Genomic DNA, 108,777 nt, shown 5'->3' with positions numbered 1-108,777 from the left:
AGTAGTGCCACTGGGATACTTACCCACAGTTTGACTCCTGCTTAAAACAGTTTTCCCGGCTGGGCGCGGTGGCTCATACCTGTAATCTCGACATTTTGGGAGGCTGAGCCAGGCGGATCACCTGAGGTCTGGAGTTCGAGACCAGCCTGGCCGACATGGTGAAACCCTATCTCTACTAAAATTACCAAAAAAATTAGCCAGGCGTGCTGGTGGGCAGCTGTAATCCCAGCTACTCAGGTGGCTGAGGCAGGAGAATCGCTTGAACCTGGGAGGCAGAGGTTGCAGTGAGCCGAGATTGCACCAGCGCACGGCAACCTGGGCAACAGAGCAAGATTCCGTCTCAAAAAAAAAAAAAAACAGTTTTCCCATATTTCCCCAAATAGAAATATTTTCAATAAATCATTGATTCCACTCCCAATCTACTTACTTCCCATGTAAAAGACTCGAGGTAACATCTACTACAAGCAAGATAAAATCATTTCAGATACTACTTTCTCATTACAGAGTATAGAAATTATCTCTGGAGAACTATATTTTGTTACACATGCTAAACAATAGGAGGTCAATAGGGCTTATCTGATATAAGACGGTGGAACTCAATCTATTCCCAAATGACTAATGCAATGCTCATATTTTTTGGACAATTGCTATTAAGCAATGCAATTGTCCTTATGAATTAAAGAAACTATGTTACTTCCTGCCTAAAAGGATTAATGGTTTACTACTAGTTACCAGTTGATGTGGTGCTTAAGGTTCCTCAGGGCTAATGACCTGGTAGGGCTTACAGTACTATTCCAGGCCAATCATTGCACAGTCATCTCCTTCAAGAAAGTTTCTAACCAATAAGCAGAAGCCTAACATTCTGGGCTGAAAGCTAAGTGCCCCATATATTCCTGGGTGACTCTGAAGCAGGTTACGTTTCCTCGGAAGAAGGCTCCTTGGTGGTAAGTTGAACATTTCTGGGCAGGGTAAAAATAATACTTAATAGTGTGTTATAAAGTAGATTCTGAGGAGTAGGTGAGGGTGTCAAGGACTATGAAGAGAAGTGTTTTCTAAAAACTAAAAAGGTAATAGCTTCATTTACAATTTCCCCAGGAAAGGATACTTGAGAAATGAAGTTGAGGGTTTTTTAAAATTCAAATACACAGCTTTAATAATTGCATGAAAGAGACAAGTTTTTATTTATATTTATCTCATGTTTCTAGAACTTCCCTTGAAAAGCTGAATTTTAAGATATAAATAAGGAAATATAATTCTAAAGAAAGTGTTTTAAGACAGGCCAGCACTATGAAATTGTGAAAATTATTGTGAAGTCTATTCATCTCACAGTCAAATATAAACCTCTCAATTATTGAGGACATTTCATTAAAGTGAGTCAGTAGAGCATGATTATTTTACCTAAATATAACAGAGGACTTTTTTAAGGTATATGACTTATTTCTTATAGATATATGACTTATTTCTATATTCATATTTTTAAGGTTTCATGTTAGTATTTGCAAAACAAACAAATATATGAGCAAATGAAACATTTGGATCCTGTAAAAGATCCAAGAATTCACAGAGACATCATCTTGAGGGGATGTATTTTTTAAATGCATATTCTAAAACACAATTTTTTACTTGTATAGGTAGCAAAATTTGGAACAAATTTATTAGTTGAACATGTACAGATTTTTATAAACTAGCAAGAATGTTTTTTAGAAGTTTTGTCTTTCATTTTACATGTCATATAGTGTATATTCCTATCAATCAAAATACTTAGCAGTTTCAGTATTTAGTACTGTCAGTGAACTGTGTCTTAGGCTGAGAACATTCTCATCAGGTCTTACTGTATTCAACAGGTAAAATTACATCTGTGCTAAAGTCATAGTGAACTCCAGTGCACTGAATCCAAGCAAATACTACAAACACAGGTAACATTTTAATGACTGCATTGGAAATTCTGTTTGCTGGAACAGTTTTCCAGTTATTTATTATTGGATTTAATTACTCACATGACTAAGGTTCCTGGACAGATAAATTTTAGTGAAATGAGTTTAAAATTGTATGTCTTGTAAAATAAAACTGTTCCCTTATATCCCACCCTTACTTAAATATATTTATATTACTTGGAACAAGTTTAATTTTCTTTTTCAATGACAGCTTTGAAGAACATCCTGAAGATTACATAGGAGACAATATAGCAAGAATCTATTTACTGAATGGTCTAGAACAAAAGCCAGGAACTCCCTAATGGAAGCACATTAGTGTTTATTTTGATGAAGAAATACATAGATTTTTTAACACAACCATAAAGTAGATAGCTCAGTAAAAAATCAATTTTGGAAGATGTCACTGAACAACTCTTCCAACATATTTCTGGATTCAGTGCCCAGTAATACCACTCGCTTTCAAGTTAATGTCATAAATGAGAACCATGAGAGCAGTGCAGTGGCAAATGACAACACTGACCCACCACATTATGAAGAAACCTCTTTTGGGGATGAGGCTCAGAAAAGACTCAGAATCAGCTTTAGGCCTGGGAATCAGGAGTGCTATGACAATTTCCTCCAAAGTGGAGAAACTGCTAAAACAGATGCCAGTTTTCATGCTTATGATTCTCACACAAACACATACTACCTACAAACTTTTGGCCACAACACCATGGATGCCGTTCCCAAGATAGAGTACTATCGCAACACCGGCAGCATCAGTGGACCCAAGGTCAACCGACCCAGCCTGCTTGAGATTCACGAGCAACTTGCAAAGGTAAGCTTGAAGGACACAGGCAAGTGTCCTCCCTTATTCATAACTTCAGGTCATTTCCTTCTCTTTCATTACACTATGAATGAATGTGAAACAGTCAAATGGAGAGGTCTATTCCAAACACTATCCATCTTACTTACAAAACTGTCCCTAGTTCCCAGTAAACAGAAAATACACAAAAAAGTGTTTCACAGATGCTTTTTTCTTTGGATTTTGTTTTTTTTTTCTTGAGACAAAGTCTCGCTCTGTCACCCAGGCTGAAGTGTGGTGGACACTGCGGCTTTGAACTCCTGGGCTCAAGCGATCCTCCCACCTCAACCTCCTGAGTAGCTGAGACTACAGGCATGCACCACCACACCTGACTGACTTTTTTATTTTTTGTAGAGACAGGGTCTTGCAGTGTTGCTGAAGCTGGTCTCAAACTCCTAACTTCAAGGGATCCTCCCACCTCAGCCTCCCAAAGAGCTGGGATTACAGGCATGAGCCACTGTGCCCAGCTCAACAAATGTTTTCTGACTTAGGATAGAGAACTAAAGAATTAACTCTAAATGTTAGGCAATATGTTGTACCTTGTTTATGATTATAGTCTACTCAATTTACACTTGGTTAAACATGTCAAACTGAATATCAAGCTGGTTTCACGTCAGTATTAATGTCTCTATGTCAATCGTATGACAAGCAAAACATTTCTGCTTGCTGTAGTTAATACTGTGGGTGCCAGCCTTTAGTGCATAGGGGTAATTTTATATTCTTTAAAGAGAGGGCAGAGATTTATAAGATTCAGCATTTTATCCCTTCCTCTTTAAAACTTTGCCTGAGGCTCCTGAATGTGCTTAAGCATATAAAAATAACTAAATTAAATTTAAGTACAGAAGCAGCAGAAGTGGCTAAACTTTTCATTATTTAAGAAACACAGCCAGGATTCCCAAGTGTGTTAGAAGTATGAGGCAGCACTTTTTCTAATCTTTTTTTTTTTTTTTTGAGATAAAGTTTCTCTTTTGTTGCCCAGTCTGGAGTGCAATGGTGCAATCTCGGCTCACTGCAACCTCTGCCTCCCAGGTTCAAGCGATTCTCCTGCCTCTGCCTCCTGAGTAGCTGGGATTACAGGCATGCACCACCACACCCAGCTAATTTTTTTGTATTTTTAGTAGAGACAGGGTTTCTCCATGTTGGTCAGGCTGGTCTCGAACTCCCGACCTCAAGTGATCAGCCCTCTTCGGCCTCCCAAAGTGCTGGGATTACAGGTGTGAGCCACCACGCCCAGCCTCCAACCTTATAACTTAGTAGATTTCTTCTTCCATAACTTTCTCCAAAATATACTGATCAACTTTATCTTCCTGCTCTTCCAGACCAGTTTGGAATAAATATCATTCTTTATGAAACATAATTACCTGCTAAAAAGAATGATTAGATGTCACATATTCAAAACAAAGAAAAAAGAAAAACAAAAAACAAAAAACAAAAAAAAAGATGTCACATATTCAAATGAGTTTACTCTTGCCCAAGTTTTGAGGAGAGAGAAGAAAATGATTGAAACAGTTCCTTTTGTATGCATTCATCCATTCATTCCTTCAGTATTTTTTTAAATGATCATCCACTCCAGAAAGTCTAGGAATACTACTCTTAGGAAAGATGCTAATAAAGGGGAAATTTTTTCTTTAGTTTCTGCTCACCTTTCCTTCCTCAAGAAAATCCATCTCTAAAATGTATTTGCTTTGGCTGCTAGGGTCCCTGACTCTGGGTCCTACCACCAGAGACTGAGTGACTTCCTAAGGAGGAGTCCATGTTTTTAATTTTGTTTCCTTATCCCCTTTCCCCACCAAACCTTGCTAGTCCTGTGTACTAAATTAGCAACAGTCTGCCAAATGGCTGGTTTCCTTATAGGCCTAAGATTTAGATTTTATCTGGCATATTTGATGCTTTAATCAAAAGAAGTTAGCAATGCAACAATTTCAGACAACATGGTAGCTCCATGAAGATTTTTGAGAAGGGAGGCAATCTGAACTCTTGAAATCCAGCTGAGGTGTCACTGTCCTTTTCTGTGTCAGGAAAGGAAAGGAAAATGGCAGAGAGAAAGAGGAGAAGAAAAATGAAAAGAAATGTTGACAGAAGCAGCCACCAGTAGTTTCCAAGACATGGAAAAGGCAGAAAGAAATTTAGGGCATCGTAAAAAGATATTTCAATTGTTTCTGAAGAATTAAAATGAATCAAAGTTCTTTTTTAAAAAGACCTTAAATTCTATCCCACAATACTCTACCACATCACGCATGATAATTTTTAAAGTTGCCTCCTTTTTTAAAGTTAGTATCACAATTTAAATATTCTCATTCATCTACTTCCCCAATTTACAACAAAAGAAAATAGAATTCTAACTTCATTAAAAAAGAAATGAAATAAATTCACATTGTTCTTAGGACTGACATTCCAGACAGAGAAAAGTAGCTTATTTATAATTGCAAAAGCCATGGCTTATGTAAATCTTTCAATAAAGAGAGAAAAGCTCTAAAGGATCAGGAGTTTAGAAAGCCATCTAAAGGCCGGGTGTGGTGGCTCATTCCTGTAATCCCAGCACTTTCAGAGGCTGAGGCTGGTGGACTACCTGAGGTCAAAAATTCAAGACCAGCCATAACCAACTGATGAAATCTCTTCTCTACTAAAAAAAACAAAAACAAACAAACAAAAAAAAACAGCCAGGCATGGTGGCACATGCTTGTAATCCTGGCTACCTGGGAGGCTGAGGCAGGAGAATTGCTTGAACCTGGAAGGCAGAGGTTGTGGTGAGCTGAGATCATGCCACTGTACTCCAGCCTGGGCAACGAGAGTGAAACTCTGACTCAAAAAAAAAAAAAAGAAAGAAAGAAAAAGAAAGCCATCTAAATGACCACACAGTAGGAATGTTATAGCTGCATTAGATAAATGTAATAGCTGTTTGGAATATTGCATCACTTTTGAACAGATAAAATGAAACTGAAGACTGAACTTTGACTTAAAGCATTTTTTTTCTTAGACACAAAGGAATGGCAAATTAAAATATTAAAAATTAGGCCTAAGCTCTGAATAATCATTTTGAACGCGTATAGTAATAAGCTACTCTTTGTAAAGACTTGATGCTCAGTTATCTAGGAAACTTCATCTTGATTAAATCATGAAGAGGTATCCACATAGCCAAATTGGGAGAAGAATTCAGATTCAACCACACAATCTACAATGTGCACATTTCTGCAGCCAGACCCATTCTAGTGTTGCTGAAATTGTACAGCCTAGCCTGCCTCTCCATGTGTAGCAGCCTGGGCCTTCTTCAGTTTATCGCTTTATTGTTTGCTAGTGAATTTGACTCAGCTACTCCCTCACTTTTCCCCCCTCAAATATAAGAAGTGAAAACCTGCAATGTGCTGTAGCTATGCTGCCACCTCCTTGTGGCCCTTGACATTTTTATGGTAGTTCCTCAAATCACAACTAGAAATCATCAACAGAACAAACAATATATGACTATACTCAGACCCTTCACAGATTTTGTATGCAAAAAATATAAATAATAGCGTTTACTTAAATCATTTAAAAGTAGAAGGTAATTGACATAGTATAAGCTAGACAATACTTTTTGTAACTGTGATTTATAATGCTTTTAAAAGTTATAATAGCAATAGCACATTCATACTGAATGGCAGAACATGGTTAGTCAGAAAACCAATTGGATTTTGTGTAAATTTTGGTTATAATTTCCAAGTGAGAAAAAAGTTACATGACAAAATTATTCTAATAGGTAAAATAAAAAACAGGTTTGAAAGACATTATTTTAAGGCTCTACCTTAAATGAAACTATAGGTGTGATAGATATTGACAGAATTTGTAATCCCAATGACTTGAGATCATAACTGAATAAATTATTTTTATTATCTATGTTAGTAAAGAGCTAAATACCTATACTTGTGACCATGAACTATAAATTTCTGAAAACTCTGCTTAAGAGCAGAAGAAACAACTATCCTTTACTTGCTCTGTACAAGCTCTTGTACGAGCTACATAACTTCTACTTGTCTTGCAAGATGCTTGTGAACATTGGTTTCTATGAGTATAAAGTCTACCCTTACAATGGGTAAGAATTCAATTAAATGATCATTGATGATAGTGGTAATTTTTATACTAGCTTTTTATTTTAAAAGTAAAATGAATACTAACAAAATATTTAACAAGTACTAAAAAATATGTAATAAAATGTTTCTCATCTAACATCAATATTCAGTTATTCTCTCCAGGACAATCATTACTGACAGTTTCTTGTAAATCCTTCCAGGAATGTTCTAGGCCTATATAAACATACACATATATCTATAGATATCTGGATTCCTATCAATCTAACTTTCTGTTTACATTTATTTTCAAACATGTACTAGAACGTATTTTCCACATTGTTCTGCACTCTGCAGTTTTTACCAAACATACCCTGGAGATCTTTCCATATTAAAGCATATGTAATAATTATTTGGCATCTGGCAAAGATTAATCTAGTGCCTTTACTTTGTAAAGAGAATTTTGCTTTCGGTATCCAGCCTAATTCCTGTGGCCAACTTTTCATACAATTCTTTACTACAGGACTAACCAAAATGGAACTCCTTTGCAGACTTACTAACCACCATTGTTGTTAGCATTTCAGAAAAATATAATTTAGAAGGATTCAAGGAAATATAGAGACTTTCTATCAAAGCCATGTGTCATTGAAATAAGCTATCTATGAAAAGTATAAAATACTATAAAATTAAGACAAATGTTTTTCTTAAAGAAGCTAACTCTATAGAAACTAATCCAAAACAAAAATCAATGGAATGATGGTATATTTGGATCATTATGCTGTTAACAACTACAAACAATTTGTAAATAAAAGCATTAGCTTTAAATGCAGTGTAGTAATAACCAACTTTTTATGGAGAACTTGTTATGTTTCAGACACTGTGCTCGCACTTAAAAAATTCTCACTCAATCCTTAACAACGATGCCTCAAGGGGGGTACTATTAGTATTGCTTTTTTATGGATGGTGAAAGTTTTATAAAATGCTACAGATCTTTTAGAAGAGAAAACAAAGACTTGCAAAAGTCAATGAACTTCCAAGGTCAAGACACCAAGGTCACATGGCTCGTAAGTTGAACTCACGTCTGCAGGACTCCAGAGTCCTTGCTCTGAAGTTCTACTTTCCATCCTCAGTCTGCTTTCCCACGGCACTTTTCATTAACTCGTTCAACAGCTGTGGAGAATGGCGGGCCTCAGGCACGAAGAAGAAAATCACACTGTCATGATGGGCTGAGCAGGAGGTTCTTCCTTGTTTCGGTCCTTTTTTCTGAGACTGTGACAAAAAATCGTATTGCTTGTCCTACAGAATTATGTCTCAATCATTTTCATTGTCATCATCAGAAGCATTTATTAACCATGTATTTACAAGAGTTTCTGTGTAAAGTGAGTTAAAGTGACTTGACTTCTTTCCTCTAGAACTTTTTTCTTTTTTCTTTTTTTTTTGAGACGGGGTCTCACCCTGTCGCCCAGGCTGGAGCGCAGCAGCACGGTCTCGGCTCACTGCAAGCTCAGCCTTCCAGATTCACGCCATTCTCCTGCCTCAGCCGCCCAAGTAGCTGGGACTATAGGCACCGCCACCACACCCGGCTATTTTTTTTTTTTTTTTTTTTTTGTATTTTTAGTAGAGACGAGTTTCACCTTGTTAGCCAAGATGGTCTCGATCTCCTGACCTCGTGATCCACCCTCCTCGACCTCCCAAAGTGCTGGGACTACAGGCGTGAGCCACTGCGCCCAGCCTCCTCTAGAATTTTATAAGTCAAATGACATTGTTATGGATACGAACAAGGGAAATGTAGTCAAGTTAACAAACACTAAACCACGTAAATCAATGTATTAAATACTTATCTTCTATAAAAGGACAAAAATGTACAAATGTTTTCTCTAGAAAATAACCTGTTCTACAGTGTTTCAAAGTTCAAATTTGCAACTTTGGCATTCAAATTGGGGATATCTGAAATTAGAAATAATTGCTAAGCTAACAAACAGCCAAATAAAATAGACATTAAAATTGAAGCAATAAACGCCTTCATGACCAGTGACCAGAAGCCACCCCTAAAATATTTGTTGGAGTGAAACTCTGCAACTAAGAGTTCATTCTGATACTTTAGTTAGAGTTTCTTAGTACTCAAGGCCAGTTCCCTGGGGAGCTCACGCTGTCAAAACAATCTATGGGAAAAAACAAAAACCAAAAAGAATTTTTTATTATAAATAGTTTAGTAATAGATGACAAGAAGAGTAGTAGTTCCCTTAAACTTATACTTGGAAAATATTAAGAACCTTTCCATTTTCTTTTTCATAGCCAGTTCATTGCACATAGCTAACTTTTGTCCTAAATTATCAAAAACACAAGTCAATTTGTGTGTGAGATATGTGGTTTCAGCTATATTAAATGCATTATGATTACAAATTGTGACCATTGGTAGTGATTTATAGGCATAATGTGTAATAACTTTCAAAACAAGAAAAAAAAGACTTTCATTTTCATAATTTAAAATATTGCCTTTTATCCCAAAGGGATAGAAACGTATAAACATAATATTGATCAGTAAAGTATGGAAATATGATTAGAAGCATATGTTTTTCGTTCTGAAATGAAGCTTAGGAATCATCTGGTTCTTACTGGGATTGGCATTTAGATAATTGAGTGGCAGGAGTGGGAGGGGCTTAGATTAGGTGGAATAAGTTTCGCCATGTGTTGATCATTGTTGAAACTCAATAATGAGTATCTGACATTTATTTTGTTATTCTCATTACTTTTACATATGTTTGAATATGACAATAATAAAAGAAAGTTTAAAACAACATGAGGATCATCTAGGTGTAAATATGTATAGAACTGTCTCTCGGTGGTGGTCTAAGAATTCTATCAACCTGAGATTAAAGGCTCAAAATTCGAAAGAATGTATAAGTAGCAAATATTATCTAGTTGGAACTTAAAGAATAAATATATTTATTTTCCCTGCCCCATAAAGATTTAAGTAACAAATAGTATCTAGCTGGAACTTAAAGAACAAATATATTTATTTTCCTCTGCTTTGATAATAGCTATAAAGGTATCTGATATGTTTCTGGGGTCTGAAAATCACATTACATATTAAATAAAATAATTTAATCTTTCATTATCAAGAACTCATTGCCCTTTAAACTGCATGTGATTGAAGATTCATTAGCTTGTCAAAACTGGAGTAGAGATAATCTTTTATCAAGTGGTCTTTCTTTCTTTTCATTTTTTAAACATACTTTGTTTTACTTTTCCTGAATCTTTAACACACAGATAAAATTCTTAGTAAATAAATAATCATTCCCTAAAGCTACATAATTTAGAATACATTTATAAAAGGTTATGGGTCATCATTTATGGTAATGGGAGTGTGAACAAACAAATTAATTCAATGTATGAAGGGAAAAATTGGTTTCAGGCAGCAATCATAAAACTTTTAGTCTTTGAGACTTTGGCCTCAAGAACATGAACCAGCCAGGAGACTGCAGGCCACTTGCTACACAGCTCATAGCCATCAGGTCCCCACAAATCCTCCACCCAAAGTCATGTTCAGTACTTTGATGATAAGATGAGTTTACAACTGCTGTTCTGATTTACTAAGGAGGCATTTATTAAAGAGTAAAACCAAGGTTTGCTTTGCCATGTCAGAACAGTAAGATGGCAAACAGAGAAAAACAATTTTGCCTTAGAGTAAATTACTTCAAGATAAGATTTTTCACAAAAGCCACTGGATTTATTCTTATTGGCAGTATTCAAGCACTGTTAAACACCTTGAAGGAGGACGCACCCTGAATTAACTGCACAACCAAAACTAGATTCCAAGTATCCTAGTTTATGGTGCCAGATTTTTTTTGGCTCCTACATGAGAGTAAGCAATGGAAATGGCTTCTGTGCTTGTAAATTTACTATCAGATCTTAATAGTCAACAAAAGAAGTATACATTTGAGGTTTTTTTCCCTCTGTGGTATAAATATATTTAAAACTTTGGAACTCTAGCGGGTTGAACATATTATTCTTACCTAAAGGAGAGTTGAACACCCTGCATTGACTATACTTTTGAATAATTTAGAAAATGATTGCTTTACTAACTTGCACATATAGTGGTTTCTCTGCCATTCTCTCATAGAATATTCTTCTTGCATCATATTGTGAAGTCCTAGTGATAAATTGAAGAACCATTAAACTGTGACCAGAGAGGGCATCCATCAGGAAGGAATGTTCATTTTAGAGGAAATTTTAAATATCCTATTCATCCTTTAGCCTACTTTGTAAGATTTGTTTACAGTCTTGGATATTCTCATCAATTCATATCTAAGGGTCACAATCACCATTGGAGTTTATCAGGTAGCAGAGCAATTTCCCATACCAAATCTTCAAGCTTAATCAGAAAACATGGGTTTTATTCCCAAGACCAACTTTAAAAAAGGCAAGTGACTAAGGCTGTGTCTCTTGGGATCCCCAATTAATTTACACAATGAAAACTGCCCTCTCCCAAAGTGAGTAACTGCTGATGGTCTGGCTATGGGATCTTGATTAACTACAATATTGACAGTTTTTTTTTAAGTTTTTCTCAAATCAAGCCAAATAAATGGATCTCCTAACCAAATAATCCCTTCAACATTCATGGACATTTTAACACATTCCTCAATTCCCTGCTCTCACTGATTATACATTTCAGTAATGAAAAAATGAAAGTTACATTTGACCTATTCACCCGCCATATGTGTATAGAATTCTTTCAGAGAAAAACAGAATTTCTAATGGACTAGAAAAACAGCCTCAAATGTTTCATGCATCTGAAATTGACTGCATTGTATAGACCTGTGCTGTCCAATACGGTAGCCACTAACCATATGGGGCTATTGAGCACTTGGAACGTTGCTAATCCAAATTGAGATGTACTGCCAGTGGAAAATACACACTGAATATCAAAGACTTATTACAAACAGAATATAAAATATTTCCTAATATTTTTATACTGATTATATATTGAAATAATATTTTATAGATATTCCATTAAGTAAAATACATTACTAAAACACTCCTGTGATTCAGTTCCCAGAAAGTTGGGGTGCAACTATTGCTAACAAATACTTATATTGCAAATATTAGAAATATGGTATTCTCCAAAGATTAAATATAACATTAAAATGTAAGGGTCCATATCTAAACCCAATTTATTGCACTAATTTCTTTTTGCTTTTTAAAAAGTAGAAAATTTTGAATTACATACTTGGTTTGCATTTGTAGCTGGTATAGATGACCAGTTTCTGCCCCACTCGGTTAGCCTCAATTTTTTGGACTGTCTTTATTCTTACACTGGTGTGAATATATTATGTTAGCTTTCAATTATTTGTGCAAATAAGGACTGAGGATATCTAAGATTAACATATTCCTCAGGTAATTAAAAACTAAATTTTAATTATTAACTTCAATCTCTTCTGTTATTCCATTTTTTCCCAATACTGTCAGAAAATAATAAAATAATCTGTCTTAGGATTCATTCTCTTCTTCTTCCCTTTTAAATGTGACCTACCCAGAAGAAGCAATAAGAAATCAGCTATCCCATAGAGATGGAAGATAAAAGAAGTAGGAGGCAAGAATGGATAAGAAACTAGGATATCTGCTCTTAAGTGGTAGAGATCATGAACTTTCAAGTCCACCTCATGAATTCAACATTGTTGAAGGAAGGAAGGGGAAAGAGAGAGAGAGAGGGACAAAGAAAGAAAGAAAGAAAGAAAGAAAGAAAGAAGAAAAGAAAAGAAGAAAGGAAAGAAAGAAAACAGGTCTATGTGTCTTTCACTGAATTCTCTTAAAGATCCTCTGAGGTGTGTAGAGAAGTTTTATTATCGTGATTTAAAATGAATAAAATGGGATAGGCACAGTGGCTCACACCTCTAATCCTAGCACTTTGGGAGGCTGAAGCAGGTAGATTGCCTGAGTTCAGGAGTTCGAGACCAGCCATGGGCAACATGGCAAAACCCTGTCTCTACTAAAAATACAAAAGATTAGCTGGGTGTGGTGGTGCATGCCTGTAATCCCAGCTACTCAGGAGGCTGAGGCACAAAAATCACCTTAACCCGGGAGGCACAGGTTGCAGTCAGCCAAGATTGTGCCACTGCACTCCAGCCTGGGTGACAGAGCAAGACTCTGTCTCAAAAAAAAAAAAAAAGATAGGCCGGGTGCGGTGGCTCAAGCCTGTAATCCCAGCACTTTGGGAGGCCGAGACAGGCAGATCATGAGGTCAGGAGATCGAGACCATCCTGGCTAACAAGGTGAAACCCCGTCTCTACTAAAAAATACAAAAAACTAGCCAGGCGAGGTGGCGGGCGCCTGTAGTTCCAGCTACTCGGGAGACAGAGGCAGGAGAATGACCTAAACCCGGGAGGTGGACCTTGCAGTGAGCTGAGATCTGGCTACTGCACTCTAGCCCGGGTGACAGAGCAAGACTCTGTCTCAAAAAAAAAAAGATTAGATAGATAGATAGATAGATAGATAATAGATAGATGATTGATAGATAATAGATAGATGATAGATAGATAGATAATAGATAGGTAAAAGATAGATGATAGATAGATAATAGATAGATGATAATAGATAGATGATGGATGGATGGATGGATGGATGGATGGATGATGGATGGATGGATAGATAGATAGATGAATAAAATGAAGTACAGGGAGTTTTACTGACAGAAGCGCAGATCCTCTGCTTAGCTCAGGAAGGTTCTCTCTTTGGTCGTAACATGACTTCCAAAGACCCTCATTTACTCTGGCTCTCCCTTCCTTGTAGCCCTTCTTTCTTTTGTTCTTCTTATATACTAAACTTATCCAAATCTGACTTTTCACCAGAGGGAATATTCTCGCTAGTGGAAGAACAGCTCAGGTTTCCTTCACCACCCCTGTAGCCCTAAAAAACACTTTAAGATGACTCACAAAACGAAGCTTTCAGCTTCCAGGGCAAAAAATATAAGTTTCATTAAAATGCTCAGAATATATTTAGTTTGTTTGGGTTTATTTTTTATTTTTTTGTGGTATTTTAAGTTTTATTTCAATTGTTTTGATTTGCCTTGAAAAGTTTTATGGAACCCTTTGTTCGTTGACCAACTACTGTGTTTTTGCTGTCTGTAAAATGCAGAATGTGGCAATCACCCCAAGTTCAGCTGACAGAGTTGCTAACGGTGATGGGATACCTGGAGATGAACAAGCTGAAAATAAGGAAGACGATCAAGCTGGTGTCGTGAAGTTTGGATGGGTGAAAGGTGTGCTGGTGAGAAAGCTCCTCTGTTTACAAATTCAAACTATGCATTCAATGTTCTAGTGGATTAAGAGTGAACAAGGCCGGGGCACAGCATTATGAAGAGCTCCGGGTTTTGTCCCACTATCATTGTCCTGTCTCGTTTCAATACCGCTTCTATCCACAGGTAAGATGCATGCTGAACATCTGGGGAGTTATGCTCTTCATTCGCCTCTCCTGGATTGTTGGAGAAGCTGGAATTGGTAAGCATTTTTCCCCTCCTAAATAATTTCGATATAAATTACAAATTCAATGAGCAATCTTTTTTCACCATTAATACTGAATGTGAGATGAAGGTCACAGAAATAATTTACAGTTGAGCTCCTTTTACTTTGCTTCTTTGACAATGTTTGTCAGAAAGCAAAGGTGAAGAGTTAACTCCTGTGAGACTGGAATTTTCCAGCTTGTCAAACAGGCGAATGCTCAAGGAGATATCTCTATCTTTTGATAGAGTTTAGGTATACAGACATATAACAGCACGTTAATTTTAGATAATAACATTTGTATTTGGGGACATATTGACATTTGCCTCTCATTTGTTATAGAGTATCCTTCTTGGGATGATTGGTAAAACTTCACTGAACAAAAATATCTTGTGGGAAAACTGGTGAAAATGTGACCTGACTAATAAAAATGCTGAATTGCTGAACTTTTTCCAAAGAAAATAATTGTGTTACTTTCAGGTACCAGCAGTAAGAAAACAAAGTCTAATCGAGTATTGCCAGATATGAGCTTAAAGTGAAAGATGAAATTACTAAGATAATATGTATATTACTGTTATTTTTTCTAAATGAAAAATGGATAATGACATTATTTTGAGTGATTGTTTAATGTTTTAAATATTACACTCCATTTTAAATATTATTTCTTCTAGCAAATCTTTTTTTGTTGAAAGTATATTAGTAAAGTTTTTTTTTTTTTTTTTTTTTTTTTTTGAGACGGAGTCTCGCTCAGTGGCCCAGGCTGGAGTGCAGTGGCCGGATCTCAGCTCACTGCAAGCTCCGCCTCCTGGGTTTACGCCATTCTCCTGCCTCAGCCTCCCAGTAAAGTTTTTATGAAAAATATAATTGAATTTTATTAAAGTTCCCCATTTAATGAGATAAAAATTAATGATGTTCTATTCCATATATGGGAAATACATTATGAATTCACTTTCCGGAGAAGACTTAGTCTCAAGAATATGGAAGTTCTATTGTGCCTTCAGATAGCACTCCAGAAGGTATCTCAATTCACGTTTTAGAAGGTAGTTGGTCATTATTTATTGACTTTGCTCTTCAAAACACATTCAGCATCACCAGAAGACTAACTCAGAAAAGAAAGGGCTAAGCTGTAAATTGAAAAACTAGAGCCAGTTCCCATAGTTTTTCCATGTTTCATGTTTGGCAACCGCTGGGTTCCTGACAGAGGGCTGCTTGCCGGTTTTATGATGCATAGCAAATGAATGCTCACAGCCGCAGGGTCCAAAATAAGTATATGCCGTTCCATGGAAAATCTGCATCTTAATATTGCCAAGGTTTTGCTCCAGGGTTTCATGCAAAATTAGGTTTTTAAGGGTAGTTTAGTAACTTATTGAGATCATCAAGAAACATTACTTTGTTTGGAGGTGTAAGAATAGCCAAGGGCAAGAGTAATTCTTTTTAATGCAACTTATTTAACATCCATATGTTTGGGCAGTAATCTGAGCTTTAATCAGATCTTACATTACTCTTCACAGTCAATGCAGTTTTGAGTTTATTGCAAAACTGTAGAGAATGAAGAATCCTATCTTCTGCTAAGCAGTTTATACTATCAGACATTAATTTTATTTTAATATAGATCTTTATATTGAAGTAGTGAAATTATATATTAGAAGAGAATTTGGGTTTTCCTTATTGGGAAAGAAAAGAAACAAATACATCTATTTGTTCTTGCTTTGGGGGTAGATTGAGGAAGAAAACTAAATACGTTTTCAAGCCCAGATCCTGGGAATACAGCCAGAAGGAATCTGGAGCCAGGAGTAACAGTAGCTACAGCCCTTGGGTAACCATTCTGGGCTATGAGTTTTGGCTGTCTTGTTCCCAAAAGCAAAGGGTAGAATGAGCTGATAATGCTGTCTAGTTGTTCTTCTCTATCTTGGAGACCTTGCTGGGGCAAGATGGCTTCCAATAAATTTAACCATCAAGCAAGGATGTTGGGTGTGAAAAGCCAGTATGACCTGAAGCAAGTCACTTATATTCAGTGTTTCCCTTTCTTTTCTAAATATTAAGGAGCAGGTTAATTCCTACCCAATGAATTCTTTGAAGATAAAGCTAAAGTACCTTTCTGAACAGGCAGACACAAGTTAAATAGGCTGAGGGTAGCTTAGTTGTCTTACTGAGGGATGCATAAGAATTATCTGGGAAGTTAGGTTAGGAAACTGCAGAATCCTGGGATTTACTTTTAAAGATCCAAACTCAGTAGGTATGAGCATTTTTAATAAGCACCTCAGGCATTTCCTGAAGCAGGTGGTTCAAGAACCACAATTTCAGAAAACAATGAACTGAATGTGCTCCCAGCTGCCTTCTACCCTGGGATTTTATTTTTGATTATGAGAGAGAAGCAAATCCCTTGCTGTTCAAAAGTATTAAAACTTTGTTCCAAGATTTCAAATGGTTTCAGAAATATATACAATGCAAAAGGATGAATTAAGAATTGTTGAAAAAAATTAGAGTCAAAAGGAAAATAATGGTGAGGAAATAATAAGGTTGGAGTAGGTTTAATGTTACGAGATGCAAATTATATGGTCCTGTAGAGTTTCTGGGGTATGCTAAACATTTTCTATCAAGCCTCTTCAAAACAAAGTCAGGAGCAAAACAAGTGCAAAATAAATAACCTTTAGTGGCACAAGGACCTGAAGCCACATAGTGATATAGAGGCGCTGCTCACCACAGTATCCCTGCAACAGATATGAAGAATTTAGTCCAACTATTTTTTACAACCCCTAGCTTTTAAGAGTCTACAGGGTCCAAAGCAATGTGGTCCAAGTTTGCAGCCTCTGCTTAGTTAGCCTCTTCCCACTGCACTTTAACCTGCAAAAAAACCTAGAGGCTCCTGTTAGAGACAGGGTATGGCCAAGAGCTTCAAAAGAACCACCCTTTAATACCTTGACTCATTCCCACTGCTGTCCTTAACCTCCTTCCAGTTTCCCTTCTCTTCCGGCATGGCCAGAGAGATAACAGCCTCTCTTGGCTAACTACCCTTCTAACCATCCTTAGGACAAGAGAGACTGCCAACAACTATGGAGCATTCACTTTACATAGGGGAACTTACCAAAAAGCCCAGACCAGAGCATTCTGGATGGAGCCAGAGTGAGTTTAGTGGCTGTGACTCCACAGCCCTCTCCCTGAATTCTGGTCGGCCTCCATTAGAGAGGGTATTGTAGGGGAGGAAAAATGGTTATCTTCTACCCATCTTAGGTTAATTGGCTGGGGGCCTATAAATTAGACTGACAAAAGTCAGACCAATAAGATAAAAACAGAATTTGTTAACATGTACATGGTACACACACTTGGGACCACTCAGCGATGAGTGACTTAAAGGGGTGGTTAGAACATGGGCTTACGTATCATCTTAACAAAAGAACAGTTAAATTGTAGAAAAGTGACAAGACAAAGGAAAAGGAAAAGGACTTTTCTTTTTTTTTTTTTTTTTTTTTTTTGAGACGGAGTCTTGCTCTGTCACCCAGGCTGGAGTGCAGTGGCCGGCTCTTAGCTCACTGCAAGCTCCGCCTCCCAGGTTCACGCCATTCTCCTGTCTCAGCCTCCCGAGTAGCTGGGACTACAGGCGCCAGCCTCATCGTCCGGCTAGTTTTTTGTATTTTTTAGTAGAGATGGGGTTTCACCGTATTAGCCAGGATGGTCTCGATCTCCTGACCTCGTGATCCGCCCATCTCGGCCTCCCAAAGTGCTGGGATTACAGGCTTGAGCCACCGCGCCCGGCCCAGGAAAAGGACTTTTCATTCATAGGGTGGCAAATGCTGGCAAGATAAACATATAAGGAAAGGAATGGAAGATAAGAGCTAGTCAGCAAAGCTTGTTGTGTAGATGCCTGTGGTGCCTTCGTCAGGCTGATAAGCATCCAAAATTGTCTCTGGTGATCAGAGACACCACTTCCTGGTAGAGAGGGGAGAGAGGACAAATTTATGTCCTGTTTTTAGGTAAATAGGAAGGGGATCGAGAGCTTTTCTTGTATCTACTTTTTTCAGTTGTCCAAATAATCCTTATGCTAAAGTGGTATATTGTGATACCCTTCTGTAGCCTCCTGGCTATGTGTTTCTTGAAGCTGAAAGCAGTCACACCTTCGTTGAATTCTGGCCTCTACCACTTTCTCCCTCTCCTTATAATCGTCAACCCTCTGAACCATAAAATCCTTGGGGCACTTTTTTAAACTTCATTTTATTTGTGCCTTGTGTTTCTTGCATTACCTGCCACATAGCTGGATATAGAGTAGGTTTTTAAAAAGCAGTAAGTATTATGACTATTGTGGATATGATCAAAAAGCAGTATCATTGAGTGTGTACTGTGTTCCATGTGCTATGCTAGTCACTTTACACATGCATTCTTTCTAATTTCATTGTTATTTTGTAGCTCAGTGATTTATTTATTTAAAGTGACTTATAATAACAGGTAACTTTCCAGAATTCACACCGTCAATAAGTTAATGAAATTTAGTTTCATTCTTTCCACTTTACCCATCTGCCAGGTGAATAATTTGCTATACTGTCTGTAGTTCCCCACCCCTATGTGACCAAATGTATGTAAAAAGATAGCAGCCTGGAAGGGTGAACATTTAATCTCAGTTATCTTGACAGCTTGGAATTGTAGGCCAATTATCATGTTATAGGTGTCTAGAACTTCTCCAAAGATGGAATTCTGTCAGGTGTAATAGTGCAAGCCTGTAGTCCCAGCTACTTGGGAGGCTGAGGTAGGAGGATGACTTGAGGCCAGGAGTTTGAGACCAGCCAGGAAAAAATAGCAAGACTGTCTCTAAAAAAAAGAAGAAGAAGAAGAAGATGGGATGCACATTAAATTTTGACCAGCCCTAGTAGTTTTGTTTTGTACAACTTAGTTCTGCACATTTTAGCTCTTGAGTTTCTTGGAACCAGAGCTACTACAAGCAGAAAACTTCAAAGCTAAGCATTTACTCCATGGTGATTTTCTGGCCAACTTGTTAAACTCAAATGTGGTCCTTTGATGTTTACCCTAGACTTGTTGGTTTTTATGTAAATGATCCAATGAATTCTTCCACCATTTAATCCCTTTATTTTTCCTCTTTCAACTGAGGTCTTGGTGTGATTATCATCAGCTTAGCCGTGACAGTGACTGGTATCACTGGTTTATCCACCTCTGCTATTGCCACAAATGGATGTGTCAGAGGAGGTAATTAAACTTGTGATCCGCACCCTCATTTGTAAGGTAAAGGCAACACAGGCTCTAATAGTTCATCACTGACCTTTCTGGAGTGTTTTCAAAGGTAATGCAAGTTGGTTTCTTTCATCAGGCAAAGAGATGCAAGAAAAATGGGGAAGGATTTAACCTTTGTCAAACCCCCAACTTTCTCATTCCGGTTCCTTCAAGCAAGAAAGAAGGTCAAATGTCATGTTTTCTCTTTTCACAGCCAGGATAGTTTCTCCCCCAGGACACCAGCATAAGTCAACTTTTCCTTTCCAAGGCTGCACTTTAGATTGTGTTTACTTTTGGAAAGCATCCTTCATCATAATGAGCAGTTCTCTGACTTGGTCTTTATGCCAGGCAAACCAGTTTCTCCTTAGCACAAAGAAACCCCATTGGAGCCCGAGGCATGGACCTGAAAACTTAAATTAAAGGGAGTGTGGTTTGCAGCAAGAGAGAATCCAAGAAAGAAAAGTAAAATGCAATATCTTCTATCTTTCATTGCTAACAGGTCTTGGAGTTCTCATAATTCTTCTTTCCACCATGGTAACTTCTATTACTGGGTTGTCAACTTCTGCGATAGCAACTAACGGGTTTGTTCGTGGAGGTAAAATCTCTAAGATATCTAATGCCCTCATCACTTGCTACGGGTAGGCAAACAGTTTTTTATACTTCTTTTTGATGGGAACAAGGAAGTAGCCCAATGTTCTTGAAGCCTGGTTATCTGGAGGAGCTGGATGCCAAAGAAAACCTAAGGTACGATGAGAATAGTCCAGGTCTACTCTGGTCTCTTTTCTAATGGATCTCTCTGACACGTTGTAGGTTGTGCTTTACAGATGTGCACCTTCCTTAGGTAAACTTTTTCTTTTTCAGGCTAGTCTGCACTCCTGTAGCTGATGTTCCTTGGAAAATGATTCCCAGATTTGGCTTCCGTTTTAAAGTTTAGTTCATTTCAGGTGCTTCCTAGACCTTCATGAAATGGGATCTTTTAGAACATTTCAGGTTTTCACAGGGAGGTGGATCTTTCTGTGACAAGATTCAGAGTGCTGCCTCCTGAAGTACTGGTGACTTCTCTCAATACTGGAACCAAACACCTCTCTTGGGGGATTTTGCAGGTCTTGGAGTCATCATCATTGGCCTGAGTGTGGTAGTGACAACACTCACAGGTATTTCTATGTCTGCTATTTGCACGAATGGAGTAGTAAGAGGAGGTAAGCCAATTAATTTACTTATGACTAGAGGTTTGGTTACTAGTAATGTCTGGAGTTAGTTTACTATTGGAAGTGAAATTAACATATTGCTAATTAGTCCCCAATATCCTAAAACAAAACAAAATAACCGAAAATTTAAACAGCAAAGCAAAATTTTTCTCAACTAAAATGAGAATATCTTCATTGACACCACCCATTTTTTGTAACGAAACATGTTTATGAAGTGGAGAGTGACTATGTGTCTAGTAAGAAGGTATGGAATATTATAGCAAAATATATGGTTTCTTTGTACCTTGGACGAGACCCACTGGCTCTCTCGCAGGTCCCCTCAGCATGGGTCTTCTTCAGTGCCCCAGTTGGCATTGCTGATGGTTCTCACTTAGTAAACCACCCCTGCACCCAGGCCTCGGGGCTCACCCCAAACACTGTGCCCCCAGTGGCCAACAGGCAAGGGAAGACCATTAAAAGGGGATAAGTAAATAAATAAGCAAAGAGTTACTTTCAAATAATCTAGGAGTAGGCAGGCCTAGGCAGAAAGTGAAATGGATGAAATGTATCGTTGTTATTCTGTCTTCCTTTGTTCGCCCCCTCTTTCCCCTTTGGTTTCTATGGTTCTCGACTTGAGCACCTTATCCAGGTCTTCCTACTCAGGGCCTTCTAAAACACCATCCTGCCCATGACACACGTCCACTCTCATCCTCTGCCTGTCTCTCATGTTGACCCAGCCTACCTAGGTAACTGGCTAGCTCATTTGTTTCAGGTAATCTGTATAAAGGAAATAATGGGGATTTGCTCCACCCAGACAATATGCTACATTTTTAGAGAGGACTTTGACCCCTGAGCCCAAAAGAGTTACTATAGTGAAACAAATTTCTTCTCAGCAAAAAGTAATTTTGTTTTGTTTTTAGGTGTGTGTGTTTGTCATTCCTGTGCCAATTGTGCCCACCTCCAAGGCCACCTCTATATAAGAAGTCAATCTTACTATGGTCTGTGATAATCAGACCTCCTAACATTTAGTCCTTTTCACCTTCAATAAGCTGCCCTAGGTACCCCTCTAGGCAGTTGACCAATCTAGTTCAATCCTTCATGTGCACTGAAGTATGCAACTATATATATATAATAGAACTACTTTTTCAATGTCCAAGGAAGAAGTAATTGTTCCAGACCCTCCCCACTTTTCTTCCCACTTGCCACTCCCAAACATTGTGCTCTCAGTGGCCAACAGGCAAGGGACCTACTGGCCACATCCATACATATATGGGTATTTAGTAATAATCATGCCTTCTTGAGCTAAAAACATAGAAAACCAAGTTTGATTTATAGAATGAATAATATATCACACTTTATAGATATCTTGTTTTATGCAGCACATATATATCAGAAAATTTTACATATGTACCTATATATGTTTTGTATATATATGTTTATATATATCATGCCTTCTTTCACTAAAAACATAGAAAAGCAAGTTTGATTTATAGAATGGATAATACAGATATCTTGTTTTATGCAGTACATATATATCAGGAAATTGTATATATGTACAAATATCTATATATGTATGTATATATATAGTACATATATACACAACAGAAAGGAAGTTAGAATAACAAAGATAAACTTCACCTATTCCATTTTCTACCTAGACTTTCCTACTCCTGGAAATTTTTTATATATAATTTTACTTCAGTTGCATTATTAATCTGAATACTCCAATGATATTTTTATAAAGTCAACACATTTCTTGGTAAAGTTTGCTGTGTTCTTATTTGTAGATTTTTTGCATTTAGGTTTTAATAGATTGGGCTTCATTAAGTCAGGATACCCCTATTGTAGATTAAGTACAGAGTACCAAGAAGGGCTACGTTATTCACTGGGTAACACAGGTTTCCTAAAATTATTAGGAAGTTGTAAAATTAATATTGAAATAATTCACACTGTAAATGTTCTCAGATAGTCACAATCATTTGGTCATATAAACCAGCAGTTCCTCAATGTAAAGTATGTTCATTTCTTGTTTCAGGTGGGGCCTACTATCTTATTTCCAGAAGTTTAGGGCCCGAGTTCGGTGGGTCAATAGGCCTGATCTTTGCTTTTGCTAATGCAGTGGCTGTTGCTATGTATGTGGTGGGATTTGCTGAGACTGTAGTAGATCTTCTTAAGGTAATTAAAAGCTTTTCTTTTTTTCTGCCAAGCAGCACAATTTATTTTAGTTTGCCTTCTCAGGGCATTAGGGGATATCATTACAGCCAAATGAGAGGAAAAAAGATAAATATAGTGGAAGGAGCCTGGGCTTGGCCTCAGAAGATCTGGCTTTGAGTCTAGGTTCTCACATTTACCAGCCAAGAAGGTTTGGATTAGTTCCTCTATTCTTCCAGACTTTATTTTCCAAATCTATAACATGGTGTAATAATACTGTTGTATGTATTTCACAGAAGTGTGGCACAGATCAAATGAAATAATGTACATGAAATATTATGTAAAATAGGAAACATCAGATAAATAATGGATATTGCTGTCAACAGTAGTACTATGATTATGGTTATAGATTTCCAAAAGGAAAGAAAGTTGAAAAATTAAGATAACTCACTCCAGAAAACTAGCCATTTCCTAGTTTAGGTGCCCAGTCTAGGATGTTGTATGTGCAAGCACATTCATTAGCTAATATATCAACTAATTTCTAGTCCTTTTCTCATAGCAATGGTAGCATTCAGTGAATTCAGTTGGAAAAAGTACCTCTACTTAAAAATTAGATAAATAAATAAGCTTACAGTTCACAAGGTATAGTACCTTCAAGAGATGCATTATCAGGTTTGTGTCATCTGTTCTTAAATAGGACGCCACTTAATTTTCAGTATTTATACTGTAAACCATTCATTTTTATTCTGCTAGGATTCCCCTTAACACACAGAAATAACTAGTCATTCTTCTGAAATAAAACACAGTATGTATGTGTATACATATTTTTACTTAGTACTACAATGGCTTCAAAAGCTAGAATGAATTCTAAAATGTCTAACTCCTAACCTTGACTATCAAAGGTCTATTATCACAGAAAAAAAAAGTTAGGTTCTTTTATCTTCATATATTTATGAATACTCCATTTTTCTATTATCCTATATGGCCCCAGGTGTAATTGTATAGTAACTCTTTTTACAGTTAAACATTGCAATAAGACTCACATGCAAAAAGCTGTATCTCTAAGCACTTAAGAATTTGTTTCCCCAGGAGAGTGATTCGATGATGGTGGATCCAAGCAATGACATCCGGATTATAGGCTCCATCACAGTGGTGATTCTTCTAGGAATTTCAGTAGCTGGAATGGAATGGGAGGCAAAGGTAAATTTCTCAAAAATGATATTATCAACAGTGGCTGGTCAGGTCCTGAACAGATTGCAGGAGTAGAAGGAACTCCATATTCAAAAAGAATTGCTGTTATTACCTGCTATGGTGAAATGCGCAGGCAAGTGCTAGGTGGAACACCAAGCCTGCAAAGCATGAAGCCCAGGCAGTCATGACTCAGGGTTCACGAGTCACATGACTGCTGTATTTTGTCTCTCTGTGCTGTCACCAAAGCGGCTGCCTTATGCACAGACCCCTTATGATCATAGCAGTGGTGCACGCTGGAAGCCTGGGTCTTTCAATCACAAACCCTGGTTCCTCTTTCAAGCTGCCTGTGGGTGCAAAAGCCCAAGAGACATGGCAAGTGTGTTGGAAACTTGCCAAAGAAACTTGCAAAAGATAAAGACACTGAAGCACCAAGAGGTTACACAATTTACTGACGGCCATAGAGATATAACCTGGATTCAAATTCAGGCACTCTTAACTACAGAGCTAGAGCTTTAAATGCTACCCTCTACTGCTACTAAACTTCATTGCCTCGCTCAGGGAATAAAGTTATCTAAAGTAGGGTTCTCCTATGTTTTTTCTCCTATGTTTTTTTAATCACAATGTCCTGTTGATACTAATTTTTTTTATTTGCTTGCTTATTATTGATCTCTTCATAGACCATATATAGGGATTAGGCCTGTTTTGGTCACAGGTGAATATCAGTGCCTAGAAGAATGCTCAACACGTGGTAGGCACTTAAGTTTTGTTGAATGTGTGAATGCATAATCTAGAAATAAATGCCATGTAGGAGTGTTTTCTATTGACTTATACAGGTGGGAGGCACCTATATAAGAGGCAAAAACTATCATTCTCTTCTGAAACCCAGTACTTCACCAGCAAATTTGGGCACATCATGGGCTTCAGAACCAGAAAATCTCTGAGTTTAACCAGTGATAAAATGGATAGCAAATTTTTGAATGATGGGAAACATGTCTTTTGCCTCCTTTGTAATTCCCTCAAGTGACCGGTGCAATTGAAAGTATTCCTACATGCCTGTGGATGAAGTAACTAGATCTCAAGCGGTCATGAGACATGGAAAGACAGCCAAAGCCTCCCACCTGTATAAGTCAATAGAAAACATGCCTACATGGCATTTATTTCTAGATTATGCATTCACACATTCAACAAAACTTAAGTGCCTACCACGTGTTGAGCATTCTTCTAGGCACTGATATTCACCTGTAACCAAAACAGGCCTAATCCCTACGTATGATCTATGAAGAAATCAATAATAAGCAAGCAAATAAAGAAATAAATATAAAAAGGGAATTCGTGAAAATTAGTATCAACAGGAACTCCTGCAGTTAGCTCTGGGAACAGAAACAACCGATAAGTGCTCTGCCAAAAACAAACAAACAAAACCCCCTCAAGTCTATCAGTGTTAAAACTTTTGGCTTCATTTACATTCCTGGGACAATGGTGGAAGTTACCCACCTGCTACTTAGAGTGTTATAGAAATGTCACCTTGAAGTGCCCAAACACGTGCTCCATTGAAAATGTGGTGTATGCATCCAAGTAGAATAAGGCCTGTTTACATGCCATTCTAATAAGGATGCACTTATTACCTACTCGGGGTAGCAGAGATTTAACTGAAATAATCAGATGGAGTCTTTCTGCAGTGGACACTTCTAACTTTTATAATTATGTAAAAAGTTATTAAATAAATCTAATTTGGTTTCCTTTTACCTTGCCATTCCAGGCCCAAGTGATTCTTCTGGTCATTCTTCTCATTGCTATCGTAAACTTCTTCATTGGAACTGTCATTCCATCCAACAATGAGAAAAAGTCCAGAGGTTTCTTTAATTACCAAGGTACATGGAATAAATTGGTTGCTTTTCATTGAATACTTCTCCATTGCTCTCCTCGTCACCATCCCCATCACCCCAACCCCAGCCATCAGAATGCCTGGCTCCCCTTTCAAGTTACCTGTGGATGCGGAAGCCCAAAAGAAATGGGAAGTGCACTGGGGAAGCATAATAGAGGCAAAAACTATCATTCTCTTCTGAAACCCAGTACCTCACCAGCAAATTTGGGCACACTATAGGTTTTAGAACCAGAAAATATATGAGTTTCACTAGTGATAAAATGGATAGTAAATTTCTCCAGGAAAGAGCCTGGTGTTGGATTCAGGAGACCCAAGGTTGGGTCTCAACTCTGCCACTTAACAGCTGGACAGAACACCTAATGTGCCTGGGTCTCAGATTTTCCCGCCAAAACGTGGACGATAATAACTTCCTGAGAGAATTTTGAGAAACAAATAAGACAGTTTCTCACAATGTGCTTTGCAATGCGAAAGTGCTTTGTAAACTTTTTGTTGTTGCTGTCAAATAGCAGAAACAGAGACACAGCTCAATTTGCTCAGCCACTGCAGAGCACTAAAGTCAAATATAGGCATTTCTTTCTTCCTGCTAGACTTGTTTGCACCTTGCTTTCCCATGGCATTACCTAGTTAAGCATCACTGTCAGGCTTTCCGGCAGAAAAGACTGCAGGAGTTACTCAGTGTAGCATCCTGTGATAACATCACAGAGCATGAAATTTGACTTCTTTCTCTCCTTATTTTACTCCTTCTCTCTGTTCTTGCCTTTCTTTTCCCTCTAGCCTGCTCAAGAATCCACTGCTGAGTCTTTAAATGTTTCCTTTCATTATTTACTCAGTTGTCAGTATTTATTTCTTTTTGATATCACATATCTTTCTTCCTGATTCCTTTTCTTCATAAAGACTTTCTGGTTCACTTTGCATGTTAATATCCTTTTCCTTTCTATTATTTTCCCTCCTTCCCACTCCTACTATATTTTTTTCTTTAAGCCTTTTTTCCTATTTTTGCATCCCAGATTCTTTTGTTCACATTTTTCTTCCTCTTCTTTTCTCTTTTTTCCTCCTATTTTTCTTCTAGGTTGTTTCCTTTTTATTTGAGTAATTTGGTGACAACCTGTGGGATGGTATTATTTTATTAACAAAGCTCCGCATCATAATATTCTCCCATACTGAGGATTTGGTACAAGCAGCTAAGATCTAATACCTAGGAGTAAAGAGTAAAAAGATTCATACATTAGTAGTAAAATTGTAAAGTAGACTCACCCACAAGGTTCTTCAACTACAAAAAAGAGGTATAGAAAACCAGTGTGTTGATTGTTTATGGTATTTATGCATGTGAGAATGTAGTTGTGTGTGTGAATCTGTGTGGTGGTGCATTTGTGGGTATGCCAGGGTGGTCGTGAGAGAATTCTTCATCTCCTCCTCTTTCAACCTCTTCTAGATGCAAAAAAGTCAGGCAGCCTGGATCTCTGTCAGCACAAAAATTGATTTTTCAGAACTATGTCATAGAGATCTAAAAGTTTATGATATATATTTTGACTTTTGGCAAATATTAACATAAAGTTCCTCAGGAGTACACCACATCTTGAAGTTCATTCCATTTAGAATATAGGAATGTGGCCAGGTGCAGTGGCTCACGGCTGTAATCCCAGCCCTTTGGGAGACTGAGGCGGGTGGATCCCCTGAGGTCAGGAGTTCGAGACCAGCCTGGCCCACATGGTGAAACTCCGTCTCTACTAAAAATACAAAAAATTAGCCAGGTGTGTGGCAGGTGCCTGTAATCTCAGCTACTTGGGAGGCTGAGGCAGGAGAATCGCTTGGTTGCTTGAACCTGGGAAGCAGAGGTTACAGTGAGCTGAGATCATGCCATTGCACTCTAGCCTGGGCAACAGAGTAAGACTCTGTCTCAAAAAAAAAAAAAAAAAAAATCAGAACATAGGAATGTATTTGCATTAAGGGCTACGGAAGCCAATGGTAACTTAATCTCCTACACTGTGAAAAATGTCTACATGGTAACTTTCTTATAATTTATGTTGCAGCATCAATATTTGCAGAAAACTTTGGGCCACGTTTCACAAAGGGTGAAGGCTTCTTCTCTGTCTTTGCCATTTTTTTCCCAGCAGCTACTGGGATTCTTGCTGGTGCCAATATCTCAGGAGATTTGGAGGTAAGTTGTTTGCTCTGCTTTGCAGTCCTGGGATGTGGGGGTACAGTTGGTGGGTAGCACAAGGAGCTAGAGAGGTTAAATGTGACCATATCACCCTACATATTCAAACTGTATGTTTCTGTAAGATTTCCTGATGATTTAAAAGTTCTTTCCTTTAATGCCAAATTTGGATTTCTATTCCAGATAATTCTTCCAAAAGTCTTATTCGGTGATATCAGAAGAACAGAGTAGTGTGATAGTGTGTCATATTTCCCCAAAATAAATGTAGTTCAGTGAAAAAAATACCAGAACCGTCCTTTCTCTTTTAAACCCAAATGAATGAGAATATTTTCCTGTAAAAGTAAAAACAAAACAAAACAAAGGGAAATAATCACATTTTCACTTAGCTTCCCACTTATTATTCTGTGTGAAGTACTGCAAAGAGCATGGTATGAGTTAGGATATGAGAATGTTATAAAAGACCAGCAACAGTGGCCTAAGCAAGATGCAGGTTTTAATGCACAAAATCTAGCTTAGTTGGGCACAATGTCATGCACCTGTAGTCCCAGCAACTTGGGAAGCTGAGGTGGGAGGATTGCTTGAACCCAGGAGTTTGAGGCCAGCCTGGGCAACACAGCAAGACCCTGATCTCTTAAAAAAAATAAAAATAAATAAAACATATGTATATTTCTTGATTAGTCTTGATATACTCATGAATAAATAAATAAACATTTTATGTTAAATCAAGCCCATAGGCCATCCTGTGGTATAAGAAAGGTCTGCTCCAAAAGGTAGCCCAGGAACCCAGATAACCTCTTTGTTTCACTGTTACTTTGGGGCTTGCTCTCTATCTGCAAGGTCACATTCCAGTCCATGAGAAGGGGGATAAGCATGTAGAGGGCAAGCAATTCCTAGAACTTGCATGTATCACTCCTGCTGACATTCCATTGGCCAGAATTTAGTCTTGTGGCCTTACCTAGTTGCAAAGGAGGGTGGGAAATGTAGTCTCTATCTGGGCAGCCATGAGCCCAGATAAAATTTTAGGGGGTTCTAGTATTAAAAGGAGGAAAGTGAGGATGTATATCAGGGAACAATAAGCTGCTTCTAACACCCCCCCCCCCCCCCCACCACACACACACAGTAGAAGACACAGGTTTTACCTCAACAAATTTATGATCAACTTTGGAAGACAAGAAATATTTTCAAGACTTATGAAGAAATATACATACATGAAAACCATATGCATTGTCCAAGTGGGATGTGAAATAAAAATACTGAAGAAAATAATTGTTAAGTTAATCAGAGATGATTTTCTCAAAGAAATAACTTTTGAACCTGAACATAAAGCAAAGGCTGGATGCTGACTATTGATGAAGAAATATAGAGTATTCCAGGCAGAAAGGATAGTCAGGCATGAGGAAACTGGGAACAGTGAGAAGTCTCTTACAGTTCAGTTGGAGAAACCCTGATGGGGCTCAATCACCTTGAAGGCAAAGGGAAACAGCTGTTGGAGGGACTTGAGCCAGAGGCGCTTGCCCTGGAACATAACTCCATGAAAGTAGAGACTTTGCCTTTGATTTTGTTCATTGCTTTATCCTCAAAGCTAGCACAGCCTCAATAAATACTAATTGAGTAAATAAAATAAAGGCATTTAGATTTTTTATATTAAGGGCCACAGTGCTATGGTAAGTTCTCAAGCAGAAATAGGGCATAAAAATATTATGCTGAAGTGCAGAAAAGTTAAGAAACTTGTTCAAAATGATTCAAGTAGTATCACTGCTGAATGAAATTTAGCTATGGATGTTGAACTTCTGGTTTCTCAGCTCTGGGAGAGTATCAGAGGTCACTGACTTAAATTTCTGCAAACTATAAACACACCTTTAAAGTAAAGAATATTGTTCTTTCTTTAGACTCCTTAAAAACAAGTTTGTATCAGATGTTTAGTAGTCAGTTCCGCTTAGCTAGCACTCACTGAGTGCCTGTTCACACCAGGCACGGAGGAAGCAAGGAGCTTCACCTGTCCCTCAAGGAGCTCAGAGTCGAAGCGGGAGACAGACTTCCCTTACATGAATTAGAACAAGCAAGAGTAGAATCAAGTGCAAAGGAAAGAGGAAGTAGCAATTGCCTGTCCCTTCACAAGTAAAGGAAGACTTTCAGAAGAGGGGACACTCAATCCAGGTTTTGAGGGATGAACAGGAGTTTGCCAACAGGACAAAGAAGAGAGCAACATTTGAAACAGAAGGAATGGAGTATAAAAAAGCACCGAGAAAGATGCTGCTAATGAGAATTATTTTATGTGCAGAGTAGGGTATGTCATCCTTCATTAATATATTAAGAAACATATTTATAAAGAATTTTCTATGTGCCCTAAGTACTCTGGGAGTAAGCAAAGAAAGAGAAGATATTATTTCTGTCTGAAAAGACAAGACTTAAAATTCCTCCCCCTTCAAAATAAGTGTTAAGTTGATTTAGGGTTGTTATGTTAGTGAAGAAGTTTTTATTTATTTAGCAGCCTCTACTGAGAAATCTCTGATTCTGAGTTCACATGTAAAGAAACTACAAACAATGGCCTGTTAGGATTTGGGGGGCATACATGGTCATAATATTATTGTAGAATGTTGCATTCTTTTTATTTAAAAATACTTTTATGATTTTATAATTAAGCTTAACTTTTAACACATACACTACTATCTACTATATACTTTTACTATATACAGAACTCAGGGGTCCTCTTAACTACAGACAGTAGAGTTTGGATATTATCCCCAAACTAGCTGGAGACTTTAAGGAGGTTAGACAAGGGAGTAACATGATCAAATATGTGTTTTAGAGCGAGCCTGCTAACAGCTTGTGGAGAGTGGTTTGGAAGGTGGGGAAAGGGTGTAATAGGCAGGAAGACTGGAGGCAGAAAGATCAATTAGAGACTATCATAATAGTCTGGACAAAAGACAACATGGGCCTGATTTAAGGCCATGCAGAGGAAAAGAACCAAAGACATCAGCTTTTGTTAGAGTTAGGAGAAGAGATAGAAAAAAAAAAATGTTTTTTACTATGATGCACTGTAAGAAAACATTATACATCACAACCAAGTGCACACTTAGAAAATTTTCCCCAAATGGTTCTTTACTTTATTACAAGCAATGCCTTCTGATATTCTCACATCAGTTCTATTCTATTGTATTCTTTTAATGCTGGCTGTAACCTGTTGAATTGATTCCACAGTACAGTAGATGAGGAAAGGAAGCTCAGATTTGTCTATTGAGGTTGAAATGGCAGAAGGACATGGGGTGGCGATGTCTAGTGAGTGGGTAGCTAGATGTATGAGTCTGGAGCTCTGAAAGGAGCCAGGGCAGGACTAGCAGCCATGGCATGGATGAGTTCATGCAGGTATGTGCAAAAGGGAAGAGAGAAGAGGTTTGAGGCAGCGTTCACAGAGACACAGACATTCAAAGGATTAATAGTAAAAAGCAAGTCCATGAAGAAAAAAGAGACAGGGCTAAGAAGCAGAAGAAATCAAAAGACAGTGGGGTCATGAAAATCAAGAGAGGAGAATGCTTTGAGAAGTAATAACGTGGTCACAAGCCGGAGGAGCCAACCATGTTGAGTTCTGGGAGGTGACAAAATACGTTGGGAAATGGGGAGGAAACTTCAGTACTTGTAGATATTATTTCTCTTTGAAAGTGAACCTAGAAATAAGACATAATGGATTCAGTTCAATTTAGGAAACATTTACTGTTTACACACTATAGGGTAGGCAAGGACCTGATCTCTACTCACAGCCTCAGAATCCTCCTCCGGAAGGAAGCTCACAGGCACAAGGGCATGCGACAAATCCAGAACCTTACATTTGCTAATAACGCACTAATAGATGATCTTTAAATATGTACCTGGGAGAAGATTTAGGAAATACCCAAGTCTAATCAAGAAAGCTAAGAAGTGATTTCAGAGAAGCAAAATTAGGATGTGGTTGACATACTGAGAAAGCAGGGATCTAATAGATTGCTTGCTTTCTGTCCTAAGGAAAAATAAAATGTCTAATGAAAAAAGGTAAAGAAGGTTAGGTTTTGGGTTACTGCTTGTGGATGGAAACTACATTTCAAGTGAAAATCAATAATTTGTCAAAGTCCTCCTGAGCCCTATCTAAGGGGAAGCTAGCCAGACCAGACAATGTGAATATCTAATCATACACTAATATATTGGCATCCAGATTTACATGTTAATTCCAGATTTACATGTTAATGTCTCGGGATCATGGTTGGGCCTGGTGGCTCATGCTTACAATCACAGCATTTTGGGAGGCCAAGGTGGGCGATTGCCTGAGCCCAGGAGTTTGAGACCAGCCTGAGCAACATGGCAAAACCCTGTCTCTACAAAACACACACACAAAAATAGCCGGGCAGGGTCACACACACCTATCATCCCAGCTACTTGGGAGGCTGAGGTGAGAGGATCACTTGAGCACGGGAAGGTTGAGACTGCAGTGAACCACGATTGAGCCACTGCACTCCAGCCTGGGCAACAGAGCAAGAATCCGTGTCAAAATAAATAAATAATAATGTCTTAGAGTCATGATCGACTCTCATGTGACTCCTGTTAAGTCATTTTAGAGCTTGTAGCAGATAGTTGCAAATAAAAACTAAGTTTGTGGGGTGTTTGTTTGTTTGTTTATTTTGATACAGTGTCTCACTCTGTCGCCCAGGCTGGAGTGCAGTGGTGCAATCTCAGTTCACTGCAACCTTTGCCTCCCAGGTTCAAGTGATTCTCGTGCCTCAGTCTCCTAAGCACCTGGGATTACTGGCACACATCACTATGCACAGCTAATTTTTGTATTTTTAGTAGAGATGGGGTTTCGCCATGTTGGCCAGTCTGCTCTCAAACTCCTGACCTCAGGTGATCTGCCCGCCTTGGCCTCCCAAAGTGCTGGGATTACAGGCGTGAGCCACCATGCCTAGCCAAAAACTAAGTTTTCGTGTTTTAGGTACAAGACTGCCTTCCATCTTCACATCTGTTATCCACATATTATATATATATATATATATATGCATAAACGTTATATATATATTTTTTTCTGTTTTTCCCACTGTCAGTTCTTTACATTTTACTCAGATCTCAAGAAATTCTTCATCAATAACATAAATTTTGGAAGATAACATGAATTAGGGGATTCAGTAGGCCCCATCATAGTCATGACTGCCTTCTTTTTCCTTCTGTGCACTGCCCCATTGCATACACCTGCCACACTGACGACAATAGTTTGGAAGGAAGAGACTGGGTATGTAAGTGTCAGAACAAACCCTGTGTGCAGATACTCCTAGAAGAGTGTGGAGGAATTAATGATCACAGAGTGGTTCCACAGGGCCGGCTTACTGCCATGTGGGGCAGGTTTGCTTGATTCAGTTGTGACTTTCAGTTGTCAAGTTGAGTCTACATTCACTATGTATAACATTTTTGATGGACTCGTTCAGCATATTTTAGTTTTCTTTTTAAAGCACAAACTTTGTTTGACTGCAGTGATTGCTTATTTGTATTGATGAGTCTAATGTGCTCTGGTTGGGGGACTCATACCTGCTGATATTGTGCTTTCTTCAATTCAATATTTATTGACTCCTACTCTGTGCTAGGCCCTGTCCTGTAAAAGTGAAGACATTAAAATTTCTATTTAATAATCCCTATTAAGTTGAGTTGAATACAATTCAATATGCTACTTAAAAATTGATTTTATATGATTTATGCCCCCCAAATAGGATATAAAATGGTAAATTAAGTATGATGTGAAATCAACTTAGTGAATGTATATACACTTATAAGCAAGAGAAAAGCCCATTTTCTGATATAAGCTTGAATTTGCCTCTTTCTTTATGTCTGCCTATGGAAATTAAATATCTCCCATTGCAGATACTTCTGAACTCGATTTCAAATAGGGAATTTAAGGGATTAAAGAATTTAGTAAGTAGATCATCCTTTTCCCTCAGTCAAAAGTGATTTTTTTAAAGGCAAGCTTAAGCTCAGTATAAAACAAATACATACAGAGATATTATCAACATGCCAGATATGTTTGTATATTTTCCCCTACAAATTCAAGATGTGATACATCTAAATGAAATTCATAGGAGATAAAGAGAAGGATGAGGCCTGGGTGAGTGAACTACCTACTACATTTTTCTATAGAAACTTCCTTCTGGACAGTTAAAGATCTCTTCTGTTCAGCTGAAAGTTTTACAGATTTCTTTATTCACTCTGCACACTTTGTCTTTGTCCAAAATAAAGCTCAAGCTCATCAACTTACCATTTCCTTGATCTTTTCTTAGAACTTGCCTCAGGACGGGTAGCCTAAAAATCTGAAAATATGAAAATAACTCCAAGTGATCTATGGTTCTTATTCTGCTCTGTATTCTTCTACCTCCACATTATTTTTTTAAAGGATCCCCAAGATGCCATCCCCAGAGGAACCATGCTGGCCATTTTCATCACCACTATTGCCTACTTAGGGGTTGCAATTTGTGTAGGTAAGTGGTACATCTCTAGTGTCTGAATGTCAGAATTACGAAGGGTCCAGTTGTTCACATCTAGTGGGCTTTCAATGAAGCATAAATACAAAGTTTTTTAAAAGGCAACAATTTTAATTCCCTTCTTGGTACCTTAATGTTAATGATTTGGATACTTTAGGGATTTGAATGCAATTAAGCTATAATACAGGCATCTCTGGGTCAGGGCTAGAATAAAGCTAATCAGGTTGTCATTCTACCTAAACACAAAGAGGGTCCCATTTTACTACCCTTGATGATAATCCCACTGCTAAGGAGGCCACCACTTCCAGCACACACTTCCCTTGTTCTAGGAGGCAGGAGAGGAACAGAATAGAGAAAAGAAGTAAAAAAAAAAAAAAAAACATTCAAACCTAAAAACAGCCTTAGGAAAGTATGAAAGATGTGGAATTTGTGACTCTGTCTCATCCTTGCACTGCTATCCTTAATATGGAAATGTCACCGTCACCAATTGGCAGGATATCAGAACAAGACCCAGCTGCTGGCAGTGTGGGCGGCCAGCCCCTACATTGCTCAGTGAACAGAAAATATGTGTACTCACCTGCTGTTCCTGAGGCTGACTTTGGTTCCACCTGCTGCCTACAGTCACACCTCCTCCTGGTTGGGGGCTGCCTCATACTTTTGCCATAGTAGGAAAGGAAGAGGTTTCTCAACATTTAGAGAAGAAAACCGTCTTCTGTGTACAACAGGGAAAAATGCTCTAGGCTGGACCACCATGAAGCCAAAGGGTATATCATAGTCCTCTTCCGCTTACTATTAGAGAAATTGAAAAGGTGCATGTACCTATAGTTAGTTTCTGGAGATAAAAAAAAAATGAACTTAAATCCTTCCCCGTCTCATTGTCTCTAATTTGAGGAAATCTGATAACTTTGTTCAAAGTATTGCTGGGGCTGGGCACAGTAGCTCATGCCTGTAATCCCACTAATTTGGGAGACTGAGGCCAGAGGATTGCTTAAACCCAGGAGTTCAAGACCAGCCTGTGCAACATAGAGAGACCCCATTCCTACAAAAAATAAAAAATTAGCCGGGCGTGGTGGCACACACCTATGATCCCAGCTACTGGGAAGGGTGAGGTGGGAGGACTGCTTAAGCCTGGAAGGTCAAGGGTGCAGTGAGCTGTGATCACACCACTGCACTCCAGCCTGGGCAACGGAGTGAGACCATGTGTCAAAAATCAATAAATAGGGAGATAAATGTATTGTTGGGGCATGTCCAAGTTTAGTTACATGTAAAGAGATTTTTTGTTTCAGTGCTTTAGGAAATCAACACATTTTTGAATGACATTGAAACCACTAAAGTTAAATTTCCCGAGTGGTTTTCCTTTTTACTACAGTTAAAGTGAGAGAATGAGTAAAGTTATAGACCTGATTTCAGAGTTTCAAGTTTTGCCCCGAATGGGTGGGAAAATACACATTTCTACACTTGCCCAACATAGGAGAAGGACAGTCATGGAGTCAATGTCCTGTCATTAGTACAAATAATGACTCATGGCCTGTCTTCATGGGAATTTTGAGAGATCTGTTATGCAGAGGTTAAAATACATGATTCAAAGACTTCAGTTCAACATAAATGAACAATGCAAACAGGTAAAATATGAAAGAATAGTTTGACTTGGTAATTGACATCCATAATTTCAAGCGTTCAAGTAGAAGCTGGCAGGCTACCTCTCAGGACTACAATAAAAAGGATCCCTGCACTGATTATTTTAAATGGCTCTTTCAGATAAAAGAGTCTATGATTGGCTGGGTGCAGTGGCTCACGCCTGTAATCCCAGCACTTTGGGAGGCCGAGGAGGGTGGATCATGACGTCAGTTCAAGACCAGCCTGGCCAAGAGGGTGAAACCCCATCTCTACTAAAAATACAAAAATTAGCCGGGCATGGTGGCAGGCGCCTGTAATCCCAGATACTCGGGAGGCTGAGGCAGAGAATTGCTTGAACCCAGGAGGCGGAGGTTGCAGTGAGCCAAGATCGTGCCACTGCACTCCAGCCTGGGCAACACAGCAAGACTCTGTCTCAAAAACAAAAACAAACAAACAAAAAAGAGTCTATGATTTTTAAGTCTCCCAAATTCAAAGAATGTGGATTCCATGGCTAAGAATCACATTTATTGCTGTCTCTGGGACCTGTCTTAAAGGTATTATTAGCAAGGCATGAGAATACACCCTGGGTAGAGTTTGAAAACCAAAGCAGTTTTATTGGTTGGTATTTAGTTTGTAAAGTATTTATCCTTCATGTAGTTCAGAAAAGTTTATATATACTTCACACGTATATCCATATATTTCAAAAATCCTATCAAAAACATGGCAAAGATTAGTTAGAAAAAATCATAAGGGAATGCCAGTGATTAAAATATATATCAGCAGTCTTTTAAATGACCATAATTCTATTTTTAAGAATCTATCCTAGAAGAAAAAGATGTTATGCACAAAGATGTTCATCATAGAATGCTATAGTAGAAAATGACAGAGACACTCAAATGTATGAAAATAATAGATCAACTAAGATAGATACTAGATCAATATTATTTGACCATTGCCTACGAAATCTGAATATTTTATCCTAAAACATTTCCTTTATTGTTTAAACCATTAAAACTGCATATAATGTGGAACTATAACTCTGTTTTATAAATTATGCAAGGAATATCATTAGTTGAAAAGACGGGCTGTGTTATCTTAATCGCTATAATAGAATTCCATAATGCCACCCCTTGGCTCTCTTGCAGATGAGGAAATAAATTCTTCTACTTGAAAAACATCCAGTCGTTAGTACTAAGCCAGACATATGTATTGAGTATGTGTTATGTACCAAGGGCTGCCATGCAAGTTTTAAAAGATAAGAAATTAAGACTGAGTGTCAACTCCCAAGTCTCTTACCACTCAAATCTAAGTCACACAGGCAGTTGAAATGGCAGCCTGTTACAGAAAAGGGGAAACCCCAGGGCTCAGCAGATGGGAGCCTCCAGTTATCAAGAACTACCCACAGTGAACAGAGGCTAAGAAATGGACCTTTTCAGACTCAAAGTAAACTATATTTTCAGAAGAAAATCCTAAGGGACCAGAACCTTATAAAGAAATAACAAGCCACGGTTGTTTCCACAGGGGCCTGTGTGGTCCGAGATGCCACCGGGAACATGAATGACACCATCATTTCTGGGATGAACTGCAATGGTTCAGCAGCATGTGGGTTGGGCTATGACTTCTCAAGATGTCAACATGAACCATGTCAGTACGGACTGATGAACAATTTCCAGGTTTGAAGCAAAATTTAAAAACGTTCATTGCCATTATTTTCATTTTTTGAATGTCACATAGAGTAAGATTTCTGAATCTGCAACTGATTGATTACTGGCTGATAAGAATCCAGCATGGAATGATTCATGTGGGAGGGAAAGGAGTCATACAGGCATTACATGGTAGCAAATCCTATGGTTACATTTCCTGTGGTCAGAGACAATAGGCAGTCATATGAATTGCATTACCAGGGAGAGATCATCTCCTGACACTATGTATCTTCCAATCAGTTGTGCAAGATTTCATGGTGGAAAGGAACTTAGATTAGTTAGCACTTGTTATGTATTTCTTTCTTTTATAATTTTAGTTTTTATTTTAGATTCGGGGAGTATCCTATATGTGCAGGTTTGTTACATGAGTGTATTTGTGGGTATTACAACAAGTAGCCTCTGTTCACTGTGAGTAGTTCACCCAGGCACTAAGCATAGTACTCAATAGTTTTCAACCCTTGCCATCCTCTGTCCCCTCTCTAGTAGTCCCCAGTGTCCCTTGTTGCCACTTTACGTTCATGAGTACTCAATGTTTAGCTCCCACTTATAAGTGAGAATATGTTGTATTTGGTTTTCTGTTCCTGTGTTAATTTGCTTAGGATAATGGCCTCTAGCTGCATCCATGTTACTGTGAAGGACATGATTTTATTCTTTTCATGGCTGTGTAGTATTGCATGGTGTATGTGTACCACATTTTCTTTATCCAGTCCACCATCGATGGGCATCTAGGTTGATTCCATGTCTTTGCTATTATGAATAGTGCTGCACTAGACATACAAGTGCCTGTATCTTTTTGGTTGAATGATTTATTTTCTTTTGGATATATATCCAGTAAACAGATTACTGGGTCAAATGATAGTTCTGTTTTAAGTTTATTGAGAAATCTTGGAATGCATTTCATACATGGCCTTCAGCTTAGACAAAGCCTTTGAGGTGGCCCTGGAGAGCCTGGAAGACAAGGCTAAGAGAGAAATTGTGAGTGCCAGAGTGAAGGTAAATAAGGGGGAAGTAATAATGGAAGTTAGGAAAACTGTAGGACTTTGAACCTATTAATTTGTCTGCATGATTGGTGAGCAGAGGGAGAAGTAAATTTGTCGTGAAAGCTTCACTCTTCTGTTTTAACAACCCACAAAGAGAAATTAACTCAACTGAAGTCATTATTCCAAAATATGACTTAAATTGATAGAATCACATCATGTCTCAGATCTAAAATTATGTTTAATGAGCACAGAAATAGCAAAGGTCTGAAAAGCCTCTGTGTGCAGGAAGAAGAAAGGTTAACGGCTGTAAAAAGACTAGTAAACAGCTGAGTCCCTCCCCAAACCGTATTAAAATACTGCTTTCTGCTGGATAGAATTCCCCATCATCAAAGAAACATATGGCCACAAAGAACAGAGGGGAAAATGTCAAAATCCTTGAAACCATTTCCTTCTTTATTTTTTCCAGTATCTTCTGGATATATTGCGGCGAGCATTTATTATCTTATAAATAACCAAAAAGGCCATTTCTATTTTTAAAAAATAAAATTAAGAACGTGAGAATGGGCCAGGTACAGTGGCTCATGCCTACAATCCCAGCCCTTTGGGAGGCTGAGGCGGGCAGATCACTTGAGGTCAAGAGTTCAAGACTAGCCTGGCCAAATGGTGAAATCCCGTGTCTACTAGAAATACAAAATTTAGCTGGGCGTGATGGCAGGTGCCTGTAATCCCAGCTACTCAGAAGGCTGAGGTACAAGAATCACTTGAACCCAGGAGGCAGAGGTTGCAATGAGCCAAGATCGTGCCAATGCACTCCAGCCTAGGCGATAGAGCGAGACTCCGTTTCAAACAAACAAACAAACAAACAAGAATGTGAAAGCGAGAAAGAAGCAGGGGGAAAAAATCTAGTTGAAAGCAATTTGCTTATGAAACAGATTCCAAATCACAGGAAGTCTCCTTACTTGTACCTCTCTTCTCAAGGTCATGAGCATGGTATCAGGGTTTGGCCCCCTCATCACTGCAGGAATCTTTTCTGCAACACTGTCCTCTGCCCTGGCCTCCCTTGTCAGCGCACCCAAAGTGTTCCAGGTAATACAAGCACAACAGCTTGTGCTTCTCCCTATTGCTGTTTCCACAGAATGTGAAGCAAGCTGAAATATTCATTCTCACTGGCAATCATTTTCCATCATTTTCTGAAACAGTTAATGTTTACATCTGGCTCAAGTGCTATGTCTGCCATATAGTCAAGATCGATTCAAATAATATAAAGAATGATAAAGTGCAGTGTTAACTTGTGCCTCATCTTGTGTATCACTTAATCTTTCCCCAAATCTTCCTGTTTGAATCACCTAGAGAAAATGACTGTGCATAGCTATAAATGACAAATGTCTTCTCTTCTTTTCCATTAGGCTCTGTGCAAGGACAACATCTACAAAGCCCTGCAGTTTTTTGCAAAGGGATACGGGAAAAACAATGAACCCCTGAGAGGATATATTCTCACTTTTCTTATAGCCATGGCATTTATTCTTATTGGTTTGTAAAGTTTTCTTGTTTTGATTGAAAACCAAAGAATTCTTCTGATTATTCATAGCGCTTTCCTTTTAGTTTGAAAAATTACCCCTTTCATGTTTAGGATCCCATTTGGGAACACTGGCATCTAAGAAGGAAATGAGAAATCCTTGTGTGTAGAGGGGCTTTGAGGAACTCGAGGTAGACTTTGAATTTTAATCTATTCTTTGAATCTGAGTGTTCGAAATCCATCCAACCAAATGCAGCTGAATCCTTCTTCTCACCTGCCTGACACTGTCTAAATCTAGAGTCTCCCCCAGCTGCCATAACTACTGACCTGATGGCTAGCAGAATTGAATTGCCTGTTACTGTTTCTGGGAATGTGGTCCACTGAGCATCTATATCGCAATCACCTGGGGTGTTTGGGCGAGTGCGGAGACTTCAGGCCCAATTCCAGAGTAACTGAGTCAGACTCTCTGAGGGTAAGGAGTCTACATTTCACAAGTCTACATTTCAAGTAGACCACTGGTATTTGAGAACCACTTACCTAGACTATAATCTTGGCTTCCTCTCCCCAGGTGATATAGAAACGGCTACATAATCTTGGAGAGGAACATTCATCAACTTAAACTTACACATGTCTCACTCCTCCCTAAGGCCTCACCTTTGCTGATGAGCATATCAGAGGAAAAGCAGCAGAAGGCAGAGGACTTTGGGAGCCACACATAGGCAGGCAGAGACTTCTTCAGCACAGCAGTGCCAAGCAATGAGGGCTCCTCATCATTACATATTGAACTCAGGAAGGGACTATAATTCACGAATCCTCATAGCATTTGTATGAGGCTGAAAAAGGGAATTTGTAACTCTCTGTGTTCGATTTTTAAAAATTAACTTAAAAGTGATTTCATATAGAGATGTTTCAATTACATAATTTAGCCTTTAAGATCTCAAATCATTGCCTCATGCTGCATTTAAGTGAGTAAGCAACCAAAGTTTTAGAAGTCTTGTATACATTAGATAATATCATTTAAAATCATTCTTTCAGAACAAGTGGATTGGCTCCATGCATAAGCTTCATGGCAGCTGTTTTGCCTACTTTCTTGTTGGTATCCATGTTCCAGAATCACACCCAGCTGCCTGCATTTGCATCACTGCATCACTTGCATCATTGCCTCATTTGCATCATTGAGGGTGATAGGTGTCTGACCTTCAGATAAAGGATGACGTCTCTATATTTTTTCTTATATTGCCCAGTAAAAAATCCAGCTGGAATTAAATCATACCAGATATTTACTCCTGAGGCAAAAGTATTTTCGGACCAGGCACAGTGGCTCACGCCTCTTCATCCCGGCACTTTGGGAGGCTGAGGTGGGCGGGTCACTCGAGGTCAGGAGTTCAAGACCAGCCCAGCCTACATGGTGAAACCTTGTCTCTACTAAAAATACAAAAATTACCTGGGCATGGTGGCAGGCGCCTATAGTCCCAGCTACTAGGGAGGCTGAGGCAGGAGAGTTACTTGAACCCGGGAGGCAGAGGTTGCAGTGAGCCGAGATTGTGCCATTGTACTCCAGGCTGGGCGACAAGAGCTAGACTCTATCTCAAAATAATAATAATAATAATAATAATAATAGTAATATATTTGGCTAGCCTTGAGAGGCAAAACTCTCTAGAGATGTGGAAAAGGTATGAATGACAAAGAGTCCTGAAAATCAGAGAACACATATTGGGTCTATGCAGGGAGATTTCCACTGGGGAGTTTTCAGTGCACTGGTATTTAACTAATATCCTGCAGAGCCTATTTATTGCATCCATAACAGTTAAAGAACACAGGATTAGATGCCTCCAGAAAAGCTACAGGGGAGTTAATTGTATGCCCAGTCCCACACCTACCCATTCATTGCCACTGGAACATTTTGTAGGTAGGGGTCTCGATTGTCTATTTTCTGATTGGTAGACTTTTTTATTTCTTCCTTTATAGAAACCCTAGCTAAGAGTAAATATATATCCCCCAAAGAAAAATGACTAACTTCTTAAACTTTGACAGATGCTCGCTATGTTTTCAATTTCCAAATAAAGTCAAGCTTCCAGGCTGTAACAGCTGTTCAGCCCCTGGTCTCATCACTCATATGTACATGTTCAATTCTGTTACTTTTACAGCGGAACTGAACACCATTGCTCCCATCATCTCCAACTTTTTCCTGGCCTCATATGCACTTATTAATTTCTCCTGCTTCCATGCCTCTTATGCCAAATCTCCAGGTAAGCTGACTTCCAAAACTAAAATATGGCTAAGCAAACAGTTAGTTTGTCTCAATAAAATGAAATAAGTCAGTGAAAAGTGTTCAATCTGTGTTTATATGTTTCCTTATATCCTAGTGAGAAGCGTAATCTACTTTATTTTGGTGAGTTTGGGGATGAGTTTTGAAATAGAAAAAGAATCATTTGAGCAATGGCCTTTTTGACCAACCGTAAAGTCAATTTTCTCCCGTGGCAATAAATTATTCATTGCAAGAGAAACCACATTTATTTCAGCAGTAGAAAAACACCACTATTTATTTCCAGGGTGAAAGTGACCACAGAAGTGGAATTAATGTATATATTTGAAACTTCCTTACTATCAATTTGTTTCCTGCCCATGGTGCAGAAGAGAAGGATGAGTAGTTCCCATAATTACCTGCTGAGTGGGGGCAATGTAGACAGGCTGCATTGATGCTGGTGGCATCAGTGCACCCTTTGGGCTATGGTTTAAAGTTGTTCAAAATTTCACACCAAGGAGCCTTCTCCTTTCTAGTCACTCCTCACCTCTTCTTTGCTTTCATTGTCCACTCCAGTTTCTTCTGCCTTTCTACCAGAATAGAGACTTATCATTACCTACCTTCAGAAAGATCTCCACCTTGAGAACTTTTACCGGATATATAAACACATTTCCACTCATTCAGGGCCTGATAAGATATTAAGCCTCCTTTGGAAAACTTGCTGCCAATAAGACAAAATATAGATGGAAGACCAATCTTAATCCAACGAATACTAGGCTACAGAAAGTAGCAGAGGACTTTCTGTTTCTTTCTGTTTTGTTAACACAGAAATGTATGACTCCATGCCACGTTATGGCCACTTTTGACAAATAAGGTGAAATAGTAGACAGCCAGGGAAAAGAGTGCAAAGGAGAATGGGAAAGAGGGGGAGAGAGAGAGGAAAATATAGAAAAGCATATAGAGGGAGACACATGGATACGCAAACCCAGAAAATGTCTCTCTCTCTCTCTCACACACACACACACACACACATACACACACACACGGACGGGAAGCCAGACTCAGAGAAAAATAAGGCTATTTTCAATGATGTTCTTGAAGTGCTATGTCCATCTTGTGGCCATTTAGGAAATTGCTCCCAAACACGTAAAGTTCTGTTGTGTTTTGGCAACTCCTATATTAAAACGTACCCCATTCTTTAACAAAAGGTGCCCTTCACATCAGAGCTTTTCTTTCCTGTCCATACTGTCTTCCAGTTGCTTCTATTTCAGGAAGCTAAGAGAACACAGAAAACCCCCACGCATGTGCACACTGTGAGAAATATTTTCATTGCAAAATGCATGACATATTAACACATTGGGTTTAAGAAGCCTTTGCTAGCCGTTGAGCTTAAAAAGCCATTTCTCCTGCTTTTTTCATCAATTATTATTTCTGAAAAGGCAAGCACTGTCCTCTTAGGGTAATGGAAGAGCTACCAGGAAGTCAAGCAGATTGACTCTTGATGATTACTCCGCCTTCTCCATGGGAGCAAAAAACCCATTTTCTTCACTTTTTCTTTTTCAGACAACCAAGAAGTTTCTCTTCCCCACCTGGTAGATCCCACTCTTTCCATTCCTCCTGCCTCTTTTCAGTTCCTGATGGCATAAATACCAGATGCTTAAGGTTTGGAAGTTTGGGAAGACAGTCAGGAGCATGGAGTATGGAGGGTCCTGAATGGCACATTTTTCAGATGCTTAACATTTCCTAAACTTTACAGCATTCTATTTGGTGTAAGTACCATCTTCATAGACCAGGAACCCAAGATCACAGGAAAATAAGCACAGAGCCTAGAAATTGACCTAAAAGTTCTGATTCTTTATATCAGGAAAAAGGCATGTTACCTGCATTCTTACAATATTCAGTGGCATGATCGTAGTAGAGTGGAAGTTTTCCTTCTGCATGTTTTATTTTCAGGATGGAGACCTGCGTATGGAATTTACAATATGTGGGTGTCTCTTTTTGGAGCTGTTCTGTGCTGTGCAGTCATGTTTGTCATCAACTGGTGGGCAGCTGTCATCACCTATGTCATTGAATTCTTCCTCTATGTCTATGTGACTTATAAGAAGCCAGGTAAGATAACAAGGACTATATGGAATAGGGTTTCCAAATCTCTCTCTAACTACTCATTTATTAAGCAATTTTATGTGCTTAGGTGAGGCATATGCAAGGTGGATACTAATAACATTGTGGAATATAATAGTAACAATAGTTGGGGCTGGGCGCAGTGGCTCATGGCTGTACTCCCAGCACTTTAGGAGGCTGAGGAGGGTGGATCATGAGGTCAGGAGTTCAAGACCAGCCTGGCCAACATGGTGAAACCCCGTCTCTACTAAAAATACAAAAATTAGACGGGCATGGTGGCAGACCCCTGTAATCCCAGCTACTCAGGAGGCTGAGGCAGGAGAATCGCTTGAAACCGGAAGGCAGAGGTTGCAGTGAGTTGAGATCGAGCCGCTGCACTCCAGCCTGGGCAACAAGAGCGAAACTCCATCTCAAATAATAACAACAACAACAACAACAACGGCTAACCTCGTTGAGCACCTGTTATATACCATGCACTCATTTAATCCTCACAATTCTATTAGTGCCATTTTACTAATGAAGAAACTGGGGTTCAAAGAGTTGACTACTTATCAAAGTAATAATCAGGATGTGATGGATCGGACCATATAACCAGAACGTGTATGATATCAAACCAACCCGACAAGCTTTCCGTTACATCACTTTCTGTTTCTGATGTCCTGATAAATTAGATATAGTCCCTGTGCTCAAGGAGTTCACAGAGTCACACTTAAGGAATTAATTATGATACAAAATAGTGACCACTATGAGAGTAATATGAGCAAATTGCTGAGAAAAGGGGAGGGAAGGATTAACTTTAAAGTTATCCAGGAAAACTTTCTGGTTCCTAACTTATGTTCACAGAGTCAAACACTCAGTGGACATTTAACAAATATTTTTTAAATGAATAAATTAGTTTAAAAAAAAAAAAAAAGCAAGCAACTGGGGTTTGGTTAATCAGAGTCAGGGAATGGTATTCTGGGCAGAAGGTGAAGCATGAATGACATTAAGGACACATACAAGTGCGGGGCGGCGTATTTGGGAAGGCTCAAGGCCTTCAACACACAGAAGGTTCCTGAGTGATGGGGAGAAGGATCACAGAGGGAGCCTGGAAGAGTGGTGGGGACCAGATAATAAGAAACTTAAAGGTCATGCCAAAGAATCTGATGTTGTGAGCAACAGGAAGATGGCACAAGCTAATCAATTGAAGAAGCAATTGGATCTGAACTTTGGGTGTTGACTTTAGTACCAGGGATATTATTAAATCGAGGAGGGGTTGCAGACAGTGCGGTGCAGGAAAACCCAGAGCCACCCTCACATTCTCCTTTCCCTTACTCTGCCAGTAAAGCAGAGCTTGTAGTAACTACCTTGGAGGGGTCTGTTTAGCTTTTATTTATTACTTTACATATTGTTAACATCATGTATAACTTACACATGGAAAAATTTATCCCTTTTAAATGGGCTGTCTGTATGTTTTGACAAACTTGTACAGTGTTGTAACCATCATCAAGATACAGGATATATCCATCATCCTCACAAGTTCCCTTATACACCTGTGTAGTCAATCTCCACCCTCCAACTTAGCCTCAGGCAGCTGCTTTTCTGATGTCTGATCCTGTAGCTTTGCCTTTTCCAAAATACCATATAAATAGAAACATACAAGATATAGCCTTTGAGAAGACTTCCTTTCACTTAGCAGAATGCTTTTAGATTTATCCATGCTGTTGCATATGTAAGTGGTTTATTCTTTGGTGTCGCTGAGTAGTATTCTATTGTATGAATACATCACATATATTCTTAAATTCTATTCACCAGTTGATGGTCATCTGAGTTGTTTTCAGTTTAGGTCCACAGGACTTTATGTGGACTCATGCCTTCATTTTTCCCTTGGGTAAATATCTGGTAGTGGGATTTATGACTAAATAGTAAGTATATATAACTTTATAAGAAACTGCCAAACTGTTTTCTGTGGTAGCAGTATTATTTTCCATTCCTGCAAGCCATGAATGAGAGTCCTAGATGCTCCACATGTTTGTCAGCATGTATTATTGCCAGTTGATTTTTTAAAAGCCATTCTAATAGATGTGTAGTGCCACCTCATTGTGGTTTAATTTACCTTTTCCCAATGATTAACGATGTTGAACATCTTATTTGCCATCCATATATCTTTTTTAGTCAAGTATCTGTTTAAATCTTTTGCTCATGTTTTAGTTGTTTTCTTATTATTCAGTAATGAGAGTTCTTTATCTATTCTGGATGCAAATCCTTTAGTAGTATGTGTTTTGCAAATATTTTCTCTGGATCTGTGGTTTCTCTATTTTCCTTACGGTTTGTTTTGAAGAATAAAACTTCTGAGTTTTTGTGAAGTCTAATTTATCTTTTTTTTTTTAATGGCTTACCATGTTGCATCTGATCTAAGATATCTTTTCCTAATCCAAAGTCACAAACTTCTAGAAGTTTTAATGCTTTGGAAATTATATTTAGGTCTATTATCCATTTTGAGTTAATTTTTGTATATGATGTGAGGTATTGTTCGAGGTTCACTTTTTACACATAAACGTCCAATTGACTAGTAGAGTTTTTATCCCTATTTAAAATAAACGGCCTAAGGTATGCTTAATGCCTGATGCACCATCAACACTTAATCAATATTGATCTTCTTTATCTCCAGATAATTATCATTCAACCATTTCCCTGGATCTCCAGAAGAATAGGTTTTGTCTGTCATCTGGGGTGTATCTGTACATTCTTGCCAGGGACTTCCTCTCATAAACCTTGGAAGATCCATTTAATACTTAAATTTGTAAAAATAAATAAATAAATAAATAAAAGGCCGGGCACGGTGGCTCATGCACACTTTGGGAAGCCGAGAAAGGTGGATCACGAGGTCAGGAGATCGAGACTATCCTGGCTAACACGGTGAAACCCCGTCTCTACTAAAAACACACAAAAATAACATTAGCCGGGCGAGGTGGCAGGCGCCTGTAGTCCCAGCTACTTGGGAGGCTGAGGCAGGAGAATGGCGTGAACCCAGGAGGCAGAGCTTGGAGTGAGCCGAGACGGCGCCACTGCACTCCAGCCTGGGCGAGGGCGAGACTCTGTCTCAAAAAAAGAAGGAGGGGGGTTGGGGGGGAGGGATGGTAGAGCTGATCTCCCTTATGATGAAGATTAAGGAATAGCTTCTCAAAGATCAAACTAAAATGTTTGCTAAAGAACCTTGACCCTCTTCATAGAATTCTAGAAGTAAGAATTCCCATGCTATTCAGTTTTACTGTTCAAAATATAAAGATTACTGCACACTTTCTGTGTATACAGAAATGCTGCTTCTCTTTTCAATTTAAGAATTTGGGCCAGGCGCGGTGGCTCACGCCTGTAATCCCAACACTTTGAGAGGCGGAGATGGGTGGATCACAAAGTCAGAAGTTTGAGACCAATTTGGCCAATATGGTGAAACCCTGTCTCTACGAAAAATACAAAAATTATCCAGGCATGGTGGCAGGTGCCTGTAGTCCCAGCTACTCAGGAGGCTGAGGCAGGAAAATCTCTTGAACCCGGGGGGCGGAGGTTACCGTGAGCCAAGATCGCATCACTGCATTCCAGCCTGGTGACAGAGCGAAACTCCATCTCAAAAAAAAAAAAAAAAAATGTGTGAAGATGCTTTGATTTTATTCAGGGATTGACCAGTTTCCCAAGTCTATCTGCCTGCCACGTGGTTATTGCACAGCCTCTCCCACCAAGCAAGATTTCTAGGACTGCAGTTGTACAGTCTGATCCTTTGCTGGAATGAAGCCTTTGCTTCTGAAGATTCACATAGTATTCATAGAAGGATACAAAGTGCTTTTTAGGAAATTCCACACTATATTTTCTCTAATTTGGGCACTCATCCTTGCTGGCATAGCCAAGGAAAATCATAGAAGGGAATGACTTGTAAGAATTATTCATGGTACACAGAGGAAAGGTCAGTGCTTCTTATGCCAATTTCCTCCTTTATCCACAGATGTGAACTGGGGCTCCTCCACACAGGCTCTTTCCTATGTGAGTGCTTTAGACAATGCTCTGGAATTAACCACAGTGGAAGACCATGTAAAAAACTTCAGGTAAAGCTGGTGTCGGTGTCTCAGGCATCCTGGTGTTGTTCCACCTTAGAAGTGGCTCTCCTTTATGAGAGACAAGGGCATTCAAGTAGTTATAAGCTTTAGGGGTACATTCTAAAAATAAGCAGTCATACAAAACTGCTCTATTTTCATGACAGCACCTCCTGTGAGTGCTTCTTTCCTTCCACACCCTACTCTGCCACCCCAAACTATAGCCCCTCATAGTGCCAGGTGTCACCTTCCATGCATGGAGATAGCAAGGTGGACTAAGTAATGTGACTTCAGAGAGACTATCCTAAATCTCCACACACATTATTCTGCTATTGTTTCCATTCCACTTAAGGCTTTAGGGCTTACTGAATTCTCTTAAAAGTAACGCTTTTTGCTTTTCATTAGTTGTATCTTATTTTGAATGAAATCTCAAACACAAGCTTGTATGAAGAATGAAAGAAAGTAACATAAAAATCTTGCTTGGACAGGAACAGATTGCCTTGGGCTTTGGGGTAGGTGGCTAGAAGAAAAAGGAGAGGGGGACTGTATTAGCCCATTTCATACTGCTATGAAGAGATACCCAAGACTGGGTAATTTATAATTTTAAAAAAAGAGGTTTAATGGACTCACAGTTCCACATGGCTGGGGAGGCCTCACAATCTTGGCAGAAGGCAAAGGGGGAGCAAAGGCACGTCTTACATGGCAGCAGGCAAGGGAGTGTGTGCAGGGGAACTGCCCTTTGTAAAACCATCAGTTCTTGGGAGACCTATTCACTGTCAGGAGAACAGCACAGGAAAAACTCACCCCCATGATTCAATTACCTCCCACTGGGTCCCTCCCACAACACATGGGGATTATGGGAACTATAATTCAAGATGAGATTTAGGTGGGGACACAGCCCAAACCATGTCATTCTATCCCGGGCCCCTCCCAAATTTCATGTCCTCACATTTCAAAATTAATCATGCCTTCCCAACAGTCCCCCAAAGTCTTAACTCATTTCATCATTAACTCAGAAGTCCACAGTCCAAAGTCTCATCTGAGACAAAGCATGTCCCTTCTGCCTATGAGCCTATAACATCAAAAGCAAGTTAGTTACTTCCTATCTAAAATGGGAATACAGGCATTTGGTAAATACACCTGTTCCAAATGGGAGAAATTGGCCAAAACAAAGGGGCTACAGGCCCCATGCAAGTCCGAAATCCGGTGGGGCAGTAAAATCTTAAAGCTCCAAAATGATCTCCTTTGACTCCTTGTCTCATATCCAGGTCATATTGATGCAAGGTGGGTTCCCATGGTGTTGGGCAGCTCTGCTCCTGTGGCTTTGCAGGGTACAGCCTCCCTCCTGGCTGCTTTCACTGGCTGGTATTGAGTGTCTGCAGCTTTTCCAGGTGCACAGTGCAAACTGTTGGTGGATCTACCATTCTGGGGTCTAGAGGATTGTGGCCTCTTCTCACAGCTCTACTAGGCAGCGCCTCAGTGGGGAGTCTGTCTGGGAGCTCCAACCCCACATTTCCCTTCTGCACTACCCTAGCAGAGGTTCTCCATGAGTGCTCTGCCCCTGCAGCACACCTCTGCCTGGATATCTAGGCATCTCCATAAATCCTCTGACATCTAGGTGGAGGTTCTCAAACCTCAATTCTTGTCTTCTATGCACCCACAGGACCAACACCACATGAAAGCTGCCAAGGCTTGGGACTTGCACCCTCTGAAGCCACCACCCAAACTATACCTTGGCCCCTTTTATCCATGGCTGGAACAGCTAGGACACAGGGCACCAAGTCCCTAAGCTGCACACAGCAGGGGAGCCCTGGACCATGCCCAGGAAACCATATTTCCCTCATGGGCCTCCAGGCCTGCGATGCGAGAGGCTGCTGTGAGGTTCTCTGACATGCCCTGGAAATATTTTCCCCATTGTCTTGGTGATTAGCATTTGCCTCCTTTTTACTTATGTAAATTTCTGCAGCCAGTTTGAAGTTCTCCCTAGGAAATGATTTTTTCTTTTCTACTGCAAATTTTTCCAACTTTTTTGCTCTGCTTCCTCTTGAACACTTTGCTGCTTAGAAATTTCTTCTGCCAGATACCTAAATCATCTCTCTCAAGTTCAAAGTTTCACAGATTTCTAGGGCAGAGGCAACATGCTGCCAGTATCTTTGCATAGCAAGAGTGACCTTTACTCCAGGTCCCAAGAAGTTCCTCATCTCCATCTGAGACCACCTCAGCCTGGACTTTGTTGTCCATATCACTACCAGCATTTTGGTCAAAGCCATTGAATAAGTCTCTATGAAGTTCCAAATTTTTACATATCTTCCTTTCTTCTGAGCCCTCCAAGTCCCTAGGAAGTTCCAAACTTTCCCACATTTTTCTATCTTCTTCTGAGCCCTCCAAACTGTTCCAACCTCTGCCTGTTATACCTGGTTCCAAAGTCACTTCCACATTTTTGGGTACCTTTACAGCAACACCCCACTCTACAGGTACCAATTTTAGTCCATTTTCATGCTGCTATGAAGAAATACCCAAGACTGGGTAATTTTTCAAGAAAAAGAGATTCGGTGGACTCATAGTTCCACATGGCTGAGGAGGCCTCACAATCATGGCAGAGGGTGAAGGAGGAGCAAAACCATCAGGTCTCTTCAGACTTACTCACTATCATGACAACAGCATAGGAAAATCTGTCCCCATGATTCAATTACTTCCCACTGGGTCCCTCTCACAATACGTGGGGATTATGGAAGCTACAATTCAAGATGAGATTTGGGTGGGAACACAGACAAACCATATCAGGGACTACAAGACTACTTTTTCCTTACTTCACACTTTTGCTATGACTAACTGAACTGAGAACACAAACATGTCAAGATGGACAGGCAGGATGATTCAAGAATTCTGGTGTAAAACCCATAAAATAGGGGAGAGGTTGTCCCATTCTTCCAAGCCTCTGTACCTGTCATCCCATTGGAATGGTTCTAAGGTTACAGACTTCTTGCAGTGGCCCATTCTCACATCATTTTTTCACTTCCAGGCCCCAGTGCATTGTCTTAACAGGGGGACCCATGACAAGACCTGCTCTCCTGGACATAACTCACGCCTTTACCAAGAACAGTGGCCTTTGCATCTGCTGTGAAGTCTTTGTGGTAAGAGCCACTTCACCCCAGGGAAGTGCTTTTTCCTCCCTGCTTGCCTTGGATTATTTTGGGTGAAGACAAAAGGTACATGCAGTGATAGGAAAATAGCAAAAAAACGGTTTATAGGAGAGCCCTCTACCTTGATTCATAGAGCAAGGACGAGCAAGAGCCCGTGATCCTGAATTTAAACAGGTAGATGTAAAGTGTTTCAGATTTCATAAGAGACCAACTAAAAGTGACAAATATTTCCAAGTGATGGCCTTTGAGTCAAGAAAAAGATAGCTGGCTCAGAAATAAAGTGAAGGCATTTGGAGTGATAACTGTCTACAGAAATATAAAAGGATGGAATGAGCCAGATAGAGCACTATTACAGAGATTAACTGATGAGGAAAGAACCAGACATAATGGCCTTAAATGACAGCACATGGAATTTAGATTAAATATTTGGATAAGTTTGATGACACTGCAGATACTCAAAAAACTAAAGCAAGTTTTTCATGCCTTAGATAAACATTCAGAGCTAAATGAATTATTTTTGTTCAGGAAATACGAGGTAGACAAATAATAACCTATTGGTGACGTCCCTAGGCGGTATTTAAAACTGGTGCTAGTAATTTAACCATAATTGTTGATCAATCTCTCAAGTGTGGAGAAAGCATTAAAATAATAATAAAATAATAAGCCAAAGGGTGCAATGGCTCACGCCTGTAATCCCAGCACTTTGGGAGGCCAAGGTACGTGGATCACCTGAGGTCAAGAGTTCGAGACCAGCCTGATAAACATGGTGAAACCCTGTCTCTACTAAAACTACAAAAATTAGCCAGGCATGGTAGTGCATGCCTGTAATCCCAGCTACTTGGGAGGCTGAGGCAGGAGAATCGCTTGAACCTGGGAGGTGGAGGTTGTGGTGAGTCAAGATCGCACCACTGCATTCCAGCCTGGGCTACAGAGCAAGACTCCATAATAATAATAATAATAATGATAAAGTCTAAGTCTTCCACACTAGCCCACCTCTACTTGTATTCCTCCCCCATCCTCACATACACACACACACACATGCACACACACCACTCAAAATTCTCAGCTAACAATGTATTTTTATAGTACTTAAGTACTTACCTATTCTTCAAACCATTTTTCTTCAAAGCATTTTTCTACAGTTTTTCTTATTGGAGCCCCACAATAGCCTACTGAAGCAGGACAGAAAAGTAGCCCTGCTCCCATTTTACTGATTGGGAAAGTGAGATTCAGGAAAATTAAATTATTGCACTGGATCACACAACAAGAAAGTGGCAGAGCCAAGATATCAGTCCGGGTCACACAAGTGTGCTAAGTGTCACACCTTGAGGAGAGAGCCTTAGCACACTTGCATCCTTGGGAGTACTATTAGAATCCAGCACCACTACTTAAATCTCCAATACCTGCCAAGGAATAGGGCTGTCAGGAAGTCAGGTGACTTTCGAGCCAGTCAACTCTGCCATGATGCTGGGGGCTAATTTACCACATGTCATCGCGATCAGCACTTAAGTATCTCTTTACACTTGGCAATATTCGAAATGCTCTATGAAGCAGTTGTTCATATTCTCTTTCCTCTCAGTGCTTGTATGACAGTAATTCAAACAATATAACTTAATGCAATTATCTGGTAGGGGATGGAGAGACTCCTACTGAGTACTTGTGAGATTGACAGGTTAAGTAATGACCAACTGTGACTCCAGAGAATTTTTAAAAATCTTATCAAGCACCTCTCTCTCATATTATCAACTTTGGTGCCCTGGATTGGTGGATTTCATTTTGGACAATGTAATATAGGAGCCAGTTTTGATGAAATAAGCAGTTTGGGGTGTTTTTCTTCTCCAGCAATTTAGAGAAAACTTAGTTTAGCGGGCAATAAAATATCTTTAGGACTGAAGAAATAAACTGGGAGTATAAACAGTCATCTACTGGCAAAGGAGAAAGGGTCTCCTAAGAAACAAGAGAGATTGCTTTTAATTAACCCTTTGCTGCTTTAACTATAATACAGGAGGATAGTGCTGGAATATCATTTCATTTGAAGTAGGCACCTTAGTCTGTGTCCCCAATGGCCCTGTTCGTTTGACACGTATGTTGGGCTGCATTATACATTACTATACTGGTCTCTCCACGTAGGGCCCAAGAGTCTTGCTCTCAGGTGCCAGGGTTCTCCTGGGGACAGAAAATAGTTACTGCATCAGTTAATGACTTTCCAGTTAGTTACTTTGTATGAGCTCCTGGGGCTGCAGATGTTGACAGCATTTTTAGACTCTAGGCTCAGTCGTCAATCATCTTTGCAAAGAAACAGATGGAAAGGGATGTAAGGGGAGTAAGAATGCCATTAGAATTTTTTTTTCCAAAAGCACAATGGTTGATGGTTAGGCCAACCTTGTGGAAAATGTTAAATAGCGATGATAATAAGAGAATGACAATTTAGTTTTTAGGTCTAGGAAGCTGGTGCTCATGGGCTTTTGAGAATAACAGTCAAGTTTCAAATCATTATTTTGCCACCTATTACTCGTGAGTCCCTTAGGCACATAATTACATCTCTCTGTGCCTTACTTTTCTCAGTTGTAAACTGAAAATAATAAAAATAGCACCTACGTTATAGAGTTGCTATTTGAATTATAGAAGATAAGCTTTCTAATGCTGAGTCCGGTGTCCCTCAAAGTAACTTTCATTGTTACTGTGATATTGTTATTGTCAATATCATTATTGATACTCCATTAACTTTCATTGTTACTGTGATATTGTTATTGTCAATATCATTATTTTTGGTATGCTATAGTTGCCATTTTTATTCCAGAAATATACTACCTTGAATGAAAACCTAAAGCATGCCCTCTTAGAAAAACCAGGTCCAGACACTGGATTTTGAACTTTGTAAGTGTGCAGCACTTTGATCACGATGAAACGGTGAGATATGTGCTTCCACCCACTAGTCACAGGACAGCAGGCTCTGGACTCCATCCTTCTGGTGGCCTGCAGCTATTGAAGTACTTGCTTTAAGTGCTATTACATTACCAGAAAGGAGCAAGATTTAGAACTCATTGGTATTTTGATGTGGGTGGGTAGAGGGAAAACATGTGGCCACAGCTGTCATTTCCTGCAACTGTAACATTTTTATATTTGAAATGAAGACAGCTGTACTCTTTGCTGGACCCCAAGCACCCACTGTGGCCTTTCAGCTATCCAGCTAATTTACAGTCTCCTGCAGGCCTCTTCCCCTCTCTTGCTTTTTTACTATTCAGCTTAAAGATTTCAAGTGAGCAACTCTTCATCAAGGTAAATTTGGGGAAGCATTTTAAAGAATCCAGCTTGGTAATTTAAAAAATACTGTCTAGTCTTCTCTTCTGAACTAACATAAAATAAATGACATAATTCTGTCCCAGTAGGCTTTGTATTAAACATGTGAGTCATTTTGCTCTTTTGTACCTATCATTCTTATCACCATAGGAAGGCAGAGGGAGAAAAACTCCACCTTGTAGTATTCCCCTCATATTTCTAAGCATAGCCAAGTTCAACAGGTTCAGCAAAAGGTAAGTTATTAGTTAAAAGTTGCAAGTTGCATCATCCAGCGGTTCTACCCTATGTATCCTGACACAAATAAGCACTGCCTTTGTCAATGAGTTTCCTCACTTATGTCATTCATAGTAGATGCAGAGATATCCAAACCAATCATCCCAGATAACTTAATTTAAATTTATGTACCTGTAATTCTCTGGGCACACTATGTTCAGTTCTAGAAGTCTTACAGGATCAGTTGACACTTACCTTTCCCAAGTGCAAAGGCATCCTACTGCAGCAGTTCCTTATTCATATACTTCTGAATTTTACATTTAAAAATAGGAATTTGTAATTAAAACGCATTAAAAAACAGATATACATTTAAGGATCAAAAGTTAATTGAATTGAAAGTCAATTCCATTAATCTGGGATTTAGAACACATATCAGATAAAGTCATTATTGTCCAAAAACACACCGCTTACCTCTTTTCTCAATTTTGCTTGTCTTACCTCGCAAAAGGCTTTCAGGTCTACAGTGGCATGTTTTATCAAGTACATTGTGTTGTGCTGGTGGCTGAAGAAATAAGATTTTTTTTTAAAGGTTGATTCTGTTTTTTAATTTTGAAACACTAAAAAAAAACTAGGTTGGTTCATATAAAATTTGCGTTTTTATAGATCAAAATCGTTGGGCACTGGTAGTTTCATATGGCTCACTATATAAAATTAAAGGAGACCTTCAATTTATATTCTGCCTTTCCTAATTCATGACTGTTAACATTCTGGGCCAGATGCAGTGAGTCCCTGCCTAAAAAAGAAAAAATAAAAAAATAAATGGTTATAGATGCTTCCACTCACTTTATTTTATTTTATTTTTTAAATTTATTTATTTGAGACACAGTCTCCCTCTGTCACTTAGGCTGGAGTACAATGGCGCAATCATAGCTCACTGCAGCCTTGAGTGCCCAGGTTCAAGCAATCCTCCCACCTCAGCCTTCCCAGTCTCTGGGACTACAGGCATGCACCACCACACCCAGCTAATTTTTGTGTTTTTTGTAGAGAAAGGGTTTCACCATGTTGCCCATGCTGGTCTCCAACTCCCGGGCTCAAGCGATTTACCCTCCTCGACCTCCCAAAGTCCATTATAGGTATGAGCCACTGCACTCAGCCTTCCACTCATTTTTTAAATGAAATAAGCCATTACAGATCAAGTTCAAGCCCCTTTTAATACCGCTGCAGACCCCTGGCTCTCTCTGTCCCCAGAGGCAATGTTATCTGAATTTTATGCGTATTCTTCTCATCATTTCACACATGGATACCAAAATGTAAATCTGTTTTCATTCATGTTTTTCTTACTCATTAATGTTACTTTAAACCTGATTGTCCTCTCCTGTAAAGGAGGAAAGGGATGGCCTTTGATCGGCTTTCTCATGTAGAATCTCTCTAAGACTTTTACCCTGTTTCTTTTTCTCTTTTTTTTCTAAAAAATTATAAAATATCTTAAGAAAACCTAAAGTTCTCTTTGAATTATCTGTTTGAGGAGTTCTCAATAAATCTCAAGAAGACACCCACCTCTTAACTCTACGGCATAAGGAAGGCAGTTCAAGCCCATATAACCCAGGGAAAACTAAAATTCTCATTTTTTCTTCTATCTTCAACCTCGTCTTAATCTCAAATTTCACATCCACCAAGGAAAAAATATATTCTTTCTAGATGCATCTTATTCCTTTTTTATCAGTGAGCCTCTGTTATGATGTTAATAAAATAGTGAGATGACCAAATATTGAAAGAATGAAATGACCTATGAATTGGCACTAGCATGTATGGTAAAATAACATGAACCAAATCAGAAAGGGAAAAATTTTCTTTCCCGCAATTCCAACCAAAGCAGCCATGAAAACAAAGACAGACTAATAAGACTTACAGTGTTAAAAAAAAAAAAAAAGTTGGAAGGAATATTGCACTTGGCAAATTCCTCTGTTTGATCCGAATGGGGTTGGAACCCCTCTACAAACTCTTTTTCATGATACTCACTTATTTAAAGTAATATCACATCAACTTCTCCACACTACACAATTAGAAATGCTTTATCCCTTTCTCAATTAATATCAAAGTTATAATATATACAAGATTTTTAAAGCTTCTTTGTTTGAATCCTGAATTAATTTATGTACTCATATTTTGGATCCCAACTGAAGCTAATCTCTATAATGTTATAATGGGGTAATAAAATTCATTTTTGTAACTATGACATATTTGAATGTTGAATAATTGTATTCCAGTATGTCTTTTCTCTTTGTTAGTTTGCTTTATTCTTACTACATTTGTATTGCAGCCTTCCTTGCTTTGCATTAATAAGTGTGCTACAATGATGTTATAATCGTTTTTAGCAAAGAGAGATTCTGCATGAAACATTTTTATGACTTCTCAATATGGCAAGTTTAGGCATTAAAGTAAATCTCACTGTCACAATTAATGTTTAATCTGGATTTTTATAATACTAACAGACATACGTTAGACTGTATTTATTTAAATAAATGCCATTCTCCCCAGGGGTTCACAGTCACTGTGGTACAACTCACTACACTGATGGTTCAAAGTCTTTCCTGTTTGTTATTCTTCTATCTAATGGCTGTTGTTACCACTGAACTTCCTTGAATAAAATATTCTTTCTTTTTCTTGCAATTGAAGAAGTTTAGAATGCTCAAAGAAGGACTAGTGATTCAAAATGCATTGACAATCTGGAAACCTGAGCTAAATTGATCCATAATGGCTTATCTTTCCTTAGACTAGGTCATCTAATTTAGTTACTACCCTCCCAATCTCTCTACCTTTTCTATCTTCATGGAAGTTTCTTGTTTTTAAATTTTCCTTTAATAGGAAGTCAGTCAAACTGTTTTGAAAAGTTGGCAGGTTCTAGGAAATACGCTGGAAAAAATAAGAATATAAAGAGTCTGATCCAATTTAAATAGAATATTAAAATGGAAGAGACCCCAGAGATTGAATGCTGTGTAATAGAAACATATTGTGTGCCATATATGTAATTTAAAATTTTCTAGTAGCCAATTAAAAAGGAAAAGAGAAATAAGTAAAGTTATTCTTAATAATGTTGTATTTAACCCAATGTGAGCAAAATATTATAATTTCAATATGGAATCATTATAGAAACATTAATGAGATATTTTACATTCTTTTTTGTACTAAGACTTTGAAATCCAGAGTGTAGTTTGTGCTTCCAGCATATCCCAATATGAAACAACCACATTTCAAATGCTTAATAGCAGCATGGACATACAGGCTATCATATTGGGCGGTGATGACCTAGGCAATTGCCTGAGTTTTATCAATGTAGAACATACATCAAGAGAGGACAAATGGCAGACCCAGGGTGTCAGCCAGTCAGTGCCAGATCTCAACCCAACATTCTGACTCACATCAGTGTTCCTGCAAGCACAGTGGTAAAATCAGGTCTGGGGCTTTGATGACATTGCACTAGGTACTGTATTATTACTACTTAAAGCAACCTTGCAGGAACCAGAGTTTATCCTCATTTTCAGAATAAGATATAAAAGCTCAGAGATAAGAAATTACCTCCTCAGGCTTAGATCTGAGACCAGTTTTGTCTGACCGCAAAGCCTGGGCTTTTTTTTTTTTTTTTTCTTGCATCCCAATGTCCTTTCTCTCCAATCTAAGACCCTTTAAGACCATGACTCCAAGTGTGGTCTAAGGAGCAACAGCATCTGTTGCCTCTAGGAGTTTGTTAGAAATGCAAAATCTTGAGCCCTGTTTCAATACCTATAAGGCCACATTTATCAAGATCCCAAGTGATTCATCTCAACAAAATACAAATCTCTCTATAAATTAAAAGAATTTCTGGGAAAATGGATTTGTACCCTGTCAGACATATGGCAGATAATCAAAAATACCTTTTGGATTGAATTACAGCATGAGAAGAAAAAAACCAGCTTAGATATTTAAGGAAGAAGAAATAAAAATAGAATTTTTCATTAAAAATGGGTTTCCAAAACTAAATCTTGAAATTATAAAATGCCCTATCAACCATCCTAACACCTGTCTTCTTCCCTCTTAATCTCTTCCACTCTCCTTAGGTCATAGGTATGTAAACTTTCGTTCCCCCCAAATTCACTGAATGACAAGGAAAGGTTAATGTATTTGAATGGAAGTGTGGCAACATTACACAGGGAAAAGTGGTATAAGAGTATTTTTGCCACACGAAAAAGCAATGCATCAGCCAAATAGAATTGTCAAGATGTACAGTTCATGGCAAGATTTGCAGCTCACCATGTTCTACCTCCCATGGAGCTCTGTCCATTTCTTGAAATTAGGCTCCAGCTGAGATTTCTTTGGTGTTCCTGAAAGTGGCTCTCGCTAACGGGTCAAAGGTTGATTGTGTATTTATCCTGAGCCTCTTCAATCACATTTTCAGTATTTTCCTCATGTGTCATGACGCCCTCAGCTCTTCCTTTCATTCAGTGTCAGGCAGTTAATTAAGCAGATGTTAATCAGTCTGGATGTTTTGGGTAGAAAATGAATGATGTGAATAGCACAGGTCCTCTCCAAAAGGCTGAATCTGCGGAACCCTGCTCAGTGAGGTGTTTGTGCCTCTTTCCCACTTCTTAACTCCATGGGGCATCGCTGGCTATTTTTGTCCTTTAGAAAACAACAGCAGTGTGATGTATAATAGCAAGGTTCTAACCAATATTTCATTGTGTCGCACAGGGACCGCGCAAACTGTGTGTTAAGGAGATGAACAGTGGCATGGCGAAAAAACAGGCCTGGCTTATAAAGAACAAAATCAAGGCTTTTTACGCTGCAGTGGCGGCAGACTGTTTCAGGGATGGTGTCCGAAGTCTCCTTCAGGTAAGGCTGCATTCAGGGAATGAGCACAGAGGCAAAGAACAATGAGTGCTCCATGTTAATGAGGCTCCCAGAGCGAACGGCTGTAGTTAGGCAGCCCAGCATCAGAGATCAGTGCAGATGGTTAAGGAATTATTTTGAATTCCTGGGTATAGGCAAAGCTAGAACAAAAGCAGAGAAGTTCTATTACAATGAACTATGAATGATACACTGGAAATGGAAAATGAGGTTGCCTTTGGCCACCAGCATACATTCTGCCCCTGTACTTATTGAAATGCAAATTTGTTCTAGTGGTTGACGACATTCAGGATCCTATTGAAACTTCAAACTATTTTTATATCTCATACTGCATATAGCAACGCTCCAGTCAGGCATTCTTTTCCTTTTTTCTTTTGCAAATGGTGTTAGGGCAGCTGCTAGACCAACTAAATTAATGCATGGTGATCTGGGCATAAAATCTCCCTATCCTCCTGAATTATTTCCAGAACATTGAATAAAATGTAATAATCTCTACAGCTCAACCTTAAATCCCACAGTTCTCTCATCTTTTCTCCCTTATTTTTTTCCTTTTTCCTTCCTTTATCTCTGCTATAGTAAGTACATAAAATCTTTCCCTAGTTCTGATCTTCACAATTTAGAGTGACGGAGAATCCTTAAAACAAACAATCCAAGAGACCTTCAGAAATTGTAGAGCTTGGCTTTCTGAGCATTTTGGGTTTCGTATGGTTGAAAAACCCTAATTATGTATATATGAAATGGTGCATTTGGCTTTCAGAGTTACCGTATCTCAGAGTGTCAGAAGTCAGGACTGCATCCAGGTAACTCAGATGCACATGCAGGCAGGAAAGAAAAAATATTGGTTAAGCTTAATTGGTAATGTTTTGGAGCTTTAGAGTATTTGATGCAATCCTGTGTCTAATTTCCCTTAATAACACTTGCGAGGTAGCTGCACATGCAGAGAAACCATTTCTGCAAAACCTATTACCCACAATGAGCCCCTTTTCATCTGTTATTAATTTGCTAAACCATGGAAATAGGTGTTACTGCAAGATGCTGATTTTTCTTTCAGTACCAAGTTAGTTTTCAATAGCTCTTTGGTTAAATATATTGGCACCATTAGTCATTTATTATAAAATTATCATAGAAGATTTGTAAAACAAAATTTTCAACTAGGAATGGGAATATGGACATAAAATAAGAGCAGGGAAAGAAAAGACACAAGTATGAAAAAGAACCCTTAGATCAGTCCAGAAGAAATGGTAGAAAATTTGAACATGCATACATTCACACGCATGTCTTCACATAAAAAGTGAAGTACAGGGGAGCCATGGCAAAAGGACAAGACAAAGTGACATTAAAGGAAGCACTGCAGTTATATCATCTCAAATAAAACCATCTTTGCATCTAAGAAGTTATGGTACAAATTATCAAATCCTCAGAGTGTAGCTGTGGAAAAGACTACATCCATAACTTCTTACTGCCACACATCTGCCAAGGGCCAAATGAGGACTCCAAGAAGCTGCCTGGCTAAGAACAGTGCACCAAATGTTTTGGAAGCAAAGTTTATTTCAGGAGCCCTCTTTCATTGCCTATCTCCTTCCACCTGCTACTGTTTCCTCTAAAATGTCCAGCTCTGGCATTTCTTTCACTCTTCCCATGACACAGAACTACCTTCCATTACTCCCACTGCTCTCCCATCTTATTTTTTTTTATTTGAGATGCAGTTTCACTCTGTCGCCCAGGCTGGAGTGCAGTAGCACGAACTTGGCTCACTGGAACCTCCGCCTCCCGGGTTCAAGCGATTCTCCTTCCTCAGCCTCAGAAGCAGCTGGGATTACAGGCGCGCACCACCATGCCCAGCTAATTTTTCGTATTTTTAGTTGAGATGGGTTTTCACCATGTTAGCCAGGCAAGTCTCAAACTCCTGAGCTCAAGTGATCCACCCACCTCAGCCTCCCAAAGTGCTGGGATTATAGGCATGAGCCATCGCACCTGGCTGCTCTCCCATTGTTACCTGTCAATGTCTCACCAACTTACAAGACTCAGTTGAAATACCACCTCTCCTATGAAGCTGGCCATGAATCCTCGCCTGTAATTCAAGTTTCCTTCCTTTGTTCTTCCATATGAGTTTCTATTACATTTGCATGTATATTAGAAGTATTTGTGTAAATATTGTCTTCTTCACCATGTTTAGTTCCATGAGGCCAAAGAATGTGCTTCACCACTCTCCCACCAAAACTGACGTAGCACTGTGCAATTCATAGGTGCTTAGTAATATTGTCTAATTAAATTTGATTAACTGGAAGCTGTATGCTGTCATCTAGTGAAGGGGAACACTTCTGATATGGAAGACGGCTATTAATGATACCGTCATATAAAATAATTGGGTTTTGGAAACATAATTCAGTCACCCTTCAATAAATAACATAAGTAGAGATTTCAGTGATCCTTGTACATAAGAATTTTCCAAACATGGATTTTATTGCTGATGACATTATGAATATAACAGGTGGAAATGAGCTTTGAACCACTAAGTTACAACATGCATACCAACAGTTAAGCTGACCCTCACTTGATTTTAAATTATTGAACCATTTTAATGAGTGTGTCAGAAGAAATGCAAATGACTGCTAATTTAGAAAAGCTACATTTCTGTCATCTAAAATCCATTTATAGCTGAGATGATTTAGAATTAATCTTTCTATTTTATGCTTGGGTACGGGCATGAAGGACATGCACTAAAATGTAATCTAATCTTCAGAATCTTCAGAACATTACTTCAGTGCTCCTTTAGACATTATTTTTCATTTGTGCTGGTAGTTTCCCAGTACGGTAAGGATTGCCCATGTTTTTATGTCCTCTGTTTAGGCCTCAGGCTTAGGAAGAATGAAACCAAACACTCTGGTGATTGGATATAAGAAAAACTGGAGGAAAGCTCCCTTGACAGAGATTGAGAACTACGTGGGAATCATACAGTAAGTGATGGCTTTCAAGACGTGTTCTTGTTTATAAAGCACTAACCAGGGCAGTATATAACTTGTACTGCACATAACACTGTTGTATCAGATTAAACTGCCTGAGAAGAGCACATTCCCCTGGTACTCTTTCTTTCCCAAGGTGAAAAAAACACCACCAATAATAGAGTTTGAGGGAATCAGAGTGTCAGAGGAGGCAGGGTGAGAGAAACACCAGTGTCAGAGAAAAAAGCAAATATTTAGAGTTACAAGCTTAAGATCTGTTTACAAGATTAAAAGCAAAGCACAGCTAAGCAAAGAGAAATTTTTCTTCAAAACACCTGGAATGTTGGGTTGGCTAGTGTCTCCAATTCAGTCATTGTCTTCTTCTGAGTCTCTGATAATTCGTTCACTATCCCAGAGCCCTATATCTCCCTCTGCTAAGAGGCTCCCATATGCCAGGTGCTTCTGTTACCAGGTGGAGGATCATTGGCTTGTGCACAGAATGTGAGGTTCTGGTGGTACATAACCTCTAATAGCTTAATATTTGAGGAGGCTTAGGATATAGGTGATAATGATAGATCTTAAAGGACTAGCAGGCAGCAGGCTAATGTCTTTAACATGAGTTATCTCATTTAATTCTCACAGAAAGATTTCGAAGAAAGTACTATTATTTTTTTCCCATTCTACAAGTGGAGACAAAGACATTAAAAATTAAGTAGCATACTGAAAAATCTCAGCATTTAGTGGCAGAGCTGGAATTCCAACCCAGGACTATCCAAATGAAAAGCTGAAACTCATGACCATAACGCTATGCTTTCTCTATATATTATATACTCCAAAACAAGTATTATATATTTTATACTATATATATTACATACCCCAAAGTATTTTATATATATTATACACTCCAAGTATTACATTATATATTATATACTCCAAAATTGTATGTATATGTATAAATATATATATGTGTGTATATATATGTGTGTGTGTGTATATATATATACTCACAGTTTTGGAGTATATAATATATAATACTTAGAGTATACATATATACATAAAATACTTGGAGTATATAATATGTAATATTTGGAGTATACATATATACTCCAAGTATTACCTGGCTTGGTTTTTTTCCTTTGAATAAGAGAAAATAAATTCTACACATACAGAGAGAAACATTGTAGAAAGTTGAGCCTTTCGACCAGACCAGGCACGGTGGCTCACATCCGTAATCCCAGCATTTTGGTAGGCAGAGACGGATGGATCACCTGAGGTCAGGAGTTTCAGACCAGCCTGGCTAACATGGTGAAACCCCGTCTCTACTAAAAATACAAAAATAATACAAAAATTAGCTGGGCATGGTGGTGGGTGCCTACTTGGGAGGCTGAGGTAGCAGAATTACTTGAACCTGGGAGATGGAGGTTGCAGTGAGCCGAGATTACGCCACAGCACTCCAGCCTGGGCAACAAGAGCGAAACTCCGTCTCAAAAAAAAAAAAGAAAGAAAAGAAAGTGGAGCATTTCTTCTAGGCTTGAAAATACTCTATCAGACTCCAGAGGGGTAATGTTAGCTGTGCCCCAAAGCCATCTTTTGTGTCAACATCTCTGGAAATGGAAGGTTTCCTGTGTCTGGGATCTGGCTGCCCTTTGATTTCAGACCACAGGGTACATGACATACCCTGGGAGATACAGCTACACTTCAAAGTTCATCCTATCCGCCGAAAACAAGTATACACTTAGCACTTCTTAAAGCAGGCTATTTCTTCTACCCCTTGTTATTATAATCATAACATTTATCATTATATTGAGCAGATTTACGCAACATATTAACAAAAGCATTCTTAGTTCTATTGAAAGGAAGCATAAGAAAATAACTTTTATCTTCTAAAAGTACAGGAATTACTGAATAAACAGAAATTCACTCAACAGTCTTTCTAATGTGGGGAACCTATCTATTAAGTGCATTGTGTTTCCCGAACATATAAAGCCTGGGTGCCACATGCTGTCATTTGGCTCCTGCTGGTGTTATAAGTTCAGTAAGTTAAGGCTAAACCAGGTGATTGGGATAAGAATTTTACCAGGCTTAGCAAACAGTATTTTGATATATTTAGAATCAGTCAGTTGCTGATCAGACATTCTTGGAAATTGACCAGATCTGTCCTCTGTTATCCAGATTCTTCAGTAAAATTTCATCTTTACCTCGGGGAACAAAAGGGATGGGTGGGGGTGGGGGGGAAGAGCAAATAGAAAGTAATGTGTAAATCTTCAACAAAATAGTCCGTTATTTGATACAGAATTACTTCAGACTATCTTCCAACCTCCCTACCATCCCAAACATTCTAGAAATCCAAAGGGAGCAAAATAATCAAACCCAGTAATACTAAACCAAGGAGGTTTCTGGCTTTTACAGCAAATTAATAATAGATCTCCTTGGTAATAAAGTTCAGTATTAGGGTGACCCATATTTGTACTAGTATAAAACCTAGCTGGATTGGTAAAGTTAAATGACTTTACTAGCACAGCAATGGGGCTAATAGTGACAATCATGTGTCCATATTACATTTCCCTTTCCAATTTTTGTGGCTTTATGACTTAAAGTACAGTATTATTGTTAACACAGGGGTATTATTATAAAACTATAGTATTTTACCATTTTTCTTTGAATAAAATATTTCAAATGTCTGTAATATTCTTAAGTATGGTTTAGTGTTTTGTTTGTTTGCTTGTTTGTTTTTTAAGACAGAGTCTCGCTCTGTTGCCCAGGCTGGAGTGCAGTGGCGCAATTGTGCTCACTGTAACCTCCAGCTCCTGGGTTCAAGCAACTCTCTTGTCTCAGCCTACCGAGTAACCAGGACTACAGGTGCACACCACCATGCCCAGCTAATTTTTATATTTTTTGGTAGAGTTGGGGTTTCACCATGTTGGCCAGGTTAGTCTTGAACTCCTGACCTCAGGTGATCCACCGCCTTGGCCTCCCAGAGTGTTTAGATTACAGACGTGAGCCATCTTACCCAGCCAAGTGTGGTTTAATTTTAATTAGAATTTGTATGTATTAGTTTTCAATGGCTGCCATAACAAATTACCTCAAATTTAGTGGCTTAAAACAATACTTTAGGCTGGGCACAGTGGCTCATGCCTATAATCCCAGCACTTTGGGAGGCCGAGGTGGGCAGATCATTTGAGGTCACGAGTTTGAGACAAACCTGGTCAACATGATGAAACCCAACCTCTACTAAAAATACAAAAATTAGCCAGGCATGGTGGTGTGCACCTGTAATTCCAGCTACTCAGCAGGTTGAGGCAGAATCGTTGGAACCTGAGAGGCAGAGGTTGCAGTGAGCCAATATCACACCACTGCACTCCAGCCTGAGTGACAGAGCCAGTCTCTGTCAAAAAAAAAAAAAAAAAGAAAATGACCACACACAATACTTGATTATCTTACAGTTCTGTAGATTAGAAGTCTGGCATGTGTGGGCCAGGCTGCATTCCCTTCCAGAGGCTCTAGGATAAATTTCTGACCTTGCCTTTTCCAGCTTCCAGAAGCTTCCCTCATGTGGGTGTGGCTCAGGAATGCCTTCCTCAATCTTCAAAACCAGCAATGGCTGGTCAAGTTCCTCTCACATCACATTACTATGACCTCCTCTTATGCCTCCTAATTTCACTTTTAAGTACCCTTGTGATTACTCTTGTCCCATCCAGGTGATCTAGGATAATCTCCCCCATCCCAAAGTCCTTAACCTAATCACATCTGCCAAGTCCCTTTTGCCATGTAAGGAAATACATTCACAGGTTCCAGGAATTAGGATACTTTGAGGATGCATTATTCTACCTAACACAGAATCCAAATTTTTTTTTGTGGAGCATATTGTCTACTTTTTATAATCGAGGACAATCAGAAACAAGATTTGTTTATGAGGAATTTACTTTGTAACAACTTGTGCCAGAATGGACCTATTCTGTTAAGAAAAGATTATTTATGGTTTGGATTTTGAGTGGATATTCATATTGCACCAAACTTATGTATACCAAATGAAAATTCAGGTTGACTTTGGCCATTGGAAACTGTTTGCATATGGTGGGACAAGTGTTTTTGGGGTAGGATGACCTAATTGCAAGAAGTCATTAAGTTTTAGATCCATAGAAGTATAAACAAAGGACCTCCCAATGAAAAAAAATTTAAATGACTCAAAGTATTAATTGACTTGCTTCCATGTTTAGCACCAGAGAAAACATTTATGTCTTAAACTTTAATCTCTTCAAACAGAGATAAAAGAAGGACAGACTTTATTTTCTTGTAGGTAATCGAATTCCTTTGGGTTGCATACAGAGAAAACACAAGAGCGAGTACATAGGGTTGCCATGAAAAAGCATTGCTCCAAGTGACCAGTTTAGAGTCAATTCTGAAAATAGAGGAACTGGAGACATTTCTAACCATGAACTTGATATCAGAAATGTTATAGGAGTCCTTCTAGGAGGCAGCCAGGTTGGGGGTGGTGGCTAATCATTTCAAAGAGTCTTTGCAGTCTGTAATCTCTCTGTTCTAAATATGCCAGTGATTGTTTTGCTCACTGTATAAAAGATTCGATTATTTTTTTAAAATGCGACAAGCTCTTAATCAAAATTCTGATGTATAGTATTATTTGAATAAATTGGCTAGAGTGAATAATTTAGTTTCCTCTACCCAAAATATACTTTAAAAAGGCATAAGGGAAGAACAAACAAACACATGCATCAGCTCTTGGCTATATTCTAAAGTGGATTTTAATAGTTTCATTATATCAAAATCCTAGAAGCAAGTGTAATACTAGTCCTAAGCTTGAGGATTAAAACAACCATTTAAAACACTAACTGCTCTGCTTTCTCTTTCAGTGATGCATTTGATTTTGAGATTGGCGTGGTTATAGTCAGAATCAGCCAAGGATTTGACATCTCTCAGGTTCTTCAGGTGCAAGGTATGTACTTTCTTTATTCAACAAACAAGTATTTATTGAGCACCTACTTTGTGCCTGACATTGTTCTAGGATATAGCAGGACACAATATAGACAAAATTCCTTAACGGTGGAGCTTACGTTCTAGTGCTAACTCATAGTGCATATAGTTCCCCCAGTATTTTCTCCAATGCTAACACAAGCAGCCTTTGCCCTGCTAACCACAAATATTGAGGAATTCAAGGTAGTCATCAATTATTTTTCTTATCACAAAACCACAAAGCCAGCATCAAGGAAAATAAACAACTTCAGTAAAATAACCTGCCAAATTAATTTCTGCAAGATGTTTCAGAAAATGAAGATTAATTCTTTCCCCAGAAAAACACGTATTTTGCTTTTGAGAGTCTATGAACTGGTTTGTAGCTAACATGGAAATGAGCCTGAATGTATCACGCTGTGAATCACTAATCTAAGTCAGAGGCAGAAACACTAATTCAGATTAGTGACTCTTTGTTTTTTCCCTGTAGAGAATTTGGTATACTTGCTTAGTCTTAGAATTTAAACATACTCTCTTGTGTATGAAATAAAGAACATACTGATATACTTACTGAAAAATTAGCACAAGATATGAATTCATGACTCATCTCTTCCGCTGAGCCTCACAGCAGAGTCCGCTTACAACACAACATTAAGAAAAAAATGATGCTTTTCTGGTGCCTGTTATGTGCCAGGCATAGTGTAGGTGCAAGTGGTGCTGGGTAGACTAAAATTAATCAATTCTGTCTGTGCCCTCAAGAGACACACAGCCTAGTAAGGGAAGTAGATCAATTATTAGCATTATAGTAAGTATAAATAAGGAATTATGGGAAAGAAGGAAGGGGCACCTACCTCACTCCAAAAAGGCGTTCTGGAGAAAATTACCTTTGATTTGAGATTCACTGGATGAGTAGGAGTTAACCAGACAAAGTTGAGGGAGAGAAAAGTAAAGAGACAGTTTGGAGAATGCATTCCTGACAAAGAGGAAAGTGTTTGCAAAGGTGAGGACATGGGAATAGAGAGGAATGGAGTATATAGACAACCAAAAGCAGATTCATGTTACTGAAGTGAAAAGTAGGAAGCCAACAATAGTAAAATATGAGGCTGCCACTATAAGGAGGATCTAGACTGTAAAAGCCTCATTTGCCATATTAAAAAGATGGATCACATTCTGTAGATAATGAGGAACCATCAGAGAGATTCAAGTGAGGGAATAATGTGGTCAAACTTGGGTTTTCGATCTCATGCTCTTTCGGTTATATAGAGCATGGACTCAGGACTACAATGGAAATAGACAAATCAAAGAGGTCTACAATAATCAAACAAGACAAGGTGACAGCTTGAACCAGGGCAGCCTCAGTGGGGATGGAGAGAAAAGAACAGAGTTGAAAAGTATTTTGCAGGTACGAAGAGCAGCGTTTGAGAGTTGATTGGATGTGTGGGATGTGGGAAAGGGCGGAGTAAAGAAAAACTCCTTGGCTGACTGGATGAGCCAGTGGAAATGGGAAATGCAAGAGGAAGTACAGGTTTAATGAGGAAATGCCTGGCTCAATTTCAAACAATCTCCCGTGGGAAATCCTACGGGAAATGTCTAACAGGCAGTTAGACAGTCCTCATCGTAAAAGAGAAATCTGAACTGGAAATACAGATTTAGGAGATGCTATGGACTGAACTGTGTCTCCCCCCTCACCAAATTCATATGTTGAAGTGCTAACCCCAGGACCTCAGAATGTGACTGTATTTGGAGACAGGGTCTTTAAAGAGGTAATTAAGGTAAAATTAGGTTATTTGGGTGGGCCCTAATCCAATATTACTGGTGTCCTTATAAGAAGAGATTAGGATACAGACTGAGGGGTGATCATGTGAAGATATGGTGAGAAGGCGGCCGTCTTCAAGCCAAGGAACGAGGCCTCAGAATGAAATCAATCCTGCTGATGCCTTGATCTTGGACTTCTGGACTTCAGAATTGTGAGGAAATAAATGTCTACTGTTTACGACACCCTGTCTGTGGCATTTGTTATGGCAACCTGGGTGGACTAATACAGGAGACATCACGGCTAATGTGGATTGAAACCATCACCCTAGAAAATAGAACTCAAAGAGTGTGTGTAGCCAAGGACTCCAAAAAGTAGGAAAAAGGCCCCCAAGAAGAGAAGGAGAGGTCAGAAAGATGAAGAAACCAGAAGTCTGGGGTCAGGTAAACCATGGGAGTACAGTGCTCAAAATGAGAATAACCAACATTGCCAAATGCAGCAGAAATGTACAGTAAGATCATGAACCAAATGGAATTGGCATGACACAGGTAATCTTAGTGAGAGCAATTTCTGTAAAGCAGGGTTATCAGAATCGAGATTGCAGTGAGTTGAGAAGAGACTATGAAATGAACTAGCAGAGAATATGGATGTAGCCAACCCTTCTGAGAAGCTTGGATGGTAACAAGAGGAATGAGATTGAGCAGGCTTACTGTAGGGAACCTATAGACCTCTGAATGGGAGATCAAATCATATTTCTAGACTGAGGAAATGGCACAAGAGAGTGCAAACATTGAAGATGTAGGCAAAGAAAGGGGTGACCCATGGAGTAAGATCCAGGAGGAACAGAAAATTGAGGGAAAGGCATGAATGGAAGAGTTGGCCTGAAACAGAAAAAAAAACAAAAAATACTTCATCTAAAATTGGAGCAAAGGAGGTGAGGATTGATGATGGGATGCGTGGATTTGTGAGAGTAGAGTGGTAAACTGAAGAAGATGATGCACAATAGTCTCAATTCTTTCTTTTAAGCTGGAGCAATGGTTTACTTCTAAAAGCAAGAGAGGAACGGTTTAACTGAGAATGAGAAGAAACTAGTAAGCATTTTAAAAAGTCATGATAGAGAATGAAAAAGATCAGCAAGAACTGATCCGTGTACAACAGTGAAAACCCAGTTGTGGTTGTCCAGTTTTCTCTGGCAGTATGAAGTCTCCAACGTACAGGAGCAGTACCAGGGTATTTCCGAATAGGTTCAGCAGAAAGAAAAAAGAATTCTTAAGGGCTGTTGCCTGATTGATTCATATTCTATTTGCTGGTTCATGATTGTCTCCATCAAAACAGGAAAGAATATGAGTGGATTAGGTGAATTTTCTGATGCAACCATTCTGGTATGTTGTAGGAGAAGAGGAGGATGAAGAAAAAACTAGAGATCAAGTGTTTTTATAAGATAGCTACTATCTGATTATGTATATACTCTATGATAATGAAGAGCATTAAAAAATAAAACTGCAAGGAGAGCGCGTCTTATGCAAAATTGTAGCACAAAAGGTTATCTCTTGGTGACTTTAGCCTTCCTTTGTATGCCCCTTTTCTTCTTTATGGATATTTTAAACTCCAGATCAGAAATACTAACTCCCACTCACTGGGCATTCACTATTAATGTATATTCCCTCCTAGCAGAACTTAATATTTTGTAGCAACAATAGTTAAAACATTTGAGCACTTATTATGCGCCATCTATTATGCTTCATGTTCACATATAACATTTATCATCTCAGCTACCCTATGAGGAGAGTATTATCATTGTCCCCATTTTACAGCTGGTAAAATGAGGGCTTACCCAAGATTCACAGGCTAGTCATTAGTAGAGCTGGGATTCAAACCTATATCTGTTTGAAGCCCCTATTTTATCTTTGAAAAAGAAGAGCTAGAGAGGATGATGACATATAATGAGAGGTAATGGTGAAATCTGAGTTCTGGGAATGAGGCAGAGCCGGTTCTATGCGTTCCTTAAGACACCCAACAAGGGAGCTGCCTGTCTATGGTAAGATAAACCTGACTTTGAGGGCAATTACAAGAACTGAATATTAACAGAACCGTTCTGTTGCAAACTTCCTAGGTTTTACTTTTTTTTTTTTTTCCTGGCTTTTGTGCTATAATGTTTTCCATCTAAAAATGAGAATGCAAAATATAACTTGTATTTAGATTACACATTTGCTTTGTGTGTTATGTTGCTCTCTTCAAGCTGAAAGATGTGATGTAGCTGAAAAGCATTGCTCCCACCCCTCATTGTTCCATCTGCCAAGATGCACCATCAATTTACTTCTATAAAGCAATACAGCAACCAAGTTTTGCTGTATTTCTCAAAGAATCCTGGCAGTGAACTGTATCCCCTTTTAATTTCCCAAGGGTTGTATCCTATTTAAATAAACTTTGATGTCTGAAATATTTCTGCTTCTTAGTCAAGAAAGGGAAAATACAATTGGATGCTAATAAAATAATTACAAGTACCAACTATCTAGGGTAAACAAAGAAAAACAATATTACACAAGTACATGAAGAACATGCAGAAAAACAACATAATGATGGAAATTAACTTTCTGCCACATTTCCATGCATTGTTTTGAGGTTTATGTAATTTATGACACAAACCTCTTATTAGATTTTGAATTGGAAGAAATAAACTTGCATTTCATTATATTATGCTGTAATTCAGGGCCTAATAAGGGCCTGATAAATCTTAAGTATTGCATTATACTATGTTAATGATTATCATCATAGCTTTTCCAACACAGGCACCACAGTGTCATCACAGATTATAATTTAAAGGAAATATTAGCAATTCAGAGCGCCCATATACTGTAGTTAATAAGGCAGTGAATAGAAATCAGCTTTATAGATAATTTACCAGCTAATGACAATTATTTTTATGTTGTATTACAGGCTTATGTGAGGAGAATAACTTTTAATATAAATAAGATCGATGCTCATAACATTGTAACTTGTATACTGTAGCAACTCATCTAATACTGATGACTAATAGTTTCTCTTAATAAATTAATTTATTGCCTGACAACACACACACAAAAAAAATCATGATATTTCATACTGCTCACCTCCCAGGGATATTTAGCAAGTTTTCCAACTACAACAAGGAGTCCAAATTATACTGGTAAGAAATAAAGTGATGGAACATTATTTGCAATATATTGCGGTCAAGTATTCCACGTAAGTACAGCATGATTTGTGACTATCTCAGAGCACGGGGATATTGCTGTGTCTGATCGAGTGGCTTAGAAAAATAAAGACAGATGGCAGTGTAGTAAATAATTACTTGATTAGAAGGCAACCACTGCAGGATTGCTTCCTGCCTTCTATTCAACTAGACTTCACCTGGGGTACAGCACATTGATTCTTATGAGCATTTACAGCTTTGAGTTATTGAGCAAGGAAAGAATTTTAACTTAATAATTAATAAAGAAAAAGGATGCTGTAAAATGGGAGGGGATTCCATTCCCCAGCGGGTTTCCCTGATCTCCCTTCTGGTGTCAGACAATTGACGACTCTCAATCCTTAAGATTCAAAGCAGGTTGTAATGTGTAGACCTCTGCCTATTTCTAAAAGACATCTTAAAAAAAAAAAAAAAAGACTGGGGACATAACATTTGAAGTAATCTTGACAAGTAAATTGAGTTTCAAAATATAGTCACTCCAACTGGGTACCATATCATCAATTTATAAAGCACTTGAAAATACAGTAACTACTATTCAAAGCAGTTTTGGCATTTACATGATGGCATGGCTCAAAGGTCACTCTTAGTTATTACTATGAAAACCGTTTGGGATGTGGATGACAACATGGATTAGAAACCTACCCTCAACTGAGAGAACCTAAAGGTCTAAGCTTTTTCTTCTACCATCGTAACTTCAGGTTGAGATTATAAATATCTTGAAGAGAGAGAAGGGCAGGCATGCTCTCTATATCTCTATCTCTATTTCTATATCTCAGTCTCTACCTCTATCTCTCTCTCTCTATCTCTATCTCTCAGTAGCAATGTGGCCTTATAAACTATGACATACTACAGAATTATCTAATGTATTCAAGTTCCCTGTAGTTACCATTACAGGATTTCCAGGTGGTGGTCCTTTCCAGAGAAAAGTCCCCTCTCCTTCCCCACTTGTCTCTCGCGCTTCCATCTCCCAGGCTTTTATCTCACTGGTCCCACCTTCTGTCCTCTATCTGTCCCTTTTTTATATAACTTTGTATACAGTATTAACTGCACTTCTTTCAAACGTTGTCTTTTGTACTTACCACACACACACACACACACACACACACACACACACACTTCTCACACCCCCATTCTTCACAACTCTGCACTTGTTTTTCTTCTTTTATAAAGACAGTACTTCCAAAACTATTGAACTGAATTGAACAGCATTGATCTGTTCTTTAATTTATTTCAACACACAATTCTTGAGTGCCTATTGGTGCAAACATGGTTCCAGGTAATAGCAGGTAGGGGTGGCACCATGAAGAACATGGGAGGGATAACATGAGGTCCAAGCATAGGGTTTGGAATAGATAAACCTGGGTTTGGATCCCAACTTTGACATCTTTTGTCTGTGTGATGCTGTTCAAGTTACCCATCCTCTCTGTGTTTCACTTTTTGCATTTTCCAGTGGGAATAATTATAGTACCTACGCCACAGATTTGTTGTTTTGGATTAAAGAATTTGATGGCTGCAAAGTGTTTGGCATTGTACTTGGCATACGGTAAACTCTCAATAAATGTTGGTGATGAAATAGGGCATAAGTTCTGCCCTCCAGGAGTCCGGAGTCCATTGTGAATAAGATAGACATCCGAGTCACACAGTTATAGTAGTTAGTAGAATAAAGGTTTAAGCAAGGTATTATGGAAATGTAGAGGAGATTGATTCTAATTGAGAAATTTGGGGGTGGTTTTTGAAAACATGCAGATTGGGTATTCCTTCAACAGGCAGCTATTGCGATCAAGGCATATCACCGAAGGAGAAGGGAGAAGAGGGATAAACACTAGAATTGGGAGCAGAAGACTTGGGTCACGAGCTGTGCTACCTTGAACAAATCACTTGAACTTTCTGAGCCCAAGTTTCCTTTTCGGTAAAATGGGGAGAATATTACCAGCTCTGCATGCATCCCAGTATTGGTATCAAATGAGATACTATGTAGAAAGGGCTTTGTAATTTCTGAAAATTAAAAATGTAGTCGTGATGGTGGTGATGATCGAATAAATAGTTTTTATTGTCAGGCTAGTGGAAATCAACTTATATCCACTCGTTCATACTCTCTTGGCTTGCTCCCCTTGTGGTTAATGGTATGCCTTTGCAAGTCATCTGGCCAGGATTTCTGTTGACAAAAATGTTTTGACAAAGTCTACTCTTAATTTCCCTGCATGCAAACAGAGGCAAGCAGTACACCAGATAGATCATTCAGAAGAACAGATAATCAAAACATCACTTCTGTTTAGCGCTGAAATGCAAAAAGGAAGGAGTGCACAGAAGGAGGCCTTAGATCACCTACCAAGTGAATAATTAAGAATTAACTTGAATAAGAACTTGCGAAAATCACTATGCAAATGGGGATCACACCATGGTATGGATCTAAAAATCCAAGATGGCAAAGCAAGCTGATTTTAGCCTTTAGAATAAATACTCTCTGTAATCTTCTGTCTCTATCGTCTTTGAGGAAACTGCTATATCTAAACCATTCGAGCAAAATTTGGTTTTGTCTCTCAGGCCTGCAATTTTGCAGCTTGCTCTGTTCTGGATGGGCTGTGCACATACCTTCAAGCAAATTGTTGGAATCGCTCCCAGTTCGCTCAGCCAGCTGACTCCATTACAAAGGAGGATTTATCTTTTTTTCCCTCTTTGTCCAAACTAGAGGACAAAGAGCATGGCAACCAGTGGCTAATCATAGGGTCCATGGGAGCCTGCCCAGAAAAACCTCCCAGGGCAGCCCTTACAGTTGCCACATCAGAGGATTGCAAAGAGCAGGTTACCCCATAAGTGGCCCCCTGCAACACCCCAGAAGGCAAAATAACAGCTAGGGTGCCGTCATCCAGGACAGTGACCACAAAGTCTGAGTACCAGTGCTGCTGCTCTAGTGCAGCCTTCTATACAGACCCGTATCTTTAGGGTCCTCATTTTAAAATTACATGTTGGATGGGCCATCATTTGGGGGAATTAACTTAGCATTATGCCATGTGCCTGAGAGTGTTTAGGTTTATCTGATGATAAAGCGTAGGAAGGTAATAAAACAACTCTGAAATAATAATAATAAGCCACAGGAGGAGGGTCTTCATGGTGGGAAGCATATGCAGATCTCTTTGCATATGAACCCTGTAACTTGCTGGGTAATATCAGGCAAGTCACTTAACCTACTAGTTTCTTCATCTACAAAATGAAGAGGATAATAGTAGTAACTATCTCAGAGTTGTTTGGAAAAGAATAAAATGCAACACAGTCCCTGGCACCCAAAGAGTGTGCAATAAATAGCAACTGCTAAAATAACTCCCAGGCATCTCAAAATACTCAATTTGTTTTGCATGACTAGGCCCATTGCCAAAATTTGTATAAATATACTGCCTACAGAATGCAGTTCTTGCTCTGTTCTTTAAGGACCTCCAAAACCCTGTGTGGACACTTTGTTTATTCTTTTTGCAAAGCTTGGGGGGTGGGAAAAGGAAAGAGTTACAGTTTTCCATTTCACAGACGGGAAATCCAAGGCATAAAAAAAGTAAATTACTTGGCTAATGTCACATTAAAGCCAGCAGCAGAACTGTAATCGGTCATGACCCCCCATTGCAAGGCAGCTTGTCTTCACCTTTCAAAAGTCAGGGGTAAGCAACTTCTGTCTCAGCTTTAACACCATCAGCCTAATTTCTCAGATTTTCTATAGCTGCTGATCTTGAGAACCTTTGAAGCTTCGGGGAAATCACATGGGTGATTTGACCTTAAATCTCATGCCACTAGCAAAAGATTAATTGCTAAGACCTGGAAAGGGGCCAGACAATTCTGTGTAGCTGAATAGCAGCATCGTCTAGGGATGTGACTATCCTGACAGATTTAGTTAGTACATAATTGATAAATCTAGAGTTTGTATAGCTTCGCTTAACAGATAGATAAGGCAATGGGCTCCAAGGGTTGACATTTACAGAAGCTCTCCCAGTGTTTTGTAACACTGAATCTAGGTTTTCTATCCTCTTCCTCTGAACATTGCTCATTTTCTAAGGCTCTGTTCTCAGCAGGCAATAAGATGAGAGCATCTGACAAGAGGGCCACCTCCCCCAGTGTAAGCAAGAAGCAAGAAGCCTCCTAAGTGTAGCACTGTCATATGACTGCTTTGAAAGTCTTACTTACCCCGATTCAGGGCGGGGTGAGGTCAAAGAAAGATCCAGCACATTACATAGCAGCTAGGAAATGTTCGTCACAATCAGAATCCAAAAAAGATAAAAGGCAGCCAGATACAACATGAAAGCTTGGATAGTGCGTCTAAACCTTGGGCAGGAAATTTTGCGCTGCTTGACTCCTGTTCCAGACTAAAACGTGTCATAAGACCCCTTTTAGCAATTTGAACCCTGACAGGCACCCAGAAACCTCAGCTTTTATTTCTTTGACTTTGGTCACCCGCTCCACAAAATATTTTGCTTATTGAAAGGAATGGTGGTGGATGCTTTCCATTGTAATTTGTATCCAACGCCTAGAGAGTTTATTGTAAGATTTTGTTATCTTCTCTTAATTCTTGCTGTCTGTTTTTATGTTTCAATTCATGAAGCATTGTTGTGTGGCTGATATATACCCAGTGTACTTCTGTAATTTTGTCACTTCCAGTTGTAAAACATCTGTACCACTAGCTTAGGTCAGTAAATCGGTGGTTTACAGTGTGAAAGATTTTCTGTTTGTTGATTTTTGCATGGTAGTGAATAAGAATGGCATTAAATAGCCTCTCTTGCCCTCACAAATAAAAATGTAGTAACTTTATGTATCATAACTTAACACATAGAGCTATTTTTTTAAGCTAGTTGTGACAACTTTCTGAATACAATTTACTAAGATACATTACTTTTTATTTTTTCTTTTGGAGACAGGATCTCACTCTATTGCCCAAGCTGCAGTGCAGTGGCATGATCACGGCTCACTGCAGCCTCTACCCTCAAGGCTCAGGTGATCCTCTCACCTCGGCCTCCCAAGTAGCTGGCACTACACACCACACCCGGCTAATTTTTGTATCGTTCATGGGGATGGAGTTTCACCATGTTGCCCAGGCTGGTTTTGAACTCCTGGGCTCAAGTGAAACACCCGTCTTGGCTTCCCAAAGTGCTGAGATTACAGGCATGAGCTACCTCACCCAACCAAAATATATTACTTCTATTAAAAGATAATATATAAAAATCATTTAGAAAAACTATACTATGTATAAACAACTATCTTATCACATACATACCATTTTACATATTAAAAGTTTATAAGATTGTTTCTAGAAACTTTGTAGCTCTGAGTTAAGTGGGTGATTGTGTCTTCTTTCATCAGAGGAATTAGAGAGATTAGAACAGGAGAGACTAGCATTGGAAGCGACTATCAAAGACAATGAGTGTGAAGAGGAAAGTGGAGGCATCCGAGGCTTGTTTAAAAAAGCTGGCAAGTTGAACATTACCAAGACAACGCCTAAAAAAGGTAAGTACTTTTTAAAATTTGCAAGAAAGTTTACAAGATGAGCCACTATTTGAGCATCTAGAAAGTGTCCGAAGTCAGCATCTAAGATGTCGGGGCATTGAGTGTAGGTAGGAACTGAAAGGTTTCTCTCCAGAAGGTAGTATGGATAAACGGTAGCAGCTATTGTCATTTATCAACCTCATTAAGTACTTTATACCATCTTACTGTCAAAAATTATTTTTAAAATGTCATATTTGGTTTGGAAGTCAAATAGTGCTTAAGCAGATTGCATGCCATGAAACAGAAGATTCTCAGTTAAGATGAAAAGGGGATAGAAAATTAAGAGTCAGTATCCAAACCGTCTTATCCACACACACCCTTACCTTTCAGACATTTCAGGGAACTGAAATATGACTAGCACATGCAAATACGATATCCAGCTAGAACGCTGATTTCAAAAAAAGCATCTTTATCACAAACCAGAATGCAGGACTTAGAACTTTATTGATACTCGCTACCTGTAGATTTCATCTAAATCGTACACTTACATGTGAACTTATGGTATGCAGCCCTGGGACAGAGGATCAGAGGTTGGGAGAGCTCGTTATACGTTTTATAAACAGACGATTCAAACGTTTGGATTTTTGAAAATTACTTTCTGAAACGCTATGGGTTTGAGTTTAATGAGGTCCACAGTGACCTCTGCTGGTCAAAAATCAGAATGTTAGCAGGCATTTATGCAGGAATGTCCTGTAGTCACTGAAGTCACATTCTGGTGTGAGGCCAGGAAAAGATGGTTTCTCTGGGAGGGTCTCCAAGTCAAACAGCAGGATCCAAGTGGAGACTTAGCAGGCTTCTGGTCTAGGTTGACCGGGGCTAACCCTTCAAAGAGGCTCTTCGACAAGGCCATCTCCTACCCCATAAATGGTTTGTCTGTTTGCTTTCCTCCTATAGCCCAAAGATGAAATTTCACCTATAATATAATAGTTTTATATATCTACAGAGAATGATGGGAAATCCAGATATTACCCCACTTCAGATACTATGGGTGCTGTCGAGTTCCTGGGATAACCCCATGGGCCGTGGCCTACTCCTTACAGTTCACCTTAAAATGACGTAGATGATGTGTTTGAATTCAAGCTGAAGCTACATCAGGATGAAAATATTTAAATAAGACTGTTCTGGATGCTAACTACTATCTTCTTTTCTTTCTAATTATTTGGTTTAACTGTAAAAAACAAAGTTAACAATCCATTAAATCTGCTCTATTAAGTGGTACAGTCTGGAAAATAATGGAAAATTCAAAAGTCATAGCCCAACAGTGTACTCTAACTAGAGAGAAGGAAGCATTAATGTCCTTATGACAGCAGGACTTGTTATTTATTCTGGAAGCTTATTTCTGCATCACAATACTTGTTTTGGCAAAAATATACTCTTCCAAAAGTCAACATGTCAAATTGTTCAGAAAAGAAAAGTAATAATGTTATATACTGTTTTAATACCTAGAAATTTAAACACAGCTCTAAAGGGCTCATTCACTACTCTAGGCTTTCATTGGTTGTCAACTCTTTTGAGTTCTAGACCAGAACCAATCCTGCCCCCAGGCACCTGAGTATGAACAGGAGGCCTCTGGATACTTTGACTTGTCTGTAAGTGAGGGCAGAGCTTGGTCCATTTTGTAAATAAATTTTTCTCCCTCAGCAGTCCCAGGGATGTAAAAACAATATCTCATCATTGCTTCAGAACTGACAGACCCTAAACACAGAAACAGCAAAAGATAAAACAAAGCATCTTCAGAACCTTTTAGATCAGAGAGGAAGCTCTGAAGAGGCTGTCAGCCCTCCTCTAAGCACCAGGCTGACACCACCTCTTTGAAAGAGAGCAATAAAGTCATGACTTTCAAAGACACAGATATGAGAAATACTATGTACACTGTGGCAGAGAAACCCCTCTTGGCAAACAGGAACAGGTCCGGCTCCAACACTGGCCGAGTTCCCTGGTACACTTTCATTGTATCCATGTTAGGGTAGAAATTGCATTTTTAAAAATTTTAACTGTTTTATATGCACCCTGAACTATAACTCGAGTAAAGATGTTTTTATTTCCATATGTTCTTTTTTTGAGACGGAGTCTCACTCTGCCACCCAGGCTGGAGTGCAGTGGCCGGATCTCAGCTCACTGCAACCTCCGCCTCCCGGGTTCCCGCCATTCTCCTGCCTCAGCCTCCCGAGTAGCTGGGACTACAAGCGCCCGCCACCTCGCCCGGCTAGTTTTTTTTATTTTTTTAGTAGAGACGGGGTTTCACCGTGTTAGCCAGGATGGTCTCGATCTCCTGACCTCGTGATCCGCCCGTCTCGGCCTCCCAAAGTGCTGGGATTACAGGCTTGAGCCACTGCGCCCGGCCTATTTCCATATTTTCTAGCTTTTTTTTTTTTTTCCATCTAATTCACAAAGATTCAAATAGCTCAAATGGCTTTACTTTAGCTTCACAAGATTCATTCAAAAGAAAGCAGAGTTAGAGTAAGCCAGGCCGACTAAGGGACCAAATAGTCACAGAGTTCAAGATGCACACGGTCCCTGGCAAATTTTAGAAACCAGACCTGAATGGAACTTAAACCAAAATAGTGCTTCACGAATCAATGCCTTAATGAAAGGATATTTCTGATTCTATAGCTTATTTCCAGAAAATCACTTTCCACCTGTGAAGTAAATATAAAAATATTAATACTATTAAGTTGCTTTATATCTGAGATTTGGGGAAATGGGGATTTCTGGCCAGTAGCATTGTTGCATGCCTAAATAATAACTCCACTCTGAGACAGATTGCTAAAGGTCTGAAAAAATCCATTGTTTTTTAATAAAAACTTTAATCATAGAGCTGTTTTACTTAACTATTGACTGTCAATATTTTATTTAACTATTGAAGGTGGTCTAAATTATTCTGGGATTGGACTTTTATCTCTGCCTTTTGAAGAATAGAGTCGCTGTTTATTTTAGGTATAATAAACATGAATCTGTGACCTTTTCTCTATTTTCATCAGTAGATTGATTGGAAAGTTATTTTGTTTCTGCCCTCAGAAGCAAACAGATGCATCAATTCCTCTTTCGTTTCAGATGGCAGCATTAACACAATCCAGTCGATGCACGTGGGAGAGTTCAACCAGAAACTGGTGGAAGCCAGCAGTCAATTTAAAAAGAAACAAGAAAAAGGCACAATTGATGTTTGGTGGTTGTTTGATGATGGAGGTAAAAACTTTCAGAAAATACACTAGGGAAAAGAATTTCTATCTTGATCAACTTAACAAACTGCATGAGAAGGTATATGGGAATAATACTAGTTAAAGAATAACATTTCTGTGTTCTCCAAAGATTGTAACTTAATTAAGAGCTATCAATGTGGGAATGAATAAAGATATAAAGCTATTCATTTCCTCCCATTTAGATATACTCATCGTGTCATAATTCACTCTTTATTCCAGGGTTAACACTTCTTATCCCCTATATCTTGACTCTCAGAAAAAAATGGAAAGACTGTAAATTAAGGATCTATGTTGGAGGAAAGATCAACCGCATTGAAGAAGAAAAAATTACGTAAGTAGTTTACCACCCACATGTTAGGTCATTTCAGAGGTTTGTTGCTTTAATGCTTTAATTTTAATAACTTTAAGTGTCTCTGAGACACAATAGACTTAAAGACAAAGCCACCAGGATAGGCCTCGTGTTTACTTGGTTCTCTGGTCAGTAAATTATTTGCATATTTTTCCTGATCACTGTCTTCAAGCAAGACCTCTTATCCTCTGTCACAAATGCTTTCCAAAAGGAAGGTGCCACAGAAGCCTCATCGCAAGTCCTGAGTGGGAGCTTCATTATCTCATATAATGCTTATTTTGTTCTGACCAGTAAAGGCATCCAAGAAAAGAAGAGCCTAAAGGAAATTTGGGTCCACTTGCTTTTTCTGTGGGAATTCAAACCTCCTAATTCATGGCAGTCACTCTTAGCACAGCATATGTAAAAGAGAACTAAATGGAGAGACTGCACCTGGGTTCTAGCCCCAGCTCTGCCATCAAGGAGCTGTAGGACTTTGCAACAGTTGCCAAACACATCTGGGTCCCCAGTTTCTCCTTTGTAGTTTGAAAGAGTTTAAAGGGATGACTGTAGAGAACTCTTCTAATTTAAATTAAAAAAAAAAAAAATCCCACAGTGTAAGTCTGTATCTTTCTCATTAATTTAGCCATTGAGAGCTGATGCCAGGTGTGAGAATAATAAGCATGCTGAGAACATGACACATCTAGAGGTCTCTGGTAGAAATCCAGAAAACCACCTTCAGCAGCTCTTAGTCCCTCATGGCACTGAGGGACTAAGCTCTGCGTCCTTCCTGGAACCAGCACTTCCAGAAGTCACAAAATAATGACAGGCTTTATTCAGTAATTTTTAATATTTTCTCTTCCCTCTTAGGATGTATTGTGCTGTGAATGTGGTATATACACACACACACACACACACACACACACACACACACATATAGTTATATATTGCTACATTGTTACAGTCTGAGAAATGTGTCAGGCAATTTCATATTGTGCAAACATCAGGGTGTACTTACACAAACCTAGATGGTATAACCTACTACACACCTAGGTCATATAGTATACCCTGTTGCTCTAGGCTACAAATCTGAACTGAATACTGTAGACAACTGTAACACAGTGGTAAATATTTGTATATCAAAACATAGACACGGTACAGTAAAAGTACAGCATAAAAGATAAAAAATGGTCCACTTGTATTGGGCACTTACCATGAATGGAACTTGCAGGACTGGCAGTTGCTCTGGGTGCATCAGTGAGTGGTGAGGGAATGTGAGGCCCCAGGACATGACTACGCGACTGTAGATTTTATCAACACTGCATACTTGGGCTACACAAAATTTATACAAAAATATTTTTCTTCAAAGCTGGACCTGAGAATAAAAAATATTTTTTTCTTTAATAATAAATTCATCTTACCTTATTGCAACTTTTTTACTTTATAATTTCTAAGCTTTTGACCCTTTTGTAATAACACAGAACTTAAAACATATTGTACAGCTGTGCAAAAGTGTTTTTCTTATATCCTTATTCTATAAGCTTTTCTTTTTTATTTTATTTATTTATTTATTTTATTTTGAGGCGGAGTCTCGCTCTGTCGCCCAGGCTGGAGTGCAGTGGCGCGATCTCGGCTCACTGCAAGCTCCGCCTCCCGGGTTTATGCCATTCTCCTGCCTCAGCCTCGCGAGTAACTGGGACTACAGGCGCCCGCCACCTCGCCAGGCTAATTTTTTGTATTTTTAGTAGAGACAGGGTTTCACAGTCTTAGCCAGGATGGTCTCGATCTCCCGCCCGTCTCGGCCTCCCAAAGTGCTGGGATTACAGGCGTGAGCCACCACGCCCAGCCTGCTTTTTTCTATTTAAATATTTTTGTTAAAAACTGAAACACAAACACACACATTAGTGTAAGTCTATCCAGGGTTAGGATCATCAATATCACTGTCTGCCACGTCCACATCTTGTATCCCACTGGAAGGTGTTCCAGGGCAATAACAGGCATGGAGCTGTCATCTCCTATGATAACAATGCTTTCCTCTGGAATATCTCCTAAAGGACCTGCCAGAAGCTGTTTCACAGTTCACTTTTTTTAATAAGTAGAAGGAGTACACTCTAAAATAATAATAAAAGGTATAGTATGTAAACACATAACCAGTAACAGTCATTTATTATTGTTATCAAGTATTACGTACTGTACGCAATTATATGTGCTGTATTTTTATATGACTGGCAGTGCAGTAGGTTTGTTTACACCAGCATCACCACAAACGTGTGAATAATGCGCTGTGCTATGCCATTATTACAACAGCTATGACATCACTAGGTGATAGGAATTTTTCAGTTTCATTATAATCTTATGGGACCACGATTGTACATGCAGTCTGTCATTGACCAGAATGTTATTATGTGGTGTATGACTGCATATATATTATACATATATGCATATATGTCTTTTCAATCAAATCAATGTTATGTATATACTAATATTATATATATTTAATTGTACTTCAAGAGGATCATATTAACATGGAAACTAACATAATGTCTATAATATTTTATATTTCTTAAAGCTGCCAATATTTTATTGGGACAATTAGTATAATTTGAAAATGTTTTGTGGCTTAAATGGTAGTATGGCATCAATGTTAAATTTTCCAATTTCAAAAATTGTGCTGTCTTTATATAAGAGATTGTCCTTGTTCTTAGGAACTGCCCACTGAAAAATTTAGGGGTAAAGGTGCCTAATATCTGCAACTGACTTTAAAAGATTAGAGTAGATAGGTAGATAGATAGAGATAGAAGTAAATAGATAGATAAATATAAAGAGAGAGAAACAAAGAAAATGGTAAATCAAACGGGACAAAATATAAACAACTGGTGAATCTGGGAGTTCTTTGTATTATCTTAAACACTTTTCTGTAACTTTGAAATTATATCAAAATTATCAATTGCCAAGAAAAAACCTCATATATATATATATAAGCCATATATATGAGGCTTATATATATGAGGTTTTATAATATACACAATGGTTTATAATGTTATAATATGTTTATATATTATATAATTTATATAATATATGTTTGGATATATAATTAATCATATATAATTTATCATATTATGATATATTGTATAACTGTCAGTAGTTTGTCAGTAACTATAAAAATTATCACCAATATAATAGTCCATAAGTATTAAGACTTGCTATCTTTCAAATAATAAGAAATGTGGACAGGTTTGCATTCTGTTCCCTGTGACATAAATGCAAGGTTGGATTGGCTGTTGCCAGTGTCTGCACCTACAGGGGTTCTTTATGCCTTCAGTGAAATAGCTTGGTCCACACTTAATGTGTTCATCAAGTACTGTAATGAAAATCAAACACCAACCAAAAAGCCTCTGTCTGAAAGCTAAGCTGAAATAAGACGTGATTGCTTTTGATATCTTAACTCAAACACAAAACTCTTTGATTGAAAATAGTTAAATATGCAATGATGAAGTATTTTCCTTTCATATTTTCAGAATGGCTTCCCTTCTGAGCAAATTTAGGATAAAATTTGCAGACATCCATATCATTGGTGACATCAACATTAAGCCAAACAAAGAGAGGTATGAAATATTTAACAAGATCCATTGATTACCCATGGTACTCTCTCATTCTCTTTTGTGTTGATTATCAAACAGTAAAAATGTTATGTATTTACTGCAGTGACTTCTTGATGGGATCTAATAAGAAGGGCCTTCAAATAATCATGACAGAACTAACAAGTACATTCTAAAGGGAAGAAAAGCTTTTACAGTGAAGACAAGCCTGAGAGGGAGAATTGTTGAAACAGATTAGTTCGTATTTTAGAATTGCCCTTCCTGTTCTTGGTTTCTATGGTGGCAAGAGTAGGGGGAAGCGCAAGGTCATACTATTCTGACCGGAGCCATCAGGGCAAGTTTTGTTATTCAAAGTTACTCGTGGAGCAGCCTGGATGGGGAGCTCTGATGGAGAAGATGTGGAAACAGCTCGTGTCTTCTCTGCACACGGACAATACCAACTCCCCAGGGTCATTTTAGCTTTTAGGCACTAAAGGCCCAACAGGTAAGGCCTGTGAATTTTGCGGGGATGTCTAAAACTATCTGAAGCCTGGAAAAGAAATGTACTGGCTCCAAAATAAAAAAAGAAAATGACAAAATCAAAGTAATCACTTAAATATCTTCAAAATGTGACATTATTTTAATCCTCATTAATTGTTATATTTATCAACTCCATTAGTGTCTTTGTCAGCTCAGGCTGCTATACCAAAATGCCATGGACTGGGTGGATTAAACAACAGACACTTATTTCTCACAGTTCTGGCGAAGTTCTGGGAAGTCCAAGTTCAAGGCGCTAACTTACTCAATTTCCTTTGAGGGCCCTCTTCGTGGTGTGCAGATGGCCGCCTCCTTGCTATGTCCTCACATGGTGGAAAGAATTCTCTCTTTCTCCTCCTATAAGAGCACTAATCCTGTAATAGGAAACCTAGCCTCATGAACTTATCTCAACCTAATAACCACCCAAAGGCTTCACCTCCAAATACTATCACATGGAAGTTAGGGCTTCAACACATGAATTTGGGTGGGGGGACACAAGCATTCAGCCTATAGCAATGATATTTTTGGAGTTTTTTGTTTTGAGACAGGGTCTCACTCTGTCACCCAGGATGGAGTGTAGCAGTGCAATCTCAGCTCACAACAACCTCTGCCTCCTGGACTCAGGTCATTCTCCCACCTTGGCCTCCTAGGTAGCTGGGACCACAAGCACATGCTACCACTCCTAGCTAATTTTTTGGTAGAGACAGGCTTTCGCCATGTTGCCTAGGCTGGTCTCAAGCCCCTGAGCTTAAGTGATCTGCCCGCCTTAGCCTCCCAAAGTGCTGGGATTACAGACATGAGCCATCACACCTGGCAACACTGATACTTGAAAACACTTGTAGGTTACATCTTCACAGTAGTTTGCAAGGGTGCAAGAAGATTGTTTAGAAACAATGGCCAATTTTAAATTAAATTAAATATTTAGAGTTATCATTTAACAATTACAAAATGTTTTCAATTATTTATAGTCTAAAATCATATTTACTGTTGCACTCAGATGCAATTTAATACATTTGATTTCGTGTAGAGTGGGGCCTCCAAGAGGAATCATACAGAGGGATGTGAAGGTCCCAGAATGGCTTAGATTATCACAGTTCTGTCAGATCTCTTCCCTTTTCTGTTGACCATCATTTCTTTTTCCTTTTGTACTTCTTTTTTTGTGTGTTTTTTTTTAAATGGAGTCTCGCTCTGTTGCCAGGCTGTAGTGCAATGGCACCATCTTGGCTCACTGCAACCTCCGACGCCCTGATTCAAGGGATTCTCCTGCCTCACTCAGCTGCTAAATAGCTGGGATTACAGGCACGTGCCACCACGCCCAGCTAATTTTTGTATTTTTTTTTTTTTTTAGTAGAGACGGGGTTTCACCATGTTGACCAGGATGGTCTCGATCTCCTGACCTTGTGATCTGCTTGCCTCAGCCTCCCAAAGTACTGGGATTACAGGCGTGAGCCACCACACCCGGCCCCTTTTGTACTTTTGATGGATTATAATTCCATGTTTTTCAAGGCTTCTTGACTCTTTCCTTCTTTTGATTTATTGCTATTCTATATGAGCTTAATAACTAACTGAAAATTATTCCAATTTAAGATGCATTCTTACTGATCAAACAAACTTGAATTTCATATTCTTTGAGGTTACTCATGATCCTTCCAAGGCAGTGGGTCAGTTAAAATGGTTTTACAAAACACCTTAACTGCAAGGCATGGTGGTTCACACCTGTAACCTCAGCACTTTGGGAGGCCAAGACAGGAGGATCGCTTGAGCCCAGGAGTTCCAGAGCAGCCTGGGCAACATACCAAGACCCCCAAAAATAGAAAAAATTCACCAGGCTTGGTGGTGTATGCCTGTAGTCCTACTCAGGAGGCTAAAGCAGGAGGATCACGTGAACCTGGGATGTCAAGGCTACAGTGAGCCATGATCACCCCACTGCACTGCAGGCTGGGTGACAAGAGTCTCTTTTTTGAGACCCTGTCTCAAAAAAAAAAAGAAAAGAAAAGAAAAAAGAGCCGGGCATGGTGGCTTACACCTGTAATCCCAGCACTTTGGGAGGCTGAGGCAGGCAGATCACCTGAGGTCAGGAGTTTGAGACCAGCCTGACCAACATGGCAAAACCCTGTCCCTAATAAAAATACAAAAATTAGCCAAGCGTGATGGTGGGCGCCTGTAATCCAAACTACTCGGGAGACTGAGGCAGGAGAATCACTTGGATCTGGGAGGCAGAGGTTGTGGTGAGCCGAGATCGTACCATTGCACTATAGCCTTAGCAACAGAGCGAGACTCCATCTCAAAAAAAAAAAAAAAAAAAAGAGAGGGAGAGAAAAGAAATAAATTACTGTGATAAGAAAGCTATAATCGACAGGGTTAAACTGGTTATTACTTTGTGATATTTCTTTACACCATACTCTAATGCATTACATTCTTATATTTCTACAGTTATAAATGCGTAAGAAAAACTAAGAACACATAATTCTTATTGACAAATGTAATTAACATTCTGATATTAACTGGGTTGTCATACAGTAATCTCTGGTAGCCTTCCACTTTTTATTCAAAGAATTTCCATTCTCTATATCATTGCATTTTGGCATTTGCAGTGTTATAATCAAACAAGCTCATCATATGGCTCTAATTGGTAGAAATACATCCTCTTTCATAACAGCAAGTCCAGCAATTCCTTAGTACATGCCACTTAACAATAGGGCATAGCCGGCCAGTGCTCTGCAAGATAGGGCCATTTTCTGTTGTCTAGTGGGTAGTCACTGTGTCTTCTACTGACTTTGGATTTCCTATAAGCCTTACTGAACATGAATTATCCACCATTTTTTTTTTTTTTTTTTTTCGGAGACAGGATCTCACTCTGTCATCTAGGCTAGGTTGCAGTGGTACAATCACAGCTCATCGTAGCCTCTAACTCCAGGGCTCAAGAGATCCTCCTGCCTCAGCCTCTTGAGTAGCTGGGTCTACAGGCATGAGCCACTATACCCAGCTTTTTTTCTGGTAAAGAAAAAGTCTCACTATGTTGCCCTGACTGGTCTCAAACCCCTGGGCTTAACTGATCCTGCCACCTTGGCTTCCAAAAGTACTGGAATTACAGGCATGAGCCAGCACACCTGGCCTCACCCACTTCTTGTAGCCAAATTCTCCTTGCTGTTGTTGGTCTTATCCTTAGGTAAGCATTATCAATGTTTGCTGACATTATCAATGTTTTGCTGACTAATTTGTGGCTCTATTTCTTTGTCTCTTTACTTGTCAATCTAGTTTTCTCAACCCAAGTCCTTATATCCTTCTCCTTCTTTCATACTAGTCTGTCCAGCTGCCACGGTCACCACCCTGCATAGCCATCCTTTCTGTCCTGTTGCTGAGGCTGATGTACCTCTTCCATTAACAAAGACTCTTTTTTCTTTGAATACTTTTCGTAGTCTGGACACTCTTCTTCTTACTACTCTGACCTTTGTCCCAGGATGTCCTCTTCTGATGTCCACCGTGTTCATTTGTATTTGTCACATGTCCTCATTATCCTGGAATAAAAAGAATTAATCTTTTTGTCAGGAAATCAATTAGTTTTCAAAATTTTGGAAGTTTTCTCTCTGTTGTTTCAAGGTATTAAGGAAAATGCAGGAAAAAAAATCCGTTCTTACTAAAATAAAAGAATTCTTGTGACCAATACACCCTGCTGATGAAACAGGAGGCCACCAGAAGGAGTGTGCTGGAAGAGCCATCCTCTTCTCTTCAGCCTCCTGCCACAGTGATGTCATATTACTTTATAAAACAGTCCCTATCTGATGTTGGCAATGGCTGTTCCAATACTTGAAAGTAACCCTAATGTAGAACACAGTACGGTCATTCAGTAAATCTCACAGATGGCCACTAGTAGCGCATCTGGCACATTTGTAATACCTTAATTAAGGCAACTCCTCTGGATGGTCTAATCAGAGAAAGAGAACTCTTCCCCTGGGCTGATGCAGCCCCAGACCCAGGAGCTAACGTTTAGAGAATAGAACACTGGCTCAATTTCAGCTCCCACCTGGACCTTGGCCAGGCAGCCCCTACCTACTGTTAACAACTATACCCTGATCACTACTCTTTCTTGGTCACCAGGTGATACACAATATGTCAAAAATAGCTTGTCAGTGATTTCCATGTTGGAGGCTAATTTTAAATGCCCTCAAATTGCCTTTAATAAATCTTTCAACTACCCATAAAACATCAGTAAGTCTTGATGGAGTAATTTTATCATAGAAACATTATCTATAAACATGGTAGGGCAAGGGTGAAAGGGAGTATAAAAGCAAAGTTAATGAGAAAATAATCGAGCCAGGAGAAACTGAAAAGCTCTTGTGCTTAAATTCCATTTTTTATTGTATAGATTGAATTAAAAGTCTTAGGACAAAAAGACAACAATCTTTATGTGGAAATCAAAGAGAAACTAGAAGCAATTAAGTAGGTAATTTAGTTTAAAGATGCTAGAGTAGTCCCAGAAACAATTGGTACATTACTTTGAGAGAAGAAATTTTATGTAGACTTGGGGGGAAAATACTATGCAATTTAAAAAATTTTAAACTTTGTTATGAGGAACAAGGATGGGGAAGGCAGCAGTTAATTTTAACAATTGAATTCTTATTTATATTTAATAGCATGTAACACTTGGCTTATTCTAGAGTCAATTAAAAGTACTTATAAGGAAAAAATCAGATTTAATGAGAATCAAAATAGAAATCTTGAGCTACGTCAGGATCCCATAGTGAAGAGAATGAAAAATAGCCAGTTCAAAGATGATCCAAAGGATAGACAAATCAAAGATGAACACAGAGAAGGAGCAGTAAGTGTTCAAAGACAAAAATGGGCAAATACAGCCCTGTTATCATCCTGTGTCACTTAGCATGTTTCAATTGCAAGTAAAAGAAAACTTAACTCACAGTGATTTAGACAATAGGAATTACTTTCATATGTAACTTAAAAATACAATCATATTTTGGATTTCAGGCTAAACTTGATCTAGGTTAATTTTGTAATCAAGCACTAATTCTCTTTCAGTCTCCCTACTTTACTTTTTTTTTTTAATAAAAGCATCCATCAAAGTTGATTTCACTTATAAAAACAAGATGACTGTCAATTGTAACCAGGACTACCTACTCGCTCATGTATATTCCATAGGAGAGAAAGTTTGTCTCTTCCCAAATTACTGAGCTCAGGGTCCAGGGCTCCTTTCAGGTTTCACTAACCTAAGCCACTGAGACATTACTGTGGTCAGCATAGTAGTGGGTACTTATTGGTTCAAGTTTCCCTATGTTATGTGCCCACCTGGCCAATCACTCTGGAAGAAGACATAGAGTTGTGCTGATTGTCTATGCTGGCAATGAAGTCATTCCCACTGAAACTACAATGAGGAAAACATAGTACAGTTGCTGGGGAGACAACCAGCAACCTCCACTCCACCTTCTATTCCTTAGGAAACTATTTTTGTCCTGTGCTTTCTAACAAGAATTTGGGTTGAGCTGCAAAGAAACTCTCATCCTGATCAAAATAAGTATATGAAGAGCTTAAACAGAAAGCCTCTCCATTGCTAACATCAATCCTGTGGCTGCTGAGTAAAGTGAATGTCTTGCCTTTCTAAGGCACTGCATGCTTTTCAGAGCACTGTCACCCAAATCATCACAGTGACTCTCAAACCAGTTTCTAGCAGCCATTGTTACTCCCCTTCTAGCAGCCATGGTTACTCCCCTTTTATAGCCTAGAATATCCAGGCCAAGGAGGACAACGCAAGAGCTGGAGCGAGAACCCAGACCCTACTCTCCGAAGCCAGCACCTTTCCATAGTGATGGCCACTCCCAGAGGTCTCTAAAGGCATGACACTATTGAAATAGGAAATCAAAGTTGAAAGAATAATAGGGCCTATCAGTCTTATTCTTTCCCTGTCTTTGCCTACCTTTCTAAAGAAGTCAATGCAATGGAAGCCTAACGCATTAAGTATCTTTTCAGTCTCTTAACAAAGGCTCACTAGTAGGGACAATCCTGCTCCTTTGTAATCTCTGCACTTTTATCTGCAAATCCTAAATCAGACCAGTTGGCGAGATAATTGAACTCATTACTTCATATTTTCATTTCCTGACTTAACAACATATTGATTCTAATTATTATTCATTCCAAAATTACTAAATTATAACTAAGCTACATTATATAAAACCAAAGAAATTGTTCTTACTTGAGATCATCTTAAAGCAGCACACTAGAGACAACTACTGCCGTAAATATAAGTTTTACTTCGTATCATTGTTTTTAAAAATAAATCTTATGAGGTTCTTATAAGTATTTTTTTAAATGTTCTGTAGCTCTTAGCTGCTAGTTTTCTCCTCAGCAATTTCTTTTTAAATGTTCTAACATAGTCTCAGATTTTTAGGCATTAAAACAGTATTGATTTTTGTTCTTTCTCCTAACATGAACCTGAATAATACTCATTTGAAAATCTCAGACAGCAACATCAAACAACAAAAGGACAAGAGGAGCATTATTTGCAGAAAGCATCCAAATTGTTCTACAATCATTAAACTTGTGGGAGCCCTTGCTGTTCTCGTCCTACCTGCCAGCGGCCTCCTGCCATGAGTGGGAGTTGCCATGTAGACTAAGGGTGAGGGTAGCCGTATCCATTTCCTACGTTAATTGATTAATTTCTCCCATAGAGTCTGTACAATAAGCAGGTGAAAACTCACTTGTGTGCTAAAGTATCTACATTACAACTGTGTCTTTGACTACACTATGCAGAAAATGTATTTGCAGAACAATTACTACCTATATGTTTGTGTGATAATATTGAAGATCTAATACCTAATAGGCTAACAAGGCCTCGAACACACTAAGGCCTTTTCTGGGGTAGGGAGGGTGTACTGTAGCCATGGTTTTACTCACAGTAAATTCCCTGCAAAGATAATTCTTAAAAGATTTGCATGATATTCAGCTCTGATTCCACAGCCAGCAGAGCCAGTCATACCTGGAGTATCTGTGAAATAATGAGTTAGTTTCCCACTGTGAGGCCTCCTTTATAATTCAAATTTCAGCTGGAAAGTCTTTGAAGAGATGATTGAACCATATCGTCTCCATGAAAGCTGCAAAGATTTAACAACTGCTGAGAAATTAAAAAGAGAAACTCCATGGAAAATTACAGATGCAGAACTGGAAGCAGTCAAGGAAAAGGTAAGGACTTGTCTTTCTTAATTTTTTTGCTGTCTCACTAGCTGAAAAAGGAAACAGTAGTTGATTTAAAGACAAAGAAGCAATATATTTATTATCAAATGTCATTATTCAAGATCCAAGGTTTCTGCATTTTTCAAGTGCTTTTCAATCATTTACTGGATATGATTATTTAGAAAACGGTTTCATTTTTCCCATAAGGTCAATTATTTCTTAAAAGTTAAAAAATAGGTTATTGGCACAGATTGTGAAGTCTCCTTTCAAATTTCATTTTAAAGAACAGGAGAGAGACTCATCAGCCTAAAATAATTTGAGTCAATATGTATGCAAAGTTGATAAAGTTAGATGGACTCACAATTTAACACAATAACAAATAATTTTAAACTGATGAAGAGATGTCTATGAAAAACTTATAAAGGCATCTGAGGAAACATCCGATGTGATTGGAACAATGAATATGGAAGCCGGATCCAGCACACATTGTAATATGGATATAAAAATGGTGAGCCTTTCTAGAGAGTGCAGTAAGATGCTCCCATCTGTGCCTTCTGTCCTGAGCCGAATGAAGCTAGTGATTTTCATTCGCGTCCGTGTGAAGAGACTACCAAACAGGCTTTGTGTAAGCAACAAGGCTGTTTATTTCACCTGGGTTCAGGTGGGCTGAATCCAAAAAGAGAGTCAGGGAAGGGAGATGGGGTGGGCCGTTTTATAGGATTTGGGTAGGTAAAGGAAAATTACAGTCAAAGGGCGTTGTTCTCTGGTGGGTAGGGGTGGGGGTCACAAGGTGCTCAGTGGGGGAGCTTTTCAGCCAGGATGAGCCAGGAAAAGGAATTTCACAAGGTAATGCCATCAGTTAAGGCAGGAACAGGCCATTTTCACTTCTTTTGTGGTGGAATGTCATCAGTTAAGGCAGGAACCAGCCATCTGGATGTGTACATGCAGGTCACAGGGGATATGATGGCTTAGCTTTGGCTCAGAGGACTGACATTCCTGTCTTCTTATATTAATAAGAAAAATAAAACAAATAGTGTTGAAGTGTTGGGGCGGTGAAAGTTTTTGGGGTGTGGTATGAAGAGATAATGGGCGATGTTTCTCAGGGCTGCTTCAAGTGGGATTAGGGGCAGCATGGGAACCTAGAGTGGGAGAGATTAAGCTGAAGGAAGATTTTGTGTTAAGAGGCGATATTGTGGGGTTGTTAGAAGGATCATTGGTCTATAGAATGATTGATGATGGCCTGGATGCAGTTTTGTATGAAAAACTAAAAGGAAGACACAAGGTCCAAATAAGAGAAGGAGAAAAAACAGGTATTAAAGGACTAAGAATTGGGAGGACTTAGGACATCCAATTAGAGACAGCCTAAGGGGGTTCAGCATAATTACTTGGTTGGTGAGTTTTTAGGCTCTACCCAAGTTTTTGGGGTGCAGTTCAAGTTGGGCTGGTGTCTGGAATGAGACCAGGACCTAATAAAAAGGAGCATCCACACAGGAGCTCAAATGGGCTGGAACCTGTAGCATTCCGAGGACAGGCCAGAATTCTGACAAGGGAAAGTGGTAAAAGTATTGTCTAGTCCTTTTTAAGTTGGTGACTGAGCTTGGTGAGGTGTGTTTTTAAAAGACTGTTAGTCTGTTTTACTTTTCCTGAAGATTGAGGACAGTAAAGGACATAAAGGTTTCACTCAATACCAAAAGCCTGAAAACTGCTTGGGTAATTTGACTAATAAAGGCCGGTCCGTCATCGGACTGTATAGAGGTGGGAAGTCTAAACTGAGGAATTACATCCGACAGAAGGGAAGAAATGACCACCGTGGCCTTCTCAGACCCTGTGGGAAAGGCCTCTACCCATCCAGTGAAAGTGTCTACCTAGACCAAGAGGTATTTTAGTTTCCTGACTGGAGGCATGTGAGTAAAGTCAATTTGCCAGTCCTGGGTGCGGGCAAATCCCCGAGCTTGATGTGTAGGAAAGGGAGGGGGCCTGAACAATCCTTGAGGAGTAGTAGAATAGCAGATGGAACACTGAGAAGTGATTTCCTTGAGGATAGATTTCCATGCTGGAAAGGAAACGAGAGGTTCTAAGAGACGGGCTAGCGGCCTTGTAACCTAGATGGAAGAGGTTATGAAATGACTACCGAATAGAATGGGCCTGTGAGGCTGGAAGGAGTTATTTTCCTTGGTCTAAGAACCATTTGCCTTGTGTGGGAAGAGATTGATAGGTGGAAGTTTCCACAGGGGAGTAGGTGGGAGTGGCCAGATGAGGAGGAAAAACTGCCATGAGGGATAGAAGTTGGAACGCTAGCTGCTTTTTTAGCTACCTTATCAGCATAAGCATTTTCCTGAGCGATAGGATTTGATGCCTTTTGATGGCTGCTTTTTTAGCTACCTTATCAGCATAAGTGTTGCCCTGAGCCGATGGGATCTGATGCCTTTTGATGGCCTTTGCAGTGAATGACTTCAGCTTCCTTTGGAAGTAAAGGGGCTTTGCCAAGCGTTTTTATTAAAGAGGCATTAATGATGGAGGACCCTTGCAAGGTGAGGAAATCTCTTTCAGCCCATATAACAGCATGGTGGTGCAGAATATGGAAAGCATATTTAGAGTCAGTATAAATATTGACGCATAGTCCTTTAGGAAGAGTGAGGGCCTGAGTTAAGGCAACTAGTTCCGCTTGCTGAGAGGTAGTGGAGGGTGGCAGAGCAGTAGCCTCAATGGTAGGTGTGGAAGATACTATCTTCGGGGGCGTGGAAGATACTATAGCATAGCCTGCCTTTGCTGGTGAGTGGTGATTAGGCCTGGTGGAACTGCCATCAATAAACTAAGTGTGTTCAGGGCGAGGGACATGAAGAATATGGGGAAATGGAGTGAATGTCAGGTGATTAGAGATATGGTCATGGGGGTCAGGTGTGGTATCAGGAGTAATGTGGGAGGCCAGATTGAAGTCTGGCCCAGGAACAATGGTAACTGTGGGAGACGGAATAAAGAATGAGTATAGCTGAAGGAGCTGGGGAGCAGAAAGTATATGCGTCAGATGGGAGGAAGAAAATGGATTTTGGAAGTTATGAGAACTGTAGAGTGAGTTGAGCATAGCTTGTGATTTTTTAGGGTCTCTCAAAGTATTAAAGCCGAGTGGTAGCTGCTGCACGCAGACATGAGGGCTAGGCTGAAAGAGTAAGGTCAAGTTGTTTGGACAGAAAGGCTACAGGGCGCAGTCCCGGCTATTGTGTAAGAATTCTGACCACCCTAACCATGCCTAGGAAGGAAAGGAGTTGTTGTTTTGTAGAAGGGATTGGGGTTTGGGAGATTAGCTGGACATGATCATCAGGGAGAGCATATGTGTTTTTATGAGAATTATGCCGAGATAGGTAACAGAAGAGGAAGAAATTTGGGCTTGACTGAAGTATTGGGAGCTGTCTGTGAAGCCTTGCGGCAGTAGAGCCTAGGTAATTTGCTGAGCCTGATGGGTGACAGGGTCAGTCCAAGTGAAAGCAAAGAGAGGCTGAAGGGTGCAAAGGAATAGTAAAGAAAGTTGGCTGGGCGCGGTGGCTCAAGCCTGTAATCCCAGCACTTTGGGAGGCCGAGACGGGCGGATCACAAGGTCAGGAGATCGAGACCATCCTGGCTAACATGGTGAAACCCCGTCTCTACTAAAAAGTACAAAAAAATAGCCGGGCGAGGTGGCGGGCGCCTGTAGTCCCAGCTACTCGGGAGGCTGAGGCAGGAGAATGGCGTGAATCCGGGAGGCAGAGCTTGCAGTGAGCTGAGATCCGGCCACTGCACTCCAGCCTGGGCAACAGAGCGAGACTCCGTCTCAAAAAAAAAAAAAAAAAAAAAGTATGTTTGTGATCCAGAACAGAAAAATGGGTTGTGGAGGGAGGTATTGAGGATAGGAGAGTATATGGGTTTGGCACCTCGGGGTGGATAGGCAAAACAATTTGGTTGATAAGGCGCAGATCCTGAACTAACTTGCAAGGCTTGTCTGGTTTTAGGACAGGTAAAATGGGGGAATTGTAAGGAGAGTTTATAGGCTTTAAAAGGCCACGCTGTAACAGGCGAATGATAACAGGGTTTAATTGTTTTAAAGAATGCTGCAGGATGGTATATTGGTGTTAAGCGGGGTAAGGGTGATTAGGTTTTAATGAGATGGTAAGGGGTATATGGTTGGTTGCTACGGAGGGAGTAGAGGCGTCCTATACTTGTGGTTTAAGGTGGGGAGAGGCAAGGGGAGGATGTGAAGGAGGCTTTGAACTGGGGGAAAAGGTGGCAGTGAGGTGTGGCTGTAGCCTAGGAATAGTCAGGGAAGCACATAATTTAGTTAAAATGTCTTGGCCTAATAAGGGAACTGGGCAGGTGGGGATAACTAAAAAGGAGTGCATAAAAGAACGTTGTCCAAGTTGGCACCAGAGTTGGGGAGTTTTAAGAGGTTTAGAAGTCTGGCCATCAATACCCACAACAGTTATGGAGACAAGGGAAACAGGCCCTTGAAAAGAAGGTAATGTGGAGTGCCTCCGTATGGATTAAGAAGGGGACGGACTTACCCTCCACTGTGAGAGTTACCCAAGGCTCGGTGTCTGTGATGGTCCAGGGGGCTTACGAGGTGATGGGGCAGCGTCAGTCTTCAGCTGCTAAGCTGAGGACATTGAGGAGGAGTCAGCCAAGGAACGTGGGGTTTGGGCTCCAGGGGCTTTAGGAGCGGCGGCAATGTGAGTTGGACAGTCCGACCTCCAGTGGGGGCCCAAATAGACAGGGGCTGCGGGCATTCCTTGGCCCAACGGCCAGGCTTTTGGCATTTGAAGCAAGGCCCATGAGGATGTTTTGAAGGAGCCCCTGGGAGCTGTGACTTGGATGTTCTGAAGTTCTTGTATGCTGGAGACGTGGTTGTGGGTTGTCTTACAGCGGAGGCAAGTAGCTGTAACTCAGAAATGCGTTGCTGTCTGGCTACCTCGTCTCTATTACTGTACACCTTGAAGGTGAGGTTAATTCCTGTTGTGGGGTTTGAGGGCCAGATTCCAATTTTTGAAGCTTTTTTCTAATGTCAGGAGCTGACTGGGTGATAAAATGCATACTAAGAATAAGGCGGACTTCTGGCCCCTCTGGGTCTAGGGCAGTAAAGCATCTAAGGGTTGCTGCTAAGAGGGCCATGAACTGGGCTGGGGTTTCGTCTTTACCTTGGGTAGTTTCTTTAAGTTTGTCATAATTAACAGCTTTGTAAGCTGCCTTTTTAAGCCCTTCAACTAGGCAGGAAATCATGGAATCTCGCCTAGCTATACCTGGGGAATCTGCCTGATAGTTCCACTGGGGATCCTCTCGGGGAACTGTTCTAATGCCTTCCTGGAGGTCTGGCTCGTGAAGCCGGCGGTTATCAGCGTGAGATTGGGCTAGAGAAAAAACTCTTTCCCGTTCATCTGGGGAGAGGGTAGAAGTCAGGATGACATTTAAGTTACTCCAGGTTAAATTGTAGGCCAGAGTTAGATATTGGAATTCCTGTATATATTTAGTGGGGTCTGATGAGAAAGAGCCCAAACGCTGACTGATCTGAGAGAGGTCTGATAGAGAAAAAGGTATATGCACCCTGACTATGCCTTCAGCTCAAGCCACCTCTCTAAGAGGAAATTGTTGGGCAGGTGGGGAAGAGCCAGTCGCGGAACTAAACTGTAAGCCAGACCGGGTGTGAGGAGGGGAGGTGATAGAAGGATTATAGGGTGGAGGAATGGAGGCTGAGGAAGAATTGGAACTTAGCTCGGCCTGGCGACGAGCAGCCTGGGGAGGAGGGAAGAGGTCAGATGGGTCTGTAGAAAAGGAAGACTGAAAAGACTCAGCGACGCTTGGGGTTGGGACTGCGGAGACAGGCAGGAGGGAAAGAAGGAGGATTTGGGAAGAATCGCATTGGGAACAGAGACTAGGGAAGGAACGAAGTGTGAAAACTGCCTGGATGTAAGGCACCTCAGACAATTTGCCCATTTTTTGACAAAAATTATTTAGGTCTTGTAGGATGGAGAAATCGAAAGTGCCGTTTTTCTGGCCATTTAGAACCATTGTCAAGTTTGTACTGGGGCCAAGCAGTGTTGCAGAAGAAAATAAGATGCTTAGATTTTAGGTCAGGCGAGAGTTGAAGAGGTTTTAAGTTCTTAAGAACACAGGCTAAGGGAGAAAAAGGAGGAATGGAGGGTGGAAGGTTACCCATAGTGAAAGAGGCAAGTCTAAAGAGGCCTAGCGACATGGAGAAGAGGGTGGGGAGCAGCTAAAGCAGGCGTCCCCGCAATTGACTTGCCACCAAGGGAATGTGGGTGAATGATCAAGGCAGGCATCCCCATGGAGATGAGACACCAATGGAACGTGGGTGAATAATCAGAGAGGCGTCCCCGCAATGATTAAGCACCAAGAGAAGGCTGCCTTCCTGAGTCCGTGACCAGCGCCGGAGTTTTGGGTCCACGGATAAAATGTGTCTCCTTTGTCTCTATCAGAAAATGAAAGGAATTGAAATTAAGAGAAGGGAGAGATTGAAGGGTGGCGCCAAGATTGAAAGGAGAAAGAGGTTGAGGAATAGTGAGAGAGGTTGGAGAAGAGAGTAAAAAGAGGCCGCTTACCCGATGCAAAATCGGTGAGATGTTCCTTGGGCTGGTTGGTCTGAGGACCTGAGGTCGTAGGCGGATCTTTCTCACAGAGCAAAGAGCAGGAGGACAGGGAATTGATCTCTCAAGGGAGGTCCCCCGATCCCAGTCACGGCACCAAATTTCATGCACGTCCGTGTGAAGAGACCATCAAACGGGCTTTGTGTGAGCAACAAGGCTGTTTATTTCACCTGGGTTCAGATAATGCCATCAGTTAAGGCAGGAACAGGCTATTTTCACTTCTTTTGTGATGGAATGTCATCAGTTAAGGCAGGAACCGGCCATCTGGGTGTGTCCGTGCAGGTCACAGGGGATATGATGGCTTAGCTTTGGATCAGAGGCCTGACAGTGATAATGAGAATAATGCGAAGGGCAGGGGGTCAATAACTAGGTAGAAGAATTGACACCTGAATTGGACAGAAATGAAAAGGGACCACAAGAACTTCTAAACTACAAAATCTTGAGTGTTTTCACAGGAGCACTCAAGCACTGCTAATCTCATTGTACTTTGAGTATAATTGCAGGCATTTACAAATGTTAGAAAGAAATCTTACGGCCGGGTGCAGTGGCTCACACCTGTAATCCCAGCATTTTGGGAGGCTAAGGCGGGAGGATTGCTTGAGCTCAGGAGTTCAAGGCCAGCTTGGTTAACAGAGCGAAACCCCGCCTCTACAAAAAAAAATATAAAATTTAGCCTGGTGAGGTAGCATGTGTGTAGTCCCAGCTACTTGGGAGGCTAAGGCAGGAGGATCACTTGAGCCCAGGGAGCAGAGGTGAGCCGAGATCGTGCCACTGTACTCTAGTCTAGATGATAGGAGTGAAACTCTGTCTAAATAAAAAAAAAAGAGAGAGAAATCTTAGGATGAATGGGTTAATCAATTTAAAAGCTCATAACTCTTCAGGTAGGATTTTATTTTACTGGAACCTGTGGGATTTTGGACAGTGAAGGAAAATAAGGGCCACCCTGAGACCCTGAACCCTGGGGCCCACGAGCCTCAGAGAGCCTCGCTTGGACTGACTGTCTACCATGCCCTACATCAACTACATTAGGAGCTGAACTTGGAAAAATTCAAGCAAGAAACACTAAAAGCCTTTTAGATTTAGTGAAAAAAAGAGATTGAACTAGAATCATCATAAAGTCTGTGTGTCATAAGCTGCCCAGTTCTGACCACGTTTTGTCATATAATTGAGCAAATCATGCATCTGAGCCTTGGTTTCTGAACCAGTGAAACACAATAATAAATATTACTCTCATCACTGCAAAGTGGTTATTTTTCCAAGTGAGTCTTTTGGTGGCTTTTTAATTGAAGCCAGCCCCCTCTGCTTACAGAATATTCAGACAGCTTAAAGAAAGGCAGACTAGAATACAATCTGTATTCTTAGAGTATCAAATTGGCATCAAGATTCGATCGGTTTTTTTAAACAGAAAACCTATTGCCTCAAACTGGCCATTCCACTGTGCATGGGCATGGGCACATGCCACTATGCCCATGCAGGTTCATGAGGCTCCTTGTAGTGTAGGAAGAGGCCAGGGTAGGAGAAAACACCTTCTTTTTAGTATTATCTATGTTGTTTGCTTCCCCTCTCCCTAGAATTTAATAAGCCACTATAGCAAAATGAAAATCTTTGTACTGCATCTTATTCTTTGTATTTCTAAAATTTCTCATGAGGTTTTAAAACACCGTTAAGTTTCTAAGCCTGAAAAAGTAATTGTAATTTTTACACATTTTTTAAGATGAGATTTTCTGCTTGTTCATGATTTAAGAAAATAAATTCTCATTCATAATTCTGGTAGAACTGTACTCAGCAAATCTGAATGTTGCCCACAGAGTTACCGCCAAGTTCGACTGAATGAACTCTTACAAGAGCGCTCCAGAGCTGCTAATCTCATTGTCCTGTAAGTATCATCGCAGGCATTGAAGAACATTAGAAATAAATCTTAGGGTTAATGGGTTAATCCATTTAAAAGCTTATGACTCTTCAGGTGGGAATTTTGTTTTGTTTGTGTGTGTGGTTTTTTTTTTGGAACACGTGGGATTCTTTCTTAGACAGTGAAGGAAGATAAGTGCTACCCTGAGACCTTGACCCCTCAGGCCCATAAGCATCAGAGCCTCACTTGGACTTCCTGTCCGCCATGCCTTATGAAGAGGTGTGTGCCCATCTAGTAAGACCACGCTCCAGGAACCTGAGACCCCAGATTTCTCTGCCTAACAGCCACAAGTCAGCCACCACAGCTCACAGGCCCCTTCCCTGGGTGGGTGTCCCTGAGCCACTGTGCCCATGGCAGGTTCATGAGGCTCCCTGTAGTGTAGGAAGAGGCCGGGGTAGGAGAAAAGGCAGAGGCATTTCCATTTTCACTCTTCACACTCTAGCCTTACAAATGTTAGGGTCGCGTCTACTGAAAATGTATGTTTGTTTACTTAAAGATTGGTATTTAAACAAGAAAATCTCCAAGGACTTCACATTTATACCTCACGAATTGACTCCTATGTATAAAGATAAATGTATCTTCACATAGTGTAGACTGGAAAAGTATCCATCAAAGACATTGTATAATGGTCTCCTGGATTGGGTGGCAGGATTCCAACAGATGGTTTTGGAGGTTTTTCCCAAATATGATATTTAAATTATTGGAAAAAATCATTTACACCAAAAAGGGGGGCAGGTATTGGCTGATCAAATTCCCTATTTAAAGAAAAGTGAAAATGTACATTTTTGTTTTGTCTTTACAATACCTAAGCCTGTTTTTCTTATTTATAGATAGTATTACCTGAAAAATACATCAGTTTGCTATCTACAGTAAAAATAATTTCGGTGCTTTAATCTTGGGGTGGGGTAAAAGTTAAGGCTGCCAGTTATTAAATAGTTAAGTTATTTATTTAAATTAAAAGTTAAGGCTGCCAGTTATTAAATATTAGTGCTGTTACTACCTATAGTAATTTTCACTTTCATTTCTAAATTTTTCTTTCATGTCATTAGGAGTCTTCCAGTGGCAAGAAAGGGATCCATATCGGATTTGTTGTATATGGCTTGGTTGGAAATCCTCACAAAGAACCTCCCACCTGTCTTACTAGTTAGAGGAAATCACAAAAATGTCTTGACATTTTACTCTTAAAACATGAAAGATTAGAATACATTTTACCTTAATGTATATGCATAATTAAGAAACATGTTCCAGTACTTTATGTTGTAAATCTGATCTGTGGATATGCAAACCTCTGGAGATGATCCTACCAGATTCTACATACACTGCATAATTTTTATCCGTTAATGTGAGCTTTTTTTTCTCTTCTCAGCTTAAGGGGTTGTCAAAGCCAACGCTATCCCTAGAAAAACATTTTTGTCACTGGTGTTGATAAAAACGAAAATCAAGGAAATTCATGTTGGCTTATGCTCATGAAAACCACCAATGTGATCGCAAACTTCTCCAGACAAACGTAATCTTTTGTTTCCAGAGTGTTTGCTCCTCAGCCCTGGTATAGGTCTCAGCCCCACAGCAGGATCTCAATAAATGCTTATTGACAGGCTGGCATAGTAACCACAGGTGGTTATCAAAGGAAAAGACCAATAGGCTGGAGAACATAATTATGCTTGGCCCCCTCATATGCTTATACCTACAAAGCAGATTTAAAAATCAATAACTCAAAACTTTAAGAAGTACTTGAGTCTACGAAAGGTTCAAAGCAGTTACCTAAAATTTAATGTAACAGATTATATACTTAAAGTGATCTGAGCAATCATTGATAACATATGGCTTAAATTTGCTGCTGCCTGAAAAGCATATTAACTAGATTAGAAGACACCATATACTCCAATAAAATGAAATATATTCTATTCTCAACGTATAAACTTTAATTGTACTCCCTATCAAATATTTTGAAATTTCCATTACAGCATTACTTTGCATTTTTTTCTAATTAAATGGTTAGTACAGATGAAATCTTTATAGATGAGTACTTGAAAACTAAGTGCCACCAATATTCAAACCCTTATTAAGAAATATATCCTGAATCATATATTTAGTTACTTTCTATAGTGATTGTATGGATTTAAAAGAATAATTAAAATGTGAAGTTGAAAAACTTGTAAAATTTGGAATATACAGATACTGATTTTTTTTCATTTTTGTTAGTACACCTATAATACTTAATCATATTGACAAACCAATGAAAATATTGTTTTTCTGATGAATGGCTTGATTTTGCTCCTTGACATGTTTTGACTGTTCATTCTACCTGAAAATATATATGGGAAAATAGGAACCTGAAATAAAAGCACTCAAATTCGATTGCTTTGGTCTAGGTCATGTTTTTACTTTCAGTCACTAAAATTGTGGTGCAATGGCATATCAGATGTGAGCCTGAAGATTTCAATCAGTGGCCTCATCTACAGTTGTTTAAAGCTAGGATTCAAGATCAGGACTTCCTAACCCAGCCTCTCTGTTCAGAAGGATGGCCAGAGATAAAGGAGACCATCAGCAAAGCTTAGGCAGCTGGCTATCCTTATTCCAAATCCAGGGCCACTGCGCTTAACTCTGCCCTCGATAAAACCCTCTCTCTTGAGCACTGAAATCCAAATGCCTAAACTCAGCTTCATGTGGGCCTGACAGTTCTCTGAAATACTTGAGGGTCTCTGGGAAAGGTGAGAAGTAATACAACTTCTTTAGCAGGATGTTCTGGCTCTTGTTTCTTTCTGGGCTGCTGCAAGTTGGGTCCCCTGGGAAACAGACTCTGAGACAAAGTTTAGCATGATTCCCTGGGGATTAACACCTGAGGGAAGGAGGGGAAGAAACAGGAAGCACAGAGGTAAGCAGTGAGCTGCAATGCAGGCCCAACGACACCTCTGCTGACCCTACAGAGAGTTGTCTCAAGCAGGGCAGAGAGGGCCAGGCTTTTGTACTCAGCTTTTATCAGTTATTGCATGGGGGCTGCCTGGGAAGGAGTGTGACCTCTGGGGCAGGGGGTGGGCGTGGGGCAGCTCTGTGCAGCAGAGGCAAACCCCCAAGGGCCTGGCAGGGAAAGTCTGTGTGCTCACAGCACTCCTAACTGTTAGGGCAACAAGATCTTCATTAAACAAAGTCTGGGTAGGACCAAAGGGCCATACAAAGTAGTAGAAACTGAGTTACTGAATTTCCTGAGGGCTAGTAGCAAGAAGATGGCTGAGTATAGCCCTTGGATTCCAGGTTAAGGGGTGGGTGGCTCTAAGGTACTAGAGATCTTGAGGTCAAGAGCAACTGTATTGGGAATAAGTTCAGAGAGCAGAAAGTCAAAAGGATAGGGGCCACGGTCACATAGCCACAGATTGTCTGGCCCTTGGTGCCCTACTATTGTCCTTTGCTTCACCCAACTCTATTGATCCAGCCACCCATCATCTCCATGTCTGCACTCAGGTTTCGGAGCAAGAAGGAGAACGTTCCACAATCATGTGCATTGGTGTCCAACTGTCTCTGTCTCCTCACTTTGTGCATGTTTGTCATCAGCGTCCCCACCCTTTCCTCACCATGACTTCAACATCACTTTTTCAGTTGCTGTCTCTGCTTCCATCCCCACAAACATAGACATATTCATAGACATAAAATTTTTTTCATAGATAGTGCTATACTGGGAGCATTGTCCTATGAGTTTTTCACTTAACATTCCATTTTAGAAATATTTAAGTTGAAGCTTTATTTATTATAATTAAATTATATTATAATTATTTAATTATAATAAATAGAGGCAAAGACTGGCTGTCTCACCCAGGATGGAGTGTAGTGGTGCAATTTATAGCTCGCCATAACCTCAAACTCCTGGGTTCAAACAATTCTCCCACCGCAACTTCCTGAGTAGCTAGGACTACATTCATGTACCACCATACCTGGCCAACCTTTTAAAAATTTTTTGTAGCGACAGTATCTCACTATGTTGCCCAAGCTGCTCTTGAACTCCAGGCCTCGAGCAATCCTCCTGCCTTGGCCTCCCAAAGTGCTTGGATTACAAGTGTGAGCCACCATACCAGGCTTTCAATGGAAACTTTAAAAAGAGAGTATAAATTCTTGGGGACCACCATAGCCCTGGTAAATTAGAATCTCTGGGGTGGGACTGAGGGTCCTGCATGTTCTGATGATCTGCAAGATTCTGGAACTACTGCTCTGAGGGCAGTCCCCCCCATTTCCATGGTTTGATTTCTACTACATGTTGGTGTCTCCTAAACTTACATTTTTAACTCAGATCTCTTCTAAGTCTCAGATCCATATATTTAAACACTAATTGTTTTGATCTCTCTCTCTAGGTGCCCTGCAGATACTCTAAATGCAGATTGACCAGACTTTTGTAAAAAACACACACATAAACTAGAGGAATGGCCTCTAATTCTCTCTCTCTCTCTTTTTTTTTTTTTTTTTTTGACATGGAGTCTCCCTCTGTCACCCAGGCTGGAGTGCCGTGGCACATTCTCAGGTCCCTGAAACCTCCACCTCTTAGGTTCAAGCAATTCTCATCGCCTCAGCCTCCAGAGTAGCTGTGATTAGAGGCATCCACCACCACAGCCGGCTAATTTTTGTATTTTTAGTAGAGAGAGGATTTTGCCATGCTGGCCAGGCTGGTCTCGAACTCCTGACCTCAGGTGATCTGTTCGCCTTGGCCTCCCAAAGCGCTGGGATTACAAGTGTGAGCCACTGTGCCCGGCCTATCTAATTCTCTTTCTCGATGCATATCAGGTCTCCCCTGAAATAGCAGAGATCACGCCACTGCACTCCAGCCTGGGCGACAGAGTGAAACTTTGTCTCAAAAAATATAAAATAAAATTTTTTAAAAAACAGAAGAAAATCTGCATTATAGCAGAAAACTAGGCCGGGCGCGGTGGCTCAAGCCTGTAATCCCAGCACTTTGGGAGGCCGAGATGGGCGGATCACAAGGTCAGGAGATCGAGATCATCCTGGCTAACACGGTGAAACCCCGTCTCTACTAAAAAAAATACAAAAAACTAGCCGGGCGAGGTGGCAGGAGCCTGTAGTCCTAGCTACTCGGGAGGCTGAGGCAGGAGAATGGCGTGAACCCAGGAGGCGGAACTTGCAGTGAGCTGAGATCCGGCCACTGCACTCCAGCCTGGGCAACACAGCAAGACTCCGTCTCAAAAAAAAATAAAAAATAAACAAATAAAAATAAAAAATAAAACTCTAGTATGGTAAATTGTTAATTACAATAAACATTATCTATTTGTAGTAAAATATAAACTACTAAAATTAACTCAAAAGGAAATAGAATGCCTGATAAAATCTAATACTTGAGGATAAAACACGAAGATTGTCAAAGATTTAGCTCAAAAAAGGTTTCAACCCAAAGGATTTTTTCTAGGCAACTTCTTTTAAACTTTCAAAGAAAATATAATTACCATTCTGTTTAAGCTATTGCTGAACAGAACAAGATAAAACATTGTCTTTTCCTTTCTCAGTTGTTTTGCAAAACTGGCATAAACTTGATACCAAAATATGGCAGACCACAAATATAGGATACTACAAATCAATACGTAGGAAAATCCAAAACAGAATACTAGCAACTCAATTTTACCAACATATTCAAACAATATTCCACTATAATCAGGAATATGGTATTATAGGAATACAGATGTATCTTATTGCTAGGAAATCAGTTAATTTAATTAATCCAATTTAGTGAACATTAGTTACCACTTACTTATTCATATTTTTTTGAATACTTATTTGTAAGTACATAGTGTACCTCTAGAAGAATGCACAAGAAACCAGTTAGGGTTGACTTTGGAGAAGAAAACTGAATGGAGGACAAGTAAGATATTTCATTTTTACTTTATACAATAATAACTATTCAAAACTAATATTTAAAAAATTAAATCCATAAATAAGCTACTTGTCTACCAGACTGTATTTAATTATTAACTCATGTTTGATCTGACATATATTGTGAAGGTCATATATAATAAATTTCTAACACTCAAACATATAAGACATTATACCATCATTATTGTGTTGTGCTTATATGTAAAATAAGTAAGCAACTAAAATATCACTGTAAAAAAGAAAAAGTTGACCCCATCACATACCAAGTGATAAACTTAGGTTTTTGCTTTTTTTTAAACATGAGATCTTTTAAAATATATATATGCCTCTTGCCGGGCGCGGTGGCTCAAGCCTGTAATCCCAGCACTTTGGGAGGCCGAGACGGGCGGATCACGAGGTCAGGAGATCGAGACCATCCTGGCTAACACGGTGAAACCCTGTCTCTACTAAAAATACAAAAAACTAGCCGGGCGAGGTGGCGGGCGCCTGTAGTCCCAGCTACTTGGGAGGCTGAGGCAGGAGAATGGCGTAAAACCTGGGAGGCGGAGCTTGCAGTGAGCTGAAATCCGGCCACTGCATTCCAGTCCAGGCAAAAGAGCAAGACTCCGTCTCAAAAAAAAAAAAAAAAAAAAAAAAAATATATATATATATATATATATGCCTCTTTCTTGGGTGGAGAAAGTGATAGAGAAATATTGCATCAGATTTACTACTATACCCCTGTAGACGTTATTTAGGTCAGTAAGTTCATATTCCATATTTTACTTTCTGAAACTCA

General features: G+C 39.4%; 1 protein-coding gene across 8 annotated transcripts; it reads left to right on the top strand.

Annotated features, from left to right (window-relative positions):
- Positions 1–895: 895 nt before the first annotated feature.
- SLC12A1 (solute carrier family 12 member 1) lies at positions 896–104,492 on the top strand. 8 transcript variants are annotated; one of them, XM_033190204.1, is made up of 28 exons: positions 896–944; positions 1,845–1,916; positions 2,146–2,751; positions 13,953–14,084; positions 14,239–14,314; positions 20,635–20,730; positions 22,754–22,893; positions 23,959–24,069; positions 25,820–25,931; positions 27,976–28,103; positions 34,504–34,588; positions 37,730–37,881; positions 39,870–39,977; positions 40,298–40,421; positions 42,555–42,656; positions 44,606–44,761; positions 48,750–48,849; positions 51,860–51,971; positions 60,219–60,359; positions 63,225–63,331; positions 68,185–68,267; positions 78,598–78,741; positions 81,799–81,966; positions 82,200–82,311; positions 85,824–85,910; positions 93,473–93,608; positions 102,034–102,101; positions 103,184–104,492. In XM_033190204.1, the coding sequence occupies exons 3-28, from the start codon at positions 2,332–2,334 to the stop codon at positions 103,317–103,319; spliced, it is 3,336 nt and encodes a 1,111-aa protein (XP_033046095.1). In that variant the 5' UTR covers positions 896–944; positions 1,845–1,916; positions 2,146–2,331; the 3' UTR covers positions 103,320–104,492. The 8 variants fall into 8 exon arrangements, with proteins under 8 accessions (XP_033046095.1, XP_033046094.1, XP_033046093.1 ...); XM_033190203.1 differs by lacking the exon at positions 20,635–20,730 and adding an exon at positions 20,031–20,126 and having other exon boundaries at positions 897–944; XM_033190202.1 differs by lacking the exon at positions 20,635–20,730 and adding an exon at positions 19,412–19,507 and having other exon boundaries at positions 897–944.
- The last annotated feature ends 4,285 nt before the right edge of the window (positions 104,493–108,777 follow it).

This window comes from Trachypithecus francoisi, unplaced genomic scaffold, assembly GCF_009764315.1.
Source record: "Trachypithecus francoisi isolate TF-2019V2 unplaced genomic scaffold, Tfra_2.0 Lachesis_group3, whole genome shotgun sequence".
NCBI lineage: Eukaryota > Metazoa > Chordata > Mammalia > Primates > Cercopithecidae > Trachypithecus > Trachypithecus francoisi.
This window is presented reverse-complemented; position numbering and strand designations above follow the sequence as displayed.

Bases quoted from the DNA above. Each gene is read 5' to 3' on its own strand.
- SLC12A1 (XM_033190204.1), top strand. From the start codon at position 2,332: ATGTCACTGAACAACTCTTCCAACATATTTCTGGATTCAGTGCCCAGT. The intron at 51,972-60,218 runs GTAAGAGCCACT...TGTGTCGCACAG, and splicing joins TCTGCTGTGAAGTCTTTGTG to GGACCGCGCAAACTGTGTGT. The intron at 85,911-93,472 runs GTATGAAATATT...TTCAAATTTCAG, and splicing joins ATTAAGCCAAACAAAGAGAG to CTGGAAAGTCTTTGAAGAGA.